The sequence below is a fragment of the Papio anubis genome, chromosome 8, assembly GCF_008728515.1.
Source record: "Papio anubis isolate 15944 chromosome 8, Panubis1.0, whole genome shotgun sequence".
Taxonomy (NCBI): Eukaryota; Metazoa; Chordata; class Mammalia; order Primates; family Cercopithecidae; genus Papio; species Papio anubis.
The window spans coordinates 43,559,912-43,702,326 of NC_044983.1; the positions used below are offsets into that span (position 1 = coordinate 43,559,912).

The 142,415-nt window shown below is 45.9% G+C and overlaps 3 protein-coding genes and 1 pseudogene across 5 annotated transcripts; 3 read left to right on the forward strand and 1 right to left on the reverse strand.

Annotated features, from left to right (window-relative positions):
• Positions 1 to 5,286: 5,286 nt before the first annotated feature.
• LOC110741968 lies at positions 5,287 to 12,316 on the reverse strand (annotated as a pseudogene).
• Positions 11,329 to 36,327, forward strand: ZNF606 (zinc finger protein 606). Of its 2 annotated transcripts, XM_009195490.4 has the most exons (7): positions 11,329 to 11,751; positions 12,769 to 12,837; positions 13,382 to 13,438; positions 14,234 to 14,322; positions 24,565 to 24,691; positions 24,975 to 25,070; positions 33,121 to 36,327. In XM_009195490.4, exons 2-7 carry the CDS (start codon positions 12,807 to 12,809, stop codon positions 35,097 to 35,099), a joined length of 2,379 nt encoding a protein of 792 aa, XP_009193754.2. In that variant the 5' UTR covers positions 11,329 to 11,751; positions 12,769 to 12,806; the 3' UTR covers positions 35,100 to 36,327. The 2 variants fall into 2 exon arrangements, with proteins under 2 accessions (XP_009193754.2, XP_021787198.2); XM_021931506.2 differs by lacking the exon at positions 14,234 to 14,322 and having other exon boundaries at positions 11,334 to 11,751.
• Positions 36,328 to 38,909: 2,582 nt separating this feature from the next.
• On the forward strand, positions 38,910 to 60,330 carry C8H19orf18 (chromosome 8 C19orf18 homolog). Its single transcript, XM_003916239.5, has 6 exons — positions 38,910 to 39,476; positions 39,585 to 39,689; positions 41,579 to 41,620; positions 49,903 to 50,005; positions 55,732 to 55,892; positions 60,047 to 60,330. The coding sequence occupies exons 1-6, from the start codon at positions 39,356 to 39,358 to the stop codon at positions 60,163 to 60,165; spliced, it is 651 nt and encodes a 216-aa protein (XP_003916288.1). The 5' UTR covers positions 38,910 to 39,355; the 3' UTR covers positions 60,166 to 60,330.
• An 8,571-nt stretch (positions 60,331 to 68,901) lies between these two features.
• Positions 68,902 to 75,377, forward strand: ZNF256 (zinc finger protein 256). Of its 2 annotated transcripts, XM_003916237.4 has the most exons (3): positions 68,902 to 69,201; positions 72,092 to 72,218; positions 73,491 to 75,377. In XM_003916237.4, exons 1-3 carry the CDS (start codon positions 69,169 to 69,171, stop codon positions 75,212 to 75,214), a joined length of 1,884 nt encoding a protein of 627 aa, XP_003916286.1. In that variant the 5' UTR covers positions 68,902 to 69,168; the 3' UTR covers positions 75,215 to 75,377. The 2 variants fall into 2 exon arrangements, with proteins under 2 accessions (XP_003916286.1, XP_009193753.1); XM_009195489.4 differs by lacking the exon at positions 68,902 to 69,201 and having other exon boundaries at positions 71,552 to 72,218.
• Positions 75,378 to 142,415: the final 67,038 nt, after the last annotated feature.

Below are 142,415 nucleotides of genomic sequence, written 5' to 3' on the forward strand. Positions count from 1 at the left end.
GGGGAGAAGGAGGTTGCAGTGAGCCGAGATCACTCCATTGCACTCCAGTTTTCCAGCCTGGGTGACAGAGCGAGACTCCGTCTCAAATAAAAAAAGAAAAGAAAAGAAAAAGAAAGCTCAGTTATATGTAAACTGAAGAAAAACAAGTAGGCCGGGTGCGGTGGCTCACGCCTGTAATCCCAGACTTGGGAGGCCGAGGCAGGCGAATCACCTGAGGCCGGGTGTTTGAGACCGGCCTGGCCAACATGGTGAAACCCCGTCTCCATTAAAAATACAAAAATTAGCCAGGAATGGTGGCGCGTGCCTGCAATCCCAGCTACTTGGGAGGCTGAGGTTGGAGAATCGCTTGAACCGGGGAAGCAGAGGTGGCAGTGAGCCAAGACCTGCCAACACACTCCAGCCTGCCCTGGGCAACAGAGTGAGACTCTGTCTCAAAAAAAAAAAAAAAAAAAAGAAAAGAAAAAGAAAATTAGTATCAATGTGTCCTATATTTCATATACTTTAATGAAACATTACATAAGTACATTTCATATACATAAGTTTTAATATTGTCTACAATGTAACCATGTGCCAGAATAGTAGGATTCCACATATATTCCGTTTGTATCTGAAAATCAGGTGGGGGTGAGATCATGATGCAAGGAGGGTCCTCAGCTCTGGGACTGAGCTCAGGGTAGGTGAAGCTGCCCATTGCTGAAGAAGCAGGAGAGTGTGAGCTAAGGAAGGAGAGGAGGACCCACCTCCAGGGGCCTGGGCCTAACCACCGTGCATCTGCTGAACAGCTGTTTATTGAGGGCCTATAGGTACCAGGCACTGTTCTGGACACTGGGGTGGGAGCACGTCAGTGAGAGGGACTGATAGGGCTTTAGCCCCTTGGAAGCCCATGTTCAAGGGGCAAATGCCAGTAAACAAAGCAGATGCTTCATGGAAATATAAATACCTAGAAGAAAATAAAACAGGGCCTGGAGATTAAGAGTCCCAGGAGTGGCCGGGCGCGGTGGCTCAGGCCTGCAATCCCAGCACTTTGGGAGGTGGAGGTGGGTGGATGACGAGGTCAGGAGATGGAGACCATCCTGGCTAACACAGTGAAACCCCGTCCCTACTAAAAATATAAAAAAAAAAAAATTAGCCGGGTGTGGTGGCGGGCACCTGTAGTCCCAACTACTTGGGAGGCTGAGGCAGAAGAATGTCCTGAACCCGGGAGGTGGAGCTTGCAGTGAGCCGAGATCGCGCCCCTGCACTCCAGCCTGGGTGACAGAGTGAGACTCCGTCTCAAAAAAAAAAAAAAAAAGAACTTTCATTTCCTATATGATCCAGTCATTCAACTCCTAGGCATTTATCCAACAAAGAAATGTGTGTCCTTAGGAAGACTTGTACACGAATGTTCACATAAGTTTATTTTTAACAGCCCCAAATAGAAACAGCTCACATATCCAGCGTGATAAACAATTGTGGTGCATCCATGAGATGGAACACCACTCAGCAATAGAAGGAATGAGCTACTTACATCACGCAACAAAATGGATAATCTCAAAATAATTATGCTGAGTAAAATAAGCCAGATCACAAAAGAGTACACTCAATTGTGTCACTGCATTTATATACAACTGTTAGAAAATCCAAACTAATCTGTATATATAACAGAAAGATTGGCGGTGGTTTGAAAGCAGGGCAGAGGGGCGTGGAATGCTGAACAGAGGGGCTTCAAGAGTCCTGGGAAACCAGAGCTAGTGATGGTTTTGTGGGTTTAGAGATTTGTCAAAACGCATGCAGGCGACCGCAGTGGGAGGAAGGGAGGGCGGGCGGGTGCACAGCTGGAGGCCCCCGGGGCTGGAGGAGGCGCTTGCTGCCTGGCAGGGTTCCCCTGTCATCTGCTGGGCACCGAGCCCAAGCGGCGCGTTACCCAGGTAACCCACGTGGACGCTGAGGCTCGCGGCTGTCGCCGTGACCGGCTTCTGGTTTTCTGGTAGTCTGGTCTTTCTGGGCGGGGCCGAACGAGGTGAGGCAGCCCAGGCCATGGAGTGTGCCACCGTCGTCTGGTATTTTGATGCCAAGGAACGAGAGGCAGCCAGACGAGCATCAGCGTCAGGGCGGAAAGGAGCCTGTGCCCTGGAGCCAGGATGCAGCGCCTGGGGAGAGTCATTGTCTCCTGCCGGCATGCCAAGCCCGCCCGCTTCTCCGGCCTAGAATGCGGAGTGAGTCTCCCACCCCTTTGGCCAGGCCACTTTTGCACTGGGCCGCCGCTGCTTGGGCTGGGTGAAAGGTGCTGAGAGGAGCATGGGTGTGGAAGTCCTGTCAGCTAGAAATAAAAGTTTACCTCAGGGCTCCAAGACAAAAAACTTACAACGTTACTCACTTCAAACATGTGCATTTTATCTGCAGTGTGCAATTACACCACAATTAAGTTGATTTAAAAAAAACCAAAAACTTAGAATAGGTAGGATACTATTTTTAGGACCTAGATGTAGTTGGGATCTTGAAAGTAATACATAAAACACAAGTTATGAAAGAAAAAGTATTTCTAAAGAATCTTTTTCTTCAAAAGACACCATGGATGAGGTAAAAGGCAAGTCCAGGCTGGGCATGGCGGCTCACACCTGTAATCCCAGCACTTTCGGACACCAAGGCGGGCAGATCACTTGAGGTCAGGAGTTTAAGACCAGCGTGGCCAACATGGCCAAACCCCATCTCTACTAAAAATAGAAAAATTAGCCGGGCATGGTAGCGCACGCCTATAATCCCAGTTACTCAGGAGGCTGAGGCAGAATCGCTTGAACCTGGGAGGCGGAGGTTGCAGTGAGCCAAGATGGTACCATTGCACTCCAGTCTCCCATAATAGTGCATCCAAGAAGACGGTGTGGCCCTGCCTCTGCCTATTCACAGAAGAGAATAGGGTGCTACCCAGAACACTGGGTAACTGGAGTGGGGGGGGAGCTTGGGCCAGAGGGGAGCAGTATCTCCACACACTTGCAACTCATTTCCTACCCATCAAGGCCTTTGATGAATAGCTCTGTATTGAGAGGCCTCCTTTATGTCCTGACTCGTTCTGGACATTATGGGCTGTATTGCCCCTTATGATGCAAAACCTTGAACCTACGGTCTGTTGGCTCTACCTTTAAAATATCAGCATGTTCACCATCCAGCCACTGATCACCAATCTCATTCAAGTGGCTATCATCTCCCACCTAACTACTACATTGGTTTCACACATCACTCCACTGCTTCCCTTAGTTAGTTTACTCTCCACAGAGGCTAGAGCCCATCAATGGTCTACTCAGAATCCTGCCAAAGCCCCCATGATGCCTTCAGCTTTCTCTACCATCTGACCGCCTTATTGCCTCTCTGTGTTGTTCCTGCAGCTGACTAGGCGGCCTTTACACCAGGGTTTGTTCTAGCTCTTCCCTCCGATATCTGCATCCCTTTTTTTTCTTTTTTGAGGCGGTCTTTGCTCTGTCACCCAGGCTGGAGTGCAGTGGCACCATCTTGCAGCTCACCAAAATCTGCCTCCCAAGGTCCTCCTATACCTCAGCCTCCTGAGTAGCTGGGACTACTGTGAGTGCCCACCACCACACCTGTGAATTTTTTTTTTTTTTTTTTTTTTGTATTTTTTTTTTTGAGGGCCCCAGGTCTGGCTCTATGGCCCCAGGCTGGAGTGCAGTGGCGGATCTCAGCTCACTGCAAGCTCCGCCTCCCGGGTTTACGCCATTCTCCTGCCTCAGCCTCCCGAGTAGCTGGGACCACAGGCGCCCACCACTTCGCCCGGCTAGTTTTTTGTATTTTTTAGTAGAGACGGGGTTTCACTGTGTTAGCCAGGATGGTCTCGATCTCCTGACCTCGTGATCCACCCGTCTCGGCCTCCCAAAGTGCTGGGATTACAGGCTTGAGCCACCGCGCCCGGCCTTTTTTGTATTTTTTACTAGAGACAGGGTTTCACCACGTTAGCCAGGATGGTCTTGATTTCCTGACCTCGTGATCCGCCCGCCTCGGCCTCCCAAAGTGCTGGGATTACAGGTGTAAGCCACTGTGCCCGGCCGTCTGCATTCATTTCCTTCCAGTCCTTGCTCAGATGTCACCTCAATGAGGTGACTCTGACTCACCCTCAGCACCTAATTTAATACGGCAACTTGCCCTTCCCATCTGGGCACTACATCACCTACACTGTTCTTTTTCTTTGTTCCAAAGTTGTTGCCTTCTAACTACTCTTTAACTTACTTATGTTTATTGTTTATCTCGTGCTTCTGTAAGTGCAGTGTTTGTTTTTTTCACTTTAGGGCCTGGCACAGAGCAGGTGCTTCATAAATGTTTGCTGATGATTGAGTGATGTATGATCCTTCTCTTGGGAAAGTCATTTCCTCAGTTGGTTTCCAGAGGATGAAGCACTTCTTGAGAGGCCTTCATCTTGCTGCTGTCTCCAGGGAAGGGGCAATTCAAAGGCAAAAACCCTCTCTCACTGGTCTCACTTGTCCCCCACCAGGGACCAACAGCTTCACAGCCTCTCACTTCTGGGCTGAGAAGTGGAAGCCTGAGACAGCAACTTCCTCTCTGTTCCCTAGTGCTTCCAAGTTCCCCAGTACCCAGTGACACCCCTGTGAGACAGTGGAGCTGGGCTTTTCTTCCAACCTTCCTCTTCCTATTGCTTCTCTCCTCTTCTATCCCTCCTACCTTTTAATTCATCCAACCATTATCACGCAGGAGATACTTACAGAAGCTGGGGCTACAAATGTGGAAGCAAAAGACACCCCCTTTTTTTCTTTCACATTTTAATCGAAATACAGTATAATTACATTATAGTACACTACTAAGTATACAGCTTGATGAATTCTTAACACGCATATACCTGTGTAACCACCACCCAGATCAAGATATAGAACATTTCCCAGAAGACCCCCTTGTACCTCTTTAGTCAATACCGCCACCCCCAGGGGTAAGTACTGCTTTCACCATGGATTACCTGCCTGTTCTTGAACTTCATATAAATGGAATCATACAGTATCATTATACCTGTGATAATGCAATATTGTTGTGTGGATATGTGGCTAATTATTATTATTATTTGAGACGGAGTTTCGCTCCTTTTGCCCAGGCTGGAGTGCAATGGTGCGAGTTCGGCTCATCGCAATCTCTGCCTCCCGGGTTCAAGCGATTCTCCTGCCTCAGCCTCCCGAGTAGCTGGGATTACAGGCATGCACCACCATCCTGGCTAATTTTGTATTTTTAGTAGAGATGGGGTTTCCTCATGTTGGTCAGGCTGGTCTTGAACTCCCGACCTCAGGTGATCTGCCTGCCTCAGCCTCCCAAAGTGCTGGGATTACAGGCGTGAGCCACTGCACCCGGCGTGGCTAATTATTTTTATTGCTAAGTAGTAATCCATTAAACTGACGTATCAAAATTTCTTTATCTATTCTCTTGGTAACAAGACATTTGGATTATCTCCTGGTTTGGACTGTCATAAATAATGCCACTGTGAGCACTCTTGTACATATCTTTTTAGCAGATATTTTCCTTTCTTTTGAACAAACAGGAGTAGAATCTCTAGATCATAGTACGGGTTTATGTATAATTTTATAAGAAATTGTCAAACTTTTTCCCAAAGTGACTATACCACATTATACTCCCATCAGCAGGGTATGAGAATTCCAGTTGGCACCATGTCGTCCCATTTGATGCTGTCAGTATTTTTATTTTTGGTCATTCTAGTGGATGTATAGTGGCAACATCCTTTATTTTAGGATAAGAATCAGCAATAATAAAAAAAGAATCTATGTAGCGATTACCTTGCCCTTTGTTTATACAGAACAGTTCCAGCTCCTTTACTGGACTAAGATCTAAAACCCCAACTCTGATTACATTTACCTCACCCCTTCCTATCTCAGGAGTTGTCTTAGTCCATTTGCGCTGCTATAACAGAATACCTGAGACTGTGTAATTTACAAAGAAATGTACTGCCTTCCGGTCTGGAGGCTGGGAAGTCCAACATCAAGGTGCTGACATATTTGGCGATGATGATTTCAAGATGGTGCCTTGGACACTGCATCCTCACAGGACAGAAGGTAAAGGACAGAGACTGCATTCTCACATGACAGAAGTAAAAAGGGCAGGGTGGTGGAGGGGTAGGGGTGGGGGGAGAGAAAGAAAGAGAAAGAGAGAGAGAAAGAGAAAGAGAGAAAGAGCATGCAAGTACATGCAGAATCTCTTCATGAGCCTTTTACAATGGCATTGTTGATGAAGAGTCAAACTCTGTAAAATATTTGAAGAGATTTACTCTGAGCCAAATATGGTGACCAATGGCCCCTGACACAGCTCTCAGGAGATCCTGAGGACATGCCCAGGGTGGTTAGGGTACAGCTTGGTTTTATACATTTTAGGGAGACATGAGACATCAATCAATACATATAAGATGTACAATGGTACAGAGAGTTTCCAGGTTATAGGCAGATTTAAGATTTCTGATTGGCAATTGATTTAAAGAGTTATTGTCAATAGAAAGGAATGTCTGGGGTTGTGGAGCTCAAGGTTTTATCATGCAGATGAAACCTCCAGAGATAACAGACTGTAAATGTTTCTTATCAGACTTAAAGAGTCTGTTCCATCACTAATTCCAGAAGGGAGGAGGGTATAATGAAGCAAGTCCAGCTTCTGCTTCCCATCATGGCCCAAACTCATTTTTCAGGTTACCTTTGGAATGCCCTTGGCCGAGGTCTAGTCATATAGTTTGGGGGGGGTGCTTATAATTTTATTTTTTGGTTTACAACATTAATCCATTCATGACAGCAGAGCCTCATGACCGACATAAATCCCATTAGACCCTGCCTCCCAACACGACTGCACTGGGGATTAAGTTTCAACATGAATTTTGGAGGGGATAAAAACATTCAAAACATAGCAGGGGTGTTTTTCTTCATCGGTTTCCTGACACCTTTAGGTCAAAGGTATCTCTCTCATTTGAGTGCTCTCTCAAAAGTGAACAGAGCTACCTTATCTCTCTTTAGAATGTGAATTCTAGTCTTATATGAACATTGAGGTTTGTGTAGCAGGTATTAGGTGATTGCCTATCATAAAACTTAGCTTCTATACGAGATAATCAGTTATGACTTTACATATTGATATGAAGAAAATAAAAAGAGGGTAATGTGACTGAGAATTAGGGAGGATGAGTCACAGCTGGCTGTTATCAGAATGTGACATCTGTGCTGAAATCTGAATGAAGAAAAGAAAACCCTGTGGCTGTACAAGGAAGAAGATTCCAGAAGAGGAAACAATACCTATAAAGGCCTTGAAGCAGGAATGGGCTTACCCTGTTTGAGGAATGGCTGGAGTCGGCAGGAGTGACAGGAGATGAGCTTGAGGGACTGAGGTGGGGTGTGGACAGAGGTGGGGGGACTGAGGTGGGGTGTGGACAGAGGCCAGTCCTGCTGAGTTTTCTAAGCTGAGAGTTGGAGTTTGGATTTTACTCTAACTACTTGGGAAGTCAGTGCAGAATGTGAGGCAAGGACCTGATGTGAGATCCTAAAAGTGCACTTGGCTGCCTGCTGGAGGATGAGCTGCAGGGGGCTGGAGTGGAAGCGGAGAGATACTCCTCTTACTTCTGTCACTCTTCCTTCTCCAGCGTCTCTTTCTCTGCTTGAGCCTGAGATGGAAATTGTGGCTATATCATCCATAGATTGCTTTCCTCTCAGTGCCCACTCTGCCTAGGTTCACCTTCCTGCCAGCTGGGGCCTGTCCCAATACCTTGCCCCTTCCATCTTACCTCTTTCTTAGTCCTCTCCCTTGAATTCAGCCTGTTCTACTTGAACTTTCCCTCTTCCTCTGAAAGGGCTACTCCCCTTTGCCCACCCACAGTGAGTGCCAACACCACCCAACAACAAAAGCTCAACCCACAGGCCTGCTTTTTAAAATGATCCTCCATTACCAGTGGAAATATCTTCAAGATCTCTCTTGCCCACTGCTCACTCAAGTTCAGCTTCCTAAATGGTCATGCTGCCTTTGGTATCACCACCTACAGTCCCTCAGTCCCTTCTTTTTTTTTTTGAGACAGAGGATCGCTCTGTTGCCCAGGCTGGCGTGCTGGAGTGCAATGGCTTGATCTTGGCTCACTGCCACCTCCACCTCCTGGGTTCAAGCGATTCTCCCAACTCAGCCTCCCGAGTAGCTGGGATTACAGGCATCCACCATCATGGTCGGCTAATTTTTGTATTTTTGTAGAGACGAGGTTTCACCATGTTGGCCAGGCTGGTCTTGAACTCCTGACCTCAGGTGATCTGCTGGCCTTGGCCTTCCAAAGTGCTGGGATTACAGGCATGAGCCACTGCGCCTGGCCCAGTCCCTTCTTTATATTAGCTGCCTGATTTGTTAAAATTCACATGTAACCTCACTACTTCCTTGCCTAAAATCTTTCAATGGGTCTCTGTAACTTCATTATAAAAGCTGTATCTCTCGTCACTCCTATTTCTCCTCCCACTTTTGTTGCTCTCTGACACTCTCCATTCCAGCAACTTTAAGCCAGTTACTTATCTCCTAACATGCTCCTAAGCCTTTGCACACACTCTTTCCTTTGTCTAGACAACCTCTTCCATTTGTTCCATATCGAGTGTAAATGTCCTGCATCAGTCAACACCTGATCTGGGGCCACCTCTCCCCTTTCTAATAGAGCTGATCCTTTGCTTCTCTGAAACCCATGCACACACACACAAACACACACCCCACTCCTGAGCCACTTTTACCACATTTCTTCCCTGTCATCCTCTGAAGGTGTGGATCCTCACAGGCCACAAACAAGTCTCGTCTTGAACACCTCCACACCTATCACAGGGTAGGTGCTCAATGAACGTGCAAGGAAAAAACAAATGCTGGGTGTGGTGGCTCACTCCTGTAACTTCAGCACTTTGGGAGGCTGACGTGGGAAGATCACTTGAGCCTAGGAGTTTGAGAGCAGCCTGGGCAATGTGGCAAAACCCTGTCTCTACAAAAAATACAAAAGTTAGCTGGGCGTGGTGGCAGGCATCTATAGTCCCTGCTACTCTGGGGGCTGAGGTGGGAGGGTCATTTCAGCCTGGGAGGTCATGGTTGCAGTGAGCCAAGATGGCCCCACTGCACTCTAGCCTCAACAACATCCTGTCTCAATAAATAGGCTGGGTACAGTGGCTCACACCAGTAATCCCAGCACTTTGAGTGACCGAGGCGGTGGACCACCTGAGGTCAGGAGTATGAGACCAGCCTGGCCAACATGATGAAACCCCATCTCTACTAAAAATACAAAAAATTTGCTGGGCGTGGTGGCAGACGCCTGTAATCCCAGCTACTTGGGAGGCTGAGGCAGGAGAATCGCTTGAACCTGGGAGGCAGAGGTTGCAGTGAGCCGAGATCACGCCATTGCACTCCAGCCTGGGCAACAAAAGCAAAACTCGGACCAAAAAAAAAACCAAACCAAAATAATAAGTAAAAATGTGCAAGCAGCAAGCAGTGGGTGCATGAAAAGTGGGTCTCTCACTGAGGTGCTGAGTGAGGGAAGACAACCAGCCCAGATCAGACCCTAGGAGCAGTGGGAATGAGGGTGGACAAAATAGACGAGGAGAGTGAGGAGCACAGGGACTGGGTATGGGGAGGGGAGTGAGCAAGGGAGCTCTGGGCTAGAGTCATCCTTTTTTTTTTTTTTTTTTTTTTTTGAGACGGAGTCTTGCTCGGTCGCCCAGGCTGGAGTGCAGTGGCCGGATCTCAGCTCACTGCAAGCTCCGCCTCCTGGGTTTATGCCATTATCCTACCTCAGCCTCCCAAGTAGTTGGGACTACAGGCGTCCGCCACCTCGCCCGGCTAATTTTTTTTTGTATTTTTCAGTAGAGCCTGAGTTTCACCGTGTTAGCCAGAATGGTCTCCATCTCCTGACCTTGTGCCCGCCCGTCTCGGCCTCCCAAAGTGCTGGGATTACAGGCTTGAGCCACCGCGCCCGGCCTAGAGTCATCCTTAACAGAGGTGAGGAGGCGGCTCTGTGAGGATCCCAAAGGGGCGTCCATGGGCTTTGCCAAGGGGATCCTCCAGGATCAGGCTGGGGGTCAGCACCTCAGGCTCCTTCATTTTTAGCCTCGTTTGTGTTTTTTAATGGCAGCCGCCAAGGCAGAGTCCTTAGCCGTGCTCCCTGCTCTATTTCCCAGCGCCTCTCCATATGTGTGTGTATGTATGTATACATTTTTTTTTTTTTTTAGATGGAATTTTGCTCTTGTTGCCCAGGGTGGAGTGCAATGGCACAATATCAGCTCACTGCAGCCTCCGCCTCCCGGGTTCAAGCGATTCTCCTGCCTCAGCCTCCCGAGTAGCTGGGTACAGGTGCCCGCCACCACACCCGGCTAATTTTTGGTATTCTTAGTAGAGACGAGGTTTCATCATGTTGGCCAGACTGGTCTCGAACTCCTGACCTCAGGCGATCCACCTGCCTTGGCCTCCCAACGTGTTGGGATTACAAGCGTGAGCCATCGCGCCCGGCCTATTTTTTTTCCTTAAGGCCAGGTCTTGCTCTGTTGCCCAGGCTGAAGTGCAGTGGTGCGATCCTAGCTCACTGCAACCTTGACCTCCCGAGCTCAAGCAATCCTTCCACCGCAGCCTTCTGTAGTAGACTACAGGCGCGCGCCATCACACCGGGCTAATTTTTGTGTTTTTTTTTTTTGTAGAGATGGGGTCTCACTATGTTGCCCAGGGTGGTGTCAAACTCCTGAACTCAATCGATCCTCCCGCCACAGCTTCCCAAAATGCTGAGATTACAGGAATGAGCCACCGCGCCCGAACTGCTCCATACATATTGATACAGGAAAACTCACAGGATGCGTCGCTGGTAATCCATGCTCCCATAAAGCCTGGCCTCTGGAAAGAGACCTGGGAACGAGCCCTGACGTTCTCAGCCGTGGGGCTTCACAGAGAGGGGTACCTCGAATTAGGTTCCTTATCTTAAATAAAGAGAATAACAGCAGCCACTTTCTCACAATCTTGCGAACGCCAAATGGAAGGATCCCTCGAGAGCGCTGAGAACTCGCCGAGCTCCTCCCGGGAAACCCGGGATCACGAGGCGCCATTCTGCGGACGGGCAAACTGAGGCCCGCGGCGCCGCGACTTACCCAGGCCCTTTTGCAGTGGGAGGCGGCGGTGGAAGAGGGTGGTCTCGGGCCGGGACAACGAAGTCCACCCTGCCGCCGGCTTCGACGCAGCTGCCAGAATGGTCCCTACCCCGCCCAAGTAGGGCGGTGCGAGGCGGGGCGGCCGACGCAGCCGTCATGGCGGCGCAGCTGCCCGACGCCGGAAGTGCCCGCCTGGAACTCCAGCTCCCAGAAGACCCCGCGGCGCGCCCCGGTCGAAGCCGGGGGAGCAGCCGCCATTGTCCGCGGCTGAGGCGAGGCCTTTGCTCGGGCTGTAGGGCTGCGGTAGCTGCGGGGCTCGGGGGTCGGGAGAGCCGGCGGGGAAAGGCGGCGCCAGGGCGGGTCCTGCGCCTGCCCTTTCCGCGCCGGCTTTGCGCCCTCGTTGCCTTCGGCTCTCCAGCCAGCAGCCTGCATCCGGCCTCCCGCCTCCGGGCGCTCTTCCTTGTCTGGCCGGACGGGCCTGGGTGAACTCTGCACGTCGGCTCCGCGCGCCTTTGTCCCGGAGGCCGCTCCTGGAGCTCCCAAGCGCACTGCTGGGCCGGACCTCGGCGCGGGACAAAAGCCAAACGCCCCAGGCGAGGCGACCCCGAGCCTGCTGCGCCGCTTTCAAGGGGGACCGGCGGCTGCAAGCCAGGTGAGGCCGGGACGAGCTTCTGCAGCGTCGCGGCCGCGTCGGTCTTGCGGAGGAAATTTGGGTCGGGAGCTCTGGAAGCAGGTGATAAGGATGCTTCTGAGGCCATTGATGGGACGAATAACCCCGTTCATTCCCCAGCCGGCGTTTCTCCCCCTGCCAGTTCACACAAAGCACTGTGAAGGACGTCAGACCTGGGTTGGAAACAGCTCCGGGTTCCCTTAAACATGCAGTGACGGTGGCGGTCACTGTCAAGTTGCAAATAACGGTGCAAAATACGGTTTGCATTCTGCGTTTTCGCGCTGATTCCGGTGCTCCTGAGGCCCACTGTGTGTTCTAGTGCTTTATACACATACCCAGGAATCCATTCGAGAGGTTGCTGACTTTTACAAAGATCTGGAACCTGAGGAGTTAGGGGTCTGGGCGCCAGGCCCATCCCTAAGTCCTCCACACACACACAAGCTTAGGCTTAGTAAATCTTGGACGTGAATTTCTTTTGGAGGTGGGATTAAATTTGCATAACGTTCACCACTTTAACTACTTTAAAGTGTGTAATTCACTGGTTTTATTGTATATTAATAAAATTGTGCAACCATCCCCATTATCTAATTTTAGAACATTTCATCACCCCACAAAGAAACCCTTGTTCCCATTAAGCAGTCACTCCCCATTTCATTTTTCCCCCAGCTCTAGGCAACCACTAATATATGAGGATTGCAAGTTGATTTTACAATAATTGTTGTCAATCCAAAAGTTCCATTTGTGTTGTGACTGGCTGTCTCTTGGGAATGGCTGACAAATTTGTACCCTCTCTATCAGGATCATGCTTTTTTCCAGCTTATGCAAATTACCCTTCATTTCTCTCCAGGAATTGTTACTTTTTTGACATGTAAATTCTCTTTTCTGATGATGCTCCTTACAAGTTTTTTTGTCGCTTCTGTGGATGGATTCCCTTCTTTGTTCCCACTTGGTTTTCTATGAGAAAGGACTAGTTTTGTCTTTTTTCACTTTTGTCACTAGGTTGAAATTTGCAGTGTTCCTGAGCAGGTGTCCTCAGGATGGCAGCCATCAACCCATGGGCCTCCTGGGGTGAGTCCAAATTGTGTTTCTTCTGGGCCTCCCCTAACATTAGCTGCTGCAGTCATGGGTCAGAGCTGGGACGGGCTGAGGACTTTTGAGGATGGAAGGGGGTCTATCTTGGTACAAAATTAGAACTGATTGGTGGTAAAGGAGGAAAATTGTTGGCATAAAAGACACTAACTTTTATGTGCTTTATAGTCATCTCCTGAGAGGTGTCATTAGTTTTAAGAGATTTTCTGGTGGTTTATGAGGTTTCCTAAACAACAGTAATACATATAAGAAAATATTGTCTCTACTGCTCCCATATATATTTTTACCTTTGTTGTTTTTACTTATATAGCATTGGTCGGTAACTTTAAAACAGTGTTAAGTAATAGCGACTCACCTGTGCATTGCCTGTGTGAATCCAGCTTATGTTGGATTTTTTTACACGCCTTTGGGCTCTGTTTATGGAATTTTGTAGCGCCCATTAGCAAGTCAGTCTCCTCTTGTATTTTGTCGCCTCGAATCACTAGGTTTGGTGTCACAGTCCTAACCTGATCCTTCTGTGCAGGTGCCCTTACGGACCAGTCTTGGGGGATGACGGCTGTTGACCCATGGGCCTCCTGGGGTGAGTCAAGAGCCCGGTCAGCTGTGGGCTGCCATATTGTGGCCTCTCGCTGTAGTGCTCTGCCACAGCTGGAGATTAGAATGGGGACCAGGTGGGCTGGGCACGGTGGCTCACGCCTGTAATCCCAGCACTTTGGGAGGCCAAGGCGGGCAGACCACAAGGTCAGGAGATCGAGACCATCCTGGCTAACACGCTGAAACCCCGTCTCTACTAAATATACAAAAAGTTAGCTGGGCAAGGTGGCGGGCGCCTGTAGTCCCAGCTACTCGGGAGGCTGAGACAGGAGAATGGCGTGAACCTGGGAGGCAGAGCTTGCAGTGAGCTGAGATCGCGCCACTGCAGTTCAGCCTGGGTGACAGAGCCAGACTCCATCTTAAAAAAAAAAAAGAATGGGGAACAGGTGGGGCTTTAGGGCAGGAGGTCCAGATCTGTCTGTGTGCAGAGTTGGAGCAAGGAGGGATCAGAAAACTAGTGAGCAATAAGGTGATGGTGACATCTCAAGATGCATGAGAATTCATGTGTGGCCATTTAGGATTCAGGCCCAGGAAGGTTGTGACCAGACACTGCTTCTCAGAGATGGTACCTAATAGCACAGTGGGGGCAATGAGAGATTCATGTGTTCAAGTACTTTCCTAACCTTCTCTGAACCCTAATTCCTTCATCTATAGAGTGAGGAAGTAGGTCTCTTCCCTCATTCAAGGGGGAGGGGCAGGGGCTGGTCCTCAGCCCCGCAGAAGGACAGGTGAGCTCCTGGCAGCGAGAGCTGCCTCCATGACTTTTTTTCTCGTTTCCTAGCTCTGTGTCCTCAGGATCCTGCCTGGCACGTGGAGGGGAACCTCGAGGAGGGGAGGAGGGCCACTGGGCTCCCAGCAGCCCAGGTTCAGGTGAGATGGGGCTGTTCTGTTCCCAAAGGGTGATGTCCAGGTTATCCTTGGTCATCCCAGTTGATGTGGCTCACCAGTTTACAACAGTTGGAGTTTGGGTAGGAAAGGAAGCAACTGGAAGTTAATGCTTCCTGAGAGGAGGCAGGCAGAATCAGGCTGATTTTAGTGCCTCGGAGCCTTGCTCGGAGGCTGGCCTTGTGGACCAGCCTGTCCACAGTGCTGAGCTCCTACAAGCCTGGCCTTGCGGACCTGCCTGTCCACAGGGCTGAGCTCCGACTAGCCTGGCCTTGCGGACCCGCCTGTCCACAGTGCTGAGCTCCTACTAGCCTGGCTGCTTGTGGGGCATGAGGGGCAGCCCTTTTGGCTGGCAGCCCCACTTCTCTCTTGCCACCTTCACTTATGTCTTTAGCACCTGATTTAGACTTATGCTGTGCAGTGCCTGCTGTGAGGGGAACAAGGACAGGTGTGAGCCTCCACCCTGAGGAGCTCCCAGACCCTTTTCCAGGGTTATTCACTCAGCTGAGGACATCTCACGGCCTACCTGGAGCCACACATGCAGTGTGGGATGTGAGAAACCTGAGACGGGTAGGATAGGCCCGGAGGAGCTCAGTCACCTGATGAGTTGGGAGATGGGACAGAGTCTGTGTGAGGTCAGCTTTTGCTGTGAGGGGAAGGCTGCTTGGGAGACCTGGGCCAAGAGGTGAAAAGAATGCATCAGCCAGTTGGGCACAGCCTGGTGAGTGGGAGGCTGGCCTCCTGCAGCACTACAGGGGTTGGGGGTGGCAGGCACACTACGTGACCAGTGTTTGAGTGAGACTGACTCCAGTTAGATTTTAGGCTAGAGAGGCCAGAATGAACCCAGCCAGGCCCTGAATGCCTGCTGCAGAGCCTCAGAAGTCTTGGGATCAGGGGGCACCAGGGTTCGAAATGTGGTGATGGTTGTGGAAGAGGAGGGCTGTGGGAAGCAGGCTGGTGTTTCAGGCTTCAGTCTGACCAGGACCTTGGAACTAGGGAGGAGAGGTATGAGGAAATCAAAGCAGGGGCCTTTGTAATTATGGGGACAGGGTGGCTCCTGAGAGAAATAGGACAATGGAGTCACTTAGGAAAGGTGTCATCTCTCTGCGCTCCTCCTGCCCAGCCTCCTCACCAGATGCAACCACTTAAAAAATTTTTTATAATAGCTTTATTGAGATGGTACTGACATACTGTAAAGTTTATCCTTTTAAAGTTTATAATTCTGTGGTTTTTAGTATAGTCACAGAATTGTGCAACAATCACCAGTATCTAATTCTAGAACATTTTCATCACCCCAAAAATAAATCCTGTACCCATTAGTAGTCACTCCCTGTCCCCCTCCTCCCTCCCAACCACTAGTGTACTTTCTGTTTCTATGAATTTGCCTAGTCTGGACTTTCCTAAAAATGGAATCATAATATGGCACAGCCTTTTTTGTCTGGCTTTTTTCACTTAGCATAGTGTTTACGTTTTCAAGAGTTACCCATGTTGTAGCATTGCGTCAATATTTCTTTTAATGACTGAGGCAGCCATTTTTAACTTTCTGTTTTCAGTTTTTTAGAGTTGTCTCTGTATTTCTAAATGGGAGATTTTTAAAAATTGGTTTTTTCTAATTCATCAAAGTTACATTTACCCTGTTAACTCCCTGCTATGAAAGATGAAGAAAAACAGTTTCATTACTTTTTTTTAGGTCTTTTATTTTTAAGTTAAAATAATGAATCAAGCAGATGTGACATACTTGGATATAAAACGATTTAAAAATCATGTCTCTACTTTGTGCCTCCCCCTGAAATTAAAAAATATTAATGAAACCGCCCACAGTTTCAAATCTGGTGGGTGAAGTACATCATAAGTATGCTGTCCCCACTTGGCAGCATTGCTATCCCTGGTCCAGATGAGATGGGAAGCAGAAGCGCCTGAACCATATGATGCAAGGTGATTGTTGCCTGGTATCGGAACTTGGGCAGCTATGAGGTTTGCTGCTGTTACAATGTACAGTCATTATTAAATCCTAAAACAGAAGCATCAGTAGTGAAGCTAGGCTAGCCTGAAAGATGGCCCGTGAATCAGATTCTGAGGAGTAGAAGTTAGCTATAATAAAACACTGCGAAGAAGCCCTGTTAACCACCATGCTACACTCTGCTGTTAATTTATGCTAGGCTTTCTGAGAATTATCCAAGTTAATGCCGAGAAAATAAAACAGAATTAAAAATAACAACACCCTCCAGTGTCTGAAGAGTTGTGATTTCTGATAACATGCTCCTGGCTGGCCCCCCTCCCCACACTTTGGATTTTTTCCTGTGGGAAACTTGGATTTGACTGCTGTGTGTTTTTAACTAAGTGAGATCTTCAGGAATGCAAAAGAACCCTGTGTCCTTTGTTGTTCCCTCCAAGTTTAAATATTTATTGAAATAAAGCATTTATCTGGTGAAAACATCAAATGCTGTCATCCCTCATTATCTGAATAGTCCATTCATGGAAGTATGTTGAATAGTGAGGTTTTAACTACAGAAGCCCAGATCCCCTTATTTCTAGAAATAGGGGAAAATAATAATTGTAGTGATAATATCTCATTCCATCTAAAAAACCCCAACCAGCCTCTCCAAATATGGAAGCATTCAAACCCCTCTGTAACAATCCACCTAGGATATCTACGTAACAAACATTATGTACATAAAACACCAATAATAATCCATGCTCATCCTTGGTCAGACTTGCGGATGTGCCTAGTCTAGTTCTGTTTTCCTTCTCTGCAGTGAAATCTACCATAGAAGCCATCTGAATTGCCCCAGGTTCCTTGAAGGGGGAGCAGTTGGGCAAGATCTGTTAGTAAACATCTGAGACCCAGCTCAGCACCCTTGGTCTTCTCTCCTTCAGACTCTCACAGGGTTTAAATGTGTGGCTGGTTTGTTAGCAGATTCCATAAAGTGCTTTAGAATGCCTAGATAAGTGCTTATACGTGTGTACAAAGTGATGTGTGCAAGAATGTTTATGAGAATTTGGGTGAAACACGTTTGCAAGTCATCCTAGGATATAATTGGAAAATGCAGATGCAGCTCATGAGGGTGACCTGTGGACCAGAAGGGTTTGCTCCTCCCTCTAGCAGAACTCTTCTCTCTTTAGCACCCTTGTGATAACCTCAGTATCAGGCAACAGTGAAACCTGCATTTCCTCTCCTATCCTTGAGGGGTCCCTCTCATCTCCACAGCCTGTGACACTAGGTTCCTGTCTTCCACCATCTCTTCCTTCTGGCCTTTTGGTTTTGCATTTTCCTTTGCAATTCTAGGCTGAAGGGTGTTTACTGTGTCCCCTTACCATTCATTTATTTATTTTTATTTTTGAGGCAGAGTCTCATTGTGTTGTACATAATGGATTGCAGTGGCACGATCTCGGCTTGATGCAGCCTCCCCTCCTGGGCTCAAGGGATTCTCATGCCTCAACCTCCCGAGTAGCTGAGATTACAGGTGTGCACCATCACACCCGGCTAATTTTTGTATTTTTAGTCGAGACAGAGTTTCACCGTATTGGTCAGTCTGGCCTCAAACTTCTGACCTCAGGTGATTTGCCTGCCTTGCCCTCTCAAAACGCTGGGATTACAGGCATGAGCCATTGTGCCCGGTCCCATTACCATCCTTGAGGTGAGGCCTCCATGATTTGTGGGCCAGGACGTGGTTACATATTCAGCTGGGGGCAGCTCTTTTTTTCTTCCTGCTTTTTAGCCCATGGGGCTTACAGTTTGAAAATGTCCCCTTTTTCATTTCTGAATTTTTTAAAAATTTATTTTAATTTTAATTTTAACAAATTTCATAATTACAGAAGAGTATAAAAAGGAAGCAAATGGCATCACCATCAGTGAACAATTATTACTGTTTTGTCATATTTGTTACCTTTTTCTTCTTTTACATAGTACTCTGTCTTTCCACCATTTCTCAGGCAACCACTCATGGATTCAATTTGTACACAGCTAATTCGTTTTCATATGCATACGTAGATGATAAACCATATAGACATAGACGGTCTTTTTCTTTTTTTGAGACAGAGTCTTACTGCGTTGCCCATACTGGAGTGCAGTGGGTGATCTCGGCTCACTGCAATCTCCACCTCCCGGGTTCAAAGGATTCTTGTGCTTTAGCCTCCCAAGTAGCTAGGATTGCAGGCGTGTGCCACCATATCTGGCTAATTTTTGTGTTTTTAGTAGAGGTGGGGTTTTGTCATACTGGGCAGGCTGGTCTCGAATTCCTGGCCTCAGTGATCTGCCTGCCTTGGCTTCCCAAAGTGCTGGGATTATAGGTGTGAGCCACTGCACCTGGTCAAACACTCTATTTTTTTCCCAGTGATTTTTTTCTACATGTAATGTTCCTATAGTTTTCTTTTTTCAACTTTGACGTCCATCCATGTTGATAGATACGGAGAAGTCAGGCTTGTTCCTTTTGTGCTGCCAAGTGTATCCATTAGAGAAGTGCACCTCTGTTCATAGTTTATTTTATGGACAGCTTTATAAAATCCTCTTTCCCCCATTGTTTTTGCTGCTCCAGCCAAAGCTGTGTGAACATTCCTGTAGCTTTACTTTGTGCACGTGTTTATGTAGTTTTTTATCTAGGCATACCCCTAGAAGCAGAATTGTATCTGGTTTTAGGTATGTATTTTTTTTTTTTTTTTTTGAGATGGAGTCTTGCTCTGTTGCCCAGGCTGCAGTGCAGTGGCGCAATCTCAGCTCACTGCAACCTCCGCCTCCCCGGTTCAAGCGATTCTCCTGCCTCAGCCTCCTGAGTAGCTGGGACTACAGGTGCATGCCACTACACCCAGCTAATTTTTATATTTTTAGTAGAGGTGGGGTTTCACCATGTTGGCTGGGATGGTCTCCATCTCTTGACCTCATGAGTCACCTGCCTCGGCCTCCCAAAGTGCTGAGATTACAGGTGTGAGCCACCATGCCCGGCTAGGTATATACTTTCAATGTTACTAGTGCTGCCACATGTCTCTCCAAGGGGCAAAGCTACTTCACAGTCTCCCCACTCTGGGAGAAAATACCCATTTTCCTGCATTTTTGTCAACACTTGACATTATCAGGTCTTTTAAATATTTGCTTACCTCAGGACCAGAAAGGTATATTGCATGACTTTAATGTGCATCTTCTTGATTGCTAAGTACCTTTTGATGTCTTTATTGTCCGTCTGTATTTCCTTCTGTCTTTGTTTCTCTTCCCCCGTCCCTGGATTTCTAGAGACCAACTGTAATGTAGGTATTTCACACACATTCTGAATCCTAATTCTTTGTCACATATCAACTGTCTCCTCCCAGTCTGTAGCTTGTCTTAACTGGTGGTGTCTTGTCAGTCAGATGCTTGAATGTTGGTATGTCTTTGTCAAATGTGCCTGTCTTTGTTTATGGCTAGTGTTTTTGTGTGTCTTATTTTAAGAAGTCTTGTGTTATTTAAAAAGTAATACTTCCCTTTTGTCCTTTTCCTTTATGTTCCCTTTCTGGGCTAAGGTGGTGGACCTCCTGAACAACTTGCCGTATCTCTGATCTCTTTATATTCCATGTCCTTTTCTTGGCGGAGTTTGGGGGTGTGATGATCATGTTCTCACCACAGCGGAACTGTCTAGGGCCTCCTGAACTAATTGCTGTGTCTTCTGGTCTTTTCTTACTCTGTGAAGGCTTTCCTCTTCTCTCAGCCTCTCTTGTAGCATCCTGTCCCACTTTATACTGAAATCACTCTGATCTGAGAATCTGAGAATAGGAATTACAGTTCTCTGAAAGTTGAATGTGGCTGTTGTCTGGATTCTCTGGCCTTGTGGCTACTTAGTTGTCTCTTGATCTGCATCAAGGGTTTCTCATGTCCAAGAGTCATCTGGTCTAGGGCAGGGCTGTGAGGCTGGAAGTCCTGCTCTACTGCAGCTGGTAGATCTGATTCCTGATTGGTGCTTTCCACTCCCCTCTGCCCTCCTGGTGAGGCATGCCCTGGGTTTCGTGGGCCTGCATGGGCCAGGGTCAGCCGGTCAGCTGTACTTCCAGTTTCATAGATGAAGAGCTGTGAGGCCACAGACTCCCTTCTCTTCCCCATCTGGTGGGACTGAAGAGGTCTCCACACATCTGGGCAGCCTGAGAACTTAGCCGCAGTCTGAAGTCTGAGGAGGCTCCTGGGACTTTTGCCTGGGTATAAGTGCATGGCTGCTGGCAGTGCCGCCCGCGAGGTGGGGCACTTGCAAAGCTATTCAATTGCAGGCTTCTGCCTGCTGTTCTCAGCTTGACTCACTCCTGCCTCTCCTAGAGTCCTCTTGTAGGAAGCACCTGCTTCACCATGGTGCCTCCTAGTGTGGGGCTGGAATCGCCTCTAGTCTAGTTGGTCAGCCTCACCTTCATCTGTTCTGCCTCTGGGAGGAATGAGTGGAATTCAAGGTGCTGACGCCCCCATTTTTTTTCACTGGCTGGGTTATTTCTTTAACTTTCTTTAAAAAAAAAAAAACTTTTTAGGAGATTTTTGAACCCCAAAGTAGAAGATGAACCCTGTATTAGTTTGGTTTTATGTTGCTATTGTAATAGACTACCACAGACTTTATGGCTTAGAACAACATGAATTTATTCTACTGTTCTGCAGCTTGGAAGTCTAAAATGGGTCTGCAGGGCTGTGTTTCTTCTGGAGGCTCAAGGGAGACTGCTTCCTGGCTCATGTCCTGTCGTCTTTCATGAGCCATTTCCTGGCTCATGCCCTGTCCTCCGTCTGCAAAGTACATCACTCCGACCTCTGCTTGTGTCGTATCTCCTGTGACTCTGACTCCTGCCTCCCTCTCTCACTGATGAGGACTGTGCTGATTACATTGGACCACCTGGATAATCCAGGATAACCCCACTAAAGATTCTTAATTATATCTGTAAAGTTCCTTTTATCATTAAGATAACAGTCACAGGTTCTAGGATTAGGACATGGGCATCTTTTGGGGGGTGTCATTCAGCCTGCTGCAAGCACCCGTGTTGACCAGCTTCAGCAGCTGTCAGCTTTCTGCTTTCTGCATTTCTTTTCATCTATTCCAACACAACCTTTTTTAAACTGGAGGATTTGAAAGCAAATCTCAGAATTGTATCGTTTCACCTGTGAGTGTTTCTGTGTATGTATCTAAGAGAGATGTACCCTTAAGGAAGAAATCATAATACGTTTATCATACTCAGCAGAATTACCCATAATTCCTCAATGTTACCCGATACCCAGTTCATACTGTTTTCTCTACATGTCCCTAAGATAACTTTTTACAGTTGTTGGTTGGTTCAAATCAGGATCCAAACAAGGCTCACACACTGCACGTGCTTCCTATGCGGAAGAAGCTAGGTCACTGGTCTCATTGATTTGCCTGATTTTTGCCTTCATGATGTCATTGAATACATTCCTCCATCGCCTCGTCTCCTGTGAGCAGTAGTTGGACTAGAGGCCTGAGTAGACTCATCTGGTATTTTTAGAAAGAATACTTCGTAGGTGGTGCTGGGTTCTTCGTACTGCTTGCATCCGTGAGCACATGGTGTCTGGTTGTCCCATTTTCAGGTATGGTGGGTTAGTGGGTGCAGGTACTGTCAGGCTGACCCCTCCATTATAAAGCCCCCTGTCTACCTTTCACCTGCGGCTGAGCAGTCATTGATGGTCATGCCACTGTCCACTGTTTTATTCGGGACTGCAGAACCGCTCTCACAATTTCATTCCTCTTGTGTTTATTAGACCTAATTCCTGTATTTTTAAACATATAATGATTCCACTGGGGTCTTGGGAGGGGTGGGAAGTGAATTTGTGGCTTGGTCTACCAGCTGGACAGCCGTTAGGGTGTGGGTTTGCACCTTGTTAGTGTAGGTGAACATCAAAGCCATCTAAGAAGGTGCTACCCCAGGGAGGTTAGGATGTGTGAGAGAAGCACCGGGTCAGAGGCACCCTGGGCCATCAGCACAGCTGCCTGGCTGCCTCCCCAGGTGCTGTTGCTCTGTGAAAGTGCATCTGGCGTAGGTGTGGTGCACTTCTCTGTTCATGTTACATTTATTTTTTGTTTTTTGTTTTTTTATTTTTTGAGACAGAGTTTCACTCTGTCGCCCAGGCTGGAGTGCAGTTATGCGATCTTGGCTCACTGCAGCTTTGCCTCCTGGGTTCAAGGGATTCTCGTTCCTCAGCCTTCTGAGTAGCTGGGATTACAGGAGTGCTCCACCATGTCCAGCTAATTTTTGTACTTTTAGTAGAGACGGGATTTCATCATCTTGGCCAGGCTGGTATTGAACTCCTGACCTCAAATGATCCACCCACCTTGGCCTCCCAAAGTGTTGGGATTACAGGCATGAGCCAGTGCTCCCAACTCCCATGTTACATTTAAATTAAAAAAAAATTACATTACCATAAAATGTAGAAACAGTAGCCGTCAAGCATACTGAGGTCTGGGCAGTCTGTGAGAGGAAAACCAAGAAGTTGTCATTGACCATGGGGTTTGGGAGGGTATCATAGAGGGAGGTTGTGGCCAGCACTTCTAAATGCTGCGTAGACCAAGAAGGTAAAGGCAGAAATAAATCTTTGGACTTGGCAATCACAAGACATTGGTGAGATCTTGGTGAGAGCCTGGTAAAAATAAGACTCATATAATTATTGCTCCAAAATGCTTCAATATAGATCAGCAAAAATGACAAATATTCAGAAAAAATTTCCATTATCAAGGAACAGGAAAACGGATAATAAAGGCAGAGAAGGAACTGCCCTGGGGCAAGGCCGGACGACAAGGAAGGAGAGAAGGTGAGAGTGCGCTGTACCTTGCAGGAGGAGGTTGACTGCCAGAAGCAGTGGGACAAGGGTGCAGGAGACGTCTTTACAGGGGGTGTGAGGCTGCAGGAGGGGTGATTCTGTGCCTCTGAGGACATGAGACACAGAAGAAATGGGACAAGGGTGCAGGAGACGTCTCTACGGGGGGTGTGAGGCTTTGGGAGGGATGATTCTTTGCCTCCGAGGATGTGGGACACATAGGTGAGGTTCAGCCATGGAAAAGAGGATGGACAGTCCTTGCCGTGGGGTACAGTAAGGCTGAGCCTGGAGAGTTGTGAGCAGGAGTTGACTTTTCAGGGTATGGTATTTATTGGAGCAGAAGCAGTTCTTGGTTTTAAGCCCATCATTTGAAGGTAGAGGGGAAGCAATTGAGACAATAAAAGTTGATACACTGAAGATTCAGCAGGGAGGGCCGGCTCAGATCAGGACTTGAGGCTGGGTGCAGTGGCTCATGTCTGTAATCCCAGCACTTTTGGAGGCCAAGGTGGGCGGATCACCTGAGATCAGGAGTTGGAGAGCAGCCTGGTGAACATGGTGAAACCCCATCTCTACTAAAAATACAAAAATTAGCCGGGTGTGGTGGTGCACGCCTATTGTCCCAGCTACTCAGCAGGCTGAGGCAGGAGGATCACTTGAACCTGGGAGGCAGAGGTTGTAGTGAGCTGAGATCGCACCATGACATTCCAGCCTGGGCGACAGAGTGAGACTCTGTCTCGAGAAAAATAATAATAAAAGGACTTGAGGGATGTATTCATAGGAAAAATCAGACTTAGATTACCTTTCCTTTTTCCTTCTAGTTTTCCAGTTTTCTTGCTTTCATTTAAAAAAAAAAAATCAGTTTAGATTATTTGTAACTAAAGTGCTTTTGATGGCAGCTGTAACCAATTTTCCTTGGACTGGGCTGCTCTGGGGCATCCTGCACACCCTTAGCTTCAGTCGTCGGGACAGAGATGAACTGGGAATGGAAGGCTCCCCACCATGGCCAGAAAGACAACTTGTGAATGTACAGATCACCCTTTCAGGTCCTTGATCTGGGTGTTGAAGCAAAGACTCCATCCTAAAGGTCTCTGGCTTGCAACCATTGCTTATAGCCTGTTGCCGCACCGGTCCAGGCCTTATTACATGACTGCCTTTCCAGAAGAGGGGCATTGCCAAGGTGGGGGACATAGCCAGTGTGCTGGAATTTGGCAAGAGTCTTCGAAGAGACCTGCTCAACTTTGCTGTGGTTCTTATGGGCCCAGGTATCTAATTCCCTAAGAGTATATACCAAAGATGGGGTCTTGGGTGGTTCTCAATGAGCCCTGCCTCACATTAGTCAGACTCATGAATAACCAGGACAGTTTCTCTATATCCTATCTTCTCTCCCCAGGGCTGTCAGCCTCACTCCATCCCTAGAAATATTGGAGGCGGTGGTCACAGGCTGAGAAGGAACATTTGTGTTCTTTTAGGAACCAGTGACCTTCAAGGACGTGGCCGTGGACTTCACCCAAGAAGAGTGGGGGCAGCTGGACCTTGTTCAGAGGACTCTGTACCGCGATGTGATGCTGGAGACCTATGGGCACCTGCTCTCTGTGGGTAAGGCAGGTGCTGCCCAAGTAAACGAAGCTGTAATGCCTTCAGCTGCTCCATGTTTAGAAGCTCGTTGCAGGGGCGAGGGTGGTGTCTCAGAAGAGCTGAGATGATCTTGGGCCCTGAGGGTTGGGGACAAAACTCCTAATGCTTACAGAGCATGGAGTGGGAAGGACCTCGTGTATTCTGCCCAGGTTGAGAAGTCACAGGGAGGAATAGGCAAGAGAAGCTTTCTTTGGCTGTCCCAAAGCCTCATGACACGAGTTCCATGCTTTTCCTCCATGCACAGGAAATCAGATTGCCAAGCCTGAGGTCATCTCCCTGTTGGAGCAAGGAGAAGAGCCATGGTCGGTGGAGCAGGCATGTCCTCAACGCGCTTGTCCAGGTGAGGGCAGAGCCCAGGCTGAACAAGGAACGGAATTCCCCCCAGGCCCTCTTTGTTAAGAAATGGAATGAGGCCATGAAGAGTTACCTTCCTCAGATACATTTAGAATTCCCTCTAAGGAGCTTTCTTCTCTTGCTGCTTTTGATTTAGAGCAAAGAAGCATCACCATCCTAATAAGATAGCCATTTTCATGTGCTGCAGTTTCCCTCCCTCACTGGCGGCTCTCTTGATGGTCCTGTTTTCTGCGGTCCCTTCTTCTAACGTTACCTCTCATCCATGTAGCTACTTAAAATGTTTTACTTATTCCCTCTGTTGCCAAACTTGTAACCTATAACTACAGATACTTCTTTAAAAAAAAATAGGTTTTTTGGGCTTTTTGGTTTGTTTGTTTTGGGACAGAGTCTCGCTCTGTCGCTCAGGCTGGAGTGAGTAGTGCGATCTCTGCTCACTGCAACTTCCGCATCCCAGGTTCAAGCGATTCTCCCGCCTCAGCCTACTGAGTAGCTGGGATTACAGGCACCCGCCACCATGCCTGGCTGTTTTTTGTATTTTTAGTAGAGACAGGGTTTCACAATGTTGGCCAGGCTGGTCTCGAACTCCTGATCTCAAGTAATCCACCCACCTCAGCCTCGCAAAGTGCTGGGATTACAGTATGAGCCACGGTGCCCGGCTTGGGCTTTTGTTCTTTCTTACTTAGATCTTCTTGGATACCAAACAAAATAGATTTTTAAAATATAGGTAATGTTCAAATATCTGAAAGCTACTTAAAATGTGTAAGCTAAAAAAAAAAAAAAAAAATCTCCTTTATTAAAAAAATTAGCTGGGCTTTGTGGTGCATGTCTGTGGTCCCAGCTACTCAGGGGGTGAAGATTGCTTGAGCCTGGGATGTTGAGGCTGTAGTAAGCTGTGATTTCACCATTGCACTCCAGCCTGAGTAACAGAGCAAGACCCTGTCTCAAATACAACACCAAAAATAATTCATTTATACTCCTTGTTCTTAGTCACATTACTATTATTCCCCCAAAACAGAGATACACAGAGGCATACCCACAGGTAACCACTTTTCTTTTACTATAAAATCTGGAGTTATTTTGGCCGGGCACGGTGGCTCACACCTGTAATCCCAGCACTTTGGGAGGCTGAGGTGGGTGGATCACAAGGTCAGGAGATTGAGACCATCCTGGCTAACATGGTGAAACCCTGTCTCTACTAAAAATATAAACAATTAGCCGGGCGTGGTGGCAGGCGCCTGTAGTCCCAGCTACTTGGGAGGCTGAGGCAGGAGAACAGCGTGAACCCGAGAGGCAGAGCTTGCAGTGAACCGAGATCACACCACTGCACTCCAGCCTGGGCGAGAATGTGAGACTCTGTCTCAAAAAAAAAAAAAAAAGAAAAAAAATCTTGAGTTATTTTCTTGATAGTTGCCCTGGGGATTACAATTAACATCTTTTGAGACAAGGTCTTGCTCTTCTGCCCAGACTGGAGTGCAGTAGCACAATCTTGACTTACTGCAACCTCTGCATCGCAAGCTTAGGCAGTCCTCCCACCGCAGCCTCCTGGGTAGCTGGGACTACAGCCATGCACCGTCATGCTCAGTTAATTAAAAAATTTTTTTTTTTTTTGTAGAGACGAGGTCTCACTGTATTGCCTAGGCTAGTCTTGAACTCCTGTGCACAAGCAATCCTCCTGCCTTGGCTTCCCAAAGTGCTGAGATTATAGGTGTGAGCCACAACGCCTGGCCTTACAATTGACATCTTGATTTATGACAATGTAGTTTGGATTAATACTAGTTTAATATTAATAGTATACCAAAACTTTGTTTCTGTATAGCTCTGCCCTCCTCCTTTTATGCTGTTTTGTCACAGATTACATCTTTATACATGTGTGTTCATGAATATAGATTTATAATTATTGCTTTATGCAGTTGTCTTCTAACAGACTAAAAAAAGGAGCTAGAAACAATAATTGTATTTATATTGTCTTTTCATATTTATGTAGCTGCCTTTATTGATGTTTTTTATTTTGAGTTACTGTTGAATGTTCTTTCGTTTCAGCATGAGGGACTCTCTTTAGCATTTCCACTCTGTTGCCCAGGCTGGAGTGCAGTGGCATGATCATGGCTCACTGTAGTCTCAACTTTCTAGGCTCAAGTGATCCTCCCATCTCAGCCTCCTGAGTAGCTGGGACTATAGGTGCACACGACGATGCCTCACTATGTTGCCTAGGCTGGTCTTGAACTCCTGAGCTCGAGTGATGCCCCTGCCTCAGCATCTCAAAGTGCTGGGATTACAGGCATGAGTCACTATCCCCAGCCAGCATTTCCTATAGGACAGGTTTGCTAACAGCAAACTGGCGTTTTGTTTATCTGGAAATCTCTTGATTTCTCCTTCATTTTTGAAGGATAATTTTACTGAGTGTAGAATTCTTTTTTTTGTTTGTTTGTTTTTGTTTTTGAGACGGAGTCTGCTGTGTCCCCCAGGCTGGAGTGCAGTGACGCAGTCTTGGCTCACTGCAACCTCTGCTTCCTGGGTTGAAGCGATTCTCCTGCCTCAGCCTCCCGAGTAGCTGGGATTACAGGCACCCACCACCACGCCGGACTACTTTTTTTTTTGTATTTTTAGTAGAGACGGGGTTTCACCGTGTTAGCCAGGATGATGTCGATCTTCTGACCTCGTGATCTGCCCACCTTGGCCTCCCAAAGTGCTGGGATGACAGGCATGAGCTGCGCCTGGCCCTAGTTTAATTATTATGTGTATGCATGTAGCCTTCCAGGTTGGAGCTTCTCAGAGTCCCTATAGACATCTCATTCCTCAGTTCTTTCATTCTATCTTTTTGACTCCTGTATTTTGGGCCCCACCTGTTCGCCATCACCTTGGGCAATGGTGACTTTAAAACATTGCCTGTAAATGTTAGAAAAGTACGTCCTCCCTAGAGGCTTTTTAACACTATGAGAGTTCTGTGTCAGGCAAAATAAAGACCAGCTTTTCCAGTGGAGTCTTCCAGGGAGCCACTAGGCAGGTCTAGTAATGATTGTTCTTTGGGATTGAGGCTTTGAAAAAACTCCAGCTTTGTTCTGCTCGCTGAAGTACCAGCAGTGGGAGCTGTCATTTTCAAAGGCTGTTACTGAGCCAGAGATGGGACCAGGGTAAGTTAAAACACCATATAGCTTACTGTTCTTATTAAAATTTACTTTTCTGGAATAAATGTTTCCTGGTTGCTGCAAGGCTTTGGTTAATTTACAGAATTTTGAAAAAATTGCCTTCTGACAGTTTTGCCAGTTTTTTAGTTGGTTTTACAGAGTGTTGAAATTTTAGATGTCTTTACTTTGCCATTTTCACTGACATTCTGCCCCAGGTAATCACTTTTAGTAATTTCTGTTATTTGCATAACAGAGTTTCCTTATGCAACTACAAGCATGTAGGAATTTGTGTTACTTTTCACGTTTTCAACAGTAGGAATATTATACACATTGTCTTTATCTTACTGTTTTTGGCAATGTGCCACAGTCTCTTCTTGAGTCCTGAAGTTGGATTATCTTCCACCCACTCTAATGGAGGGGACTTTGGTGGAGAATCTCGCCAGTTGTTTTCTATTCAAATTGGAAACTTTCCCCTAAGAGCTTATGAATTCCAGGAGCTTTAATTCTTCTGCCTTCAGTGCTGCCCATCCTTAATTACCATCCAGAGCCCTGCAATTCCAGCACCTCTGTCCTTACACTTCTCCCTTTTACAAAGCATCTCAGCTGTCTCCTTGATCACAGCCGATAGAACCAGTAATCTTGTCTCCTCTTTCTAGATGTTTTCCCATCTCCCTGAGATGTATTTCTGCATGTCCCCTAAGCTGGAGATTAAGAAGTCTTCTTGACTTCCTACTCTTTCCTCGCCAAGAAGTAATCTCTCTTCTAACCCCCAAGATTTTCTTCCTCTGAAATGTTAGTTATGTCATTCAGCTTCCATCATCACTCTCAGTCCGGCCCCTTTCTCATAAAATTCCGGCCCAAGTTGATGAGGAAATTCTCACTTCTTGTTAGCCACTTCAGGTGTTATTTCTGGGTTTATATCCCTGAAATCCTTCATTATGAGGTCCCTGTCAGTAAACCTAGAGTGATTCTAATTGCCTTTTAACAAAACAACTGGATTTCAAGACCTTCTATTTTTTCTATTGTTTCTCTCATTTCCTGAATAGTTCCTGGAGTTTATTCAGTAGGTATCCTTATCTTCCTCCTTACACACTGGTCAGGCCATGCATGCCTCTGCTCATGCAGAGTGACTAGTCATTCTGTAGCCAGGTCGTGCTTCAAGGCTGAGCTCATGTTGTTTCTTTTGTGTGAACCATCCTCAATCACTTCAGTTAGTGCTGATCTCCTTTTTTGATCTCCCACCCACTTAGCATCTATTCTATAACCCCACTATCTCAGAGTGATGTTTCTTTTTTTTTTTTTTGAGATGGAGTTTCGCCCTTGTTGCTCAGGCTGGAGTGCAGTGGCATGATTTTGGCTCACTGCAACCTCCACCTTCTGGGTTCAAGCAATTCTCCTATCTCAGCCTCCCGAGTAGCTAGGATTACAAGCGCCTGCCACCACGCCCGGCTAATTTTTTTGTATTGTTTTAGTAGAGATGGGGTTTTACCATGTTGGCCAGGCTGGTCCTGAACTCCTGACCTCAGGTAATCCACCTGCCTCAGCTTCCCAAAGAGCTGGGATTACAGGCATGAGCTACTGCGCCCAGCCTCAGAGTGATATTTCATGTATATTCATCACTGTTTGGTATGACCTCTCATCACATAGATTCTGACTTCCAGGGAGACCATACTTTCTTGCCTCGTCTCTGGTACTGGAAACTCAGTAGACTACAAGTACTGAGTGAGTATAAAGTTGGACAAGAGCTGTTCATTTGGTCTTTCAGTTGGTCTTTCATTTGGTCAGGGAATTGGTCAGCTTCCATTTGTAAAAGCTTTTACTGGAAGGATTTAAAATCTATATGAAGATAATTCAGTAACTTTTAAGAGCTGAGCTTGAAATTGATAATAAATGCCAGTTGTGCAGGGTAGACCCTCTGTTATAATGGTCGTAGGGGCCAGGATGGGGGCTCACATTTGTAATCCCAGTGCTTTGGGAGGCCAAGGTGGGAGGATTATTTGAGTCCAGGAATTTGAGACCATGCTGGGCAACATGGCAGAACCCTGTCACTACAAAAAATTTAAAAACATTTAGCCAGGCATGGTTATGTGTACAGGATGCACGCCTGTAGTCCTGTTACTCGGAAGGCTGAGGTGGGAGGATCACCTGAGCCCAGTAATTTGAGATTACAGTGAGCTATGATGCCTGAGTGAGACCCTGTCTCAAAAAAATTGAACAAAAAATAATGGACTTGGGTGGTAAAAGGGGGAAAATTACATACAGTAAAGAGAGAAAAAGAAGCAGAGAGAGAGGACAGGGTCTAGTTCTTGTTGGGACTTGCCTGGGACTTTAGACCCTGTGGCAATCTGGATAATGACTTCCCCTACAAAGATATCTGCATCCTAATCTCCAGAATTTGTGAATAGTGCACCTTGTGTGGCAAAAGGGACCTTCAGATGAGAATAAATTAAGGATCTTGCTGTGGGGAGATTATCCTGGATTGTCTGAGTGGATTCTAACTGTACTCACAAGGGTCCTTTTACAAGATTGCGGTAGGAGGGTCAGAGACACAGGGAGAGGAAGTGATGACAGAAGCAGAGGTCAGAGTGATGAGCTTTGCAGATGGAGGAAGGAGCTGTGAACCAAGGAATTTGGGCAGCTTCTAGAAGATGGAAAGGGCAAGGATATGGTGGATTCCTTAGAGCTCCTGGAGGGAGCACAACCCAGCCGGTAACTCCATTGTAGTTCAGTGAAAGCCGTTTTGGACTTCTGACTTCCAGAATGGTAAGATCATAAATTTGTATTATCTTAAGTCACTAAATATGTGGTAATTTGTTACAACAGCAGAAAGAAACTAATATAGCCTCCTTTGGTTGTTAGAGAACTGATACTTCAGCAGTGACAATAGGCAGCTCCTGTGTATTAAACTTACCAGGAGTTTGGCTGGATTCTGAGTCTCGTTAGTTATCAGAAAAGTTCTCTAAGGATAGCAGCAGGGCCATTGTTCAAATATAGGTTAGCCTGTGTAGCCTATATGTAACGCCTGTGTCTGTTTTTTCACACTGTGCTGTCTTCCTAGTCCATCTATCATTGCTCTAAAAATATTCTGTGGCGGATAGAAGTGTAACTTCAGGGGTATCCATAAACTGTGATGATGTTTGCCCTTTGGGTTGGTGGATCTTGTGTGATTGACTGGATTCTGTGACATAGGAAACAATGTGATAGCATTTTGTCATAGGTAACAGCCTGGCTTGAAGCCTCGCTTGGTGATACTCTCTTAACACCCCTCTCCTCCTTTTTTCTGCATTTGTCAAGATATGGGAGTAGAAGGACATTATGACACAGAAGTGAATTAGAGCACTCATGATGTAAACATTACTTGCTAAAGGCCTTGTGTGCTCACCTACCTACCTTTTGTTAAGATGAAAGGCTTTATTCTCTTTTTTTTCTTTTTTAACCTTAATAACATTCACTGTGTCCTTTTGTCAGGGATCTTCAAGACCACCCCAGGTTCACTGATTCACTATGAGGACTTATAGGACTCAGAAGTGATTATACTCAGGATTATGGTTTATTACAGTGAATATAAAGCAACATCAGCAAAGGAAAAAGGTGCATGGGGTTAGACCAGGTGCAAGCTTCCAGTAGCATACATGGGGCACACTTAATTCCTCCAGCAAGGAGTTGTGACAACACACGTGAAATGTCTACTAGGAAACTTGCCTGAGTCTAGGAATCCAGTGTGTTTATTGAGAGGTTGTTTGTACAGGCACACAGTGCCTGCGTGACTCACTGCAATCGCTGAAACTCCAGACCACTCAGAGGGAAAGCAGGTGATCACTATGAACGACATTGTTTGCACACATATCTGAAGAAATTGGTAAATGTGCTTCAATACCTTGAGCATGCAAAACACTCTTACTAGTTAGAACATTCCAAGATCTTAATTCCCAGGAGTTGGCTAAGGGCCAGTTAGGAAACAGGCCACCTTTGCAAGATTTGAGCATGTCAGGCCTGCAGAGTTAACTCTTTCTTACATGTTCTTTTTTTTTTTTTTTTTTTTTTGAGATGGAGTACCGCTCTGTCACCCAGCTGGAGTGCAGTGGCGCAATCTTGGCTCACTGCAAGCTCCGCCTCCCGGGTTCACGCCATTCTCCTGCCTCAGCCTCCTGAGCAGCTGGGACTACAGGCACCTGCCACCACACCTGGCTAATTTTTTGTATTTTTAGTAGAAACAGGGTTTCACTGTGCTAGGCAGGATGGTCTCTATCTCCTGACCTCATGATCTGCCTGCCTTGGCCTTCCAAAGTGCTGAGATTACAGCACTGGGTGAGCCACCGCGCCCAGCCCAGCCTCTTTCTTGCACATTCTTATCCTGGTCTTCCTTTTCATGGAAAGTACTTTTAAATGGTTTCATTAGTTTTCAGTACACACTTTATTCTGGTTAACTGTTGTTTACTTTTCACTATTCTTTTCCCTATTATGATCTTTCTCTGAGTTCTAAGTCTGGTCTTGAAAATAGGCCGGGCGCGGTGGCTCAAGCCTGTAATCCCAGCACTTTGGGAGGCCGAGGCGGGTGGATCACGAGGTCAGGAGATCGAGACCATCCTGGCTAACATGGTGAAACCCCGTCTCTACTAAAAATACAAAAAACTAGCCGGGCATGGTGGCGGGCGCCTGTATTCCCAGCTACTCGGAGGCTGAGGTGGGAGAATGGCGTGAACCCGGGAGGTGGAGCTTGCAGTGAGCCGAGATCGCGCCACCGCACTCCAGCCTGGGCAACAGAGCGAGACTCCGTCTCAAAAAAAAAAAAAGAAAAGAAAATAAACTTATACTTGTCTTTTTGATAATATGGACAGTAAATCTCACCATTCCCACTTTATTCTAATATCTTTCTCTATGCTCTCATAGCTTTTTTTCTGTCTGTTTCAGAATGGATGAGAAATCTCGAAAGCAAAACATTGATCCCAGCACAGAGCATTTTTGAGGAAGAACAATCCCATGGCATGAAGTTGGAAAGATATATATGGGATGATCCTTGGTTCTCCAGGTTAGAAGTTTTGGGATGTAAAGACCAATTAGAAATGTATCACGTGAACCAGAGTACAGCTATGAGGCAGATGGTCTTCATGCAAAAGCAAGTACTATCCCAGAGAAGCTCTGAATTCTGTGAACTTGGGGCAGAGTTTAGCCAGAACTTAAACTGTGTTCCATCTCAGAGAGTTTCTCAGATAGAACATTTCTATCAGCCTGATACGCACGCTGAAAGTTGGAGATGTGACTCAGCCATAATGTATGCAGATAAGGTTACCTGTGAAAATAATGATTATGACAAAACTGTTTATCAGTCCATTCAACCTATTTACCCTTCAAGAATACAAACTGGAGATAATCTTTTCAAATGTACTGATGCTGTTAAATCTTTCAATCATATAATACATTTTGGTGATCATAAAGAAATTCACACAGGAGAAAAACTCTATGAATATAAGGAATGCCATCAAATCTTTAACCAGAGCCCATCATTTAATGAACACCCAAGGCTTCATGTTGGAGAAAACCAGTATAATTACAAAGAATATGAGAATATCTTTTATTTCTCATCCTTTATGGAACATCAAAAAATTGGTACTGTAGAGAAAGCGTATAAATACAATGAATGGGAGAAAGTCTTTGGGTATGATTCATTCCTTACTCAGCATACAAGCACTTACACTGCAGAGAAACCCTATGACTACGATGAATGTGGGACGTCTTTCATCTGGAGCTCTTACCTTATTCAGCATAAGAAAACTCATACTGGAGAAAAACCCTATGAATGTGATAAATGTGGAAAAGTTTTTAGGAATCGTTCAGCCCTTACTAAACATGAACGCACTCACACTGGAATAAAACCCTATGAATGTAATAAATGTGGAAAAGCCTTCAGCTGGAATTCTCATCTTATTGTACATAAGAGAATTCATACAGGAGAAAAACCTTATGTTTGCAATGAGTGTGGGAAATCTTTCAACTGGAACTCTCATCTTATTGGACATCAGAGGACTCATACAGGAGAGAAACCTTTTGAATGTACTGAATGTGGGAAATCATTCAGCTGGAGCTCCCATCTTATTGCCCATATGAGAATGCATACTGGAGAGAAACCCTTTAAATGTGATGAATGTGAAAAAGCTTTTAGGGACTACTCAGCCCTTAGTAAACATGAAAGAACTCATTCTGGAGCAAAACCATATAAATGTACTGAATGTGGAAAATCCTTCAGCTGGAGCTCCCATCTTATTGCCCATCAGAGAACTCACACGGGAGAGAAACCGTATAACTGTCAGGAATGTGGCAAAGCTTTCAGAGAACGCTCAGCCCTCACGAAACATGAGATAATTCATTCTGGAATTAAGCCCTATGAATGTAATAAATGTGGAAAATCCTGTAGCCAAATGGCTCACCTTGTTAGACATCAAAGGACTCATACTGGAGAAAAACCCTATGAATGCAATAAATGTGGAAAATCCTTCAGTCAAAGCTGTCACCTTGTTGCTCATCGGAGAATTCACACTGGTGAGAAACCCTATAAATGTAATCAATGTGAAAGATCCTTTAACTGTAGTTCTCACCTCATTGCACACCGGAGAACTCATACTGGAGAGAAACCATACAGGTGTAATGAATGTGGGAAAGCATTTAATGAGAGTTCATCCCTTATTGTACACCTAAGAAACCATACTGGAGAAAAGCCCTACAAATGTAATCATTGTGAGAAAGCATTTTGTAAGAATTCTTCCCTTATTATTCATCAGAGAATGCATAGTGGAGAGAAGCGCTTTATATGCAGTGAATGTGGAAAAGCCTTTAGTGGTCACTCAGCCCTTCTTCAACACCAGAGAAATCACAGTGAAGAGAAACTGAATTGAATTTGCGAGTTTTTTGTTTATCATACATTTTGACAACACATTGAGGAAAACTCTATAAAGATAATCAAGAGGGGACATTTTTCATTAAGAGTTCAGTAAGACTTCTCCCGCATTATTTACTAGAAAGTATCTATCTTAGAAGAAACCCCGTGAAGTAAAAGAATAGGGAAAAGCTTTCAGCAGTTATATAGCCCTTATTCAAAATCAGATAATTACAATGAAGAAAACTAAACTCCCCTTACGGTCTACCAGTAATTCATACTTGAGAACCGTGACTGTGGGGAATGAGGCATCTTTTAGCAAGAGCTGTCACCTACTTGTAGATTGGTGTGAATTGCTAAGGGAAGAACCTTATGCAGAGAAAAGTTTTTGACTGGAAATACACTGTTTTGCATCAAGCTGGAGTATTGGATGGAAAACTTTACAATAACATTTTGTGCATAATTGTAGAAATGCAGATTTTGTTGTTATAAGGGGAGGGTCTAGGTGCTCAGGAGTAGAATATGAAATGCTAAATCTGAATGTAAGAAAAATAATAGTATTGAATGGGGTATTTACTGTTGATTAACCTCCTTAGAGAAAATTAATGAATGAGATGACTAATGGTAGAAAAGTTATTGCCTAGGAGTATGAGACTGATGTCGCTGGACAGAAAGTGATCCTTAGCCCAGTGTGTCAGCGTCCATTGTTACTCATCACTGCATTGTTGGGCAATTAGTTTGTATTTTGTTTTAGGCAATCACTATAAATTATAATGATGGACACTGCATCAGTATACATAACAAAGGAATAAAAAGGATACAGAATTGTATATACATATTTACTGTAACAGATCTAAAAAATGTGTATGGATAAAGACCTGAAAGATCCATGGAAAAATTAACCCAGTTAATTTGAGATTTTAAAAAAGTTTTACAAATACATATAACAATTATGTGCTGGGCTTTATTTTAAATGCTTTCCAAGTGTTAACTTGTTTAGTCCCCTTAACTCTATGAGAGAGATACTGTTACCCCAGTTTTACAAATGGGTAAAAAGCAGAGATGTTGAAGGATCCTACCTAAGGGGCACAACTAGTAAGGGAGTAGAGCTGAGATTGTTTGGCTCCAGAGTTCTTGTTTTCAGCCACCATTTTATGCTGCCTCGCCAGTGATTTTTTTTTTTTCCATTTTCTTCAGTGTTTCTATAGTAGAGATTTGATAATAAAAAGAAAATCCTAAACAATGAGGAATAAAGTTACCTGTTTCTCTGTCTTGAAGGATTTATAGTAACATGAGAACTAATATCTCTTTGGAATATGAAGTCTGTGTTGGACATTCAGAATCACTGCATTTTCTGGGACCTGAGTTCCCTAGAACTTTGCTGCCTACAGCCCCAAGGATTACAGGGCAGCAGGGCCTGGAGGACTTGCTGGAGGACTGGGCAAGTCCCTTGGTGGGTTTAGAATGCCACTTACAGAGCAGAGGGCAAGGATATTTGTTCCTTTCCATAACCAGACACCACTGCACTTCAGAGCACCATTTCCCAAGGTTTACCTTGAATTCAGTGTTTATTTTTTCAAAATCTTCTGCAGATGAAAAGCTTACTTGAAGGAGCAAGATTCAGAAGGGAAGAGAGCTAGCCATTCCACCTAGAGTAATGAAGTATCAGTGTTCACAGGGGAAAGATGGATCAAAAGACTTGGGTGGCTTCTCTCCAGTCATAAGTATTTCCTGTGCTCTCTAAAACAGGGCTCTAACTGGGGGCCAAGGATCCTTCCTGGATAGGCTTCAAGGGCATTGAGTGGAACTCTGGGGTTCATAAAGCTCATCTAATTTTTAAAGGGCCCGTGGCTCCCCGGTGGTTGAGAAATGATGGCCTAGTGATGTCATGGGGAGACTGTTTTCACCCTCTGACTCCCAGCTGGGGCTCACTTAGGTGTGCAACATTTCATTGCAGTCCTTTTAGGGCCTGACACATTAGTGGTCACCTGATAAATGTGGCAGGGGCAAGTTAGTCATTGATGGATTTTTTTTTTTTTTACATGATTTATGCAAAGGCCCTTGGAGAGAATGAAGTCAGCAGTATTAGCTTAGAGAAAGCAGCATAATATACCCAGAATCATACTACCAGTAGGATGTGGATATTGTATTCTAGTATCCAAAGTGAATCCAAATTCTCTGATTTAGAGATTCCAAAGGATTTCACAAGTCATATGCAATATTTCACAAGCATCCTGGTAACTTATAACCTTATTATCAAGATTATTATCTTGAAAAACTTTCTAGGCCAGGCACCGAGGCTCATGCCAGCATTTTGGGAGGCTGGGACAGGAGGATTACTTGAGCTGAGGAGTTCAAGGCCAGCCTGGGCGACATAGCAAGATCCCATCTCTGTTTAAATAGATACAGTTTTTTTTGTTTTTTTTTTTTTTTGAGACGGAGTCTCGCTCTGCCGCCCAGGCTGGAGTGCAGTGGCCAGATCTCAGCTCACTGCAAGCTCCGCCTCCCGGGTTCACGCCATTCTCCTGCCTCAGCCTCCCGAGTAGCTGGGACTACAGGCACCCGCCACCTCGCCCGGCTAGTTTTTTGTATTTTTTAGTAGAGACGGGGTTTCACCGTGTTCGCCAGGATGGTCTTGATCTCCTGACCTCGTGATCCACCCGTCTCGGCCTCCCAAAGTGCTGGGATTACAGGCTTGAGCCACCGCGCCCGGCCAATACAGTTTTTTTTAATGTCTTACAGGGCTTCCTGGCAGGGCACAGTGGCTCACTCCTGTCATCCCAGCACTTTGGGAGGCTAAGGTGGGTGGATCATGAGATCAGGAGTTCGAGACTGGCCTGGCCAACATGGTGAAACCCCATCTCTACTAAAAATACAAAAATCAGCTGGGTGTGGTGGCGGGCGCCTGTAATCCCAGCTGCTCCAGAGGCTGAGGCAGGAGAATCATTTGAACCCAGGAGGTGGAGGTTGCAGTGAGCCAAGATTGTGCCAGGGTGATAGGGTAAGACTCCATCTCAAAAAAAAGAAAAAAAGGGGGTGGCCTCCTGTGGCTCAGGTCACATCACGAGTCAAAAGAAAGTCCCAGACTTCTGCTGCTTGCTGGGAAGTACTCCCTTCCTGTCACCTATCATGCACAGCCTGGACACTAAAGAATCAAGATTGATTTTGGTGTTCCCTAACGTCCAGGACTCCCGGGTCCCCTCTGTCTCCCTCATACATGACTGAGTTCATTGCCTTTTTGAGCCCATCTTCCATTCCTGCCATCTCGGAAGCCTAGGGCCCACTTTCAGTCATCAGGAGTCCCCTTTCACCTTCCTGCTGTGGGTCTCCCTGGTGCACATTGCCTCCCTTCTAAGGGTGACTGCTTTCCTTCCACTTTCTTTTCTTTTTCTTTTTCTTTTTTTTTTTTTTTTTTTTTTTTGTTTGTTTGGAGACACAATCTTGCTCTGTTGCCCAGTCTGGAGAGCAGTGGCACGATTTTGGCTCACTGCTACCTCTGCCTCCTCGGCTCAAGTGATCTTCCTGCTTCAGCCTCCCAAGTAGCTGGGACTACAGGTACACGCCACCATGCATGGCTAGTTTTTGTTTTTGTTTTTGCGTTTGTTGTTTTATCTTTTTGAGACAGAGTCTTGCTCTGTTGCCCAGGCTGGAGTGCAGTAGCATGATCTCAGCTCACTGCAACCTCCACCTCCTGGGTTCAAGTGATTCTCACACCTCAGCCTCCCAAGCAGCTGGAACTACAGGTGCGCACCACTACACCCAGCAAATTTTTGTCTTTTTAGTAGAGCTGGGCTTTTGCTGTGTTGGCCAGGCTGTTCTTGAACTCCTGGCTGCAAGCGATCTGCCCTTGACCTCCTAAAGTGTTGGGATTACAGGTGTGAGCTACTGTGCCCATTCCTTTTTTCCTGAACATTTTCCAAGTGAGGTTGGTGGAAATCACGGATGGGGAACTACGCATGCATAGGGCTGACTGTAATTGATTTCTTTCTGCCTCCTCACTAATCTGCACACTGCAGGCAGGGACCTGGTCTCATCATGCCTGCACCTCCAAGCACTGCCCTCTTACCCTGTAGTCTCCCCATTGGTCAGCTTGGTTCCATGAAGGAACTCCGTTACCACAGCAAGGACTGACCTCACACTGGTGGCTCCAAGTCACTGCCCAAACATTCTGAAGGGAGTAGAGCTTGATTGCTCAGATAAATAGAGGGCAGATGCTGGACTGTAGCTGAGTATTTCCTTTCATCCATAGGATAAAATGCTGATAATTTGAGAGTGATGGACAAGGTTCAGAGTGGTTTCCTCATTTTGTTTTTGTTTGTAATGGAATGCCCACTTCATTTATGCTTGCCGTTTGCAGATGGACTCCATCCCACTGGAAACGTAACAGGCTTACCAGGTAGCTTCAACCATTGGTTTTACGTGACTCAGGGAAAACTGAAAAGCTGTTTCAGGAGAGATAAAAAGAGGGTAATTACATCTCACCGCAAAACGTTTTCTTTTCAAGGCAATAAACAATCACAACCACCCAGAAACATCACGGAAGGTCCCAAAGTGTTCTCTCGTAAAACCCAGTTACCTGGGATTCAAGGGGCTGCATCAAGATCCGTGGGTGAGTCATTGAATTCCTCATTCAGTGAAGTGAGAATCGTAGCCTGGAGTCCTCTCTTATCTGCTATGTGAATGTGTACTGTGTGCTTGGTAGTAGAAAGGTTCATAAAATAGAGTGTAATTAGATAAACATTTGCTTGGAAATTCGATTTTATGCTCTTCACTCTGTTAAGTTGTGCTTTCTCTTTAGGGATTGCCACTTTCTTCTCTTTCTTCTTCATTTCACTTTAATTAGCACACACAAAAACCTTGATCCCATCCAGATTACACAGATGTGTCTGTCTGACTTGAATTGTAATTTGGTGCATGTTTTGGCAGTACAGCATGCAAGTCTAGACACAGAAGGTTTACGAGTGTAGAGAATTTTTATTTTTATTTTTATTTTTATTTTTTAGACAGATCTTGCTCTGTCGCCCAGGCTGAAGTGCAGTGGTGCGATCTCGGCTCACTGCAAGCTCCGCCTCCCAGGTTCACGCAATTCTCCTGCCTCAGCCTTCTGAATACCTGGGACTACAGGCGCCCGCCACCAGGCCCAGCTAATTTTTTGTATTTTTAGTAGAGACAGGGTTTCACCATGTTAGCCGGGATGGTCTCAATCTCCTGACCTCATGATCTTCCTGCCTCAGTCTCCCAAAGTGCTGGGATTACAGGCATGAGCTGCCACACCTGGCCGAGAATTCTTTATAAGTGTTTTCTATGGTTCCTTTCTAATTTGAGTACTAGAGGATGTCTGTTTATCTTACAACAGCAAAACCAACCCCGACAATCTTTGAAGCTCAGCAACCGTTTGTGGAGATATATGATGCTTATAAACAATCTCCATTCCGTGCAAAGGAAATGCTGTGTGATACATTTGCATCTAATTTGTGTCCGAGGAAAGGACACTACTGTTGGCTCCCTGGCCTCTCTGCCTGGCTCTCTGATCTTTTTTTTTTTTTTTTGAGACGGAGTCTTTCTCTGTCGCCTAGCTGGAGGACAATGGCGCGATCTCGGCTCACCACAACCTCCACCTCCAAGTTCAAGCAGTTCTCCTGCCTCAGCCTCCTGAGTAGCTGGGACTACAGGCACGCACCACCATGCCCAGCTAATTTTTGTATTTTCAGTAGAGACAGGGTTTCACCCTGTTGGTCGGGCTGGTCTCGAACTCCTGACCTCGTGATCTGCCCGCCTCGCTGGGATTACAGGCCCGAGCCACTGTGCCCAACCCTCTCTGACCTTCTAATGAGGTCATAGCCCCTTCAACTCAAATTCCCTCCAGGTCCTCAATTTGGGCAGAGATTTCCCAACTTGTATGACTGCAAAAGGAGGCCAGAAACCAAAAGTATCCTGTTCCTAAAGGTCATTCTTCGTGATAGGGAGCACCAGATGCAAAAAGAACACCAGGCTTCTGCAAATTAACCCACACATTGCTGCCAGGCGTTGGGAGGAATGTATTAACACATGCCATCTGAGATACTTGGAAGCTGTGTGTTAGGCTGCCTTCTCTAATGCCAAGTTATTTCCTTGTTTTCCCAAATTCATCTTAAGCCATCTTAAAATCTCTTCTTCTTGGCCGGGCGCGGTGGCTCAAGCCTGTAATCCCAGCACTTTGGGAGGCCGAGACAGGCGGATCACGAGGTCAGGAGATCGAGACCATCCTGGCTGACACGGTGAAACCCCGTCTCTACTAAAAAATACAAAAAAGTAGCCGGGCGAGGTGGCGGGCGCCTGTAGTCCCAGCTACTCGGGAGGCTGAGGCAGGAGAATGGCGTGAACCCGGGAGGCGGAGCTTGCAGTGAGCTGAGATCTGGCCACTGCACTCCAGCCTGGGCCACAGAGCCAGACTCTGTCTCAAAAAAAAAAAAAAAAAAAAAAATCTCTTCTTCTTGATCCCCTTTGATGCCCTTTTAGCGGCGTCACCTACGAACCCCATGAAATTCCTGAGGAATAAAGGTAAGTCAAGGGATCTGGGACGGTGGGCGGGTGGACCCACAACATTCCTGAAGCTGTTGTGATGTGTGGCTGCAGAGGGTGCCGGGTGGTCACCAAGGAGTCTGCACAAGGAGTCTGCACCTTCACCTGTGTTAGACAAGGTGCCCCCTATGGAGGGGGATGCACAGTGACACCGTCTGGGGCAGGTGAGAAGTGACTGAACTCCATGGACTGGTGGTGTAGTGAGTAAAGCACAGGCTGTGTCTGAGATCTCTGTGGAACACACAGAATGCATGGGCGCACACAGCGACCCCGTCAGCAGCCTTTCTAGCAACTCTCCCCACCGTGGCGTGTCCTGGAGCCTCCTCAACACCACTCGCTTCAGAGTCCTCCAAAGCAGAAGGCACCTTGTGTCTGTGCCCCAGAGCGTCCTTCCTCCTCCTGTGCACATTCGCTAAGTGCCTGCAACGGGATGGCTACTGAGTCAGCTCCGCCCCCCACCCATCCCCACTGCTTTAGCACGTAGCCACCATTTGTTTTAATCACGTACGCTGAGTGAGACATGCAGACGCAGAAATGACTGTCGTGAAGGAAGAAGCCTGGTACTCACGGGTCCCTAGAAGTAGGAGGCCACACGAGGAAGCACCAGGGTTGGTCAGGAGGCAAAAGGAGCCAGGAAAGGTGTGAGCAAAAGCCTTTATTCTGGGCCGGGCGCGGTGGTTCATGCCTGTGATCCCAGCACTTAAGAAGGCCGAGGCGGGCAAATCACTTGAGGTCAAGAGTTCAAGACCAGCCTGGGTAACATGGTGAAACCCCATCTCTACTAAAAATACAAAAATTAGCTGGGAGTGGTGGTGGGCACCTGTAGTCCCAGGTATTCGGGAGGCTGAGCGGGGAGAATCGCATGAACCTGGGAAGTGGAGGCTGCAGTGAGCTGAGATCGTGTCACTGTAGTCTAGCCTGGGCAACAGAGGGAGACTGTCTTGAAAAAACAAACGCTGGGCGCGGTGGCTCAAGCCTGTAATCCCAGCACTTTGGGAGGCCGAGACGGGCAGATCACGAGGTCAGGAGACTGAGACCACCCTGGCTAACACAGTGAAACCTCGTCTCTACTAAAAAATCAAAAAACTAGCCGGGCGTGGTGGCGGCGCCTGTAGTCCCAGCTACTCCGGAGGCTGAGGCAGGAGAATGGCGTGAACCCGGGAGGCGGAGCTTGCAGTGAGCTGAGATCCAGCCACTGCACTCCAGCCCGGGCGACAGAGCGAGATTCCTTCTCAAAAAACAAAACAAAACAAAACAAACTTTATTCCGGTTTTTATAGGAAGCAGGTAGGCAAGGCAGGCTTGGGATCAGCTTGAGTGATCTGGTGGCTGTGCAGCGTGGGGTCTGTCCCTGGTTGTCTGGGACCTGGCCCTGGGGTAGTTGGGGGCAGGGGATAGTGGCCCAGAGCATGAGAGCTCCATAGAGATTGTTGGGGCGTAGGCTTCGGGTGGGTCGGCTTGCACATGAAAGGTGGACTCGCAGGCCAGAGTTCACTATCTTTAGGAATTGGCTGGACCTGGGAGGGGCAGTATCTTCAAGGGTCAGTTAAGGCCCCAAGATGTCAAAGTATCAGGAAATACAGAAAACAAAAAACACAATGAATACATCCATCCATGCCAAACACATTATCAATCTTCCTAAAGCTCAGCTATGACTATTTCACCTGCCCATGGACACCACCGTCACCAAAGCACAGAGCTTGAGTCCCGGCTGGGGTGTCAAAGGCCTATACACTGGTCCTTCTTTTGACACTAGCTTGTTTTGTGCGCTGGCGCTGGAAGGTCACTGAGACCTCTGCCACCCCTGAGCTTCAGGTCCCAGTTGTAGGTAGAATGGAGGCGGGACAAAATTGTTTGTCTAATAAAGTTGATGGTCCGGTTGCGGTAGCTTGTGCCTGTAATCCCAGCACTTTGGGAGGCTGAGGTGGGTAGCTCACCTGAGGTCAGGAGTTTGAGACCAGCCTGACCAACATGGTGAATCCCCATCTCTACTAAAAAATACAAAAATTAGCTGGGCATGGTGGCAGGCGCCTGTAGTCCCAGCTACTCAGGAGGCTGAGGCAGGAGAATCGCTTGAACCCGGGAGGTGGAGGTTGAAGGGAGCAGAGATCCAGCCACTGCACTCCAGCCTGGTGACAGAGTGAGACTTTATATCAAAAAAAAAAAAAATATATATATATATATATATATATATATGGAAAGATGTCTGCCTTACTCATAGTAAGAATTGTGCATTGAACTGCCAAGCTTAAATAATGAAGTTCGACAAATATGATTAAGTACAGAGTTTATTTGAGCACAAAATTTGAGGATGTCCACCCAGGAGACACTGACTCCAAACTAATGGGGACAGCATTTCTAAAGAGAAGTTAAGGTTTCACTTATATGCACAGAGACTGACATTGTAGCAGGATTGTAACATTTTCCATGTGAGACCAGTGCATAAGTTACATCTATTTGATTGGTTCCAGACAGCAACCCCATTCCAAGGAAGATTATTGCTGTGTGAGGAGGAGCAACCATCAGAGGGGGCTCTCACAGCTGGCACCTCTTGGTCTTCTTATTTACAGGAAAAAAAGGCAGAAGTTGCTGCTGCATCCTTGTGATTCAAGCTGCATAGCCACATTGCTCTCAAGTTTCAGAGTAGTTCAAGGTTCCAGCAGCTTTAAGTTTAAATTAGTTTAAGTTTGAATGATTTGATTTCATAAAACTACACTGTAATTCCAGTTTTCAGCTATCCTGTTGAAAGTGGGTAAAGTGGCCGGGCGCGGTGGCTCAAGCCTGTAATCCCAGCACTTTGGGAGGGCCAGAGACAGGTGGATCACGAGTCCAGGAGATCAATGCATCCTGGCCCCAACAGTGAAACCCCGTCTCTACTAAAAATACAAAACTAGCCAGGCGAGGTGGCTGAGCCTGTAGTCCCAGCTACTCGGGAGGCTGAGGCAGGAGAATGGCGTAAATCTGGGAGGCGGGCTTTGCAGTGAGCTGAGATCGACCCACTACGCCAGCCGGACAACAGAGCAAGACTCCGTCTCAAAAAAAAAAAAAAAAAAAAAAAAAAAAAAGTGGGTAAAATGTCTCACTGCTGTATCAGCAAGGGCGGGAAACATAACCTCAGGTCTTGTTTGTAGGCTAGCAGTGAGCACAACTTCTAGAAAGGGCAACTGACAGTTCTCATAAATAGAAAAACAACGCGATCACTTTTTTGTTTGTTTGTTTTTTTGAGATGGAGTTTCAATCTTGGCCCCCAGCCTGGAGTGCAATGATAAGATCTTAGCTCACCGCAACCTCCACCTCCTGGGTTCAAGCGATTCTCCTACCTCAGCCTCCCGAGTGACTGGGATTACAGGTGCCCACTACCATGCCAAGTTAATGTTGTGTTTTTAGCAGAGATGGAGTTTCACTTTGTTAATCAGGCTGGTCTCGAACTCCTGATCTCAGGTGGTCTGTCTGGCTCGGCCTCCCAAAGTGCTGGGCTTACAGACGTGAGCCACTGCGCCTAGCCAAGGTGCCCACTACCATGCCAAGCTAATGTTGTGTTTTTAGCAGAGATGGGTTTCACTTTGTTAATCAGGCTGTTCTCGAAATCCTGATCTCAGGTAGTCCGTCCGGCTCGGCCTCCCAAAGTGCTGGGCTTACAGACGTGAGCCACCGCGCCTGGCCAAGGCAATTACTTTTTTTTTTTTTTTTTTTTTTGAGACAGAGTTTTGCTCTGTCGCCCAGGCTGGGGTGCAATGGCGCGATCTCAGCTCACTGCAACCTCTGCCTCCTGGGCTCAAGAGATTCTCCTGCCTCAGCCTCCCGAGCAGCTGGGATTACAGGTGTGCACCACCACACCCAGTTAATTTTTGTATTTTTAGTAGAGATGGGGTTTCACCATGTTGGCCAGGCTGGTCTCAAAGTCCTGACCCCATGATCCACCCACCTTGGCCTCCCAAAGTGCTGAGACTACAGGTGTGAGTCACTGCGCCCGGCCGGTGATTACTTTTTAACCTAGAGTGTTGAAATATACCTGGGGGATTTATTTTAATCAGTTATGACAAGACTCCCAGACATACAAATGATCTTCATGAAGGAAAAAGTTTATACTCGCAGATTCCTGGAAACGGGAGACATGGCCCACCACAGAGGGGCACACCAGGACCCTCAGGAAGCACAGGGAGGGAGGGTGAGCGTGGCCCCCGCCTCTACTGGGGTTTCCGAGGGAAGGAATGGGTGAGGCATGGCAGGTACTCTGAGTACATTTAGATTTGAATGGTTTAATTTTGGCAAACCATAGGGGTGGTTTCTAGTTATCCAGTATTTGACCCTGGAGTGATTTAGGGCAGGCAGGGAGAGATTGGCTTAGTGTGTGAGTTTGAAAAGGAGATGGTTGGGGTGTGGGCTCTGGATTGGTTGGTTTGTATATCAAAGGTGTGCTTGCAGGGGAGTCATCTGCTGTCTCTAAGAAATAACTAGCCCTGAGAAGGGAGGTCTCTCCAGGATTAAGGCCCCAAATACCAGAGCATCAGGAATACAGAAAATAAGAAAATATAATAAATCCACCCAGCAATTCCATTTCTAGGAATTTCTTTCTTTCTTTCTTTCTTTTTTTAAGATAGAGTCTCACTCTGTCCCCCAGGTTGGAGTGCAGTGTCACGATCTTGGCTTACTGCAAGTTCCACCTCATGGGTTCACGCCATTCTCTTGCCTCAGCCTCCCGAGTAGCTGGGACTACAGGTGCCTGCCACCACACCCAGCTCATTTTTTTTTTTTTTGTACTTTTAGTAGAGACGGGGTTTCATCACGTTAGCCAGGATGGTCTCGATCTCCTGACCTCGTGATCCACCCACCTCGGCCTCCCAAAGTGCTAGGATCACAGGTGTGAGCCACCATGCCTGGCCTATTTCTAGGAAATTTTATTAAAAATATGCTATTCATTTTCCTAGTCTACTTCTCCCATCCTGCTTGGTGACTTTCTCATATATTTCTCTAGCTCTGCAAATATCTCAGTGTATTCTACCCTAGCCTTGTGCTCCCAGAATGCCCTTGTTTGCCTCCTTCACAAACAAAATTTAAGCAGTTAAAAGACAGTGTCCACACCCTCCTGTCTAACAGCAATCACACCCCCTTTCTCCATCTCCTGCTGGAAATTGAACCGTCCGTGCCAAGGCTGGCCTCTGTCCCAGCTTCCATCCTCTTAGGCCAACTCAAGGACTTTCCTGGCAATTCTTTCTCCCTTTCCTGCATGCTCCGGTCTGAATGCTGGTGTCCCCCAACCCCATATTCATGTGTTGAAATCCTCATCTCAAAGGTCAGGATATTAGGAGTTGCAGCCTTTGGGAGATGAAGAGGTCATGAGGGTGGAACCCCCATGACTGGGAATAGTACCCTTACAATAGAAGTCACAGAGAGCTATCTCACTCCTTCCACCCTGTAAGGACACAACAAAGAAGCCACCCTCTGTTGAACCAGAAAGTGAACCCTCGCCAGCCACCAAAGCTGTTGATACCTTGATCTGGGACCTCCCAGCCTCCAGAATTGTGAGAAATCAATGTCTGTTGTTTCTTTGTTTTTTGTTTTTTGTTTTTTGTTTTTCATACAGAGTCTTGCTCTGTCGCCCAGGCTGGAGTTCAGTGGTGTGATCTCTGCTCACTGCAACCTCCGCCTCCCGGGTTCAAGCAATTCTGCCTCAGCCTCCTGAGTAGCTGGGATTGCAGGCGTCAGCCACCATGCCTGGCTAATTTTATTTTGTATTTTTAGTAGAGATGGAGTTCTGCCATGTTGGTCAGGCTGGTCTCGAACTCCTGACCTCCTGATCCACCTGCCTCAGCCTCCCAAAGGGTTTTTTTCTTTTTTTTTTTTTTTGAGACAGGGTTTCATTCCCGTCACCCAGGCTGGAGTGTAATGGCGCAGTCTCACCTCACTACAACCTCCCGCTCCCTACCTCAAGCAATTCTCCTGCCTCAGCCTCCTGAGTAGCTGTGAGTACAGGCACCTGCCACCTCATCTGACGAATTTTTGTATTTTTTGTAGAGTCAGGGTTTCACCATGTTGCCCAGGCTGGTCTTGAACTCCTGAGCTCACGCATGATCTGCCCACCTGCCGAAGTGCTGGGATTACAGGAGTGGGCCACTGCGGCTGGCTGTGTCTGTGGTTTCTAAGCCACCAAGCCTGTGATGTTTCGTTACAGCAGCCAGAATGAACTGGTACTGTAGTATCACGATTCACTGTCTCATTCCCATTCACGAACGTGCTGCCAATGTTCACGTCTTAAAAACAAGATCCGTCTCTCGATCTCTTAGACTCCTCCAGGAGCTGTGCCCATTTCTCTTCTTTCTTTTATACAAAGTTCCCCAAAATCATTTTCAAAATCACGGTTTCCAGTTACTTTCTTCTTACTCCCTCCTGAACCTGCTTCAGTTGTGTCCCCACCACACAGCTAATATGTCCTCTGCCTAGATCTCTAATGAACTCCTGGATGCCCCATCCAATGGTCCGTTTTCAGTTTTCTTTACTTTTCTTTTCTTTTTTTTTTTTTTTGGACAGAGTCTCGCTCTGTCATCCAGGCTGGAGTGCAGTGGCACAATTTCAGCTCACTGCAACTTCTGCCTCCCAGGTTCAAGTGATTCTCCTGCCTCAGCCTCCCAAGTAGCTGGGACTACAGGTGTGAGCCACCATGCCCGGCTAATTTTTGTATTTTAAGTAGAGACGGGGTTTCACCATGTTGCCCAGAGTGGTCTTGAACTCCTGACCTCAAGTGATCTACCTGCCTTGGCCTTCCAAAGTGCTGGCATTATAGGCATGAGCCAGCTCGCCTGGCCCATTTTCAGTTTTCATTACACCTAAACTATCTGCAACCTGTGTTCTTTTCCCTCCCAAAATATTTCCTCATGAAAATTTGAAAACATACAGAACAGTAGACAGAACTGTAGAGTGAACGCCTCATATCCCTCACCTAAAATCTAGTTATTCATTTTACACTCTTAGCTTTTTCATAGTCCAGGCTGTTTTCAGTATGCTGTTTCCACTCACGGGTGAATCTCAGGACGCGTTTCAGCTCAGGTGGCTGAACCCCTTGCCCTGTGCCAGTGAAGAGATGGCAGTCAGGGGAAGGCCAGGCATGAGGCAAGGGGGAGCTGCCTCAACTTGTCAGATTTTATTTTATTTTATTTTTTTGAGATGGAGTCTCGTTCTGTCCCCCAGGCTGGAGTGCAATGGCACAACCTTGGTTCAGTGCAACCTCTGCCTCCTGGGTCAAGCAATTTTCCTGCTTCAGCCTCCTGAGTAGCTGGGATTACAGGCACGCGGCACCACGCCCAGCTAATTTTTGTATTTTTAGTAGAGACAGGGTTTCACCATGTTGGTCAGGCTGGTCTCGAACTCCTGACCTCAGGTAATCCACCCACCTTGGCCTCTCAAAGTGCTGGAATTACAGGTGTGAGCCACGGCGCCCATCCCAACTTGCCAGATTTTACAAGTGGCTGAATAATGCACTTACTTCACCAGCTGCTATTTTGTTCAGTTTGCACAAACAACAACTTGTTATTTTTCACATTTCAGATAATATGAAGGAGGATGACACACCTGAGCCTGCAAAGAACAGCCGTGATTTTATAGCATATTCCGTAGTCCTAAAATTGACACCTGGGATGTAGGTCCATGGAATTCCATCCTAAGTTGTCCTGCAGTGTCCTTTCATGAGAGCACCACACAATCTGAGACCATCAGGGCAGCACCCAAATCATAAGATGAAGGCCACTTCCCCTTCAGCTGCATACACAGCGGGTGTTGCCACACAGAGTGAGGGACCCCGTGTCTCTACAGAGCAGAGGGGAGGGCTCCAGCCCAGGACGGAAGGCGAACTTGAGTCAGGGATTGTTGGGGGCAAAAATTATATTTGTTCACATAGGCCGTAAAATCTAACTTCAGTATTTTCTAAAATTAAGAAAGCCTGAGCAACGTGGCGAAACCCCATCTCTACAAAAACATACAACAATTAGGCAGGTGTGGTGGCACATGCCTGTGGTGCCAGCTACTTGGGAGGCTGAGGCAGGAGAATCGCTCGGACCTGGGAGATGGAAGTTGCAGTGAGCTGTGATCATGCACTGCACTCCAGCCTGGGTGATAGAACGGGACTCTGTGTCCGAAAAAAAAAAAAGCTATTTTTTAAAGTGTGTCTGGTTTTGACTTCTATTCCCCTCTGTAAGGACAAATATATTAACTGAAAGACATAGCTAAAATGAACATTTTTGAGCACTATTTTCTTTTCTTTCTTTTTAGCAATAATTCGGCATAGACCTGCTCTTGTTAAAGTAATTTTAATTTCGAGCGTAGCCTTCAGCATTGCCCTGATAAGTGGGATGGCAGTCTTCTATATGATATAGTAAGTATCTGCTAAGTAACATCTGCTATCCTGGCCGGGCGCGGTGGCTCAAGCCTGTAATCCCAGCACTTTGGGAGGCCGAGATGGGCGGATCACAAGGTCAGGAGATTGAGACCATCCTGGCTAACACGGTGAAACCTCGTCTCTACTAAAAAATACAAAAAACTAGCCGGGCGAGGTGGCGGCGCCTGTAGTCCCAGCTACTCGGGAGGCTGAGGCAAGGGAATGGCGTAAACCCGGGAGGCGGAGCTTGCAGTGAGCTGAGATCTGGCCACTGCACTCCAGCCTGGGCGACAGAGCGAGACTCCATCTCAAAAAAAAAAAAAAAAAAATCTGCTATCCTTAAATGAGACGTAACAAGTCAACTGATTATTATTTAGTGTCAAAGGATGATGATGACACATCTTACAATTGTTAAATTATTATAGTCATTATAAATTTCCAGATTAGTGTTTTTCAAAATGTGGGTTGTACTCATGTTGAGTCATGATACACATGAAAAAAAAAGAAAGGCAGGCACAGGACAGAATACAATTCAGCAGAATAGAATATATTAGGAAATATTACTTAAAATATTAATGTAAAAGGCTGATTTTTAAACTTTTCAGATGCACATGTGAGACATGTACACACACAGAGACACATGGTTGTGAAATAAAATATATTTTTTACTGGGACTCATGATAAAAAATGTTTGAAAGACACAGTTTGAGATGCTGGCATCCTCCCAAAATTCAGTATTTTATTTATTTTTTTACTTTTTTTTTTGGGTGGGGACGGAGTTTTGCTCTTGTTGCCCAGGCTAGAGTGCAGTGGTATGGATCTCGGTTCACTGCAAACTCTGCCTCCTGGGTTCAAGCAATTCTCCTGCCTCAGCCTCCCAAGCAGCTGGGATTACTACAGGCATGCGCCACCATACCCGGCTAATTTTGTATTTTTTGTAGAGATGGGGTTTCTCCACGTTGGTCAGGCTGGTCTCGAACTCCCGACCTCAGGTGATCTACCCGCCTGGGCCTCCCAAAGTGCTGGGATTAAAGATGTGAGCCACCATTCTCAGACCCCAGCATTTGGTATTTTAAAATGAACTTGAGGCCGGGTGTGGTGGCTCATGCCGGTAATCCCAGCACTCTGGGAGACTGAGACGGGCAGATCACCTGAGGTTAGGAGTTCGAGACCAGCCTGGCCAACATAGTGAAATGCTGTCTCTACTAAAAATATAAAAATTATCTGGGCATGGTGGCGGGCGCCTGTAATCCCAGCTACTTGGGAGGCTGGGGCAGGAGAATCGCTTGAACCTGGGAGGCGGGGGTTGCAGTGGGCAGAGATAACGCCATTGCACTCCAGCCTGGGCGACAAGAACAAAACTCTGTCTCAAATAATAAATAAATAAATATATATATATATATATATATATATATATATATATATATATATATAAAATGAACTTGCTACTTTGGAAGGAGTCTCAATAGTGCACAGCAGAAAAGAGTGATGACTCTCCTTTTCACTAGAAATATGTCAGTGCAGTCTGGGGTGATAGCAGCTTTGGGGGAAGATACGTCACCGTCTTCACAAATAAAGCTTGAGATCAAGCTCTTTCGAGTGATGTAATCGTTTTGAAATTCACGGTAGAAAAAGGTGAGACACACTGTGACCTCACGTGGTTCTGACCAAAGCAGCAGACTCTGACTCCTACTCTATGATTCCATGCTAGGATTCCGTTGTTATCTCACCAGAAACAGCTTGAGAAGTACAAAATTACTTGCCTCATTAGAATTAAGTATGAAAATGGGATATATTGCCATGTGTGGGATATTTTTTGAGGCAGCTATGTTGAGACCACCTTGGAGTAGGTCACATGAAGGCAAAGTGACATTAAAGGTAAAAGAGAAAAATGTTGCTAATGAGAGTGTAACCTGCATGCTTGGTTGTGGGTTATCTCCACTACATCCACTTAATTTATGTAACTGTATAGGCCGGGGGCAGTGGCTGACACCTGTGATCCCAACACTTTGGGAGGCCGAGGCAGGTGGATCCCTTAAACTCAAGTGTTTGAGACCAGCCTGGGCAACATGGTGAAACCCCATCTATACAAAAAATACAAAAATTAACCAGGTGTGGTGGCACACACCTGTAGTCCCAGCTACTCTAGAGGCTGAGGTGGGAGCATGCTTTGAGCCTCAGAGGTGGAGGTTGCAGTGAGCTGAGGTCGCACCACTGCACTCCAGCCTGGGTGACAGAGTGAGACTCCGTCTCTCCAAAAAAAAAAATTGTGTAACCTAGGCTTCTTTTTTTTTTTTTTTTTTTGAGCCGAGTCTCGCTCTGTCACCAGGCTTCAGGTCTCAGCTCACTGCTCAGTTCACGCCATTCTCCTGCCTCAGCCTCCCCAAACTGGGACTACAAGCATCACTCCCTTGGCTAATTTTGTTTTTTTTTTTTTTTGAGGCGGTCTTGCTTTCGGTAGCCGGGCTGGAGTGCAGTGGCGGATCTCAGCTCACCAAGCTCAGCTCCCGGGTTCAGCCATTCTCCTGCCTCAGCCTCCCAGAGTAGCTGGGACTACAGAGGCATGCGCCACCTCAGCCTGGCTGGTTGCACTTTGTATTTTTGGTGAGACGGGGTTTCACGGTGTTAGCCAGGATGGTCTCGATCTCCTGACCTCATGATCCGCCCGTCTCGGCCTCCCAAAGTGCTGGGATTACAGGCTTCAGCCACCGCACCCGGCCAACTGTAGCTTCTGTATATTTCATTATTATAGACAAAACTTTTAATAAATATAAAGTTTTCTAATGCATCTCAGTAAAATATATCTCCTGGACACTCAGTGTTGAATTGAGTTGTTGAGCTAGTCAATTCTTATTGTTTTCACATTTGTATTAGCACTAAGCTAGAGTGGAGCCTGAGGCCAAAACCGAAACAAACAAACAAAAAACAAAACCACCTATTCAAAAATACAAGTTTTATGTAATTTTTAGTGGTTCATTTTTTCCAGAAGTAGATTTTGAAAATACTATTGGTAAGTTTGCTTTTATTTAAACCAGGAAAGTAAAATTACAATTAATTTTGTTTGGGGTATAAATGGTTTTTTAATAATTTTTATTTTTTTTGGAGATGGAGTCTTGCTCTGTCGCCCAGGCTGGAGTGCAGTGGCGCGATCTCTGCTCACTACAAGCTCCACCTCCCAGGTTCACGCCATTCTCCTGCCTCAGCCTCCCAAGGAGCTGGGACTACAGGCGCCGCCACCACACCTGGCTAATTGTTTTTGTAGTTTTAGTAGAGACAGGGTTTCACTGAGTTACCCAGGATGGTCTCGATCTTCTGACCTCATGATCTGCCCGCCTTGGCCTCCCAAAGTGCTGGGATTACAGGCGTGAGCCACCATGCCTGGCCTAGATAAAATATTTAAACTTAACGTTGTGACTTTTCATACACCAGTTTTCAATTATTAAAAATATTCTGAACTTCTTAAGTGTTTCGGAAAAGAATAAGCATTTAAAAATACATTAAAACATATGTATAGGGACTCACACCTTTCCTTTTGACTCAAGCTCCCCTGTGGTTCAGCACAGCACTGTTGGATCCTATCTCTGTTTACAATTTTGATATTTGGTATATCCTGGATTTTTTTTTTTTTTTTTTTTGCTTCATTTCAATTTTTAAAAATATTGAGTTAAGGGCTGGGAGTGGTGGCTCACGCCTGTAATCCCAGCACTTTGGGAGGCTGAGGTGGGTGGATCACCTGAGGTTGGGAGTTCAAGACCAGCCTGATCAGCATGGAGAAACCCCATCTGTACTAAAAATAAAAAAAAAGTTAGCCGGGTGTGGTGGCGCATGCCTGTAATCCCAGCTACTTGGGAGACTGAGACAGGAGAATCACTTGAACCTGGGGGGCACAGGTTGTGGTGAGCCCAGATAGCACCATTGCACTCCAGCCTGGGCAACAAAGCGAAACTCCATCTCAAAAAAAAAAAAAAAAAAAAACCTCATCTTCATTTTTCAGTGTTTGGGGCACCTCCTTACATTTCACACTGAGGCGAGCACCTCCCTCTTGTCACTCAATTCTTGCTCCTGCCCCAGCCTTTTGAGGATCTTTGGTGATGTTTGCAGCCAGCTCTGCTGCCTCACAGCCTCTAGGGTGCCCACACCCTTCCTCCACCACTGCCCCTGGAACCCAAAGGAGCCAACCCTCTGCTGGGATTTGGCTTTGAGCAAGAAAAACAAAAAACAAATAAGCTAACCCTAAAAGTTTTTTATTTTTTATTTTTTTGAGACGGAGTTTCACTCTTGTTGCCCAGGCTGGAGTGCAATGGCGCGATCTCGGCTCACTGCAACCTCTGCCTCCCGGGTTCAAGTGATTCTCCTGCCTCAGCCTCCCAAGTAGCTGGGATTACAGGCATGCACCACCACGCCCTGCTAATTTTGTATTTTTTTAGTACAGATGGGGTTTCTCCATGTTGGTCAGGCTGGCCTCGAACTCCTGACCTCAGGTGATCTGCCCGCCTCAGCCTACCAAAGTCCTGGGATTACAGGCGTGAGCCACTGCGCCTGGCACCTAAAAGTATTTTTTTATTACATAATTCACAAAGTACTGGGAAGGTAAATATGTTAAGAAAACACTGGCATCCATTTCCACACCAAACAGAAATAGCTGTTCAATGATCCACTTCCAGGATTGGACCTACAGTGAGGTAGAAACATCAGTAACACCCTTTCTATCCCATTTTGTTCATCACGGATTTCTTGGCATTAATTTTTATTTTGTAAAATACTACACTGAAATATGACTATGGCCGGGCACAGTGGCTCACACCTGTAATTCCAGTGCTTTGGGAGGCCAAGGAGGAAAGGTAGCTTGAGCCTAGGAGTTTGAGACCATCCTGGGCAACATAGCAAGACCCCATTTCTACAAAAAAAAATACAAAAATAATTAGCCGGGCATGGTGCCATGAGCCTGTGGTCCCAGCTATTCAGGAGGCTGAGCAGGGAAGACTGAACCCAGGAGTTTGAGGCTGCAGTGAACCATGATTTCACCAGTTCACTTCTAGCCTGGGTGACTGAGACCCTGTTCCAAAGAAAGAAAGAGAGAGAGAGAGAGAAAAAAAAAAAAGGGAAAAAGGGCTGGGCGCGGTGGCTCACGCCTGTAATCCCAGCACTTTGGGAGGCCGAGGCGGGCGGATCACAAGGTCAGGAGATCGAGACCACAGTGAAAAACAGAATAAACCCCAAAAAAAAAAAAAAAAAAAAAAAAAAAAAAAAGATACAAAAAAAAAGGGAAAAAGGAAAGAAAAAAAAAGAGAAAAAAGAAGGAAGGGAGGGAGAGAGGAAAGAAAGAGAGAGGAACAAGAAAGAAAAAGAGAAAAGAAAAAAGAAAAAAGAAAAAGAAAAGAAAGGAAGAAAGAGAAAGAAAAAGAAAAAGAGAGAAAGAAAGATGATTTGTCTGATTATGGAGCTTTTTGTCAACACCTTAAGTTCGGAACCCGATGTGAGTGCCTTGCTCACGTCTAGTCCTGGCTTTGATCCATGCTTTGGGATAAGAGTTACTCCTTACTCCAGGAAATGACCTGACCATGTAGACATTTGAGATCTGACCATGATTAGTCTGGTTTCAAAGTCTTACTTCTGCACCCACCCCACAAGCAACTCCTTTCCAGTAAAAAAGTGGCATGATTGAGAAATGAATTATTCACCATGAAAACTGTGCTTCTAAATTTATTTATATCATTCTCCAGTCGACTGGCACAGGCTGAGGAAAGACAACAGCTCGAGTCACTTTATAAGAATATCAGGATACCGTCATTAGGAGACAAAGAAGAGGGCTCAGAGGACGAGGATGAGTCCACGCACCTACTTCCAGAGAACGAAAAGGAGCTGGAGAAGTTCATCCACTCAGGTAACGTGACCTGTCAGAGCCACTCGCAGGAAGGCCAAGCTGGCAGCGGTGGCTTGGTTTTCTTTTCTCTGTTTCTTTCTTTTTTCTTTTTTTGAGATGGAGTCTTGCTCTGTCGCCCAGGCTGGAGTGCAGTGGCGCGATCTTGGCTCACCTTGCAAGCTCTGCCTCCTGGGTTCACACCATTCTCCTGCCTCAGCCTCCCGAGTAGCTGGGACTACAGGCGCCCGCCACCATGCCCAGCTAATTTTTTGTATTTTTAGTAGAGACGGGGTTTCACCATGTTAGCCAGGATGGTCTCGATCTCATGACCTCGTGATCTGCCCGCCTCAGCCTCCCAAAGTGCTGGGATTACAGGCGTGAGCCACCGCTGCCAACTTTTTTTTTTTTTTTTGAGACGGAGTCTCCCTGTCGCCCAGGCTGCAGTGCAGTGGCGCAATCTCAGCTCACTGCAACCTCCACCACCTGGGTTTAAGTGATCCTCCTGCCTCAGTCTCCCAAGTAATTGGGACTACAGGAGCGTGCCACCATGCCCAGCTAATTTTCTTTCTTTCTTTCTTTCTTTCTTTTTTTTTGTATTTTTAGTAAAGACAAGGTTTCACCGTGTTAGCCAGGATGGTCTTGATCTCCTTACCTTGTGATCTGCCTGCCTCAGTCTCTCAAAGTGCTGGGATTACAGGTGTGAGCCAGTGTGCCCGGCCTGTGGCTTGGTTTTCAAAGGCAAAGATAAGTGGGAGTTAAGGGAGTTTGAAGTAAGAGAGACAAATATTCACAGCCACACTTATGGAAATGAACCTTTCTCATCAAATCTTACAGAGGGGTGAACAACTGTGGGGTTGCTCAGTTCCTTTTGCAGGGCAATTCCACAGATCTAACAGAGTTCAGGAAACAAACTTTTCCCAGCACAAAACATGTTTCCGTTAAACATACTCATTACCATGATGTTATCCTGCATTCAGAGCACCAACACGCAGGTGTTTCACCTGCACCATGTCTCCATCTGATGTGAAAATGGGATCCAGACCCACAAAATAGAGGTCACTAGCCCAGGGTCAAAGTTCCCAGCATGCCATGTCCACCACAGACATGTTCTCCTGTCCTTGTGAGAAGAGGGTGACACTGATCATTTAAAACTGATTTTGTACAAGTTTTTTTTTTTTTTTTTTTTTTTGAGATGGAATCTCACTCTGTTGCCCAGGCTGGAGTGCAGTGGCCAGATCTCAGCTCACTGCAAGCTCCGCCTCCTGGGTTCACACCATTCTCCTGCTTCAGCCTCCCCAGCAGTTGGGACTACAGGTGCCCGCCACCAGGCCTGGCTAATTTTTTGTATTTTTAGTAGAGACGGGTTTTCACCATGTTAGCCAGGATGGTCTTGATCTTCTGACCTCGTGATCCACCCGCCTTGGCCTCCCAAAGTGCTGGGATTACAGGAGTGAGCCAATGCACCCCAGCTATATAATTTTATTTATTTATTTATTTTTTATTTTTATTTTTATTTATTTATTTTTATTTTTATTTTTATTTTTATTTTTTGAGACGGAGTCTCGCTCTGCCGCCCAGGCTGGAGTGCAGTGGCCGGATCTCAGCTCACTGCAAGCTCCGCCTCCCGGGTTCCCGCCATTCTCCTGTCCTTCAGCTCCCCCGAGTAGCTGACTACAGGCGCCTCAGCCACCTCGCCACTCGCTGTTTTTGTATTTTTAGTAGAGACGGGTTTCACCAAGGCCAGGGTGGTCTCTGACCTCCTGGACCTCAAAGATCCACCCGTCTCAGCCCTAAAGTGCTGGGATTTCAGGTTTTGAGCCACTGCCACTGGCCTTTATTTTTATTTTCTTTATTTTTATTTTTATTTTTATTTTTGAGACGAGTCTCAGCCTGTCCCCAGGGCTGGAGGCAGTGGCCATCTCGCTCATACTGTAAGTCTGCCTCCCCGGTTCTGCCATTCTGCTGCCTCAGCCTCCTGAGTAGCTGGGACTACAGGCGCCCGCCACCTGTCTGCTAGTTTTTTATTTTTAGTAGAGACGGGTTTCACTGTTAGCCAGGATGGTCTCATCTCCTGACCTTTGTGATCCGCCTCCGCTCGGCCTCCAAAGTGCTGGGATTACAGGCTTGAGCCACTGCCCCCCGGCCCTATTTTTTTTTTTTTGAGACAGAGTCTCCCTCTGTCACCCAGGCTGGAGCACAGTGGCCGGATCTCGGCTCACTGCAAGCTCCGCCTCCCGGGTTTACGCCATTCTCCTGCTTCCAGCCTCCCTAGTAGCTGGGACTACAGGCTTCACCTCAGCCTCGCTAGTTTTTTTATTTTTTAGTAGAGACGGGTTTCACCAGAAATAGCTACAGGATGGTCTCATCTCCTGACCTCGATCCGCCTGCCTCGCCTCCCAGTGCTGGGATTACAGGCTTGAGCCAATCACTTCTGGCCTATTTTGTTTGTTTATTTATTTATTTATTTGAGACAGAGTCTGCCTATGTCACCTAAGCTGGAGTGCAGTGGCGAAATCTTGCCTCACTGCAACCTTTGCCTCCTGGGTTCAAGCAATTATCCTGCCTCAGCCTCCAGAGTAGCTGGGATTACAGGCGTGCACCGTGATGCCTGGCTAATTTTTGTACTTTTAGTAGAGATGGAGTTTCACCAGTTAGCCAGGCTGGTCTCGAACTCCTGACCTCAAGTCATCCACCTGCCTTGGCCTCCCAAAGTGCTAGGAGTATAGGCGTGAGCCACCACTCCTGGCTTTTTTTTTTTTTTTTTTTTCTTTTTTTTGAGACAGAGTCTCACTATGTCACCCAGGTTGGAGTGCAGTGGTGCGATATCAGCCCACTGCAGCCTCAGCTTTGTGGGCTCAGTTAATCCTCCCACCTCAGCCTCCTGAGTGGCTGGGACTGCAGGTGCAAGTCACTATGCCCAACTCATTTTTGTTTTTGTTTTTGTTTTGAGACGGAGTCTCGCTCTGTTGCCCAGGCTGGAGTGCAGTGGTACGATCTTGGTTCACTGCAACCTCTGCCTCCTGGGTTCAAGTGATTCTCGTGCCTCAGCCTCCCGAGTAGCTGGGATTACAGGCATGCACCACCATGACTGGCTCATTTTTGTATTTTTAGTAAAGACAGGGCCTCATCATGTTGGCCAGGCTGGTCTCAAACTCTTGACCTCAAGTGATCTGCCCTCCGCAGCCTCCCAAAGTCCTGGGATTACAGGCATGAGCCACTGCACTGGGCTAGTTTTTGTATTTTTAGTAGAGACAGTTTTCGCCGTGTTGCCCAGGTTGGTCACAAACTCCTGGGCTCAAGAGATCTTCCTGTCTTGGCCTCCCAAACTGCTGGGATTATAGGTTTGAGCCACTGAGCCCAGCCTAGAAGTTCTGAGATTCGTGGGTATCTGTTTAAAAACTTCTAGAGAGAAACCTATAGAGAGTGCAGTGTGTGATTCAGCCATACTAACCGTTCCTCACATGGACTTACTCTCTAAAAACTCCAGACGTAGCCAGAAAGAGGCAGAACGGCCAGAGCAGGAGAGATCACTGATGCTCACTGAGGCAGAGAGCTTTGTCATAACCTGTAGAAAACACTTTCCCGGGCCGGGCGCGGTGGCTCAAGCCTGTAATCCCAGCACTTTGGGAGGCCGAGATGGGCGGATCACGAGGTCAGGAGATCAGGACCATCCTGGCTAACACGGTGAAACCCCGTCTCTACTAAAAAATACAAAAAACTAGCCCGGCAAGGTGGCGGGCGCCTGTAGTCCCAGCTACTCGGGAGGCTGAGGCAGGAGAATGGCGTAAACCCGGGAGGCGGAGCTTGCAGTGAGCTGAGATCTGGCCACTGCACTCCAGCCTGGGCGACAGAGTGAGACTCCGTCTCAAAAAAAAAAAAAAAGAAAAAGAAAAGAAAACACTTTCCCAATGTCTCTTTACCACATTGGATTATAACTTTTCTGCATTCTTCTTCTTCTTTTACTGGGCATTTATACAACTTGAATACAAAATATGGGAAAATAATTTTAAAATTTTATTTTCACCATCCTTGTCAGACAAATAACATTCATTATGAATCCTCTGAAAATTCCACTGTTGGTACCTCCATTTTTCCAGGCTTTTTCCCTCACCCCTGTGTCTCCAGTTTTAATCCTCACTTATTACTATATTGATAACATCGTTTCTACATTTTAGTTATTAGATCAAAAAGAAGGAAAAATATGAAGAAGAAGAAACTGAGGGAAGAGAAAAACTCAGTAACACAAAAAGAAACAAAGAATGCGTCACATAATGGAAAAATGGAAGATTTGTGAACACAGATGACAGAGGTGCCGGCTGAGGCAGAGGAGAGACTATGGGGGTGCTGGGAGACTGAGCCCGTGGGCGTGGCTTGCTCCCAGAGAACCTTGTGGAAGAGAACATCAAAGAAAGAAACCCCAAACGTGTATCCCAGAAAATAAAGCCACATGATATAGCAACTCTTGCTTATTGGCTCTCATAGTTCATGAATAATTATGACTTAATTGGAAAATAGAAAAGAATCTAACTTTGTTAAGGGTGATGAGAACTTGTCGGATTTTCTTTTCTTGCTCCTGACCAGAAATATTTCATAAGTAGTTTTGGGGGGCCATCTCCCAGACTTTGCCAGGGAATAGCTTTCATGAAGCCAAACTTTCCTGGTGAGATTACCTGTCAGTTCCATACCTTGTCTCCTTTGTACACATGAGGAAACTGAGGATATCAAAATAAATATGACACCGGATTAAAACATAGTCGTTAATCGGGCCTGGTGGTGCGCGCCTGTAATCCCAGCTATTCAGGAGGCTGAGGCAGGAGAATCGCTTGAACCCGGGAGGCGGAGGTTGCAGTGAGCTGAGATTGCACCACTGCACTCCAGCCTGGTTGACAGAGCAAGATCCTGTCTCAAAAATAAATAAATTAATTAATTAAATTAAATAAATAAGTAAATAAAACACACTCATCCAGGCCAGTCATGATGGCTCATGCCTGCAATCCCAACACTTCGGGAGCATGAGGCAGGCAGATTGCTTGAGTCCAGGAGTTCAAGAGCAGCCTGGACAACATAGTGAGGCCCCGTCTCCACAAAAAAAGGAAATGTATGCTCATCGCTGTCAGGTTCCAGCTCTCTCAAGGGAAACAGGCCCACAGGCAAGGAGCTAAGAAACACAGCCAGAGGTAGCAAGTGGACACCAAGGGCTGTGGGAATGCAAAGAGGCAAGATTGAGTGAAATGGTGCAGCTGCTTTGGAAAACAATCTGACGGTTCCTCAGAAAGTTAAACACAGAGTTACTTACGACCCAGCAATTCCACTCCTAGGTATACATGCAAGAGAATTGAAAACACATGTACACACAAAAACCTGGACACTAATGTTCTTTTTTTTTTTTTTTTTTTTTTTAAGACGGAGTCTTGCTCTGTCGCCCTAACTGGAGTGCAGTAGTGCGATCTCGGCTCACTGCAACCTCCGCCTCCTGGGTTCAAGCCATTCTCCTGCCTCAGTCTTGTGAGTAGCTGGGATTACAGGCGCCCGCCACCACACCTGGCTAATTTTTATATTTTTGGTAGAGACAAGGTTTCACCATGTTGTCCAGGATGGCCTCAATCCCTTGACCTCGTGATCCTCCCACCTCGGCCTCTGAGAGTGACTTCATTCTTTTCTGTCGCTGAAAAATATTTAATTGTACAGATAGACCACATTTTGCTTAGCCACTTATTGGTTAATGGAAATTTGTGTTGTTTCCACCTTCCAATTAAACCTCTTTCCTTTATAAATTACCGCAGTCTTGGGTATGTATTAGCAGAGTGAGGACGGACTAATACAGGCTAATCTGAAAGGGCTATAGTAAAGTGACATTTAGCCAGTGACCTGAAAGGAGCAGGTAGCAAACACTCCATGCGGCTATCTGAGAGGAAAACAGTTGGGGCAGAGAGATCTGAAGTTGTTACCGGAAAAGGGTCCTGATCCAGGCCCCAAGAGAGGGTTCTTGTATCTCATTCAAGAAATAATTCAGAGCAAGTCCACAGAGTAACGTGAAAGTAAATTTATTGAGAAAGTAAAGGAATCAAAGGATGGCTACTTCACAGACAGAGCAGGGCATTCCCAGAAGTAAGAGGAGGAACATGCTCACCTTAGGTGCGGTGCTTGTTTATATATAAGACAACAAAGTAAAAAATCATACGGGAGGTATGCTCTACCACAAGAGTTCCTGACAAAGGATTGTTAATCGTTGTGTAACTACTGTCTTCCACAACAATCTCTATTATTAATATTAAAATGAAACTTCTGTACTTCTTTTCTTTCTTTTTTTTTTTTTTTTTGAGATGGAGTCTTGCTCTGTCACCAGGCTGGAGTGCAGTGGTGCAATCTCGGCTCACTGCAACCTCCATCTCCCGGGTTCAAGCGATCTTCTTGGCTCAGCCTCCCAAGTAGCTGGGACTACAGGCATGCGCCACCACGCCCAACTAATTTTTTGTATTTTTAGTAGTGACGGGGTTTCACCATGTTGGCCAGGATGGTCTTGATGTGTTGACCTCGTGATCTGCCTGCCTTGGCCTGCCAAAGTGCTGCGATTACAGGCGTGAACCACCACGTCCAGCCTAAAGTGAAACTTATTCTTAAACTAAGAATGCTTTTGTTCTTAAGATATTGAGACATCAGGACATTTCCTGGGTCCGTTAATTTCTGGGTTGGTTAAGTCCTGAGTCTGTCTGGAAAACATGATTAACCCGTTCCCTTAACTAACAACTTCTGGCGACATGGAATGCCTAACCTCCTGGGAACGCAGCCCAGCAGGTCTGTCTCATTTTACCCAGCCCCTATTCAAGATATAATGGAAACATTATGGTGCCATTGTGGCCCAAGTGGTGAGATGGGTATGAAGTTCTAGGAGAACAAAAATTGAGTGTTGGGTCCGGACATAAGCCTTGTAGGGTCATGGAAGCCACTGTGAGAGCTAAGGCTTAACTCAGGGAGGAGAAGGCACTGGAGAGTTTGGAAAGGGAAGTGACCAGACTGGACTGGGGATTGAAACACGTCCTTCTGGCTTGTGCTTGGAGAATAGACAATGGTGAATGAGGAATGGAAGAGGAAGACCATTTAGAGACAATTGTAAGAAAGCAAGTGTGAGATGATGGTAGTGTGGTCCATGGCTATCACGTATGTATTGATGACAACCAATTCCATTCTGGTTGAATTTTGAGTCTAGGACAAGCTTTGCTGAAAGATTGCACATGAGGCCTCCGTGAGTCAAAAAAGACTCTAAGCCGGGCGCGGTGGCTCAAGCCTGTAATCCCAGCACTTTGGGAGGCCGAGGCGGGTGGATCACGAGGTCGGGAGATCGAGACCATCCTGGCTAACACGGTGAAACTCCGTCTCTACTAAAAAAATACAAAAAAATTAGCCAGGCGAGGTGGCGGGTGCCTGTAGTCCCAGCTACTCGGGAGGCTGAGGCAGGAGAATGGCGTGAACCCGGGAGGCAGAGCTTGCAGTGAGCTGAGATCCGGCCACTGCACTCCAGCCTGGGCGACAGAGCGAGACTCCGTCTCAAAAAAAAAAAAAAGAAAAAAAGACTCTGGCTGGATCAATGTTGTTAACACATGCAGTGCGGAAAAATATTAGATTCTCGTCCCTGGAAAGCAAAACACAACTTGCTCACAGGCTCCACATGGCATGCAGGAAAGGAGTGAAGCATGGTATTGGGTTGTCTACTGAGGAGCCAGAAGGTCTGAGCTGCCACTGCTGAGGGGGTGATTCTGGGGCTGCAGATCCGGGAGCAGGGGGTTTGGGATAACCTTTGGACAAGTCTAGTCTGAAAGGCCGATTACACAACCAGCTGGACAGGCTGACACAGCAAATGGATCCCATCTGGGGAAGTGTGAGCTATAAATATAAATAAGGGAAATGGCCAGGTGCAGTGGGTCACACCTGTAATCCCAGCACTTTGGGAGGCTGAAGCAGGCAGATCACTTGAACTCAGGAGTTCGAGACCAGCCTGGGCAACATAGCGAGACCCCCATCTCTACAAAAAAATACAAAACGTAGCCAGGTATAGTGTGCACCTGTAGTCCCAGCTACTCTGGAGGCTGAGATGGAAGGATTGTTTGAGCTCAGGTGGTTGAGGTTGTACTGAGCCGTGACTGGACCACTGCACTCCAGCCTGGGTGACAGAGTGAGACCTTGTCTCAAAAAAAAAAAAAAAGAAAAAGAAAAGAAAAGAAAATCATAGAGCTGGAATCACACTGTGTAGCCTTTTCAGAATGGCTTCTTTGCTTTTTAATACACATGGAAATGTCCTCCATGTCTCTGACAAAGATTTTTCACATCCTACTTTATGATAGTACATACATAATAGAAAACAACATTTTATTTTGTATTAGGAAAACAAACGTGTTGATTTGAGATTTGGTGGGTTTTTTCCCCCAGTTGCAGCTCAAAAATCCTGCAGATTTAGCAGATTTAGAAGGGATCTCTGTTAATTGTGCGAAAGTTGATCATATGAATTGGGTCCTTCTTGTCATACCCACCTAAAACAGAGTTGAAACAGCTGTGGGAAGAAAAGCATTCAGGGCATGTAACACTGATCCAAGAATGTAATTCTCTGGAAGCCTGGCTGCTGAAACTCCCTGCTGTAACCTGAAACAAGTTTTATTTCATGGCTACTGAAAGGACACACTGCAACTCTAAAACTAGTTTTGTAACTGAACAGTCTAGCCTGAAAATGCACTTTAAAAGTTTTTTTCCTTTTTCTCATTTTTCCCTAGTCTTGCGATATAACCTTGAACCTTACCACAGAATCTTTTCTTCTTGTTAGTCTTAAAATACAGCCTTGAAATGTACTTTCTTTGAAACACCATGTCCACCACTTCTCACCATACACTCCCTTAGACCATGCACATTTGTCCAATTGTATGCTAGTATCTAATTATGTGCTTACTCAGAAGTTCCTGGGGATAATCTTGAGACAGACTTGGTAGGCATATGGACCTATCTGTGAAATTTCAGAGATTACTTCAAGGCAGTTAGTCAACCACCGGGCCATTATTGAAATGCAGCTAGCCCACACTCTAGGTGGACCATGGCTTGAGACAGCCACCAGAACAAGACATGCAGACCTAGTACTCAGCACCCCTCCTGCACACCTCCCAGTCCAAGTTCACATCCTTGGACTCAAAAACTCTGTTTTGGGCAAAACTCCGTCTCAAAAAAACAAACAAACAAACAAAAACAAACAAAAAAAAAAACAATAACAAACCAAACCAAAATAAAACAAAAGAGGTCTGTGAGACCTTCACTTTTTTCACCAGCTGATACTTCCCAAACACGATTCTGCCACCATTTTTGAATGACCACATAGTCATTATAATGGCAGCAGTGGCTGATCTGGAGGGGCCGCTGTGATGATGCCCACTGCAAATGGGGAGGCACAGCCAGGGCTGCATGGTCCGTGGAGCCCATGGGGGCTGGAAACAGGTGATCCCAGTGGGATCCCAGCCCCGAGCCATACTGAGTTGTCAGGACGGGAGCCCTGTGCTTCCAGGCGCAGCTGCAGCCACCTAGTCGCGGCTCCAGACAGGGCGTCCCTGTACTCTTGGGGACCTGGGACGCACCCTTTCTCCACAGGCCCAAAAGTGCCAGCTCCTACTCCCTGGCCTCTCCCCACTCTCAGCACCTGCTCCATGGCAGAGCAAAGCTGTGGACGTGTCAAGATAGCCAAGCCTGGGAGCTATCACGACCCGGCCAAATGTGTGTGCACTTGGGGCAGTGATGACATGCCAGCCCCCCACCACTTCGACCTGCTCCAGAAACTGCTTCTGAGGCTGACACTTTGTGCACCAAGGACAGGGGAAGGAGGCCGGGGGCACTGAGGGTGGCTCGGGGCGGGCCTGCAGGCGACCTTCAGCATGGACAGCCTGGGCGTCATGGACAGCATGTTGATGGCCATGAGAAGCAGACAGGTTCCTAGGTGGGAAGGGGTGGGTTTTCTGTGAAACCCCACCTTCAAGCCACGGATGGTCTGAAGCCTGGAAGCCACGCTGCCAGTTCCAGGTGGAATCTGCGATCCAGAGAGGGAAGCTCCTTGATGCCTTTCGGCCAATGGGATGGTGCTTTTCCCAGGCCTGCCCATGGCTGACTGTGGGCCAATCAGCATGCACTTCCTCCCACCCATGGACCAATCAGCACACACTGTCTCCATTCTGAGCCCATAAAAAACCCTAGACTCAGCCAGACTCAGACAGTGGAGACTTTTTGTATGCAGGTGGGAACTACTCACTTCAGGTTTCCTCTCCACTGAGGGCTGTTGGGTCGTCCAGTAAAGCCCTTCTCTGCCTTGCTCACCATCCAGTTGTCTGCATAACCTCATTCTTTCTGGACGTGAGATAAGAACTTGGGGGACAAGAACTTAGGACCCAACGAACAGCAGGAGAGAAAGGGGCTGTAACACATTCCTGGCTGAGTAGCCATGTTCCTGGGCTGCATGAGTGAAAAATGGCGACTCTTCTGGGGGCCCAGACTTTGGGATTCCCCGAGCCAGAGCTGTAACACTGTAGCCCTCCTGCCCTCAGCCAGCACTGGGTGGCTGCCCCGGACGACGGGAAGCAGCAGCCGGCCAGAGCAGGGCGGCGGGACTGAAAGAGATATATCACAAACAAGCAGAAAACACACCCCTCCCAAAACCCACCTCCCCGCTTGCCAGGCCGCAGGCGACGGGAAGGAGAGAAGAGCTGTGGCTCTTCCGGGAGCCCAGACTCGAGACTCCGGAGCCAGGGCTGTGACACGCTGCAACACCCTCTTTGGGGCTCTGCTGTTCATGGTGTCTCCGAGCTTTCCAGCGCCACCACTTTTCTCTCGTCTAGATGCTGGTGCCTGCAGCAGAAGCCGCCTGCAGTATGTCTGGTCCAGCAGCAGCCTTGCAAGGAGCCGGCGCCTGTGCCAGCGCCTGGAGCTGCCCGCCCCACCGCAGCACCTAGCGTGCCTGGCTGTGTGCAGTGGCCGAACCCTTCACTTGCTCGTTCACACACCCCTTGCGGCTCCGCGCCTGGCTCACCCTTGGTAGCTGTGGGATCCAGGTGCAGCCTACTGGGCCGAGTGGGTGGAACGAGCCCAGCGGGTGTGAGCAAAACTCAAGCAGAGGCGCGACCACAGAGGTTTCTGGCTGGCGAATCGACACCCATTATTAGTAGCTTTCTGTAATTTGTATTTTACAATTCTTTTCCTGAGATCATATCAATTTTTTAAGCATAACAGCCCTATAATAATGGGGGCAAAGTGCCGGGCGCAGTGACTCACGCCTGTAATCCCAGCACTTTGGGAGGCCGAGGTGGGTAGATCACCTGAGGTCAGGAGTTCGAGACCAGCCTGGCCAATATGGTGAAACTCCGTCTCTACTAAAAATACAAATACACACACACAAAAAAAAAAAAATTAGCCGGGCATGGTGGCGGGCGGGCGCCTGTAATCCCAGCTTCTTGGAAAGCTGAGGCAGGAGAATCGCTTGAACGCGGGAGACAGGTTGCGGTGAGCCAAGATCGCACCATTGCACTCCAGTCTGGGCAACAAGAGCGAAACTAAAGGGGGCAAAGATAATCATTTCAGCGATGAAAAGAGATGTTGAACTTAAGATGCTCCCTACATTTGAGATCCAGAGCACCCTTTGTTCCACCTGTGAATGCTCTGGCTAGCCATGTGCCTTTTCAAAATAGCATTCCTTTTGTTGTTCTCTTTCTTTTTTTTTTTTTTTTTTGAGATGGAGTCTCGCTCTGTCGCCCAGGCTGGAGTTCAGTGGCCAGATCTCAGCTCACTGCAAGCTCCGCCTCCCGGGTTCACGCCATTCTCCTGCCTCAGCCTCCCGAGTAACTGGGGCTACAGGCGCCCGCCACCTCGCCCGGCTAGTTTTTTGTATTTTTTAGTAGAGACGGGGTTTCGCCATGTTAGCCAGGATGATCTCGATCTCCTGACCTCGTGATCCACCCGTCTCGGCCTCCCAAAGTGCTGGGATTACAGGCTTGAGCCACCGCGCCCGGCCCTTGTTGTTCTCTTTCTGAGCTTGATGTCAAATTATTAAAAGGAAGTGAATAAAAAGACATAGAGAAAGTGAGATTCGATGCATACAAGTGTTGCTTAGTAAATTGGACACAATGTTTAACTATATACGCATGAGAGTTATTTTCTGTGGGGCCCGGAGACAGGGATCTACTTATGTCCTGCTGCTACAGGGTGCTTCCGTATCCCACCTTCACCCTCTTTGTCATGAACCTGTGTGGAGTGTTTTTTTTTTTCTTGTCCCTAATCAAACATATAGAGACTGAGAAAACTGACTCCAGGGCTTGAGTGCATGCGTTTGAATTACAACATTATCTTCTTTTTTTTTTTTTCTTTTTTGAGACAGAGTCTCGCTCTGTCCCCCAGGCTGGAGTGCGGTGGCGGGATCTCAGCTTACTGCAAGCTCCCCCTCCCAGGTTCACACCATTCTCCTGCCTCAGCCTCCGGAGTAGCTGGGACTACAGGCGCCCGCCACCACACCCAGCTAATTTTTTTTTTTTTTTTTTGTATTTTAGAGACGGCGTTTCGCTGTGTTAGCCAGGATGGTCTAGATCTCCTGACCTCGTGATCCGCCCGCCTCGGCCTCCCAAAGTGCTGGGATTACAGGCCTGAGCCACCGCGCCCGGCCGCAACATAGTCATTTTTATTTGCTTTCTCTTCCAGTGGATATATTTTGTGACTGATTGACTGTATGTAATAATATGTGCATTTGGATATGTGCCTCTGGGAACACATGAAATGACACGTCTTCAAACAAATAAACACTCTCAGCCAGCAATCGGTAGAAACCTGGATACGTCTCCTTTAAGAAAGAGCGAAGCCCCGCCTCCGCCCCATCTGGAGTGATCATTTCCCAGCGCCCCCTACAGAGGTTTGGCCTTTACTTCCGGAAGGAGGTGGAGGCGACCCTCACTCTCCCGCAGTGCCTACAACATTACCCAGAATGGCCTGCGTTGGGCGACGGCGACCTTCAGCCAATGAGGCCTCCGAAAGGTGGCGCTTCCGTAAGCGCACGCACGGTCGCGGCGGGACTTCCGTCGTCCTCTTCGTGGCGGTCGCTTTGGCATTTGTCCGGACTCTTTCCTTGGTAGAAAGCAGCGGAGCGATGAGTCAGCATCATCCGTGACTGAGAAGGCGCAAAAGGAGTCTTCCTCGCTGCACAGAGGCGAAGCTGAGGTTCGGCGGCGCCCGGGGTACCCCGGCCCGGCCCGGAATAAGGACTTCCTCTCTTGTCCCGCTCCGCCCACAGAGTCCGATGGCGGCGGCTGAGCTGACGGCCCCGGCCCAGGTATGTGCCGCATCCTCCGGACCTTCCCCGCCCTCCCCACGCGAGTCGTAGCACCCCGAGGGCGCCTGGTCGCGGCCTTGCAGCCCAGGACAGGACATGGGGGCTCGCCGGAGGGGCGCCCGTTTCCAACACCTGGTGTGCTAGGAAAGGGAGGGCGCGACTGCAAGGGGTCCCTGATGAGAGGCGCCACCGAGCCCTGGGGCACAGAGGTGACACAGCCAGTGCGAGGGCACCCGGCTCCGAGGCCAGGCATGGGGCGTCAGGGAGGCCTGAGCCCATTTAATACCGCCATGGATGCCCTTCTCTGAGGCCTGGCTCTTTCCACGTTTCCCTTGGCTGTAGAGGGGGTTATGAAACCTACGCCAGGAAGGGGAGGGTTTTCCAGTCTCTCACTAGCCTTAACTACCATCCACAGGTTCTCTGGGTTGCGGAGTGCCATTCCCCCAGCCCTTAGTTCTGAAGACATTGGGTGAACCCCAAGCCCAGGGTTCTATGTCCATGTTAGTCTGTATATAGAGTTGTTCCAATTTCTGGCAGCCAATATGAACAGGTGTGGAAGGTTTTTCCAGAAAGGTACAAGATGTGCAAATGCTTAGGTGCAGTACGGAGCTGGAAGCATTTATGAAGCCACAAGTCTCCTTGCTTTCTGGTGGGAAGCAAAGAACAGGAGGATAGGCGTCTGGACGGCAGTGGCTGCCTGAGAAGTTGAGTGTGTTTTCAGGAGGTAATAGCAAGTTTGAATCAAAAAGTAATTTACCAAGGTCTTCACAGGCTTCATCTGTGTGCACAGTGGGGCACAAACTGTGGGGTTGAGGGAGGAGGAAGAAAAATCAGGGTAGACTAGTCCAAGTGAGGGTTACTGGCCCAGGATCGTGGTTTAGGAGATGTGGTTAGATTCTGGATGCGCGGTTTCAAAAGGGACAACTAAATTACGTAATGTAGGTGGTGAGGGAGTGAAACCGAGGATTCAGAGAAGACCCCCGGGTTTTTGGTATTAGTAGCTGTAGGGAAAGAAGTTTAATCAACTAAGATGAACAAATTGGCAATAGGAGCAATATTCATTAGGGATATCAGGTTTATTTGGGTCATGCTAAGAGTCACATCTTTCAGAGCCTACTTAATGCAGGCGTTAAGTGGGCAGATGAACACGCAGGTCTTGAAATCTAGGGAGTAGTGACCAGGCGCGATGGCTCACGCTTGTAATCCCAGCACTTTGGGAGCCTGAGGCAAGTGGATCAGAAGATCGAGACCATCCTGGCTAACACGGTGAAACACCATCTCTACTAAAAATAGAAAAATTAACCAGGCGTGGTGGCGGGCGCCTGTAGTCCCACCTACTAGGGAGGCTGAGGCAGGAGAATGGCGTGAACCCGGGAGGCGGAGCTTCCAGTGAGCCGAAATCGCGCCATTGCACTCCAGCCTGGGCGACAGAGCGGGACTCCGTCTCAAAAACAAAACAAAACCAAAAAAAACCCAGTAGTTCAGGGTGCAGATATTCAAGATGTGGCTGTTGTGTGCACCGAGGTGAGTGAGCTGTGGGTCACAGGCAGGGCAAGCTCTAGATTTTGGTTGTAAAGCTGTTAGTGGGCCAAGATGGGGAGGAGGATGATGGAGTAAGTGGTCATGAAGGCAGGGTATGAAAAAGACAGTGTAGTTTGGCAGGGGCCAGGGCTCCCAGGAGAAGAATGGACATGAGACAGATGCAAATGCATAGGCCACTCAGGACAGAACTTGTGCTTATTCACCACTTTGTAGGTATCCAGGATTTTGTGATAACTTGATGGGGCCTGGGTGTTTCATTCAGGCTTGAATATTAAATTAATGTCATGTGGTCATTTGTGAGAGTCATTGTGTGTGAGATGAGCGACCAGAGAGGCTGGGATTTAAATGAGCTTTAGGTGTATAGTGACTGCCAAGGGGATGGTAAGTGCAGCACAGAAGTTGAATAGGGCCATGGCGTGAACCAGGGAGGCAGAGATTGCAGTGAGCTGAGATCTCACCACTGCACTCCAGCCTGGGCGACAGAGTGAGACTCCGTCTCAAAAATAAATAAATAAATAAACTGTTGATCTCATTTGTCCAGTGTCACGTGTCTGTATTTGGCTGTTGGTTATCCACTCTCTTTTTTTTGTGGGGTGACTCAGTCTTCTCCGTCACCCATGCTGGAGTGCAGTGGCATGATCTCGGCTCACTGCAACCTCCACCTCTCCACCTCCTGGGTTCTAGTGATTCTCCTGCCTCACCTCCCGAGTAACTGGTACTACAGCCCCGTGCCACCACGCCTGGCTAATTTTTTGTATTTTTAGTAGAGATAGGGTTTTACCACGTTAGCCAGGATGGTCTCGATCTCCTGACTCCATCGTGATCTGCCCACATCAGCCTCCCAAAGTGCTGGGATTACAGGCATGAGCCACTGTGCTCGGCCCAGGTTATCTACTCTTTCACCCAGGTAGCATGTGGGGAGGCCAGGATTTGCCTGTGGTATGGAACGTAGTGGTGGTCACGGTCATATGGCAGTGCGATGTGGAGACCTGAGGTATATGCAGTATAATGAATGATATGCACTTGGAGAGGGAGTGTACCTGATGGCCCCAGTGCCCCCGCTGAGACTTACGTGACCTTGGTGATACCAGAGGAATGCTTGTCAGGAAGGAGTGGTTGCCCTTACGCCACGCCCACAGCTTAGATACATGATTTGTTCACCTGCCTCTTGTACTGATGGCTGCAACCGGTGACCAAGAGCCCCATTAGGAGACGACAGCACCAGTTGACTGCTTTCTCCTCTGAGTTGGGGAGCTTGGAAAGAGGATGGGGTAAATGTGTGAGGGGAAGGATTATGGATCCTGAGAGGAGGAACCGTTTGTGGTTTCATCTGTCCCCATCCTGGCAGGGCGTTGTGACGTTTGAGGACGTGGCTGTGTACTTCTCCTGGAAGGAATGGGGTCTTCTTGATGAGGCTCAGAAATGCCTGTACCATGATGTGATGCTGGAGAACTTGACACTTACAACCTCCCTGGGTAAGGTCCTCACACCCACCTCTGTGCCCCGAGCTAGTCTTTGCTCTTACCCTTTCCCCAGGGACAGATATGTTTTCACAAGAGGACCCTTGACACAGCTTCCTGTTCCTGGGTAGGTGCTGCAGTTGGTAGGGCTGAGGTTGCATGTTGCCTACTTTTCTCCGTGAGCAGGCAACACCTGCTTCCCTTTCATGTGGAAAGATTCAGAGTCAGGCTTCTTATAGTCAGCCTCATGAATCTCACCTTGTTTGCGTCTCCCTGACCAGGTGGCATTGTCCAGATCTGAGGCTCCTGGAGGCCTTGGAGACCCAGGTTCTACTTCCTTCCTCTAGGGTACACTTCCTCATGCCTGCCTCTGCCAGCAGTTATGTGGACTATGAGTGGCTCTTGCAAAATCCTCCTCTGAATTTCTCCTTGTATTGTTTTCTTTTCCTGTGGGCTATCATATGCAGAGTCATTCTGGGCTGGTCTTGGGTACTTGCATATTCCAAGTTCCATGTTCTTGATCGTAGGGGTCAGGTGGACAGGCCCTATGGTTCTGAGGATGGCTGTGATTCCCACAGCAAGGTGGACTCAGAGGGATCCTGGCCCTAGGGACTGCCTAAAGGAGGACATTCTGTCAGGGTTATGTCCAAATCATACCAGAAACATACCCTGTTTGACTAATATTTTGGTGCTAATGACATTTGGGGCCAAACCTCATTACTGCCTTTTCTTTCCCATTCTGGACACTTAGCCTGCTTGTCAGCTCTATACCTGGTTTCTGTGTCTCTTACTTGCAGCCTGGGGTTAATCCCCACATCTCTGGACTCCATGTCTCACCCATTTTTCTCACTGCCTTATCTGCAGTGCTCTTCAGTGTTGGCCTCTACATAGTATGTTATGAGGTGTCCAATGTCCACGTATGTCAGCTGCTATTTTGCTGTCACATTTTCTTGGACCAGGACACATACCTGTACACAATGCACGTGTTAGCAGGAGAACAGATCTCACTGAAAATTGCTCTAGAGGAATAAGTTGTGTATCCTGCTGCTTCTCCATGTTTCTCATCCCATGGCTGTGTTTTTTAACTCAGGAGCCCTCCCCAGTTCCGTGATCTTTAGAGGCCCAGTTCTGCTAGGCAGCCCCATCTTCAACTTGAACCCAACACCTTGGTCCTGGAAACAACCCCATGGACTCAGTTCCTGGGTTTGTTGGATGCACCTTTGTCTGTGGGCTACCCCCATGCCACTAAAGTCAACATGCTCTTCACCATCATTTTCTTTCTTTCAGGTGGTTGTGGAGCAGGGGATGAGGAGGCACCTTATCAGCAGAGCACTTCTTCACAGCGGGTGTCACAGGTTAGGCTTCCTAAGGCCCTTCCTTCTCCCCAGAAGACCAACCCCTGTGAGATATGTGGCCCAGTCTTGAGAGAGATTTTGCACTTGCTTGAGCACCAGGGAACACACCATGGTGAGAAACTGTATACAGATGGGGCCTGTAGGAAACAGTTACAATTTACTGCATACCTTCATCAGCACCAGAAGCAGCATGTTGGACAGAAGCACTTCAGAAGCAATGGGGGCAGAGACATGTTTTTCAACAGCTGCACATTTGAAGTATCTGGGAAGCCCTTTACTTGCAAGGAGGTTGGGAAGGATTTCCTGGTGAGATCAAGATTTCTTCAGCAACAGGCTACTCACACCAGAAAGAAGTCAAACAGAACCAAGAGTGCAGTGGCCTTTCACAGTGTAAAAAATCATTACAACTGGGGAGAATGTGTGAAAGCTTTCAGCTACAAACATGTACGTGTTCAGCACCAGGGAGATCTCATTAGGGAAAGATCTTACATGTGCAGTGAATGTGGGAAATCTTTTAGCACAAGCTGTAGCCTCAGTGATCATTTGAGAGTTCACACTTCAGAAAAGCCTTATACATGTGGGGAATGTGGGAAATCCTATAGGCAAAGCTCGAGCCTTATTACGCACCGAAGAGTTCACACTGGAGTAAGACCTCATCAATGTGATGAATGTGGAAAATTATTTAACAGGAAGTATGACCTTCTTATACATCAGAGAGTTCATACTGGAGAAAGGCCTTACAAGTGCAGTGAATGTGGGAAATCCTTTAGCCATAGCTCCAGCCTCATTACACACCAGAGAATTCATACTGGAATGAGGCCTTATGAGTGCAGTGAATGTGGGAAATCCTTTATCCATAGTTCTAGCCTTATTACACACCAGAGAGTTCACACTGGTACAAAGCCTTATATGTGCAGTGAATGTGGGAAATCCTTTAGCCAGAGCTGTCACCTCATTAAACACCGGAGACTTCACATTGGAGAAGGGCCTTATGAGTGTAGTGAATGTGGGAAGTTGTTTACTTATAGATCTCGTTTCTTCCAACACCAGAAAGTTCATACTGGAGTAAGATCTCATGAATGTCATGAATGTGGAAAATTATTTAGCAGGAAATTTGACCTCATTGTACATGAGAGAGTTCACACAGGAGAAAGGCCATATGAGTGTAGTGAATGTGGAAAATCCTTTACCTGTAAATCCTACCTCATCGCACACTGGAAAGTTCATACTGGTGCAAGGCCTTATGAATGTGGGGAATGTGGGAAATCATTTACCCATAGCTCTACACTCCTTCAACACCAGAGAGTTCACACTGGAGAAAGGCCTTATGAGTGCAGTGAATGTGGGAAATTTTTTAGCCAGAGCTCCAGTCTCATTAGACATAGGAGAAGTCACACCGGAGAAAGGCCTTATAAGTGCAGTGAGTGTTGGAAATCCTTTAGTAACCGCTCTAGCCTCGTTAAACACCAAAGAGTTCACACTGGAGAAAGGCCTTATGAATGCAGTGAATGTGGAAAATCCTTTAGCCAGAGCTCTAACCTCAGTAATCACCAGCGAGTTCACAGTGGGGAAAGGCCTTATGAGTGTAGTGACTGTGGAAAATCTTTTACCTTCAACTCCAACCTCCTAAAACATCAGCATGTTCACAAGGGATAAAGGTTAGGTAACACACATAGGGCTGTTATGGACTGAGAAGTGTCCCTGCAAAATTCATAGATGTAAATAAACAAATAAATATGTATTTTCAATAACCATGCTTTATATCTAGTATATGTTATCTGAATTTTGTTTTATACAAATAAATTTATATGTGTACGTACTACTCTGTCTCTCTTATGTCCACACATAAAACCAAATGGTTTCTTTTTAAAAAAAAGTCTTTGTTTTTAAATGGACAAATTATAATTGTCCATGTTCCTGGAGTACCTAGTGATGTTTTTTGATACCTATAATTTAGAGTGATCAGAGTAATTAGCATATCCATCATCTCAAACATTTGTCTTTCCTTTATATTGGGAACATTCAGTCTCAATTGCCATTCTCCTAACAACCTGAAATTATATATTATTAACTTTAGTTCTCCTGTAGTGGTATAGAACACTAGAACTTACTCCTCTTGTCTAGTTGTAATTTTGTAGACTTTAACCAATCTTTGTCTATTCCTGCCTACCCACTACCCTTCCCAGCCTTTAGTATCTTCTGTTCTACTTTTTACTTCTAAGAGATCAACTTTTGTTTTGTGGGGGTGGGGGACAGTCTTCCCCTGTCTCCCAGGCTTTTTTTTTTTTTTTGAGACGGAGTCTCGCTGTGCTCCCAGGCTGGAGTGCAGTGGCGTGATCTTGGCTCACTGCAAGCTCCGCCTCCCGGGTTCACGCCATTCTCCCGCCTCAGCCTCCCAAGTAGCTGAGACTACAGGCGCCCGCCACCACGCCCGGCTAGTTTTTTGTATTTTTAGTAGAGACGGGGTTTCACCATGTTAGCCAGGATAGTCTCGATCTCCTGACCTCGTGATCCACCCGCCTCGGCCTCCTAAAGTGCTGGGATTACAGGCTTGAGCCACCGCGCCCGGCCTATCATGCTGTTTTTACTAAAGAGTAGCTGTTGGATTTAACCTTGGTTCATGTTCATGACAGCTTTTGTTGTTTTTAAATTTTTTTCTTTTTTCTTTCTTTTTTTTTTGAGACAGAGTCTTGCTCTGTTGCCCAGGCTGGAGTGCAGTGGTGTGATTTTGGCTCACTACAACCTCCGCCTCCTGGGTTCAAGCGATTCTCCTGCCTCAGCCTTCTGAAGAGCTGGGACCACAGGGACACACCACCATGCCCCACCAATTTTTGTGTTTTTAGTAGAGGCGGGGTTTCACCATGTTGGCTAGGCTAGTCTCGAACTCCTGACCTCAGATGATATGCCCATCTCAGCCTCCCAAAGTGCTGGGATTACAGGAGTGAGCCACTGTGCCCAGCCCAAATGCTTGTCATTTCTTTTTTTTTTTTTTGAGATGGAGTCTTGCTCTGTCGCCCAGGCTGGAGTGCAGTGGCACCATCTTGGCTTATTGCAAGCTCCACCTCCCGGGTTCATGCCATTCTCCTGCCTCGGCCTCCTGAGTAGCAGGGACTACAGGCACCCGCCACCACGTCCAGCTAATTTTTTGTATTTTTAGTAGAGACAGGGTTTCACCGTTTTAGCCAGGATAGTGTCAATCTCCTGACCTCATGATCTGCCTGCCTCGGCCTCCCAAAGTGCTGGGATTACAGGTGTGAGCCACCGCGCCCGGCACTTGTCATTTCTTTCCACTGGAAACATTGGGACTGCTGTAGCTATTTTGAAAGACACAGTGGGTTGCTGTTTGCCATGGTCACCCTACTGATAGGCTTTGGGCTCAGGCACCCCCTGCGGTGCTGGCCCGGCTGCCACACTGAGCAGGAGGGCTGTGCTGCGCTCATTTTCAGTGTCCCTGGTGCCTGACCAGGGCCAAGTTGAGGAGCACACGCACTGTGTCAGACGAGCTCTGTGTGCATTTTATTCTTTGTGTCTGGAGCTGGTGCCATCCACCCCTGGCAGTAGACACAGTCTGGCTCTTCCCTGCATGGCACCTATGCTTTTGTATCCCCTGCCCCCTGCCCGCTTCCCGCTGGTTGGCGGAGACTTAGGCTGAGGCCTCTGTGCCGAGGTGGCCCTCAGAAGGGAAGGTTCGCCCAGAGGTCTGTGCTCCCACGAGTAGCCAGGGACTCCTCCTCCTCTGTGTGCAGGTGTCCCTTTTGTTCTCTGAAATTAGCTGGAATCCAGGGCTGATGGAGAACAACCTGGTCTGGGCATCCACAGGACAAGGTTTGAGTTGGGTGGCGTGGGGTAGGGCTGTGAGATGACCAGGGCCAGAGAGAAAGGATGCTGCCTCCTGTTCAGCCTCCATCTGGAATTGGTTGGGAGGGAGAGAGATCCCTGCCCTTTTATCAAGTATCTTTTCTCCCCCCATTTCCTAGTGATCAGCAGAAGGGAATACCTGTTCTCATAAAGGAAGAAAGGCCGCTGTGCTCAGCGAAAGGAGGCCTGTTCCATGTGAGCACAGTTACATCTGGATGGAGCTGGGGGGTGTATCTTTCCCCTGTTCTCCTCAAAACCTATTCTCTGGTGGAGAACTTATCACTCACACACGTGTGCATGGTAGACTTTCCTCTGCTCACCCATTTAGCATCTCTGGCAGGTCATTGCTATTTCTTTCAATATGAACCTTAATAAAGTGCAGAGGAAGCATATTCATGTGTTTCTGAAGATAGTCATGAAGGAAAATAGGCAGGGTTTGGGAAGCTGTATGTTTCCGGCAGGTGCAGAACCTTATTTCCTTGGTTAGGGAACAGCACATGATTGTTAAGGGTGAATTAGGCATGCAAAGAGCTGCGCTGCTGGCTGACTGCTTTCCGCCCGGACCCTGCTGACAGTCGAGGGTCCATTCTAGAATCAAAGTGGGAAGTGGGGGGCACAGGTGCTGGGCTGGGAGGCCTGTGGCATGAGCCATGCCAGGGGCTTGGGCCTGTTCTGCATTTTGTTACTTTCTTCCTTCATCCGTGTTTCAGGTCCAGAGCACAACCTTCTCTCCTAGTGCCTGTCTCTTGGCAAGGTGCTGACATCTGCAGGGAGAAAGACAGAGTGTGGCCCCAGGTGTATGTGGTCCCCAGAGTTCATGAACACTGACATGGCCCCACCGCATCCATGCTAGAAATATGACTTCTGTTGGCTTTGAAATGCACTTCTGTTCTGATTATGTCCTCCACTTGGCTCGTCATTTCTTTGTTTAATACATTTGAATGATGCTCATTCTTTGGAAAATAAGAAATGTTTCTGGTAAGTTCAGAATCCCCCCTTGTATGGTTTATTTATTTATTTATTTATTATTTTTTGAGATGGAGTCTTGGTCTGTCACCCAGGCTGGAGTGCAGTGACATGATCTTGGCTCACTGCAACCTCTGCCTCCTGTGTTCAAGCGATTATCCTGCCTCAGCCTCTGGAGTAGCTGGGACTATGGCTGCGTGCCACCATGCCTGGCTAATATTTTTTTTGTATTTTTAATAGAGACGTGGTTTCGCCACATTGCCAGGCTGGTCTCAAACTCCTGACCTCAGACGATCCACTGGCCTTGGCCTCCCAAAGTGCTAGGATTATGGGTGTGAGCCACTGTGCCTGGCCCCCTTTTATAGTTTAGTAGCTTTCATGAGTATGGCAATCTGAAATAATCGCTTTTTGCCCTAACAACCATTAGGAGGAAATAGTGGAAGAGGACACATGACTTCTCTGTGGAAAACCTAGACAGGGTCTGAAACACACTCCGGTCTGAGTCTGTGGGAAGGTGCTGGGTGGGCGTTCACCACTCCATGTTCCTCTGCAGGAGCTGAGGAGAGGAAGGGCCTGGGTTGTTCTGTTGGGTGAGCTGCAAGGCCAGAGGGATAGAGTTAATCATATTACATAATTATTGACCAGGATATGTTTTTTTTTTCCCCCTGAGAGGCATTTATGTCTTTTATCTGAAGCCAAAATATGTCAAAACCTTTTATTACCATTTTACAAACTTGCTTATTTCCCACTGTCTCCTGCAAATACCTTTCCAGCCCTATCTTGTATTAATTTAATCTTCACCTGCTTAAGCTATTTATTGTACTTAGATATAATAGTAATTCGCAATGAGGTCTTTGTGTGCTGGTATTTCTCCCAGAATGCCTGCAGTGGTTCTCCTGGCCCAAGACCCAGCTGTGAGGTCCCATCCTTAGTGGCCACGACCCCATCGCCAGCTCTGTCCTGCACCCCCACATGAGTGATGTATCCACACATTGTGTTTATCCAGTCATCCGTTGACTAACATTCGGGCCATTTCCACCTTTTGGCTGTTGTGAATAATGCTGCTGTAAACATGTGTGCACAAGTCTTTCTCTCAGTGCCTGTTTTCACTTCTTCTGGGTATTAGAATTGCAATTGTAAAGTAAATTCCTTAAAGGAAGGAGTTGCGAAGTGTGCTTATTTGTATTGCCCATGGAATTAAACTCCAGTGCTCTCAGTGGCTTGCGTGGTGCACACCTTTTCCCTGCCCTTCTATCTGTCTCCACCTCAATCTCATTACTTCCCTGGCTCCTTCTTGGAAGGATCCTCTTATATTTCTGGTTACTAAGATTTGCTTTCTTATAGAAGCGATAATCTTCATTGATGCATTTTCCGCAAATGCCACATAGCCACTCCTTCCTTCCCTTCCTTCCTTCCTTCCTTCCTTCCTTCCTTCCTTCCTTCCTTCCTTCCTTCCTTCCTTCCTTCCTTTTTTGGAGATGGAGTCTTACTCTGTCACCCAGGCTGGAGTGCAGTGGCACAATCTCAGCTTACTGCAGCCTCCACCTCCCGGGTTTAAGCGATTCTCCTGCCTCAGCCTCCTGAGTAGCTGGGATTACAGGTGTTCACGACCACGATCCGCTAATTTTTTTGTATTTTTAGTAGAGCTGGGATTTCACTATGTTGGTCAGGCTGGTCTTCAACTCCTGACCTCAGGTGATCCACCCACCTTAGCCTCCCAAAGTATGTGTATATACATATATATACACATACATATATTTGAGATGGAGTCTTGCTCTGTCGCCAGGCTGGAGTGCAATGCCGTGATCTCGGCTCACTGCAACCTCCACCTTCTGGGTTCAAGCGATTCTCCTGCCTCAGTCTTCCGAGTAGCTGGTACTACAGGTGCATGCCACCACACCCAGCTAATTTTTGTATTTTTAGTAGAGACGGGGTTTCACCATGTTGACCAAGATGGTCTTGATCACTTGACCTTGTGATTCACTCGTCTTGGCCTCCCAAAGTGCTGGGATTACAGGCATGAGCCACCCTGCCCTGCCTATGGGTGAATATTTTTTAGGAGAAAAGCACTAAACCTCTCTGATGCATTCGAGTAAACTGGATTTGCCTTGTTCCATTCCCCTTTTGCTAGCATGATTGTTTTTTTCTTTTCAGGGAGAGGTAGAGAAGAAAGAGGAAGCGCCTGTGGGCATCTGGAGTCTGATTAGGCTCCTTGGAGACCCAGCTATATTTGCAAGGGAGCAGCAGCGGCCCAGGCCCCAAAGGCACAGAGAGCTCAAGGCGGAGGAGTTCGCTGGACTCTGTCAAGCTGAGTGCTTCAACCGGGGAGTTCTGAAGATTTGAACAAGACGTGAAGAATGTTTTATAGCCTGTGCTTGGAGCTTGCAGTGAGCCGAGATCGCGCCTATGCTGTGATTTTCCACAACACCAGAAAGGCGCCCAGTGGTTATTTTTCCAAGAGGGCAAATGGACCGTTTCCCTTAATTAGGCCGGAAAATGTTGCTTGATAAGACACCATAATTCTTGTGCTCACACAGAGGTGATAAGCGTAGATCTAGCGAGGACTGCGTCTTCAGGTGGGCTTCTCTGAGATAACAGAGGAATTTTCCTGCTGTAGCTTCCTGGCACCAGGGACATTAATGAGTCACAGGGTGTCTAGGACCCACAGGTACGAGTGATTCCAGGTGACCTCCGCGCAGTGATCCCAGTTTGGTGAGGGGACTGGCAGGTCACGGGACAGCTGAGCGCCCAAAGTGGAGGAGGCGGCCCCAGCAGTGGCCAGAAACAAGTCCCCTGAGTTGAAATGGCAGGACTTGGGCTTGAGGTGAGATGGAGGTCAGGAACTAATTGCAGGGTCTCTTCACCATCCCTGGCCTTGTCATTGCCAGCCCTTCCCGATAGCACCCCCTTTCCTCCTCCTCCTTGACATCCCTGAAAACTTTCACTGGGAGCAATTGAAAAAGCTTACGGTGGATGCTGAATATGAGGGCGTCTGCAGCTGCGTCAGGATGTGGTCTGAAGGAGGAGCATTTGGGAGGAGAGGGAGAGGCCGTGGAGTGGAGATTCAAAATAGCCTCCCCTTCCCCTTACCCCCATCACACAGTAGGACCTGGCTGGCTTGCAGAGGAAAGCCCGCTGGGCCGAGGCCAAGGGCAGAATGCGGAACACCGTGGAGGGTGGCGGCCAGGGGTCGTCCCGCTTCTCCCTATTGCTCCTTCCCTGCCCGCCTCTCCTAGTGATGAGCGGCCTGGCCGTGCTCCTTTACTCCCATGCTCCAGCACTTAGGAAATGATAGTGTGTGTCTGGTCCACGGGGTGAGAGTGCCCGGGGGTCGGAAGCAGCTACTTGAGCGCGGGCCTTGGGCATGGCAGGGAGGTGGCACCCTTTTCCCCCTCCATCAGTTTCAGTGAGAATCAAGTGGTTCCCACGGAGCCTCTCGGTTTCCTTTATTTTTGTAATTTTGAAAATATGCATAACATGCACTTAACTATGTGTATAATGCCCGTAAACTCAGTTTCCAGTTTAAGTAAATGGCCACCATCCCGTTTGAGGTCTCTGGGTCCTTCCGGAGCCGTCCCTTTCTTCTGTCCCCTCCAAGTACTATATCCTAAATTTTGTGTTTATCTTTCCCTTGATTTTCTTCACAGTTTTTCCACACGTTTGTTGTTTTAAACAATAGCTAGTTTGGTTTTTCTTTTTTTTGAGTTTAAAATAAACAGAATCATACTTTATATATTATTCTGTGATTTCTAGTTTCATTCAGTTCTGTGTGTCTCTGAGATTTATCCATGTTTTTTGTGTAACTGTGATTTATCTACTTTCCTTGCCTTCTGGATTTCAGTTGAAGGAGTATACCATCCTTTTGTTATGGACATTGGATTGGCGCCTGGCTTTCTGCTACTACAGAAAGAGCCACTTTGCCCACTGTCTTCCATCTCTTCCTGCACAGACACAGCAGGTCTCCAAGGCCCTTATTTCCCCAGGGGTTGAATTGTGGGGTCATAGAGCACATGCCTTTTTCACATTTTCTAGACTGCTCAGTTGATTTCCAAATGGGTTGTAACAATTACTTTCTATTGGGTGTGTGCACAGAGTTCCAGATCCTTCCCAAGCATTGGTATTGTCAACGTTAAAATCTTTGCCAGTCTGCTGGGTATGAAATGGTTTCTTGCTGTGGCTGTTAATGAGCTTGTGTGTTTTCATGTACTTACAACCATTTTTTATTTCTCTCTGTGAAGTGTTTTCAAGCCCTTCCCCTTTTCATCTCAGAGTTGTTTACTAATACAGTTCTTTATATATATGTTATAGACAATAATCCTTTGTCAGTTACAAGTGTGGCAAATATTTTCTCCCAGATAATTGTTTTTTCATTCCCTTTATAAGGTCTTTTTAGAATAGAATTTAAACATTTTAGTTCAGTAGAAATCATCAATCTTTCCCTTTATATTTTTGCTGTGGTATTTTAAGAAATTCCTCACTGTCTTGATGTGTTCATATTTTGCCTTTTAAATTTTGTGTTTTTTGCCTTTCTCCTTTGTCTTCAATATACTAGAATTGATTTTTGTACATGGCGTGTGCCAATAATCTAATACCCATATGTGCAATCAATGTCCTACCACCATTTATTGAATAATCATCTTTTCTTTGCTAATTTGCAATACCAGCTTGGGCATACAGAAAACTTCCATTCGTGCGTTGGTCTAGATCTAGCCTCCATTCTGTTCTCTTTGTCAGCTTGTCTGTTTCTAAATAAGCACCACATTGTCCTACTTTCTGTAGTTTCACAATGATTTTTGATATCTGTGAGTCAATTCCTTACACCTTAGTCTTATTTTAGGAATGTCTTGGCTATTCTCTGCTTTTTACTCCTCCTACGCATTTTTCAATCAGTTTATCAAGTTTCACAAAAAACCTTGTTGGGTTTCAAATGAAATCGCATTGAATCTATAGATCCACTGGGGAAGAACTAATACTGTATTATATTTAGTATTTTAATCCACAAACATGATTGCTTATTTCTCTGTTTAAATTCTTTAGAAAGACATTTTAATAAAGTTTTATAATTTTCCTCATAAAAATCTTATTTATCTTTTGTTATATTTAGTGTTAGTTGTTTTGTATTTTTGTGAGTGTGTGTCTTTTAAAGAATACATTTTCAAACTGTTTGTTACTGGGATATTTTTGCTGAGTCCTAGAGTATATGCATTCTTCACATTTTCTAGATGCTGCTCAGATTTTTAAAAACTTTCTATTTGAAATAATTATAGGTTCACAGGAAGCTGTGAAAATGTATGGGTAGATTCAGTGTTTCCCCCAGTTTCCCCCAGTGGGTACATCCTTTGTAAACATAGTGCAGAATCAAAGCCAGGACCTGACACTGGTTCAAGGTGTGTGCAGTTCTATTTATCATGTGGGCAGGTTAGGATAAGCAGCACCAGAGCCAGGCCAGAGCTCATCCAGCCCCACGACAATCCCCCTGTACCACCCCTTCACGGTTCTCCTCCCACCCCGGCCCTGCATCATCACTCGCCTGGACGCTCGTCTTTTTTCCATTTCTGTAATTTTGTCATTTCAAGGACTTTATATAATGGAATCATACAGCATGTGACTTTCGATATTGGCATATTCCCCTCAGCCGAATGCCCTTGAGATACACCCAAATCGTTGCATGTATCAAGCGTTAGTTCTTTTTTCTGCTGAGTAGGGGCCATGGTACAAGTGCATCACAGTTTGTCTAAACATTCACCTGCTGTAGGACATTTGAGTTGCTTCCAGTTTTTGGCTATCACAAATAAGGCTGCCATGAACAATTGTGTAGAATCTTTTGCGTGGGTATACATCTCCATTTCTCTGGTAGGAATGCTCAGGATTCGTGGTATGATAGGTGTATCTTTCTTCCTTTTTTTTTTTTGGACAGAGTTTCACTCTTGTCGCCCAGGTTGGAGTGCAATGGCACGATCTCTGCTCACTGCAACCTCTGCCGCCCGGGTTTAAGCAATTCTCCTGCCTCAGCCTCCTGAGTAGCTGGGATTACAGGCACATGCCACCATGCCTGGCTAATTTTGTATTTTTAATAGAGACGAGGTTTTACCATGTTGGCCAGGCTGGTCTCAAACTCCCGACCTCAGGTGATCTGCCTGCCTCAGCCTTCCAAAGTGCTGGGATTATAGGCGTGAGCTGCCGTGCCCAGCCAGATGTATCTTTCATTTGTGAAGAAACTGCCAGCTGTTTTTCTGAGTGACTTTACCCTTTTACATTTCCACTAGCAATGTATGAGAGATCCAGTTTTTATATATCCTCACCAGTGTTTGGTATTGTCACTATTTCTAATTTTAGCTATTGTAATATGTGTGTGGTGATTCTCATTGTGTTCTTTTCCTTTTCTTTCTTTTTTTTTTTTTTTTGAGACAATCTCACTTTGTCACCAAGGATGGAGTGCAGTGGCATGAACATGGCTCAGTACAGCCTCGACCTCATGGGCTCAAGTGATTCTCCTACCTTAGCCTCCTGAGTAGCTGGAACCACAGATGCATGCTACAGAGCCAGGCCGGAGCTCCTCCAGCCCCTGGCTGTACATTTTTTTGCTTGTTTGTTTGAGACGGAGTTGTTTGAGAGGAGTCTTGCTCTGTCACTAGGCTGGAGTGCAGTGGCATGATCTCAGCTCTCTGCAACCTCCACTTACCAGGTTCAAGTGATTCTTGTGCCTCAGCCTCCTGAGTAGCAGGGATTATAGGTTCACGCCACCACATCCAGCTAATTTTTGTATTTTTAGTAGAGACAGGGTTTCACCATGTTGGCCAGGATGTTCTCGATCTCTTGACCTTGCGATCCACATGCCTTGGCCTCCCAAAGTGCTGGGATTACAGGCGTGAGCCACCTCGCCCGGCTGGCTGCACTTCTGTGAATCTATTTTAGATCCTTTTTCTGTTCCACTGATCTTCATGCCTGTCACTCTACGATTACCACGTGGACTTGGTTAGTGGAGATAGTAAGTCCTAAAATTTCATGGAGGGATTCCTTCCACATTATTCTTCTTTTTCAGAATTAATTGATTAATTAATTTTAGCTATTCTAGTTCCTTTCCTTTCTATATGAATTTTTGAATAACCTTGTCTATATCTACAAAAAATCTGGCTGAGACTTTGACGGGATTTGGGTTGAATATATATGTCACTGTGGGAAGAATTGGTATCTTTATGATGTTGAGTCTCTTATCTATGATCACGATGTGTCTATTTATTTAAATCTTTGATTTCTTTAATCAGTGTTTTGCAGCTTTCCACATACAAGTTTTATACATGTTTTGTTAGATTTTTTTCCCCCTAAGCATTTAATTTTTTTGAGTGACTGTAAATGGTGTTGTATGTTAAATTTCAGTTTCCAGCTGCAACTTTGCTTTACTCACTTTATTAGTTCCAGGATTAAAAAAATAAGTTCCATTGGATTTTCTCTGTCGGCCATCATGACATCTACAAATGAGGACAGTTTTATTTCTCCCTTTCGGATTTGTATGAGTTTTTTTTTTTTTTTTTTTACAGAGTTTCGCTCTTGTTGCCCAGGCTGGATTGCAATGGTGCGATCTTGGCTCACCTCAACTTCTGCCTCCCGGGTTCAAGCGATTCTTCTGCCTCAGCCTCCTGAGTAGCTGGGATTGCAGGCATACTCCACCATGCCCGGGTAATTTTGTATTTTTAGTAGAGAAGGTGTTTCTCCATGTTGGTCAGGCTGGTCTTGAATTCCCAACCTCAGGTGATCCACCTGCCTTGGCCTCCCAAAGTGCTGAGATTATAGGTGTGAGCCACCATGCCCGGGCTTGTATGCATTTTTATGTCTTTTCTTAGGTGAGCCCAGTCTAATAATGTAGACAAGATGGAAGAAGAGTCAGGAGAGACTGGAAGCAGGAGTGGTGAGATGCACAGGTGCTGGCTTTTAAGATGATGCCCACTCTTCCCTTTTAGTTAATGTTGCATGCCTGTTTGTCAGATTTTTCTGGTTTTCCTCATTATGATAACTCTCACAGTGGGAAGTTATGCATCATCACATTTGAAAACTCCAGAGTAGCTATGTGATATACCCCAAGCCAATGAAGTGAGCACAGAGTGAATGTAAGCCTTTTCCAGGCAGATGCTTTTGCAGCTGGTATGGGGATGGCCTCTTTATTCTTGGTCATAAGATGGGATGTGCTTTGGATGGAGATGCTCTGTTGACCCCGTTCTGGAGGAAGATGACATGGAGCAGTGCTGCACTTGGCCCTGGAGAGCGTGACTGCTATAGAAAGCTGTGGGGATCATGGGTTGTTGGTCATGACCAATTCCCCCTTTCTCCTTAATACCCAGGTCACTGTATTTCCACCTTCCTCATCCTGCTCCATGTGATAGAAGGCTGGTCTCTGTTGCCTGCATCTGCCAGGCTCCCTTTCCTTCTGGGTACTGGTTGGGTTCAGCCAATGGGAGGCCCCGGTGGGACAGTGGAGAGGGGAGGAGAGAGCGCCCAAGGTGTTTATCCCCTGGCTTTCCCCTACCAGGCAGTGGGTTAGGGATGGCTGTGTTCGTCTACCTGAGGTCCCAGTGAGCTGGTAAGCACCCCTCCTTGCCCCTCGGACACGGAGGTAACAGCCTTTTGCTGTCGCTTCATCAGGTCAAACCTGTCATCTCCCTTAACTTCACCACTTCACTAAACCCCTCAATTACTCCCTGAGTCCTGACTGGTACCCTGGGCATTGTCGCAGGGCAGATGAAACAAGTGAGAATGAGCCCATTGCTCAGTTGCCGCTCCTGGAGGGACCTTCAGAGCGCGGTCCCTTTCAGTGGGCAGGGCAGGCGCTAGAGAGCATTGTCTGAGGGAATTAGGGTCAACACAGCATGTTCTACCTGCTGAGGATATGTGCTGCAGCAATCACATATTTGCAAACAAATGTTTGACCTGAATTTGCAATCATTCTCATGATGTGCTGAATCCTGAAAAGGGGTTGTTATCCCAAAATTATAGGAAAGAAAACTGCCAATTTGGGAAATTCATGACATACTACAGGCCACCTACAAGGAGGCATGCAGCTGTGTTCATAGCTGTGGTAAGCAGAATTTCCAAAATTTCCCTCAAAGATGCCCCACTCTGCCCTGGGCAACCCTTCAGCAGGAGGAAATACTTTCCCTTGCTTATCTCACGTTATGCAGCACAGGTGGTAAGGAGATCGGCCTGGGTTACCTGGGCGGGGCTACTGTTATCACAGGAGCCTCTAACAGCAGGGAGCTCAAGAAAGAGCTGCGGCAGAAGTGAGAGAGATTCAAAGCGTGAGGATTCCATGCACTGCTGCTGCTTCAGTAAGCTGAGAAGGTTTGCCATTTCATCATATGTGCCTGCCTGATCTGCTGACTGGAAAATCTACGCAAACCAATGTAGGGCAAATCCAGGAAGGTGGAGGCTATTCGTTTGGAGGGCAGCAGCCTGAAGAAGATGGTGGCTGTCATTCATTTAGATTGGGGTATCTCTGCTGTGAAGCAGGCACCTGGAGTGTATTCGCGACCCTCAGTCTCCCAGACAGGGCCATGTCGGGTTGCCACGCCACGCCACAGCATGGCGGTAACTTTTCCTGAGTCTTTAAGTTGGACTGACACCCCATGAGCTCTGGTGTCAATCAAGCTCTGAGCTACTTGACTCAGTGGAATAGAGAAAGTGCCTTTATTCATGGAAAGTTGGGCCAAGTCACCTGCACATGGGAAGAGCCAAATTCTAATTTCAGCTGATTGTGTCACACGGTCACAATGGAGAATGAGAGACCCACATCGATACTACAAAATAATTCAAAAGTGCATGTTCTGCAGACAGTGGGTGGGTATGTTAGAATCTGGAACTTAGCATTTCTAATTTTTTTTGGTTCAATATGGGTTTATGCTATTCTTGCATGTGCCCGTTTAGCAATCTGTGCTCTCTCAAAGGTCTGCAGTGCAGGTGCTCATTTTGAACCATTTATTCAAATTATTGTGTGTTGCCTGATTGGTGTTAGAATTTTTTTATTTTTTGAGACAGAGTCTTGCTCTGTTGCTCAGGCTGGAGTGCAGTGATGCAATCTTGGCTTGCTGCAACCTCCACCTCCCGGGTTCAAGCGATTCTCCTGCCTCAGCCTCCCAAGTAGCTGGGACTATAGGCACGCACCACCGCACCTGGCTAATTTTTGTATTTTTAATCGAGATGGGGTTTCGCCATGTTGGCCAGGCTGGTCTTGAACTCCTGACCTCATTATCCATCTGCCTCAGCCTCCCAAAGTGCTGAGATTACAGGCGTGAGCCACTGCACCCAGCCTGTGGTAGAAGTTTTTAAAAGATGATATAATTAGGCTGGGCACAGGGGCTCACATCTGTAATCCCAGCACTTTGGGAGGCTGAGGTGGGCAGATTGCTTGAGCCCAGGAGTTTAAGACCATCCTGGGCAACAAGGCAAAACCCTATCTTTTCCAAAAAAAAAAAAAACAAAAAAAGAAATTAGCCAGGTGTGGTGGCGTACACCTGTAGTCCCAGCAGCTACTTGGGAAGCTGAGGTGGGAGAATCACCTGAGCCCAGGAGGTCCAGGCTGCAGAGAGACGAGATCGAGTCACTGCACTCCAGCGTGAACAACAGAGTGAGACCCTGTCTCAAAAAATAAAAAAAAGATGGTATAATTAAATTTGCTTATACACACCCAGAGACCTTGGATAGCATGAACCACGCATTTGAGGAACTAAAAAAATACAATAAAAAATAAACAGAAGTATAACTGTATCAACTATTTCCATGAGGTTTGAAACAAAGTTATTTGCATAGTCAGTGAAAACCCATGTGCTCTTGTTCACTGTGAGAAGGAAGCTCTGCCAGGTGGCAGTCATGCATTAAAGGACAATTGCACAATAGAAGTGAGCAGCAGCACGCTGGGTTTGATCCACTCAAATAAATCAGTTTGTGGTAATAAAGTGTTTTCTTTCATTTTGAAAAAGTCGTGAAAACCATGTCACCTCTGGAATCTGTTTCACTGATCTCTCCCAACTTTCTTGATTATTCTTGGGAAGAAAATCTTTTCCCCTTGAAATATTCCCTTTCTTACTTTAAACCCTAACAACTTGCAAATGTCAGTGAAAGAACAAAGGCTTTTTGCAGAGAAGCTGCCGTGCAGGAAAATCAATGGGGATGCAGTTGTTTCATGGGGGCTTTCCTGGTGACACGCCAGCCGTCACCCAGCCCCTCCCATGTGGAGGGCGCAGCCTCAGAGGCAATGCAACTGCCTCCAGCAGTGGCCTTTCCTGGCAGGGAGACAGAGATTTGAGGCTGCAAGGAAGTTGACAAAGACTGGAAACCATTGGTGGACTTTCAGTAAGACTTTGAAATATATTTTTGATAACTTTTCTATTGACCAAAAAATTTTCAAATTGATGTGGCCCAAAGGCTACCACATCACATCACCTATCCTTGGATATAAGGAAGTTGGGGCCTGGGAGAGTGTGTAATGAGGAGTAGAAAAAGAGTGAACTATCCAGTAAATGCCTTTGGGAAGTTGCCTCCCCAGTGGAGGGAAAGAAGAGTCCTGCCTTTCACCAAATACACAAGAAAATTCTAGAGGAAATACATTCCGAAAATGGAAAAACTAAACCTTGAAAAAGTGCTATGAGAAAATATAAGGGGATATTTTCATGATTTTGGGGTCACAAAGGGTTTACTAGGCAAGGCTCAAAATCCAATAACCATAGAGAAAATGATAGACAGATTTGACCAACAAAACCAAAACAAAATAGAAACCCAAACCACTTTTTAAAAAATTTTTAAATTTTTAGTAAAGATCTATCACTTTTATATAAAAGTATAATCTACAGGAACCTATATTTAATCATTCCCCTCAAACATCTGCCCAGAAATAGATAATGAAACTAGAAAAGGTGCTTTGGCGGAAAACTTGATTTTGGAGTTGTACCAATAGATGTGAATTCCAGGTAGGGTTTCAGTTACTCACTGGGTGATCTTGAGCAGGTAACCTCTTTTCATACCTAAGATTTTTACCTTTAAAAATTAGAAATAATAACACCTATGTCATAGAGATGCTGTAGGTATTAATGAAATATGTGTAAGAGACAACATATGCATATTGTTGGTGTAAATGTAAATTTCCCTTCTCTTTCCCTCCTTGAACCAAACCACTTCTGATTAGTGAATGACACCATCAACAAGTTTAAGCACAAGCCAAAGAGCTAGAGAAAATATCTGTCACACATGTAACAGAAAAAGGGTCATAGCTGTAATAGTTGAAGAGTTCACACCAGTCAATGAAAGAAGAAGGCAAATGATAGAAGAGGCAATAAAGTCAAGCCCAAGAGGGAAAAAAAGAAAAAAAAAAAACAACCCTGCTAATGACCAGTCAGCACTGCAAAGATGTTCACCCTCAGTAAAAATGGGGGGAACGTAAATACAAACATCAGTGAGATGCCACGGTTCATTGGTTAGATTGGACAAAGTTCAGGAGGCTGAGACTGTATCTGAGGAGGTGGGGCCCAGGGAAATGTGCCCTTTCACCCCGCAGTGCATTCGAATGCAGCTGTTTCGGTGCCATTTTAGAAATGGCCATCAAAATTTGGCAGGATCTGGAAAAGTTAAAAATGCACATTTTTGACCTAGTATTTCTATTTTTGGAATATGTCTTATATGAATACTTGGCTATGGACACAAAATGAATAAGCAATAACATATATCTTGCATTATTACATAGTGAAAATTGGAAGCAACCTTCGTGCCCATTAATGGGGGAATAGTAAACATTTTTGGTACATATATAGATCTTGTGAAATATTATAGGGTATTACAAAACACAAGTTAGATATATAGATACAGACATACACTTGTTCTCCAATATCTCTTTGGTGACATTCTTGTTTTTCTCAAAAGCAGCAAGAAAAAAATCTCTATGCGCAAGGGATATAGCAGATAACAGGCACTCAAAATGTGCTTGTTGAATGAAATCTACGTAAACGCATAGAAAAAGTTCTGGAAGGGCATGCAGCCAAGTGTCCTCAGCAGTCACCCAGAGGGAAGGGACAGGATTTGGGAGAGAGGGAAGAGGACTTGCACATCATGTGTTCCTGTATTGTTTGCATTTTAATTTTGTGACAGTTTTAAGGAAGTTGTGCCCTTCCAAAAGGAGTTGACTTCACTGTCATTTACACAGTAAAGATGGTCATGGTGCCAGTGATTTCAGAGCAAACGTTATTTCCCTTCCTGGTGTTTGGGAAAGAAGCCTCAGAGCTGGGAGTATGCCGAATGCTGGCTGCAGCTGAACGCCCAAGAAGGACACAGTCTCCCTGAGTCATCCCTACACACTCATCTCTTCACTCCACAACCAACAACAATCTGGCTTTTGCTCCCACTGTCCCCAAAATGGTTTTGCTCAGATTACCAAAAACTTCTTGGCTACCAAGTCAAATGAGCATATTTTAGTTCTCATATCACTTGATCGCTCTTCTTTGCAATATTCTCTTAACTTCCGTAAAATCATGCACTTCTGGTGTTTTTTTCATCTGGGCTACTTTTTCTCAGTCTCTTTGCAGTTTCTCTCTCCATGCTTCTCAGATGTCAGTGCTCTTTAGGGTTTGTCTCCAAGTGTCTTCTCTTCCTTTTCTACGTTCTCTGTGGTCTTCCTGCATGACCCCCACACTCTCAAGGTTGAACTCCAGGCCCTGTTTCTAGGACAGACTCTTCCTCTATGCTCCAGACCTGTGTCTTCAATGGTAACTGTGCATCTCTACCTGGGAATGTCCTGAGTGTCTCAAATTCAACATGTTCAGAATTAGACTAATTTCCTCCAAATGTGAATCAGCCGCCCCGCCAGGCCCTGTCTCCATGACTGGCACCACCCTGTCCATATAGAAGCCTGGATATTGTCCTTGATGATTCCCTTTCATTAGCTTGCCGCCCTCAGTGGGAGGCCAAGCCGCCAATCCTTTACTAATGCCTCACGAACCCAATCCATTCTGTATTCTCCATCCCAAAGCCACTGTCTTGGTTTGAGTCACATTTCTTGGCCTAGACAAGTGGAACAGTTTTCTGAAGATTCTCTCCCTTCCAGTCTGCCGTGCTGCAGTGTATAGTGCTCCTTCTCACAGTTCATCTGTGGCTGTCCATTCATCTTAGCATATAATGTAAGGTTCTTAAGGATCTGGCATTTACCTCTCATTCCCTCCTGCCTTCTCTGCTAACTTTGCACACAGAAATACTTGCAGTCCTTCGAATGTGTTGTGTTCTCTTGCCACATTTTATTTAAATGATATTTATTGAACACTTACTAAGTACCAGGTTGTAATCTGCATGAGCCCCTTGTCCCTGCCCTGGTGGGGGCATACATTCTAACAGGGGAGGCAGAAAATAAATGTGCAGGCCAGGTGCAGTGGCTCATGCCTATAATCTCAGCACTTTAGGAAGCCGAGGCCGGCGGATCACCTGAGGTCAGGACTTTGAGACCAGCCTGGCCAACATGGTGAAACCCCGTCTCTACTAAAAATACAAAAAGTAGCCGGGTGTGGTGGCTCTGGCCTGTAAACCCAGCTGCTTGGGAGGCTGAAGCGGGAGAATCGCTTGAACCCAGGAGGTGGAGGTTGCAGTGAGCCCAGATCATGCCACTGCACTCCATCCTGGGCAACAGAGTGAGATCACATCTTAAAAAAAAAAAAAGCGTGCAGATAAATAGGACCTTGTAATGTAATGACAGATGCTGTGGTGTAAAGGCGGCAATAACACAGAAAGTGTGGCATAAAAGCGGTGTGGGAGGGTGGTCCTCTGGCTAGGAGGTCAGGGAGATCCCTGTGACCTGGTGATGCTTGACCTAAGGCCAGTTTCGGGAAGATTCTGGGCAGCCGCACTCCACGCAGGAACAAGCAGTGAGAAGGGCCTGCGGCAGGAGTATGCTTGGTGCGCGCTGCATATGGAAAGGAGGCCAAGGCTGCGGCGTGGGAGAAGGAAGCGCAACCTCATGATGCTTTTGGATGCAGGTAAAATAAACCCCAACTCAGGTCGACTTAAACTGTAGGGAAACTGGTGATTTATTGCCGACATTCTACAAATGGGTGAGCATTTGAGACACCACCATGTCGCCAAGGCCCCAGGAATATCCCTCTCTGGCTTAGATTTACTCTTCGGCTATTGCTTGGTTATGGGACCAGAAGCTAGGTGAACTCCAGGGCCCCCACGGTCAAATTCTCCCACGGCCACGTTGGGGATAAAAGGGGCACTGCTCTGCCTGGGCCGTCTCCCGAGGAAAAGCCCTTCTCAGGCCCTCCGGCCTTTCTCGCGGGCTTGCTGTATACAGCGAGGCGGCATGTGTGGGAGGGCGAATGTGCTGGAAGCGGAGATGGGCCATTGGAAGCCTCTGGAGGTTTGAACATGTAGCTCAGCGCGAGGCTGCTGGATCTCCTGTGGAATTGTAACCCCCAGTGTTGGAGGTGAGGCCTGGTGGGAGGTGTTCTGGTCATGGAGTTGGGGCTGGTGGAGGGGGGAGTAGAATCCCTCGGAGCTCGGTCCTGTGCTTCAGATGGTGAGGGAGTTTGCCCAGATCTGATTGTTGTAAAGTGTGATACCTCCCCCGCTTGCTCTTGCTCTGGCCATGTGGGAACCTGCTCCCCCTTCGCCTTCCGCCGGGATTGGAAGCTTCCCGAGGCCTCCCCAGAAGCAGATACCCCTGCTATGCCTCCTGTACAGCCTGCAGAACCCTGAGTCGGTTTATTTTTTGAAGTACCCAGTCTCAGGTATGTCTTTATAGCAATGCAAGAGCAGCCTAATACACCCTGTCTCTAAACAAACAAACAAAAAAACAAAAACGAAAAACAAAACCAAAAATTAGCCGGGCCCAGTGCTGTGTGCCTGTGGTCCCAGCAATTGAGGAGGCTGAGGAGGGAGGATCGCTGGAGCCCAGGAGGTCGAGGCTGCAGCAGGCTGTGATGGGGCCGTTGCACACACCACCACACTCCAGCCTGGGTGGCAGAGCCAGACCCTGTCTCAAAAAAATAAACAAAGAACAACCAAACCCTGGGACACAAGAACCTGAAGGCCAGGAAGAGGAAGAGGGGCCAGCAAATACACGCAAGAGAAGCAAGAGAAGCAGCCAGCTGCGTGAGGAAAACCCAGTCGCCCAGGAAGGGCGCAGTCATTGGTTTCAAATGCTGCTGAGAGAGCAAGTGCCCAGAAAGCAAATGATGGGCCACTGTGTTAGGAATTTTGAGGCTATGGGTGACCTGAAAAAGCTTTTTCATGGAGAGATGGAGACAGAGTTCTTACTGGAGTGCAATGAGGAGAAAGTGGGAGGTGAGGGATTGGCCACAATTTGTTGGGGTTCAATCAAGGAAGCAGCACCACTGTGCGTGGAGCGGGGTGAGACCGTGGGTGCAGGGAGTATCTTGCAAAACTGTGGAGAGCCTGGGGAGGTGAGGGTCCGCGGGAGGGAGGCTGCAGGGTGAGGAGCAGAGGGGAGGGCCCGCAGGAGGCTGGGTGAATGGAGGGTGGGAAAGGGAGGGCAGTTGAAGGGTAAGGAGAGGAGGGCCAGCGGGAGAGTGGGCAGAAAATGAACAAGGTCTCTCACCAAGGCCACAGGGCTGGGGTGGGCTGTGGAGGCGTCTAGGTGCTGTTTCCTCTGCCTCAGGAGAAATATTCCATCTAGTGACGTTTCCATCTCCCCCACCCAACCACTGGGCTGTTTTCTTTCTTCCTTTTTCTTTTCTTTTCTTTCTTTTTCTTTTTCTTTTTTTCTTTGAGACAGAATCTTGCTGTGTCGCCCAGGCTGGAGTGCCGTGGTGTGAGCTCGGCTCACTGTAACCTCTGCCTCCCGGGTTCAAGCGATTCTCCTGCCTCGGACTCCCAAGTAGCTGGGACTACAGGAGCGCACCACCACATCTGGCTAATTTTTTTGTATTTTTAGTAGAGAGGGGATTTCACCATGTTGGCCAGGCTGGCCTGGAACTCCTGACCTCAGGTGATCTGCCCACCTCAGCTTCCCAAAGTGCTAGGATTACAGGTGTGAGCCACCGCACTCAGCTCCATTTTCTAATCGTCCTTTAAAATTCCACTCGGGCTATACCTCCCTGAAGCCTTTCTGGAACTTTCCGATGCTTCCTTCTACCTGGCTGAAGGGTCCTGTGTGTGATCCGGGTCCCCTGTGCGTCTTGCTTGGCACCCCCCACCGCTGTTGGTGCAGCTCCTGGTGACTAGAAGGTGCCCCAAATATTTGTAGGATTGGCGCGGGCCCTTCCTGCTGAGCTCCTGGAGGGCGGGTACTGTGCAGTTCCATTAATACGGGCCTGACCCCACTCAGATGTGGGGAGCCGGGAGGGACAGTTAGTCGCATAAGGCCGGGACATTGGGTCATGTGTTCTCACCTGCTGCTCCTTTCACTTGTGCTAAAATGACCCCTTAATGTTCATGGGGCCCTACGTCCCAGGAATCAGAAATTCTGGGACTCAGCAAGCACATTCGCACCTGGCTTCTGTAAATCCTTTTGATAGTATGTTTTGGGTCCTTCATCATCTTTCTGAATTATTTTTGTGGAAAGCCCCTACCAACACTTTAATTGATGTCCTTGGCATGTTTCTTGTTTGATCCGCCCTTCTCAGTGTGAAGCATCAGCACATGTTGTGGCATCAAAGCTGCCAATGTGTAATGCTCTCATGCAGCTTTGAGATTTGTGCTCTGGGTAAACTATGGAGAGACCTGTCAGAGCAGTAGCGTGTAAATTAGTTATGCCTCATGTATATATATTTAAACAAGGCTAATACTTTGGGAGGCCGAGGCGGGCTGATCACCGGGGGTCAGGAGTTCGAGACCAGCCTGGCCAACATGGTGAAACCCCGTCTCTACTAAAAATACCAAAAATTAGCCAGGCATAGTGGTGGGTGCCTGTAATCCCAGCTACTGAGGAGGCTGAGACAGGAAAATCACTTGAACTCGGGAGGCGGAGGTTGCAGTGAGCCGAGATCACGCTATTGCCCTCCAGCCTGGGCAACAAGAGTGAAACTCTGTCTCAAAAAAAAAAAAAAAAAAAAAAAAAAAAAAAAAAAAAAAAAAAAAAAAAAAAACCCAACCCAGAAACCAATCCCCCCGCCGCCAAAACCAAACAAGGCCAATAAGGGCACAGCCCAAAGCTCTCTAACCCTGCAGGTGGCAAGGGAACATCCTCCCTGAAGCAGGAACAATTCTGCTTCCAGGATTCTCTGAAGACTGCCCTTTGCATCCAGAGCTTCTTGATGTCATGGAGGAAACAAAAGCCCCTTCTGTGATCCTGAGGTGCCAGTTTGGCCCACAAAGACAAAGGAACATTTTAATAAAGTCTCCAGACATTTAGCCTCAAAATTACTTCTCCAAATTTGCACATTGTGCAACGTTGCAGGTCTTCAAATGTATTTTTGTGACTGGGAACTGGCTCCAATATGCCTTATGTTGTAACTTTTCTTTTTGTCAGGGGGAGGGAGTAGGAAAGGGATTAGTTGTCTTTTTTTTCCCCTTCCAGAGAACTGCCAAAATAATTTCTACTCTCCCAGATGAAGTAAGTTTTAAAATTGTGGTTCTCCTGAGGTTCATTTGGAAAAAGACGGAGCAATTCTGAGAAACCAGCAGTAGGGGCTGCCAAGACGCTCATTTCCCTGGCCATGGCTTCTGTTTCCTTGTACTGGGGTTGGCACGGGATTGCTGGTGTGCAGGCTCGGAGGGTCCCGTTCAGACACTTGTCCTTGCTTGCTTGATAGTCGGCTTACCTGGCTCAGTACCTTCACTTTCAATTGCTGATTGTACTCCAGATCTAAGAGAACTGTTCCGTAGACTCCCGTCCACCACTCGCCCTGGGGTTATGTTGCCTTTTGTGCCAGTGGGGGAGGCTTTCCTCCTGTTGGGTAGCACGTGGGCAAACTTGGCTTAGGCTGGTTTTAGAGGTGCTATTTCCGGGAACTAGAGATTGCCACACCCCAGTGTTGTATTCTTTCTGCCGCATCCCAGGGTTTGGAGATAGACAGGGAAGGGGCGTGGCGAAGGGTTGGAAAGGATTACTCAGGTGCTATAGGGACCCTAGAATGTCAGAGCTGCACGTTGCTTTTCGACAGAGTTGTGGAGTAGAGGGGCAGAAGTGATGGAGGCCGACTGACATGGAGGCTGACTGACGTGGAGGCGGGGCAGTTCAGGCGGTATGTGCTGACCCAAGACACTGCCTTGGGAGCATCTTCATACTCCAGCTTCATACTCCTTGGGGATATCAGTAATGTAGAGATTTTGAAATGGAAGTTTAGGAATGTTTAGAAAACAGCAGACTCTGGGGCTGCCTTCCTGAGTACTGCCTTACCACTACCAGAGGGTAAGAACATCGAGCCTCCGAGTCTCCGTTTCGCTGTCTGCAAAATGTGGCTATGGCAAGGAAATAATGGGATTGTATGCTGAACAAGGCCTAACAAGCAGCAGGTGGCCGTAGTAAGTGCATGCATCATCATCTATACAGTTATTTTATTTGAAAGCTGAACATGGCAAAGCCTAGATAAGCTTAGGAGATTTGCCCAGCAGCACACAGCTTTCAATGGCAGAGCTCAGGAACAGACCATCTCTCCTGACCTTTGCCCATTTCACCTGCTGCAATTCAGATCTTTTGGTTACATCCTCATAAAAGAGTAAACAGAAATGTTTTAATTAAAAGTTTTTCATACAGCTGCCCACTGTCTGGAAAGTGAGGAGCGCCTCTGCCCGGCCACCCCATCTGGGAAGTGAGGAGCGCCTCTGCCTGGCCACCCCATCTGGGAAGCGAGGAGCGCCTCTGCCCGGCCGCTGCACCATCTGGGATGTGAAGAGCGCCTCTGCCTGGCTGCCCCACCATCTGGCAAGTGAGGAGCGCCTCTGCCCGGCCTCTGTGCAACCTTTCAAGTGTGAAGTGACAGCCTTGTGTGTTATCTTTTCTGTGTTCCCCAAATTTGCATGTTTGACATTAAAGTTTACTTTTTAATTAAGAGTTTTAAATTGGAGAATATAAAAAACAAACAAACAAACAAAAAAGTGTTTCATAGCCTGGGCAACATGGTGAAACCCCATCTCTACAAAGAATACAAAAAAAAAAAAAAATAGCTGGGCATGGTGGCGCACACCTATAATCCCAGCTACTTGGGGCTGAGGTTGGAGGATTACCTAAGTCCAATAGGTGGAGGTTGCAGTGAGCTGTGTTTGCACCACCGCATTCCACCCTGGGTGACAGAGTGAGACCCTGTCTCAAAAAAAAAAATAATTTTCATGGTTCCCTTTTTCAACTTCAAAGTAATATTAGTGTGGAAATGAGAGATTTCATGGTGAGCGTCTGTGTGCAAGCAGGAGGTAGTGGTGTGGCCGGTCTGCCCAGGTTCTGATGTTGTGGGGACACCATCCTTGTGGAAACCTTCTCCAGGATTGCTCTGTGCAATTTCCTGAAGCTCGGGCTGGGAACAAAGCAGGAAAGTCACTGTCCCTTTCCCCTTGTTGTTCGTGGCCTCTAGGGGAAGGCAGATTAGGGAGTAAACCATTGACAATGTTGCTTAATAAACCAGTACAGACATAGTACAGGGCCTGACTGTGGCCAATGCTCAGTGAGTGGCAGTGGTTATTTCTGAGTGCCTTCCACAGGGGCACAAGCTACTGGTGCAAGACAGGCTGGCGCCAGTCACCTGATGTTGGCTCCACACAATGCCATCTTCCTGGTGTGCTAAGGCCATGTGGGAAAACGAAGTTCAGAAGTGGTGATGAATAATATCCTCACTGCACACTTCAGGGATTGCCAATAACTCTAATATTGAGCATGGAAGTTAAGAACAGGACTCCAGAATCAGATTTTTCTGAGCTTGAGTCCTGACTTGGCCACTTCCTGGCTGTGTGGTGTTGGGAAAGTTACTGAACTCCCGAAGCTCCATTAGGTCATTTGCACAAGGGTAAAAATAGGGATGGGATGAGATAACACTTGGAAAGTTCCTAGAAGTGTTGACTAGCACAGAATAAGGAAATCATTAATGCTAACCATTGTCGTTATTATATTCATTATTTCTTTGGATCCTTACCCTGTACAGCCAGATAGGCAGGGTAGGTGGTGGTGCTCTCGTTTTCTCGGTGGCCACGGCCATATGACTTGCTCAAGGTCACAGAACTAAAAAAGAGGATCACAGTCTCCTGAGCTCCATTTTAGTGCCTCACATATTTTGGTGTTTTATGTCTCTAAAGACAGGAAATAGTTGGTGTGTAACCCCACAAGGTAAAGGTAAACCCAAAGGGTGAGGGTTGCATTTCCTCCTCTACCACGAATGCACGACCACACCATTCCTGGGCTGTGAATCCTGTGGAGAGGTCTGGTTTCTCCCAGGCTACATACACTTTCTGCTCATCAATTTGTCTATTTCCACCAGACTGAGTTATGAAACTAGTGCCATAAGTTATTCCATGAAAATAAATGGTATTGTGGTCAAAAACAAGATTTCTGTTTAGAAATTCATGATGCATATTGGTATACTGTAGTCATGCAGAACTTTGTCGAACCCAGGGTCTCTCTTAGTTATTTGTCCACAAGACGAATTCCACATTACATCTGTTATTATTCCACCAAACTAGTGCTGAGAGGAGGACGCTCTGGGAAGCATGGTGAGGCTGATTTATCTCCTGTGCTAGAACCTAGACGTGCAGGTTCCCCCATCTGTCTGCTCATTCTGTAGATAGTCGTGGAATCCCCACCTCATGCCAGGCTCTGTGCTGGGCACCGGGAATTCTGTGGTGAGTCCTGCAGGCACATGGTCTAGCACTAGGGCAGCTGCACCCTTGTGGACTCTGCAGGCATTCATCGAGTAATCCAACAAAATAAATATACAATTAGAAACGGAGAGAGAACTATTTAGAAAACTCTTCTGTAGTATCCCTCAGCGAAGGAGATGGATGTGTCCGGGGAAGTGAGGGGGAGGAGCTGCCAGGAGAGACCCTGCTGCAGGGAGAGAGGAACTTGTGCAGAGGCGGTTGGGGGAGGGCCATTGAAGAGGGGAATGGAGGCCAGTGTCACAGGGGCACAGACGACGGGGATGGCAGCATCCGTGGTGAGGCTGACAGACAGGCGGGGCCAGGCCCCGCAGCGGACCCTCATTTGTGTGGTTAAGAACCATGGGAAGCTAATGAAGTGGTCAGGGCTGGGATTATGGTGGGGTGAGTGAGGGACTTGCCTTAGGCACAAATTTAAGGAGCCCCCCCCAAAACTCAATAATCATGCAATACAATATTAAAAAATCAGTATTAGTGCCAAAAAATCCAGGATGAACAAAACAACAAACTTCTGGGCAAAGAGGATCCCACAGTACTGTAACGGGCCTGTGGCAAAAGAGAAGATGTAGCCTCAAGTACATCTCCCGTTATCTGTGGTTTTGCCTTCTGCAGTTTCAGTTACCTACAGTCAACCACAGTCTAAAAATATTAAATGGAAAATTCCAGAAATAAGCAACTTACATGTTTTAATTTGCATATCATTCTGAGTAGCGTGATGAAATCTCAGACTGTCCTGTGTTGGGATGTGAATCACCTTTTTATCCAGAGTATGCACTGCTGTACACGCTATCTACCCATTAGTCATTGAGCTCATCTGCTCCTTGACAGCCAATCGTTATGGCTTGATGACCCAGGATCGCCTGGAGCAGGTGAGTCTCCTCAAGGATGGCCAGAAAGTCAGAGGTAGCCTAATGCTAGATCCTAATGCCCACGCCATTCCCCTAGTTTCATCTCACTGTGCAGGCATTTTATCATCACAGGAAAAGGGAGGAACACACTACAAGAAGATAATTTGAGAGAGAGAGAACACATTCACTTTACTTTTATTACAGTATATTGTTAGTGTTCTTTTTCTTTCTTTCTTTCTTTTTTTTGAGACGGAATCTTGCTGTGTTGCCCAGGCTGGAGTGCAGTGGCATGATCTTGGCTCACTGCAACCTCTGCCTTCTTGGTTCAAGCGATTCTCCTGCGTCAGCCTCCCATGTAGCTGGGACTACAGACATGTACCACCATGCCGAGCTAATTTTTGTATTTTTAGTAGAGATGGGGTTTCACCATGTTGGCCAAGTTGGTCTCGAACTCCTGACCTCAGATGATCCGCCCGCCTCGGCCTCCCAAAGTGTTAGGATTACAGGCGTGAGTCACTGCACCCGGCTTGTTAGAGTTGTTCTATTTCATTATTAGTTACTATGACTATTTTATACATTAAACTTTATCATAGGTATGTATGTAAGGAAAAAAGCAGAATATACAGAAGTTGGTACTATCCATGTTTTTAGGCATCCACTGGGGGTCTTGGAACGTATCGTCATGGATCAGGGGGCTACTGCATACCTTTTTGATAGTTACCTTTCCGCAGAATATTAAAGTAGAAGACGTAGATTTTGAAGCTATTATTAATGAGTTAGCATCCATTAAAACTAGAAACGTAAAATTCACTTCTGGTTTTGTGTAATAAAAAATTTAAATTTAAACATACCGTTGTGAGTTTTAATAACTGGTGTTAAAAGTTTTATTTCTTTTACTACTTTAATTTTCTGCCAAAAAGTTAACCATTAAAAAATATATTAGCTGGGTGTAGTGGTGCATGCCTGTAGTCTCAGCTACTTGGGAGACTGAGGTGGGAGGATCGCTTGAGCCCAGGTGTTCGAGGCTGCAGTGAGCCATGATCGTGCCACTGCATTTCAGCCTGGGCGACAGACTGAGAACCTGCCTCAAAAAAACCAAAACCCAAACTGAAAAACATGCATGTAGGGCACCCATTTTTCCTTTGGCCTCAAGCTCCAGTGTTGCTCAGCACGTCGCTGGAGAAGGAGTTGATGGATCAGACACGACTTTTGCGAGAGTTTCTCTGAATTAATGAGGAGTAGATTGGTGAAGGGAGAAACACATCAAGAGTGACTCTCTGGTGTCTCCATTGTATAATGAGGTGGCTAATGGTGCCATTCTCTGGTGGGGAAAGCTGGAGGTGTTTTCAGGGGAGTGTAGATAATGATTTTTTTTTTTTTTAACATGTTGAAGCTTGAGGTACCTTTAAGCTTCAACTATCTGATAGTTGTAATTTCTCAAAGAAGAGTTATCAAAATCAGGCAGCTGCATAAATGGATCTGGAGGTCAGAGGAAAAGTATGAGTTAAAAGTTTGAGCTTGGGAGTTATGAATTGGCCAACAGACAATAACTACAAGAGACAAGGATAGCTATGGCAGGCTCTCAGCCCGGGTGCACCCTATGGCAGGCTCTCAGCCCGGGTGCACACTGGAGTCACCCAGGAGTTTTCATTTTTTAAAATTCCTGGTGTCCAGGCACCACTCCAGACCAATTAAATCAGTCTTTAGAAGTGGGGTCTAGACAGAGGTATTTGAAAAAATGCTTCCCAGGGACTTCTGTTTCCAGGAAGATGGAGTAGGTGTACTTTCCCTGCTTCCTCTTGCTAACTGCAACTAAAAATCTAGGACATTGCATATGTAACAAACGTAAGAAGGCTCCAAAAGGCGGGGCAAAGAAAGACTGGAGGGGACCTTGGAACCGAAGGAACAACGGGCTGGCGAGTATCCTGGGTTTTCTTTCTGTCTCATCTATTCCAGACTTGGAGCTGGAGAACGCAGCAACCTGGAAACAGCAATGAGCTCAAAGTCCCAGCAAAGCCTGCTCTCTCCAACTGAGGGACCAGAGAAGGGGCAGCTCAGCAAGGCAGAAAACTTTCAGACGGTAACTGCTCTACTCTAGGCAAACACTGCCGAAAAGCTATGACCCGTCTCCATGCATGCCAGCAAAGGCTGAGTAGGGAGCCTGGGCTTCCACCCTCCTGAGGCTCTAAGGAGGCCCTCTACCAGTGCTGCCTGGGTGACGTCAGAGAAGGCCACGTAGAGGGCGAGGTCTGTTATTCCTCCCAGCTGGTAAGGGGCTCCTCCCACACTGTGGTGTCCATGGAGACCACATAGAGAGCCTGGACTTTCACCTCCACCTGGCAGTAACTAGGTGCCCGTTCCTTTCCCAGCAGGGTCTTGACAAAGAGGCCTGATGAGGGGGTCAGGACTTTTACTGTCACCCAGTGGCAATAAGTCCACCCCCTTTGTGATGTCATTGGAGACAATGAGTTGGGACTCCCACCCGCTCCAGCAGTAATGAGGAACCCCTTCCCACCCTGGATGTTAACAGTGGCCGAGTACGAACGTGGATTTCTAACTCTACCTGACGTTAACGAGGTAGCTTTATCCTTCCCTTCCTCTGCTGGAGTGATGTCAGAGACATCTAGCTAAAATAAAGTTTTATATAAGATTCAGAATCTTATAATATAAAAATGGTTCAGGCTTCAGGAAAAAATCATTGATCATACCAAGAACCAGATGATCTCAAATAAATGAAGATAATCAATACATGGCAAAACAAAGATGCTAGAGATGTTAGATTTTCTGACAAAGGGGTGGCATCAGCAAGATGGTGGAGGAGGAGGCCCTGGACTTGCCTCCCCTCTACAAACACATCAGTTCAAGAATACACAGACAAATTTCCCTTGTGAGAAATCCAGTAACTTTTCAGAGGTTTCTGCACCTAGGGCAAGCATGAAACCAGCCACATCTAAGTCAGTAGGAAAATCTGAAACATCCTTTCAACCAACTCTCAACCCCTGGCCCGGCACCATATATTTAAATGAAAATCCCCAGCTCTCAGCCTCTCCCTGGGAAGGGAAAGATTTGGACTGTACATCAAGTATTACAACTTCTCTGGGGGCTGCCCAGGGGACTGGTTTCTGTCTTGCCTGTCTAAAGGCACTGATGGGAGCCAGCATGCTCTAGATGACTGGCAGCCAGTGAGAACATAGATGGTGATTTGAGATTTGAACTAGTATACAAGCTGTTGCCATAGCCTCTCTCCTCAGCACAGAGTGAAGAAAACCCCCAAAACCCCAGAAACCAGCTTCTTCCTGAAAAAACGGGAGTTGGATCATGTGTCCAATATTTCAACTTTTCTGGGAGTTGCCCAAGGAATTGGCTTCTGCCTGGTCTGCCTTGGAGTGTTGCTAGGACCCAGCATGCTCTCGAAGCCTGGGTGCCAGTGAGAACAAAGATGGAGTTCAGACTAGCAGGAAGGTTTGAGAGGCCACCGAAATCTCTGGGCAGGCTGATTGGTGAGGATCTTCTTTTGTATGAGGCTATCTGCAAAGTCTGGGAGAGATGGTTGTTTTCTGTAATGCACAGATGGTTGTTTTCTGTATTACAGAAACAGACCTATAACTAGTAGGGAGATTGAGTCAGTAATTGAAAACCTCCTAAAAAGAAACACAAGGAGTTAGGAAAATGAAGAGACAGGAAATATGTCCCAAACAAAGGAACAAGATACATCTCCAGAAGCTGACCAAATGAAATGGTGATATACGATGTTTGACAGAGAATTCAATTAGCCATCATAAAGATCCTCAATGAGGTCGGAGAAAAAGGTATGAATAAAGTGAGAATTTCAACAAAGTGATAGAACATATTAAAAAGCAGCAAACAGAAACCTTAGAGCTGAGAATACAATGATAACTGAAGAATTCACTAGTGGTGTTTGATGGCAGACTAGATCAATCAGAAGAAAGGATTGGTGAACTTGGAGAAAGGGCATTGAAAATTATCCTGTAAATCACTTAAAATTTTAGTGTCAAAGGAAAAAATAAGATTATTAAAAGTAACTAAAATTATAAAATATTTTAATGTGACATCGATAACATAAAGTGAGTGTTTGTGTCTGTATGCATATGTGAAGTAAAATTATAGGGTTTTTGTATGTGATTGAAGGTAAGTTGTATCAGCTTAAAATAGATTATTGTAACTGTAAGATGTTTTATGTAACCACAGAGAAAATACCTGTAGAAGATATACAAAAGAAAACCAAAAAGAATAAAACTACAATAGAGTAACAAAACACAAAGAAAGACAGCAGAAAGGAAAGAGGGACAAAAGAACTACAAGACAGACAGAAAACAATAAAAAAAATTGGCAATGATAAGACTTTCTCTATCAATAATTAAGAGTAAATAAGGCCGGGCGTGGTGGCTCATGCCTGTAATCCCAGCACTTTGGGAGGCCGAGGCAGGTGGATTACTTGCGGTCAGGAGTTTGAGACTAGCCTGGCCAACATGGCAAAACCTTGTCTTTACTAAAAATACAAAAATTAGCCAGGTGTCATGGTGCACACCTGTAATCCCAGCTACTTGGGAGGCTGAGGCAGGAGAATCACTTGAACCTGGGAAGCGGAGGTCACAGTGAGCCAAGGTTGTGCCACTGGAGACCAGCCTGGCCAACATGGTGAAACCCTGTCTCCACTAAAAACACAAAACTATTACCTGGGCATGGTGGTGCATGCCTGTAATCCCAACTACTTGAAAGTCTGAGGCAGGAGGATCCCTTGAACCCAGGAGGCAGAGGTTGCAGTGAGCCGAGATTGCACCACTGCACTCCATCCTGGGTGACAGACTCCACCTCAAAACATTAAAAAAAAAAAAAGTAAATAGATTAAACCCCCCAGTAGAAGACATAGAGTGGCTGAACAGAGTTTTTAAAAAGATTCAACTATATTCTGTCTACAAGAGACTCAGTTTTGCCTTAAGGATACACATAGACTGAAAGTGAAGAGGTGGAAAAAAATATTTTACACAATGGTAACTAAAAGGGAGCAGGGGTGGCTATACGTATATCAGACAAAATAGACTTTAGCCAAAACACTCACAAGAAACAAAGAAGGTCACAATATATGTTGAAAGGGTCAATTCAACAGGAATATATAAAAATTATAAATATATATGCACTCAACATCACAGCACCTAAATACATAAAGTGAATAGAACTGAACAGAGAAATTGACGGCACTACAATAATAGCAGGAGACTTCAATGCTACTTTCAGTAAGGGATGGAACATCCAGACTGATAATTAATAAGGAAACAGTGGACATGAACAACACTTTAGATGAAATGAGTCTAACACATATATATAGGACATTCTATTCAACAGCAGCAGAATACACATTCTTCTCAAATGCACACCAAATATTCTCCATATAAATCTCATGTGAATTCACAAAACAAGTCTTAATAAAGTTAAGAAGATTGAAATCATACCAAATATCCTTCCTAACCACAATGGAATGGAATTAGAAATTAATAGCAGAAGGAAAACTAGAACATTCACAAATATGTGTAAATTAAACAACACATTCCTGAAAAACCAATGGATCAAAGAAGAAATTGCAAGGGAAATTAGAAAATATCCTGAGACAAATAACAAAAGCACAGCACAGCAAATCACACAGGATGCAGCAAAAGTAGCACTAACGGGGAACTTCATAGCAATAAATGCCTGCTTTAAATAAAAAGAAATCTCAAACAAATATCTTACTTTATACCTCAAGAAACTAAAAACAGAAGAAAAAAAAATAAGCCTGAAGCTAGCAGAAGGAAGGAAATAATAAACACTGGAACAGAAATAAACGAAATAGAGACTAGAAAAACAATAGAAAAGATTAGCAAAACTAAGAGTTGGTTTTTAAAAGAGGTAAATGAACTTAACAAACCTCTTGCTAGACCAAGAAAAAAAGAGAGAAGACTCAAATAAATAAAATCAGCAATTAAAGAGGAATCGTTACAACTGATGCCACCCAAACAACAAGGATTAGAAGAGATTACTATGACAATTATATGCCAACAAATTAGATAACTTAGAAGAAACGGATAAATTTCTGGAAACATACAACCTACAAGACTGAATCATGAAGAAACAGGAAATCTGAACAGACCTATAACTAGGAGGAAATCTCCAAAAAGAAAAGCCCAGGACCTGATGCCTTCACGAGTGAATTCTACCATACATTTAAAGAATAATTAGCTCCAAAAAATTGCAGAGGAGGAAATACTTCCAAACTTGTTTTGTGAAGATTATCCTGATACTAAAGCCAGACAAAGCACTATAAGAAAACTATAGGTGCTAGTGAACTTAGATGCAAAAGCCCTCAACAAAATACTAGCAAACTCAATTCAACAGCACATTAAAGGATCATACACTATGAACAAGTTGGATTTATCTGCAGGGATGCCAGGATGTTTCAACATACAAAAAAAAAAAAAAAAAAAATCAATTAATGTGATATACTACCTTAATGGAAAGAAAGACAAAATCACACTTGACAAAATTCAACATCCTTTCCTGATAAAAACTGTCAAAAAAGTAGAATTAGGAGAAAATTACCTCAATATAATAAAGGCCATAAAGGGATAGTCCACAGCTATCATCATACTTAACACTGAAAAGCCAAGAGCCTTTCCCCTGAGGTCTGGGACAAGGCAAAGATGCCTACTCTTACCACTTTTATTCAACACAGTACTGGAAGTCCAAGCCAGAGCAATTAGGCAAGAGAACAATAAAAGATACTCAAATTGGAAACAAAGAAGTAAAATTATCTTTGCACATGATAGGATCTTACATGTAAAAACCCTAAAGACTCCACTGAAAAACTGTTAGAACTAAAATACGAATTCAGCAAAGTTGCAGAATATACAAAATCAATGTATAAAAACCACTTGCACTCTTTTTTGTTGAGACAGAGTCTAACTCTGTTGTTCAGGCTGGAGTGCAATGGTGTGATCTTGGCTCACTGCAGCCTCTATCTCTCGGGTTTAAGTGATCCTCCTGCCTCAGCCTCCTGAGTAGTTGGGATTACAGGTGTGGGCCACCATGCCTAGCTAATTTTTTTTTTAAGATGGAGTCTCACTCTGTCACCCAGGCTGGAGTGCAGTGGTGCGATCTCGGCTCACTGCAAGCTCCACCTCCTGGGTTCACATCATTCTGCTGCCTCAGCCTCCTGAGTAGTTGGGACTACAGGGGTCCGCCACCATGCCCAGCTAAGTTTTTTGTATTTTTTTTTAGTAGAGATGGGGTTTCACTGTGTTAGCCAGGATGGTCTCGATCTCCTGACCTCATGATCTGCGCACGTTGGCCTCCCAAAGTGCTGGGATTACAGGTATGAGCCACTGCACCCGGCCTGTATTATTATTATGTTTTGTAGATATGGGGTTCACCATGTTGGCCAGGCTGGCTGTATTACTTCTGTTAGTAGCAAAACGATACCCGCTATTCCCCAAGTTTCTTTGTGGCAGGAATTCACAGAGCCTTCACTTCTTATCTGCCGGTAGACTCTCCACAGAAGGCTATAATATGCAGTATTTCCCAGGCTATGTGGTCACTGAACTCTTGTCGCTTTCTGCTTGGGCCCACTTCATGACGCGTGGAGGATTTGCTTCTCTCTGGAAGCCTAGCAATAGATCACCTTGAAAAGAGAAAACTGTGGGCTCTCTGCAGGCTTAGTTGGCTGCCCGCCTCTCACTTGGAGACCCTGCCAACATTTGGGACTGTGAGACTGTCCAGCCCCTTGGAGTGGATGAACTACTGTTAATTTGTAGATACTTTAAACCTGATTACGATCAAGTCTTGCTAACCTGGAATCATTCAGTCTCTTCAGCGACTTGTACATTTTTCTTTTTGAGATGGAGTCTCACTTTGTCACCCAGGCTGGAGTGCAATGGTGCGATTTTGGCTCACTGCAACCTCTGCCTTCCGGGTTCAAGAGATTCTCCTGCCTCAGCCTCCTGATTAGCTGGGATTACAGCACCCGTGGCTAATTTTTGTATTTTTAGTAGAGATGGGGTTTCACCATGTTCATCAGACTGGTCTCAAACTCCTGACCTTGTGATCCACCTGCCTCGGCCTCCCAAAGTGCTGGGATTATAGGTGTGAGCCACTGCGCCCAGTCCCTAATTTTTTGTATCTTTAGTAGAGACTGGTTTTCACCATGTTAGCCAGGCTAGTCTCGAACTCTTGACCTTGTGATCCGTCTGCCATGGCGTCCCAAAGTGCTGGCATTACAGGCGTGAGCAACTGCGCCCAGACGTCCTGTACATTTTTGTTTTTATCTGTTGTTTGCGATCTGATTTAGAGTGTGAAAAGACTAAAACACTTTGCAATTAAATAAAACTCTTACCTCAGTTGAATAGTGTCTTCTCTTTATGAAAGCATATTGGTTTGAAGAGCTTCTGGATTTATCAACAGGTCATTTTGGCAGGTTGGAAAGTGATAATGTTTTTTCTCCTCTGGAGGAAATTCAGTCTGTAGTTTCTTATTGATAAGTCAACAGGATCATGGATAAGGGGAAGGCCGTGGGGTGGTTAGGAGCATGGCTTTCAAAGCAGCTCTGGATCTGAATCCTGGCCTTTCTGTGACATTCAAGTTGTGCTCCCTCTCTGCATCACAGCTTTACTGGCAGACCCTGGAGTTCTCTCCCAAGGGGTGGTTGTGGGATTGACATCACATTAAGTGAGTGACTGTGCCTGGCCCCCAGTGCTACACACTTAGAACCTTATACTTCTCTCCCCCTACTCTTCTGATCAGATCCACAATAATTCTCAGCCTGTTCTTCCTTAAGCCTTGGGGACGAGGCTTCAAACCATAGGTTTCTGGAATATAAACTGAAAGGCTTTTTCCAAACCTCAGCACAATGTCCATCCTATTAGAGTGTCTCGATATATGTCTACCGAGTGACAGAGCTTGGAATGAGATGTGCAGGACAAGATCTCAGTCAGGGTGGGAGCCCATGGGAGCCAGCCGAGGGGTTCAGCCTGGGACCCGTTGAAAGAGGTGGTGAGTGGGGAGGGGAGGTTGGGTAGGGAACGGCCCTGGGCCCCAGGGGCCACAGCAGGAGAGGGGAACATGGAGGATAGCTGGGCCAGTGGTCTGGGGAGGCCCATGGAACTTCTCCCCCATGCTTCAGAGAGCTCCTGGTGCAGGGCAGACATTCAGGTGTGCAGTGCTGGCCTGTGGAGGCTGTGGGAACAGGAAGCACAGCCCAGGACCAACTGCATGGGCTAAGGTGGTCACAACAGATCTCCAGGGGCAGGACTGGGAACAAACAGGGTCCCAGGCAGCTGGCCAGCGAGCCAGGTTGGCTGAGGCTCCCAAGGGCATCAAGGGATGCAGTCGCCTGGCTGCTGGACCTACGCATCTGCGAGCCTGTGTGTGTGTGCACATGTGTGGATCTCCTCACCAAGGCAGCAGTCGGCTCTCCCGGCCCAGTGTGAAGGCAAAGTCCTCAGGATGGCTGCGTGGAAACCAGGCAGCAAAGACGGCCCTTTAGTGAAGATAACTGTTAGAACACAGTCACTTGCACATGTGGGGAGTATATAGTAATCCAGTTAAGACAATCTTCCTGGATACAGAGATAGGCTCGAATGGATCAACGACTATGCCTCTACCACAACTGTATATATGGCCTGTGCACACAGTGAGGATATTTGTTTCTGATTTCAAAGATAACAAATACACAATAGAAGGAAAAACAAGTGTAAAGATGCAGGAAAAAACATCACTCGTTTTCCCATCCCCACAAAGCAACCAATGTAAACATCTTGGCATAATTTCTTTTAGTTCTGTTTTCTTTGTACAGTTAAGCAAAGCTGAGGTATATTTACACATGGTTTTTGTGTTTTGTGTTTTTATTCATTTTATTGAAACATATTCTCATGGCCTTAAGAACGCTTGTAGGCAGACGTTTTAATGATTCCTTAGCAGTCTTTCAGTGAAGATTCTGTATTGATGCCACCAGGTGTCCAAGGCTGAGCATATAGTTCTCTCTGGTTCTTCCTGGTGAGAAAGGCCCTGGGAGACAACCCAGGTCGGGAGAGCACACATCTCCATTTAGGTGGCCTGGCCTCGAATCCTGCTCAAGTCTGTGGGACTTTGGGCAAACTATTAAACAATTTGTGCCTCACTTTCGGGCAAAATAGCTATGTTGTGATGATGAAATCAAATGAATTAATATTTTACAGCACTTAGCCAGAGATACGGTAGAAACTATGTGTTTATTAAATAAATAACAACCTCTTCCCATGTTTTATTTAATTTTAAAAATTTTTTTCAACTTTTAAGTTCAGGGGTACATGTGCAGGATATGCAGGTTTGTTAAATAGGTAAATGTGTGCCATGATGGGTTGCTGAACAGATCACCCCATCACCCAGGGATTAAGCCCAACATGCATTAGGTATTCTTCCTGATGCTCTCCCTTCCCTTGACAGGAGTGTGTTGTTGAACAACAGTGTGTGTTGTTCATCCCCACGTGTCCATGTGTGTTAGTTTGCTGAGGATAATGGCTTCCAACTCCATCCATGTCCCTGCAAAGGAGATGATTTTGTTCCTTTTTATGGCTGCATAGTATTCCGTAGTGTGTATGTACCACATTTGCTTTATCCAGTCTATCTCATTGATAGGCATTTGGGTTGATTCCGTGTCTTTTGTGAATAGAGCTGCAGTGAACATACTCATGCATGTATCTTTATAATAGGATGAATTATGTTACTTTAGGTATATACCCAGTAATGGGGTTGCTGGGTCAAATGGTATTTCTGCCTTTAGGCTTTTGAGGAATTGTCACACTGTCTTCCACAATGATTGAACTAATTTACACTCCCACCAACAGTGTAAAAGTGTTCCTTTTTCTCCACAACCTTGCCAGCATCTGTTGTCTTTTGACTTTTTAGTAATAGCCATTCTGACTGGCATGAGATATCTCATTGTGGCTTTGATTTGTATTTGTCTAATGATCAGTGATGTTGCGCTTTTTTTCATATGCTTGTTGGCTACATGTATGTCTGTTCATGTTCTTTGCCAACTTTTTTTTTGAGACGGAGTTTTGCTCTTGTTACCCAGGCTGGAGTGCAGTGGCATGATCTTAGCTCACTGCAACCTGTGCCTCCTGGGTTCAAGTGATTCTCCAGCCCAAGCCTCCCTAGTAGCTGGTATTACAGGCATGCGCCAGCACCCCTGGCTAATTTTTGTATTTTTAGTGGAAACGGGGTGTCACCATGTTGGCCAGGCTGGTCTTGAACTCCTGACCTCAGGTGATCTGCCTGCCTCTGCCTCCCAAAGTGCTGGGATTACAGGCGTAAGCCACTGCGCCCAGCCCCTTTGCCTACTTTTAATGGGGTTGCTTTTTTCTTGTAAATTTGTTTAAGTTTATCGTAGATTCTGGATGTCAGGCCTTTGTCAGATGGATAGATTACAAAAATTTTCTCTCATTCTGTAGATTTTCTGTTCACTCTGATGATAGTTTCTCTTGGTGTTCAGAAGCTTTTAAATCAGATCCCACTTTGTCAATTTTTGCTTTCCTTGCAATTGCTTTTGGCATTTTTGTCATAAAATCTTTGCTCATACCTATGTCCTGAATAGTATTGCCTAGATTTTTTTATAGGGTTTTTATAGTTTCAGGATTTACATTTAAGTCTTTAATCCACCTTGAGTTAATTTTTGTATATGGTGTAAGGAAGGAGTCCAGTTTCAATTTTCTTCATATGGCTAGCCAGTTCTCCCAGCACTATTTACTAAGTAGGAAATCCTTTCCCCATTGCTTGTTTTTGTCAGGTTTGTCAAAGATCAGATGCCTCTAGGTGTGCAGTCTTATTTCTGAGTTCTTTATTCTATTCCATTGGTCTACGTGTCTGTTTTTGTACCACTACCTTGCTGTTTTGGTTACTGTAGCCTCGTAGTATAGTTTGAAGTTGGATAGTGTGATGCCTCCAGCTTTGTTCTTTGTTTTTAATTATACTTTAAGTTCTGGGATACATGTGCAGAATGTGCAGGTTTGTTACATAGGTATACATGTGCCATGGTGGTTTGCTGCACCCATCAACCCGTCATTTACATTAGGTATTTCTCCTAATGTTATCCCTCCCCTAACACTCCACCCCCTAACAGGCCCTGGTCTGTTATGTTCCCTTCCTGTGTCCATATGTTCTCATTTTTCAACTACCACCTATGAGTGAGAATATGTGGTGTTTGATTTTCTGTTCCTGTGTTAGTTTGCTGGGAACGATGGTTTTCAGCTTCATCCATGTCCCTGCAAAGGACATGAACTCATTCTTTTTAATGGCTGTATAGTATTCCATGGTGTATATGGGCCATATTTTCTTTATCTAGTTTATCAATGATGGGCATTTGGGTTGGTTCTAAGTCTTTGCTATTGTGCCCAGTGCTGCAATAAACCTACGTGTGCATGTGTCTTTATAGCAGAATGATTCATAATCCTTTCAGTATATACCCAGTAATAAGATTGCTGGGTCAAATGGTATTTCTGGTTCTAAATCCTTGAGGAATTGCCACACTGTCTTCTACAATGGTTGAACTAATTTACACTCCCAACAGTGTAAAAGCGTTCCTATTTCTCCATATCCGCCCCAGCATCTGCTGTTTCCAGACTTTTTAATGATCACTATTCTAAGTGGTGTGAGATGGTATCTCATTGTCATTTTGATTTGCATTTCCCAGTGATGATGAGTTTTTTTTCATATGTTTGTTGGCTATATAAATGTCTTCTTTTGAGAAGTGTCTGTTCATATCCTTTCCCCACTTTTTGATGGGGTTGTTTGTTTTTTCTTGTAAATTTGTTTAAGTTGTTTGTAGATTCTGGATATTGGCCCTTTGTCAGATGGATAGATTGAAAAATTTCTCCCATTCTGTAGGTTGCCTGTTCACTCTGATAATAATTTCTTTTGCTGTGCAGAAGCTCTTTAGTTTAATTAGATCCCATTTGTTAATTTTGGCTTTTGTTGCCATTACTTTTGGTGTTTTAGTCTTGAAGTCTTTGCCCATGCCTACATCCTGGATGGTATTGCCTAGGTTTTCTTCTGAAATTTTTATGGTTTTAGGTCTTACGTTTAAGTCTTTAATCCATCTTGAGTTAATTTTTGTATAAGATGTAAGGAAGGGATCCAGTTTCAGTTTTCGGCATATGGCTAGTCAGTTTTCCCAATATCATTTTAAAATAGGGAATCCTTTCCCCATTGCTCGTTTTTGTAAGGTTTGTCAAAGATCAGATGGTTGTAGATGTGTGGTGCTATTTCTGAGGCCTCTGTTCTGTTCCATTGGTCTATATGTCTATTTTGATACCAGTACCATACTGTTTTGGTTACATGCCTTGTAGGAGAGTTTGAAGTCAGGTAGCATGATGCCTCTAGCTTTTTTTTTTTTTTTTGCTTAGGATTGTCTTGGCTATACAGGCTGTTTTCTGGGTCCATATGAAATTTAAAGTAGTTTTCTCTAATTCTGTGAAGAAAGTCCATGGTAGCTTGATGGGGATAGCATTGAATCTATAAATGACTTTGGGCAGTATGGTGGTTTTCACAATATTGATTCTTCCTATCTATGAGCATGGAATGTTTTTCCATTTGTTTGTGTCCTCTCTTATTTCATTGAGCAGTTTGTAGTTCTCCTTGAAGAGGTCCTTCACATGCCTTGTAAGTTGTATTCCTAGGGATTTTATTCTCTTTGAAGCAATTGTGAATGGGAGTTCACTCATGATTTGGATCTCTGTTCGTTTATTATTGGTGTATAGGAATGCTTGTGATTTTTGCACATTGATTTTGTATCCTGAGACTTTGCTGAAGCTGCTTGTCAGCTTAAGGAGATTTTAGGCTGAGACGATGGGGTTTTCTAAATATATAATCATGCCATCTGCAAACAGAGACAATTTGACTTCCTCTCTCCCTATTTGAATACCATTTAGTTCTTTCTCTTGCCTGATTGACATGGCCAGAACTTCCAATACTGTGTCGAATAGGAGTGGTGAGAGAGGGCATCCTTGTCTTGTGCTGGTTTTCAAAGGGAATGCTTCCAGCTTTTGCTTATTCAGTATGATATTGGTTGTAGGTTTGTCATAAATAGTCTTATTATTTTGAGATATGTTCCATCAATACCTAGTTTATTGAGAGTTTTTAGCATGAAGGGGTGTTGAATTTTATCTAAGGACTTTTCTGCATCTATTGAGATAGTCATGTGGTTTTTTGTTACTGATTCTGTTTATGTGATGGATTACGTTTATTGATTTGCATATGTTGAAGCATCCTTGCATCCCAGGGATGAAGCTGACTTGATTGTGGGATAAGCTTTTTGATGTGCTGCTGGATTCGATTTGTCAGTATTTTGTTGAGGAATTTCGTATCAATGTTCCTCAGGGTTGGCCTGACATTTTATCTTTTTGTTGTGTTTCTGCCAGGTTTTGGTATCAGGATGATGCTGGCCTCATAAAATGAGTTAGGGAGGAGTCCCTCTTTTTCTATTGACTGGAATAGTTTCAGAAGGAATGGTACCAGCTCCTCTTTGTACCTCTGGTAGAATTTGGCTGTGAATCTCTCTGGTCCTGGGCTTTTTTTTTGGTTGGTAGGCTATTAATTGCTGCCTTAATTCCAGAACTTGTTATTAGTCTATTCAGGGATTCAACTTCTTTCTGGTTAAGTCTTGGGAGGGTTTATGTGTCCAGGAGTTTATCCATTTCTTCTAGATTTTCTTGTTTATTTGTGTAGAGGTGTTTGTAGTATTCTCTGGTGGTAGTTCATACTTCTGTGGGATCAGTGGTGATATCCCCTTTATCATTTTTTATTGTCTCTATTTGATTCTTCTCTCTTTTCTTCTTTATTAGTCTGGCTAGTGGTCTATTTTGTTAATCTTTTTAAAAAAAAAACAGCTCCTGAATTCATTGATTTTTTTTGAAGGTTTTTTGTGTCTCTATCTCCTTCAGTTCTGCTCTGATATTAGTTATTTCTTGTCTTCTGCTAGCTTTTGAATCTGTTTGCTCTTGCTTCTCTAGTTCTTTTAATCGTGATATTAGGGTGCTGATTTTAGATCTTTCCTGCTTTCCGATGTGGGAATTTAGTGCTATAAATTTCCCTCTAAACACTGCTTTAGCTGTGTGTCACAGAGATTCTGGTACATTGCATCTTTGTTCTTGTTGGTTTCAATTAACTTATTTATATCTGCCTTAATTTCATTATTTACCCAGTAGTCATTCAGAAGCAGGTTGTTAGTTTCCAAATAGTTGTGTGGTTTTGAGTGAATTTCTTTTTTTTTTTTTTTTTTTTTGTGAGACGGAGTCTCGCTCTGTTGCCGGGCTGGAGTGCAGTGGCCGGATCTCAGCTCACTGCAAGCTCCGCCTCCCGGGTTTACGCCATTCTCCTGCCTCAGCCTCCCAAGTAACTGGGACTACAGGCGCCCGCCATCTCGCCCGGCTAGTTTTTTGTATTTTTTAGTAGAGACGGGGTTTCACCATGTTCGCCAGGATGGTCTCGATCTTCTGACCTCGTGATCCACCCGTCTCGGCCTCCCAAAGTGCTGGGATTACAGGCTTGAGCCACCGCGCCCGGCATGAGTGAATTTCTTAATCCTGAGTTCTAATTTGATTGCACTGTGGTCTGAGAGACTGTCGTGATTTCTGTTCTTTTGCATTTGCTGAGGAGTGTTTTACTTATAGTTAGGTGGTCAATTTTAGAATAAGTGCGATGTGGTGCTGAGAAGAATGTATATTCTGTTGATTTGTGGTGGAAAGTTTAGTAGATGTCTATTAGGTCTGCTTGGTCCAGAGCTGAGTTCAAGTCCTGAATATCCTTGTTAATTTTCTTTCTCATTGATCTGTCTAATATTGACAGTCGAGTGTTGAAGTCTCCCGCTATTATTGTATGGGAGTCTAAATCTCTTTGTAGGTCTCTAAGAACTTGCTTTATGGATCTGGGTGCTCCTGTATTGGGTGCATATATAATTAGGATAGTTAGGTCTTCTTGTGGCATGGATCCCTTTACCATTATGAAATGCCCTTATTTGTCTTTTTTGATCTTTGTTGGTTTAAAGTCTGTTTTATCAGGGACTAGGACTGCAACCCCTGCTTTTTTTGGCTTTCCATTTGCTTGGTAAATATTTCTCCATCCCTTTATTTTGAACCTATGTGTACCTTTGCATGTGAGATGGGTCTCCTGAATATAGCACACTGATGGGTCTTGACTCTTAATCCAATTTGCCACTCTGTGTCTTTTAATTGGGGCATTTAGCCCATTTACATTTAAGGTTAATATTGTTATGTGTGAATTTGATCCTGTCATTATGATGCTATTTGGTTATTTTGCCCATTAGTTAATGCACTTTATTCATAATGTCAGTGGTCTTTACAATTTGGTATGTTTTTGCAGTGGCTGGTACTGGTTTTTCCTTTCCATATTTAGTGCGTCCTTCAGGAGCTCTTGTAAAGCAGGCCTGGTGGTGACAAAAATCTCTCAGCATTTGCTTGTTTGTAAAGGATTTTATTTCTCCTCTGCTTATGAACCTTAGTTTGGCTCGATATGAAATTCTGGGTTGAAAATTATTTAAGAATGTTGAATATTGGCCCCTACTCTCTTTTGGCTTGTAGGGTTTCTGCAGAGACATCCACTGTTAGTCTGATGGGCTTCCCTTTGTGGGTAACCCGACCTTTCTCTCTGGCTGCCCTTATCATTTTTCCCTTCATTTCAAACTTGGTGATTATGTGTCTCGGGGTTGCTCTTCTGGAGGAATATCTTTGTGGTGTTCTCTGTATTTCCTCAATTTGAATGTTGGCCTGTCTTACTAGGTTGGGGAAATTCTCTTGGATGATATCCTGAAGAGTGTTTTCCAACTCGGTTCCATTCTCCTCGTAACTTTCAGGTACACCAATCAAACGTAGGTTTGGTCTCTTACATAGTCCCATATTTCTTGGAGGCTTTGTTCATGTCTTTTCATTCTTTTATCTCCTATCTTGTCTTCATGCTTTCTTCATTACGCTGATTTTCAATCTCTGATATCCTTTCTTCCGCTTGATCGATTCAGCTATTGATACTTCTGTGAGCTTCACAAAGTTCTCGTGCTGTGTTTTTCAGCTGCATCAGGTCATTTATGTTCTTCTCTAAACTAGTTATTCTACTTTGCATTTCCTCTAACCTTTTTTCAAGGTTCTTGGTTTCCTTGCATTGGGTTGGAACATGCTCCTTTAGCTTGGAGGAGTTTGTTATTAGCCACCTTCTGAAGCCTACTTCTGTCAATTCATCAAACTCATTTTCCATTCAGTTTTGTTCCCTTGCTGGAACAAAGGAGTTGTGATCCTTTGGAGGAGAAGAATCGTTTTGGTTTTTGGAATTTTCAGCCATTTTATGCTGTTTTTTCCTCATCTTTGTGGATTTATCTATCTTGGGTCTTTGATGTTGGTGACCTTTGGATGGGGTTTCTGTGTGGACTTCCTTTTTGCTGATGTTGATGTTATTCCTTTATATTTGTTAGTTTTTCCTTCAAACAGTCAGGCCACTCTGCTGCAGGTCTGCTGGAGTTTGCTGGAGGTCCACCTCAGACCCTGTTTGCCTGGGTATCTTCAGCAGAGGCTGCAGAACAGCAAAGATTGCTGCTTGTTCCTTCCTCTGGAAGCTTCATACCAGAGGGGCACCCACTGGATGCCAGCAGGAGCTCTGCTTTATGAGGTTTTTGTCAACCCCTGCTGGGAGGCATCTCCCAGTCCTGAGACATGGGGATCAGGGATCCACTTGAGGAGGCAGTCTGTCCCATAGCGGAGCTCGAGCACTGTACTGGGAGATCTTCTGCTGTCTTCAGAGCTGGCAAGCAGAAATGTTTAAGTCAGCTGAAGCTGTCCCCACAGCTGCCGTCTCCCCCAGGTGCTCTGTCCCAGGGAGATGGGAGTGTTATCTATAAGCCCCTGCCTAATACTGCTGCCTTTCTTTCAGAGATGCCTTGCCCAGAGAGGAGGAATCTGGAGAGGCAGTGTGGCTACAGCGGCTTTGCCGAGCTGCAGTGGGCTCAGCCCAGTTCAGACTTCCTGGTAGCTTTGTTTATACTGTGAGGGGAAAACCACCCACTCAAGCCTCACTAATGGTGGATGTCCCTCTCCCCACCAAGCTCAAGCATCGCAGATCGACTTCATCCCAGATCGACTGTGCTGGCAGCAAGAATTTCAAGCCAGTGGATCTTAGCTTGCTGGGCTCCGTTGGGGTGAGATCCACTAGGGTAGACCACTTGGCTCCCTGGCTTCAGCTCCCTTTCCATGGGAGTGAACGTTTCTGTCTTGCTGGCATTCCAGGTGCCACTGAGGTATGAAAAAACAAAAAACAAAAAACAACTCCTGCAGCTAGCTCAGTGTCAGCCCAAACAGCCACCCAGTTTTGTGCTTGAAACCCAGGGCCCCGGTGGCATAGGCACCCAAGGGAATCTGCTGGTCTGCGGGTTGCAAAGACCTTGGGAAAAGCGTGGTATCTGGGCCAGAGTGCACTGTTCCTTACAGCACAGTCCCTCATGTCTTCCCTTGGCTAGAGGAGGGAGTTCCCTGACCCCTTGCGCTTCCTGGGTTAGGCAACACCCCACCCTGCTTTGGCTCACCCTCCGTGGGCTGCACCCACTGTCTAACTGGTCCCAATAAGATGAGCTGGCTACCTCAGTTGGAAAGGCAGAAATTGCCTACCTTCTTCATTGATCTCACTGGGAGCTGCAGACTGGAGCTGTTCCTATTTGGCCATCTTGCCAGCCACCACGCAGCTTTGTTCGTTTTGCTTAGGATTGACTTGGCTATTTGGGCTCTTTTTTGGTTCCATATGAATTTTAAAATAGTTTTTCATAATTCTGTGAAAAATGTCAATGGTAGTTTAATGGGAATAGCGTCAAATCTACAAATTACTTGGGGCAGTATGACCATTTTAATGATTCTGATTCTTCCTATCCATGAGCATGGAATGTTTCTCCATTTGTTTGTGTCCTCTCTGGTTTCTCTGAGCAGTGGTTTGTAGTTCTCCTTGAAGAGGTCCTTAACATCCCTTGTAAGTTGTATTCCTAGGTATTCTATTCTTTTTGTAGCAGTTGTGAATGGAAGTTTTTTCATGATTTGGTTCTCTGCTTGCCTGTTGATTGTGTATAGGAATGCTAGAGATTTTTGCAGATTGATTTTATATCCTGAGACTTTGCTGAAGTTGCTTATCAGCTTAAGAAGCTTTTGAGCTGAGATGATGGGGTTTTCTAGATAATAGGATCATGTCATCTGCAAACAATGATGATTTCCTCTCATCCTATTTGGATATTTGGATGCCTTTTCTTTCTTTCTTCCCTTTGCCTGACTGCCTCGGCAAGGACTTCCATACTGTGCTGAATAGGATTGGTGAGAGGGGCCATCTTTGTCTTGTGCCAGTTTTCAAGGGGAATGCTTCCATCTTTTGCTTATTCAGTATGATATTGGCTGCTCTTTCCACATTTTAGATTACTTCTTTTTTTTTTTTTTTTTTTTTTTTAATATGGAGTCTCACTCTGTCTCCCAGGCTGGAGTGTAGTGGTATGATCTCGGCTCACTGCAACCTTCGCCTCCCGGGTTCAAGAGATTCTTCTGCCTCAGCCTCCTGAGTAGTTGAGATTACAGGTGTGTGCCACAACACATGGCTAATTTTTGTATTTTTAGTAGAGACATGGTTTCATCATGTTGGCCAGGCTGGTCTCGAACTCCGACCTCAGCTGATCCACCTGCTTTGGCCTCCCAAAGTGCTGGAATTACAGGCATGAGCCACCAGGCCTGACCTAGATTACTTCTTTAGAATGCATTCCCAAAAGTGAGACTCCAAGAGTGAGGGATTCACATATTTTAAAGGCTTTTGGTGCATCACTGTAGTTGGTCCTGATGCCCCTTCCCTCCAGCAACCTCCCAGCACATCCTCCTGCTGCTACTTCTGTTTCCTGCTTCCTGCTTCCTGGACAGCATTAGAATTGGGGACTTGAGTTTAAAATACTTTTTGCAAATTGGGTGCATAAAATATAGTACCCTCTTATTTTAAGTATTTCATTAATTGAAACATTTTCCAAATGTTCACTAATACTTTGTGTTTACTCTTTTGCTAATTGTCAGCTGCTGTGCTTTGTCCACCTTAGAAAAATTGAGTTTGTCCTGGTGCAGTGGCTCACACCTGTAATCCAAACACTTTGGGAAGCCAAGGTGGGAGGACTGCTTTAGGCCCAGGAGTTTGAGACCAGTCTGAGAAACATAGTGAGACCCCCCATCTCTACAAAAATAAAAATTAAAAAATTAGCCGGGTATCTGTTTGTGGTCTCAGTTACCTGGGAGGCTGAGACAAGAGGATCGCTTGAGCCCAGAAGTACAAGGCTGCAGTGAGCGATGACTGTGCCACTGCACTCTAGTCTGGGCAGCAGGGTGAGACCTTGTCTCAAAAAAAATAGCATTCCAAGGATTTTTCTGGTTTATTTATATGAGGCTTTATATGTGAAGGTTATTGACCTATATGTTTATTGTTTCTCTTTTTCTTTACTTTGTTTGTTTGTTTTTTTGAGACACAGTCTCTCTCTGTCGTGCAATGGTGCGATCTTGGCTCATTGCAACCTCCGCCTCCTGGGTTCAAATGATCTTCCTGCTTCAGCCTTCCAAGTAGCTGGGATTACAGGAACCTGCACCTTGTCCTGCTAGTTTTTGTATTTTTAATAGAGACGGCGTTTCACCATATTGGCCAGGCTGGTCTGGAACTACTGACCTCAAGTGATCCGCCCACCTCAGCATCCCAAAGTGCTGGGATTACAGGCATGAACCACCACGCCTGGCCTGTTTCTCTTTCATTTTGAATGTTCTTCTTATAGGAACTCTGGCCTCCACATTCTGATAGCTATTTGCCTCTGTTTTTTTACCCCTAATGTCAAACACAGGGCTTGGTTCTCTTTAGAGTCAGGGCCACATCTATCAGCATCATCGGCGTGGCCCCAGGACTCGCTGACAGAGGTCTTTCTCGGGCTCTTATGTGGCTGCTATTCAAGGAGGGGGCGAAGGAGGGGTCTGCGAAACAGGAATTGGGTGCAAAATAGGACTACGTAGAAACAGTAGACATTGTGCATATTGTTTATTTCACTCCTTTCTAAAGGAGCTTGAGGCTATTAGGGAGGAGCAAATGAGTTCTGAGCAGCTGTAACACAAAAATCAGAAGAACTGAGAAAGCCTCAGAGAACTGCTAAGCCGGCGCTGCAGTAAGCCCGAGATGCGCTAGGTGTCAGTGCAGAACTCCGCTGCCTGACTTCTGCGGGAAGACAGGCTTCCATTTACTTCCATCCAAAGTCAACAGCGTGCTGCTCAAGAGCGTATTAATTTTTGAGAAGAAACAAAAGGTCATGGATATGATAACACACAAACACAGTTAAAAGTTTGTCCCCTAGCTCACAAACTGCAGAGACTTTTCCCATATCGCAGGATAGGATTCACAAAGAATTCAGAACGTTTGTCTTGGCATTTCAGGGCACCTTCCATTTGGAAACACTCGTGACTGTGAACAGGTTGGTAAAATCCTTTCTCTTCTCTTTGTGGCCAGCTCACAAGATGTCTACCTGCTTCTTCACCCTGGGCTGCCTCTTTCCACCCCTGACCCCATTCAGCTCCATAATCCTCGCCCCTTCCTTAGTAGTGGGGGCCACGGCCTAGCACAACGTCCTCTGTCCTAGAAGTTACCACAGTTGGGGAGGGGACACCCAATTCCTGAAGCCCCGTTCTGGTCCCAGCCCACTCATTAGGTGCCTCACTGGGTGCATTTAAATCAGAGCGGCTGTTTCAGGCTCTGGCCCCAACTAGCAACTGATTACTTCTGGAGCTGCCTCACCACCGCGGTTTCTGTGAGGGTCCGGCTGCGCCACCCTCTTCCTCCTGTCCACCCTCCAGCAGCACCCTCAGGGAGCGCCTTGTCATTTCCTTCGTAAATGCTTGTTGGGTAAGGGGATTGTGTGCAAGGTCCACAGGGCTGGACTTACCCCTCTTCTTCGTCAGGGAGGGCCACACAACAGCTCAGGGAAACGAGTGGCCTTTCTGCTCCCACCTGCAATGCGCCCATGTCGAGCAGTCACAGAAGTGTGTGAGTGTGTGTGTGTGTGTGAGAGTGTGTGAAGTCAGTCTAGGGACGCTGGGATGAAGATCTTATCTTAGGCATTTGGGGCTGCTGTAACAAAATACCACAGACTGGGGTGGGGGGCTTAACCAGCAGACATTGGCTTCTCACAGTCTGGAGGCTGGCAGTGGGAGATGAGGGTGCAGCCCTCATGCTGGGTTCTGGTGTGAGCCCCTCCCGATGGCAGACTCCAGACGTGTCTATCCGCACATAACGGGGAGCAGAGAGAACAAGCTCTGCGTCGCTTCTTGTAAGGCACTAATGGCATTATGAGGACTCCACCCTCACGACCTCATCACCTCCCAAAGACTCCCTCCAAACACCATCACACCGGGGATTAGGGTTTCAGCATATGAGTTTTGTTGGAGTATAAATAGGCAGACCATACCATAGCACAGCAAGAATTCACTTGCATAAGGCAAGCACACAGTGTTGGAGTTGCTGGGGCTCCTCTCGTCCTCTACCAAGTCCTGAAAGTGTTTTGGGTAGGCCATGAGCAAGGAATAAGAGGGCTTAGTACTTACAGTGGGGGCCCTCCGCCTGCCTTTACTCATACCAAAAGCACTTTGTATCAAGCTTTTGACAGTAGCTTAATGAATGAGATTAATGATTGAATTAATTAGGCATATTTTCATTCAAACAATCACTTTCTGATGTGAAGGAGAAATCCACTTTCACCATGAACTGGAGGTAAATCAGGACATTGGCCTCTGGGACTATTTTGGAATTTTTTTGACCTTTCACACGAACTATCTTTCTGTTTTAAGGAACAGGGAAGATGTGAAGACATATGGTGGGAATTGCCTCGGGCTGAATGTGGCCCAAGCGGAGTGTGTGTGTGTCTGTGTGTGTGTGATGTAGTGTGGTGTGTGTGGTGTGGTGTGTGTGTAGGTCACGGCCCAGTTCTTCTCAAAGCCCTTCCTTTCTGAGCTTGTTTTGCAAATCTGAAAATGGAAATTAGAATATGTGTTTTGTGTCCAGCACAGCACGGTTGTGAAGATCAATAAGATAATCTGTGTGGAAGTGCTATGTAAACAATCAGCTGTAGTTTATATATGCTATGAGAGTCATCTGAACATTCATTGCCATTTGGCAACATCTCATCCCAGTTTACATCTTCAATTTCTTTTTGCGCTATTTGTTTCAAAGGCCGGGGCAGGAGGTGCTTCAGTCATAGAACACATTCACTTTCCAATCCCTGTGTCTTTGTCTTCTCCTCATTAGGAGACACTGAATTGGACTCTTCATGTTTACTAACAGGGTCTCTGTAAAGGGCTCTGCTCATTTTGTGGCTTCCACCTCTCCTGTTCAAAGCTAGGAAGTCACTTCAGTGAACAAATGAATTATGCATCAGTGTGTCAGGGCTAAGGAGAGAGTAAGGGGGTCAGCTCCACACCCTGAGGGACTTGAGGATTATTTGGGAATTCAGTGTGGAAGACGTTGGGCTGGATAGGATAAGGGAGGGAGGAAGGTAAGGTTTGAGGCGTGTGTGGTGTGTGTGTGATGTAAGGTGCATGTGAGTGGTGTGTATGGGTGTGGTGTAGTGTGTGTGAAATATGGTGTGATTATTATTGTTTTGTGGTGTGGTATATGTGTGGTGTGTGAGTGTGGTGTGTTTGTGTGTGTGATATGGTGTGGTGTGTGTATGGTGCAGTATGTGTGGTGTGTATGGGTGGTGTTTGTGTGGTGTGTGTGATGTGTGTGTGTGTGGTGTGGTATGTGTGATGTGGTATATGTGTGGTGTGTGTGTGTGGTGTGTGAGATACAATATAGTGTGTGTGATGTGACATGTGTGTGGTGTGTGTGTGTGATGTGAGGTGTGTGATGTGGTCTGGTGTGGAGTGTGTGTGTGTGTGATGCATGTGTGTGGTGTGTGTGAGATATGGTATGTGTGTGGTGTGGTGTCTGTGTGATGTGGTATGGTGTGTGTGGTGTGTGTGTGATGTGGTCTGGTGTGGTGTGTGTGTGATGTGGTATGGTGTGTATGTGTGTGATGTATGTGTGTGGTGTGTGTGTGATGTGGTATGTGTGTGCGTGTGATGTGGTGTGGTGTGTGTGTGATGTGATATGTGTGTGGTGTGTGATGTATGTGTGTGGTGTGTATGTGATGTGATATGTGTGTGTGTGTGTGATGTGGTGTGGTGTGGTGATGTGATATGTGTGTGGTGTGTGATGTATGTGTGGTGTGTGATGTATGTGTGTGGTGTGTGTGTGTGTGTGTAATGTGGTGTGGTGTATGTGTGATGTGATATGTGTGTGTGTGTGTGTGATGTGGTGTGGTGTGTGTGTGATGTGGTATGTGTGTGTGATGTATGTGTGTGGTGTGTGTGTGATGTGGTATGTGTGTGGTGTGTGATGTATGTGTGTGGTGTGTGTGTGATGTGGTATGTGTGTGTGTGGTTATGTGGTGTGGTGTGTGTGATGTGGCATGGAGTGTTGTGTGGTATATGTGATGTGGTATAGTGGTATGTGGTGTGTGGGGTGCAGTGCGATGTGTGCGGTGTGTGTGTGGTGTGGTGTCAGTGGAAATGATCCTATATTTCTTGGGGACTGGGGCCTCAAGGCTTGAGTTTCTGGATTCCACCACCAGAAGGGGCTCTGACAACGCCCAGGCCCTGTCGCCCCAGCTATGGCTGCATGGCCCTTTGTGGCCACTGGCCTTAGCACAATGCTTTGACAACACTGGTTGTATACTAAGTACAATTCAGCGTTAGGTGTCCCGTAAGCACAAGGGTGGCTCCAGGAAGGAGCTAGGCCGTGGACGGAAGTGTGGGTGGGGCTGCTCTTCAGGTGGAAGGGAGTGTGGAACAGTGCAGACGGTGTGCAGAGCATGAGCAAGCCTGTTTCTGCGTGACTGAGGTGAGTCCTGCTGCAGGCTGGTGCTCTCGAAGGTAGTGGTGAGCTGCTGAGGAGTGTGTCAGGAGACGTAGGGGCCTGATGGGCTGGGAAGGTGAAGAGTGCTTTGGGGCCACTGAGGCTGGGTGTAATGGGGAAGGGGTTGGCAGCTGCTGACTTGCTGATGTAGAGCACATGGGATGGTTGAGGCGGTGGGGACAGGGTCTTGCCTGACTCCGGGGTTAAGCAAATGTTGTATCCCAGCTTAGAATGATGTGTTATCAAAACACACTTAAATTACTCCATTGCTTTACTATTTAATTTATATTTGTTTAATCCATGTTCTAAATCTCTTGGTTCTTCACTGGTAAGCTTCCAGCAGACAGAAACCATTTGTCCAGTGGTTTCATGCAGCTTTCAATAGAGGGTCCTGTGTAGGATCATAGCCTCCTTTTTATCCTGACTTGAGCGCTCATTTGGGTAAATGCAGTTGATTTCTGAAATGTCTGGTAAAATACTGTGGTTGGCTGGGTAATTTTCTGTGGCCAAAAAGATAATCTCTTAGGCCCCACCTAGGTTACTAATATCCTTATGAAAATGTATGAGAATTTCCTATGTAGCTGTTAATTTTTTAAATCAAAATCGTTTGTCTGTTTTTCATTTTGTTATTGAAAATAGATGAAGGAATTAGAACGTTTTGGGGCCTAATTGCTTGCCAAATATAACTTGATTCCAAACTGAAATGGTCTTGGAGCTGTACTGCCACAAACAGAGTTTGCAACCAGTAAGCTATATTTATTTTTAGCTTTTAAAACAGCCAAATAGTTTGCCCTCAATTTTCAGAGGAAAAAAAATCCTTCTGGGCTAAAGCCTTGTGTGCTGAGCATCTTAATGCTGGACCATTCCCATCTGAACCCAAATAGTGGAAAACAAAGGTTTCTAGTGATTCACTCTTAATAACAGTTTGGCTGGTGTCATTGCTTATTAAATGCTAGGTTCTTAAATTATAACGAAGGATGTAGTTATAGACTGAGTAGATTTAGTCAAGCACATGAAACCAGGAGGCATTACCGCACTGTGAGCAATTGGGCGGGGGCAGGGCCGAGCCTGCTGGGGTCAGAGCCTGAGATGAGCTTTCCGATGGGAGATTCCATGGTTTCGGGTTGACCTTGGATGTGGGAACTTGAGCCAAAGAAATGATCAGCCTGATTTCAGGTCTGGTTGAGTGGAGGAAAAGGGGCATATGTCCCAAGCCCTGTGTTCTAGACATGCTGTCTCCTTTAATCTGCTTTAATTGGCAGGTACCAGTATTCTCTTCTTGTTGGACCATGAGGCCCTGCAGGCTGAGGGGCAAGTCACTTGCCCGGGGTGTCGCAGCTTTGGTCAGCAGCAGTGCCGGGACTCAGACTTGGCCTGCCCAGCCGCAGGGCTCCCGCCCTTCCACGACTGCATGCTGTCTGTATAAAGCGGTAGTTTGATAAGTTTGAAAAGTTTTGCTATGTTTTGAATGTAGATGGATTTAGTTCTAGTTGGCTGTAGAGTTAGCAAAGTAGGTGTGTGTATATTTTTAAACAACTCAAAACTTTGCTTTTGTTATGGCGGAGTGGAAGTGCTCATTGACCTTCGGCCTGTCTGCATGCATTTACCCAATTTCAGATTCTTGCTATGTTAGGTCACAGGCCAGGTCTCCCTGGTTTCACCCAGTGTGGTCAGCATAGGTCACCCCTGGCGCTGGAAGAAGATCACAGGGACATCCTCTCTCTTCATATCCTGGAGTGGCTTTCATTTCAGTCTGTACCAGAAAATTTCCAGAACAAAAGTGTGATCAGAACCGAGGAGTAAGCAGCCCCATTTTGATGTAGTTGGGTGCTGGATGAGTTTGCGAGTGTGAATGGGCTGCGGGAATTTGCCGGTGGCATGCTGTCTTCCCTTCCTTACTCTTCCTGCCGTGTAATGTTGTTTTTACTAGTGAAATCTGCGGCCTTGTCAATCTCTCTGTGCAAACCTCAGGGAAGAGGGTGTCATGCCACATTCTGGTAGAGTGAGAACATGGGCTTGATCATCCGATGCTCCTGGCTTTGAATTCTAACTCCGTGGCTTCCTGGCTGTGTGACTTGGGGCAGCTACTCCGAGCCTTTGTTTTCTCATCTGTAAAAGGTAATAATCATAACCCCTGCCTCCTAGGATTGCTGTGAAAAAGAAAATGTTTGTAAGGCTCTAAGGATAGCACCCAGCACATATAATTCAGTGTGATTATACATTATTTAGTTTTAAAATTTTGGGGTATTAGACATCCTTGAGGCCAGGCTGGCATATTTATTTCTCAAAGGCATTGTACGCAGAGGACAAGGAAGCTAGTCCTTTGGGGTTTTAATGCTACTGCTGGCTTCTTCCGTGACTGAAAGGAACTCCTTTTCTCCATCCGTGCCCACCTGCAGCATCTGTCACATTCATCCTGTCTGGGGTTTGGGGCTGTGTGAGAGTAAGTTATGATCCTGGAATCGCCCCTGCGGGGTGGCTCCATGTTTTCCTATGTCCAGCCCCAGGGACACCGGAAGGAAAACTTCTCAGAGGTTCTCACGAAATGTGGAGGAACTGGAGCCCCACAGAGCCAGGTCCGGCTGTGCTAGGGAGAACTCTGAGGCCCAGCAGTGAGGGACACAGCGATATGTGCCTTCTGGAGGGGGGTCTGGGGCCTGGGGAGTCGGGGTTGGGGTGACAGGAGAATACCCAGTGTTTGCAGAAAGTTGGGACCCTGGGCTGGTGTGACCACAGAAACCTGACGGGGCTGCACGAACGTTCTGGCCTCTGCATGAGGGCTGCAGTTCTCAGAGGAGGAATGCTCAGAGGCTTCCATGCTGCTGAGCCTGGGCTCCTGGGGGGGGCAGGGACTCGAAGGTCAGGTGTAGTGACTGAAGCACCCTGTCTGCTCCTCACATGCAGAGTGTTTAACTATTGCTGAGAAGGTATTTCAGGGCGTTATTACTCTTGCTACCACCAGAGCTGGGACGGGCTAGCCTTCCGCAGGCACTGACTGTGTTGTGGGCAGTGTGCTAACTACCGTATACGTGTATGATGACATGCATGTGTGTAGTCTACTTGAATCCCATGAGGAAGACATTTTAAGCCCCATGTTCTAGTAAGAAGGACTGAAGCAGTGGAAAGGGCAGAGATGATGGGGTCAGCCCAGGTCTGCACAGCGGACAGCTGGTGAAGCCAACTCCAGGTGTGCCTTGCCCAAAGCCCTGGCTCTGAAACGCCAATGCCAGGTGGCCAGGGCCTTCTAGTAGAAGGCGTTAGGAGTAGGGCAGGCAGAAGCACTTGCTCTTACTGGGTTTAGCTTCTCAATCTTGGTGTTCTTACGGGGTGTCTGCGAGGAGGGCTGATTTCATATTTAAATTTTATAAGTAAGCATTGTTGGACATTTATTACATATAAAACTCGGTTTTCTTTCTTTTTCTGTTTTCTTTGCTGTTAAAAATGAAAGTAGAAAATGCCTAAAGGCAAAGATTTTCTCCTAGCAGTTTCCACTGAGATTACCCAAGACCTGTAATATAGGTAAGGAATTGAACTGAATTCTCAGTCACCTCTGCGTGTGCGCGCGCACGTGCGCGTGTGTATGTGCGTGTGTGTGTGTGATTTAATGTTTGAGTTGTTTCCATGTCCCTTTGATGGGTCATGTTTAGTGAGGTTGTTAATAAAATGTCTAAATATTTGTCATGTAATAAAGCTGAACCCAAATGCAGGAAACTGAAGTGTTGTAATATAGTGGAAGTCTGGGACAGATAAACAGTCAACAAGAAAGAAAATAGCTAGAGTTCAAAATTACAAAACAGGCGCTCAGGAGAAGAATAACCTTTTGAAAGAATGTGGGAGAAGCAATTTTGAAAAACACTGTGGTGCTCCTGGTCCCATCCCACACCTTCTCGTGTCTCTGCATTGCCTCTGTTCAGCACACCAGCTTTGGGCTGTTAATCTTGCTGTTCCCCTTTTCTCTACGAAGCCATCCCCTGCCACTATACGAGACTGACTTCTGTGAATGTAGAATCTTTCATTTGAAAGCAAAAAGTTCATCTGAACAAGACAAGTTTGGATGAAAGGAGAGGTAGGGGGCCCTTTCAACCTTCCTGCTTGTAATTTATGACATCTATAGTCTTATTTTGCAAATGCAGGTCCTGTGCTGTCTCAGAAACCTCAACGAAGAGACTATAATTAGGCTTCAACTTCTGGTTAGGACCCTCCAAAGCCTGAAAACCAGGATGAATTCCTGAGACTACCACAGCAAAGTGTGTTGTTCTCCCAGAACTACCCTCGCCCCATGTCCGGCCCTCCCTATTGCTCTGCCCTTGCCCCTTCCGACGGCCTCCTCGTAGGTGGGACTGAGTTTCCCTAGCCAAGCCAGACCCTACCTCCTTCTCCTTGTGGAGGGCTATTTTGCCACAGCTTCATTCTCATTGGTAAATATCAATTTCCATATTGATATCACAGTGCCTATTGTACAAGAGCCTAGTGAACACTTCTACTTGAATTCTCTCGCCTGCCCCTGGCTTGGATGGATATGTCTGAGTTCTAACCTCATCGTTCCTGCAAGCTTTTAGGGCTGGAAGGTATGAAGGATCTTCCCGTGGCTCCCCCTGGGTGCTGTGTGCAGCGGCTGGGTGGTCTCCGGACTCAGGCTCACTCCAGCATCCATCCTCCCTCGGCAAGTGTTCACCTTCAGGTGCCACCTGTGTGGGGGCAGTGGACCAGGTGGCCAATAGTCCTGGGACTCCCCTGTAGGACCTGTCACCCTGCTGTGCAGCTTGGGAGACACTGTCACCAGGCTGCAGGTCTGCACTGCACTGCACTCTGTACTTGGGAAGGGATTATTGACCCATTGTTCATTTATTGGCCATTGAAAAATATGCATTTTTTTTTTCAGGAAGGCCTTGGCATCTCTTGTTTTGACTAAGCGGGCAAATTAATTTTTCTCTTTTATACTACACTTTTGTTTTAAGTAAAGGCCTTAACCAGAGTTGGCAGTTTGGGTTTTTGCCATGTGAGACTTGAGAAATAGACACACATTTTTCAAGGATGTAATCAAGAAGACTTTAGTTATATGCACGATTAATGCTAGGAATAAAAAACTATGCAAAAAAATCAATAAATCTGCTAATTGCTTTTGGTGACATGTGTTTAATGAGATCTTGTTATCCTTTACTTATTTTATTTACATTTGACTTACATACCTTTGGGTTCTTAGCCAAAGTGAAACTGAAAAACAACTCACTGCAAAGATGGAGAGGACTAAGAAAACTTTTAAAAATTGGGCTTGGAAAAAAACCTTTTTCGTTCAAATAGAAGTTTTAATACATGAGAGTTTGTGTTTTGCTTTGATCCAAAGAAACTACTAACAATTTTTTAAAAATAGAAAGTGGTTATTACGTTGTATGTTCATAATAAAGGATTCCAAGGCTACCAGTGAACAGAGAATTAACTAGGTCAAACCAGAAAAGCAGTCACATGTCTCTGCTTCCCAAGGTCCAGGAAATTTGAGAGAACCACTTATAACAGCTTTCCATTTTGTGGTCTTTCAACTTAACCTTAAATTACAATTCACAATAACATGGAAACTAAAGTGGGGGAGAGTGAGGAGAAGGAGAAGGGGATAAATTAAGAATAACAACCACCATATTCTTGCAATGCATGCTATCAAAAACAGTTTTACTAATAGTCTGAAATGCCAAGGTAAGATTTGAAAAATTATTGTTTTTTAATATTTTTCAAAATATACTTTACTTTATAGATTTAATGATTATGGCATATCAGTTTCCTGTTGCTATTGTAACAAATTACCACAGACCTAGTGGCTTAAAGCAGCACAAGTTTATTAGCTTGCATTTCTCTGCACCAGAAGTCCAACATGGGTCTTATTTGGCTAAAATGGAGATGTAGCCTGGACTGCATTCTTCTCTGCAGGCTTGAGGGGAGAGCCCAGGGTTCTTCCAGCTTCGAGTGGTTGTCCGAATTCTTTGACTCATGGCCCCTACCTCCACCTGAGCCTGCAGCGACAGCTCCTGCTCACATCACATCACCTAGATGGGCTCTTCTGGTTCCCTTTTCCTCATTTAAGGACCTGTGATCACATTGCACTTCCCGATAATACAAGATAATCTCCCTTTTTAAAGCCAGCTGATTAGCACCCTTAATTCCATCTGCCACCTCAATTCCCATGGCCATGTGACATCATTTATTCGTGGGTTATGGGAATCAGGGTGCTGGCCATGTTCAGGGACCATTATTCTGCCTCCCTCCAGTGGTATTGCTTAGGCTTTCAATGTGGTCTGTAGTTCAGAATAGAAATGTGAAAGGTAAAAGATGTTTACCCAAAGCCTTTAGGTATTTATTCCTTTCTCAGGATTTTATGTGACCTATGTGTTTATGATGTTTTGATAGAACTATGTTATTTCAGAGGTTTCTCACCTCTGAACCAGAATAGCCATTCTATCCTGGTAGGTTTACAGAGTAAGGTTAACATTATTTCTCATTCCCTTTGACTAGAGAGTTAGATGTAATCAGAAGCCCTAGAAAAACTCATCCCGGGACTGAAGGTTCCTCTCCAGGGGCATGAGGCAGATGAGAGCTGGACTCTAGGCAAGCCAGAAACATGCCTCAACTAACAAGTTATTTTGTGGACATCAATAAAGTCACTCTAAAGTTTACATGAAAAGGTAAAAGACCTAGGATAGTTAACACAATATTGAAGAAGAGCAGAGTCAGAGGACTGATGCTACTCCATTTCAAAGTTTATATAAAGCTATAGTAATCAAGTAGATGTGCTATGGCCAAGGAGTAGACAAATAGATCAATGGAATAGAATAGAAAGCCCCAAAACAGACCTACACAAATTTAGTCAACTGATCTTTGATAAAGGAGCAAAGACAATTCAATAGGGAAGGCATAGTCTTTTCATCAAATGTTGCTGGAACAACCGGACGTCCACATATAGAAAATGAGTCTAGACACAGGTCTTACACCTTTCACAAAAAATAATTCTAAATGAATTATGGACCTAAATGTAAGATGCAAAACTATAAAATTAGAAAACATAAGAGAAAATTTAGATGACCTTAGGTTTGGCAATGACCTTTTAAATGCAACACTAAAAGCATGATCTATGAAATAATTTTATTGATAGTCATAAGACTGTTCAGGATTTCTATTTCATCTTAAGTCAGCTTTGGCAAGTATTTCATTTTCTACATAATAAATTACCCTCAAACTTAGTAGCTTTCAATAGTCATTTTTATTGTATTTATTGATTCTGTAGATCAGAATCCTGACAAGTCACCGTGGAAATAGTTTATTTCTGTTTCATGATGTCTGGAGCTTTCTCTTGACAGACTCCATAGCCAGAGGCTGGAGTCATCTGAAGGTATCTTTACTCATTTACCTGATGATTGACACTGGCTGTCAGCTGAGATTTCAGCCTTGGCTTCTACAGAGCAGGGTGGATCAGAGTAGACTTCTTAAAAAGTGGTTCAGGTTTCCAAAAGCAAGTGTCCCAGTGAACAAAATGAAAACTTCACTACCTTTTATTGTTTATCTTTGGAAGTTACACAGCATCAGTTCCCAGGAATTATATGATTACATGCAAGTAATTAAAATCAGCTGAGATTTATGGGGAAACATAAGAGTAGGTTATATTCTTCCAGAAATTTGTCCATTTTATTATTTTAAAACTTATTGGTATAGTTATTGTTAGAATTATGTTTACCTTAATTTGTTCACCAGCAGTAGAAAAAAATTATGTTTATCTTTTAAATATCTGCTCAAATTATAATTATCTGCATTTATGTTATGTATTTGTGTCTTTTTTCTTAAAGTCAAGATATTTGTAATTTTTTCACACAAACTTATGGATTTGTTGATTGGCTCTATTAAAACTTTGTTTTCTATTTGTTGCTTTCTGCTCCTTTCTTTTAACTCCTTTGGGTTCATTCTGTTTTTCCCATTTTTAAAAAAATTAAAAATTATTTTCTAGTAACAGGGTTTTGCTCTGTCACACAGGCTGGAGTGCAGTGATATGATCATAGCTCACTGTAACTTCAAACTCCTAGGCTCAGTAATTCTCTTGCCTCAGCCTCCTGAGTAGCTAGGATGGTAGGCACATGCCACCACACCTGGCTAATTTTAAAATTTTGCTGTATAGATAGGATTTCACATCGCTTCTTGGCCTTTTGGCTGAGCTCAAGTGAGATGGGATTTCACTGCATTGTCCAGGCTGATCTCAAATTCCTGGGCTCAAGTGATCTTCCTGCCTTGGCCTCCCAAAGTGTTGGGATTGCAGGTGTTAGCCACCATTCCCAGTTCTGTGTTTCCTATTTTTTCTCACTTTTGCCTATATACATAATTCTTGGTTGACTTGTTTTCTTTTAACACATTGTAGTTATTCCACTTATCTTCTGGTCTCCATTGTTGTTGAAAAGTTTGCCTTTGTTTATTTCAGCTGCTCTTCCTTTTAAGTGATATAGCCCTTCTTGCTCTATATGTTCATGATGTTCTCAATTTTGGTGTTCTCTAGTTTCACTATGAGAGATCTCTTTATTAAGTTTTCTCAGGATATGTAGTGATTGTTGGGTACATGGATTCATAGTTAATATAATTTCTGGAAAATTTGCAGCCAGCCATTATATCTTCAAAATTCTCTCAATTTCCTCTTTCGGATGTCACTTAGCAGGTGTTGTATCTTCTCACCTTTTATGTGTCTTCAGCTCTTTTTCATATTTTTCATCTTTTTATCTCTTTGCTACATTTGAAATTCTTTGAATATGTCTTCCAGTTCACTAATTCTGTTGTCAACTGTATCTAATCTCTGTAAAATTTAGCCCAATTATTTGAGACTTTGAATCCAACAATTATACATTTTATTCCTGGAGGTTGGTATTTAAAAATTCTGTCTGTTCCTTATTGATATTTATTTTTATATACTTGTTTTTGTAATTTCATCCTCCATTTCCTTAAACATTTCATATAAAGTTCTTTAGTATGTCATATCTCTTGCTGAGTAGCTAAACTTCAACACACCAAACATACCAGTGGGTTGCCAGGGAGGCAACAAGCCCAACCTGGGGGAGACCTTCCCAGGAGAATTTATTCTTCTATGAATAGTTTGGGGGCATCCCTACTTAGGGTCTACTTCAGCTTTTCCTGAAGGCTTTGTGTTAGAATGGATATCTTAGACTTGGCTTCCTCCTCAGTGCTCTTTTGTAGGTCAACATTCCTACAACTGTCTAGCCATATAACCAAGGACTCAGGGTGGCCAACCTCCACTGTGGGTCCATGCTGCTTAATTCCCACATTGACTCTGCCCTCTGGCTTTCTGCTGTTCTGCCCATGCTCTCTGGTGTTCTTGCCCTGACAATTCCACCTGCCAAATCCTTAACTCTTGCCTACTCCAGCACTACGCTCTCCACTCTCCCTCACAACAAGCTCTGGCTATAGCTCTCATTTGTTGTTGTTGTTGTTGTTTGGAGTTGTCCCTGAAGACCTCTCCTACATTTTGGAAGAGTAGAAACACCTCAAAGCATGTCATATCTGTTTCTGTGGACTAGTTGTGGATAGGAAGTTTCCCCAGCATGCCTAGCTACTCACGAGACCAGAAATGGAGGCCTACTCTGTTTTCATTGTTGGGTTTTAAATTTTTCTGAATAGAATTTCCACTTACCAATAAAACTTAAAGGTATGCAATTGAGCACATCCTCTTTATCAAAATCAAAAGGAAGGAACTTAGAGATTTCTCACGGTGCATAGAATTTGTCTTTCATGGAAACTCCAGTAGATGGGCCTTGGCTTCCTGTAATGCTGGTTGAAAAGAATTCTAAGGCCATGTCCAGACTTAGTGGAAATAGATCATGATTAACCAGCATTTTCCTCTAAAGGTATAGGAAGGTGGAATGACAGCACATGAACTTCATAGCTCATCCTTGAATACCATTTAGTTCAAACTTCAGATTTCACAAATGAGAGAAATGAATTTGGCTTAATTAATTGACCTGCCCAAGGCCACATAGTGAAAGTGGCTACTAAGATGACTAAGATGAAGGCTTCAAAACTCACTCCAGTGCATGTTCCTTTATGCTACACCTCACACAAGAGTTCTTCTTCCCATTTCCCTATTATTGTCAGTGATACTGTTGATTTTCCAGGAGTTCCTGGTCAAAATCTAGAAACTGTGCTATTCATTCCAGTCTTTCATCCTCCAAAAGGTGAATCTGTTGCTTTAGTCTTTGAAATAAATCACAACTTTCCATTCCTTTCCTATGTCTTTGCATCACTGTAGCCAGGGACATCAACTCAACCTAAGTTTCTGTGAACGTTGTTGCTCTCACTGTCTCCAGACTCGTTCTAACCATTGTGAAACATGGAAGGCGGCCAGGCTCAGTGGCTCACGCCTATAATCCCAGCACTTTGGGAGGCTGAGGTGGACAGATCACCTGAAACCCCATCTCTACTAAAGATACAAAAATTAGCTGGGTGTGGTGGCAGGTGCCTGTAATCCCAGCTACTCAGGAGGCTAAGGCAGGATAATTGCTTGAACCTGGGGGGTGGAGGTTGTAGTCAGCCGAGATGGCACCACTGCACCCCAGCCTGGGCAAGAGTGAGACTCTGCCTCAAAAAGAAAAGAAAAAGAAAAGAAAAGAAAAGAAACATGGAAAGTTTTATGTTATTGTTAAACTTTTAAGCTGTGTGTTTCATATTTTTCCTCAAGAGAAGCCCATTTAAGCTGCAAGCCTTGTAATTTTCTGATTCCATCACCCAGAGCCTTGGCCCTTGCACTCAGAACTTTTCTTTCCTGTCTCCTAATCTCTGGCATTTTGCCAACAGGGCTGGGAGGCGGCCAGGGCAGTGCCCTGGAGGCATAAAAAGGTGGCAGGCAGGGTTAGTGGCAATGGAAATAGAATGACCTGTGCTGTCGGGTTAATTGTAGATGATGATAATAGGATGAGCTACTCCTTTAAAGAAGGAATTTAGGTCCTAGAACTAAATTTATAGCCCTTTTTTCTTTTTCGATATGGACTTGTGAGCAGATTTTCCCGTTTCCCAGTTCGAGTGACCTACCCACACATTTTGAGTAGCAACAGGAAATGTGAGATTCCAGTTATTTTACTCCCACTCTTTTCCTTGTCTTTCTGGGGGGAAATGCTTCCATACTGCATAGTAATATACACATTTTAAACAAGAAACAAGATAACAAGCTTAATAATGTAGAAATGAGTGGCACAGTAGTTTTAATAACAACCAAGAAGTCACATAGTTATCTGCAAAGAAAAAATAACAAAGATGAACATGTAGTTAAACTCTTTGGAAACGTCGCTTTAAATGAGACCTAAGTGGGCTTAGGAATCAGACATGAAATACTGCTGGTTTGGAAGAATGTGAAGAGATCAGGGATTGGCATTTTTGGTTACAAGAAATAAAGGTATGTTACCAGATTTCTCCTGCCTTACATGGTTTGAAAGCACATTTTAGAGACAAGACCAGTCTAATGACTAAATCTATTTAGGCCTAAGGCATAGTGAAATACTCTCAACTGCAACCCCGGGAGGATGTCCCAGGAGTGCATTGCTTTTCTTTCCCTTTGGAATCACAGCACCATGTCTTTGCCCAGGAAACCCCTGGCCCTCTGGCCTGGCTCCTGGCCATGCAATGCTGTGGATCTCTGTGGCTCTGTCCCTTCCCCCATTTCCCCTTAACCTATGGAGCTTGGTGTCTGCCAAGTGTGGCTCACCTCTTCCCCAGGGTGTGGACTACTCCTGATTTAATAGTGGGTCCTTAGAGCAGCTCTGCTTGGCTTGTTTGTCCTGCCTGAGATGGCACTGAGGACACAGTGGGCTCTACTGCAGGGTGCTGGGGTGCTCTGTGGCTCCAAGCGGTACTTCACACCACCATAAACACCATTCTCCCATGTAAAGTTCAGTTGGAGTCTTTGGTTGCCCAGGAATGCTATTTAATGAGGGTAAAGAGTGCTTGAACACATCTACAACTTGGCAGCCCTTCTACTGCTTATAAGCTACCATATGCATTGGAGAAAAAAGTCTTCCACAGGCTACTTTTTAATGGGACAAGTTTACTTAAGAGCTGAGAGGACATGGTGCCAGTAGTCTTGTTTTGTTCCTATCCAATATCAGCCTTGTCAAAAGTCTTATAGAGTTTCCTGGGTATTTCTGTATTACACTCCATATAAAGCTCTCGTGGGGAACCAAGAATTTTGGCTGGAGTATATATAGAGGGCTCATTATATGGGCGTGTGTGCAAGTGTGTTTGTTTTTGAGTTTTAGAGGTAGCCCTATAAAAAGGCAATGCAATAATGATGAAGTTCTTGTTATTTCCTTCTTACTGTTGATGAAATTCATCAACCTCCCTGCTGGTGGAAGTGCAGTTTTTTTACTAAAGTCTGGATGTCTTGTTAGGTTTGCATTAAGTAGAACAACGAAACACATGTTACACTCAATACTATTTTAATTAAAATTAATACATGCCTTTTAGTTAGAGTGGGTAATATACATTTGAACTGGGTTTTTTGTTTTTCTCATGATACATTTCGGAAGGAACTAGGCCTTTTAAATGAATGCCTATCAGCTGGCCATCTCTCCCACAAATTCCTGAAAGGTGCTGGGAGGTTATGCATGGATCTAAGTTTTCGAGCCCTCTTTATAAAAGGCTGCATAGGTTTGCTTTTCTCTGACTGAGGACCCGCACTGGCTCTCTGGGAGCATGATGAATGCAGTGATTCCTCCTACTTTGGGTTCTGGGACCTACCGCTTCACCCAGGTCTTCAACTGGTCTTGGTTTGTTTTCCATGTTTATCATCTGTATGACTGGATCTGAGTGTATATGCTAATGATATTGATCTGTAGTATTGTTCAGGTCTGTTGAGATACTAGGTGACATTTCAACACGGAAACATATCTGAGACAGACCACATGTGAGTGAATGGAAAGTCCAAGAGCTACTCTCAGAAGCAGGGGCTCAGAAGCTCAAGGAGGCTTGCCTGAGTCTGAAGATGTCTGCAAGGAGCAAGTGCTGAATATCTGGATCTGAGAAGAACTACGCTTTTCCAGGGTAGTGGGTCAAAACTAGTTTTAGCCGTATTTCCTTTTCATTCATTCATTCAGCCAATACTTATTGGATGTGTACCCGAGTACTCTGTGCCAGGCATGCTATTTCTTTGGGTACTGGGCCATGAATATGAATGGAACGAAATCTCTTTCCCTGAAGACCACTGCCTATTGCTGGAGAAGGCAGAGGCATGCAAACAGTTTTAGTCCTTCAATCATGCAATACATATTTGCTGATGCCTATTATATACCAAGCACTGTTCTAGGTGTTTTGAGGGTACAGCAGAGAACAAAATAGTCAATTCTTATTCTTGCCTTTATGAAACTTATTTTCTAGTCAATAATGACAATTTGATGCCACCAGACACTGCCAGGCTGCCTGCTTCTGTCAGGAAAGGTTTCACAGAGAAGGAAGCAGCTCAACTACAATGTAGGTGATTAGTAGGTCTACTTTCTGTCTCTGTGGATTTGCCTATTAATGGACATTTCACATAAATAGAATCATATACTATGACATCTTTTGTGGCTGGCTTCTTTAATGGAGCACGGTGTGTTTGAGGGTCATCCATAGTGTGGTATATATCAGTATTTCATTTTTAAAAATCACCTGGCCAGGCACAGTGGCTCGTGCGTGTGACTCCAACACTTTGGGAGCCCGAGGTGGGTGGATCACTTGAGGCCAGAAGTTCAAGACCAGCCTGGCCAATATGGTGAAACCCTGTCTCCACTAAAAACACACATAAATTAGCTGGGCATGGTGGCACACCTGTAATCCCAGCTACTTGGAGGCTGAGGCAGGAGAATCATTTGAACCTGGGAGGCAAAGGTGGCAATGAGCTGAACTGTTCTCCAGCCTAGGCGATAGAGTGAGACTGTCTCAAAAAAAAAAAAAAAAAAAAAGTCACTGAATAATATTGTATATATTTTTTTCAAGACAGAGTCTTGCTCTGTCGCTCAGGCTGGAGTGATGTGGTGTGATCTTGGCTCACTGCAATCTCTGCCTCCCAAGTCAAGCAATTCTCCTGCCTCAGCCTCCTGAGTAGTTGGGACTACAGCCACACACCACCATGCCTGACTAATTTTTGTATTTTTAGTAGAGATGGGGTTTCACCATGTTGGCCAGGCTGATTTCAAACTTCTGGCCTCAAGTGATCCGCCGACCTTGGCATCCCAAAGTGCTGGGATTACAGACATGAGCCACTGCGCCCGATCTCCCAAGCCTTTTTTTATAAGAGCACTAATTCTATTCATGAGGACTTCACTCTCATGACTTAATCACCTCTTTTAAAAATATTTATCAAAAAACAATACCAAATCAGAGTTTACTGAAATCAGGTACATTTTGGTAGCTCTGATTAGAAGAAATTAACTTAGAAATACCATTACTCAGGAAAGCAATATGTACAAAAGTCTCAGGAAAGGGAGAATAAGGCAACTTGCAAAGAATTCAACTTGAACAGGTCTGAATTACTACAAATGTCATGTGACAAAATCATACAAAACACAACAGAGAGCCATTCATGAGAAAACTGAGTGCTCCAGGCCTGGGAGTGAGCACTCTAGTTTCCAATTTCTTGGCGCACAGCCCATGATTCTCTGGGGCAGAGAGGCTGGCTGGAGCACGACGGTCTCACTGCCGACTGCACGGAACTAGCCCATGCCCTGTGTACAGGCTAAACACGTGGAAGGAGGCCACCAGATGAGTCACCCCCATGAATCCTGGAAGAGAAGAGTGCTCTCTGCAGAGTGTACAGACTTAGCAGGGACCGCTGGACCACGATGGCATAGAGATGATTACTCTGTGCCTGTCACTGAAAACCCTAGACTAATCTAAGCCCTACAATTCCCTTATCCAAATTACCACTAACTAGAAACGTAGAAGAGAAGGTAGAAGCTGCCTCCAAACCAATTTTCAGTCTTTGGTAAATACAGCGAACACAAAACACTGTTCCACAGGCAGCTAGAAAAGAACTGCTGGGTACAGCAGTGGGGGAAGATCTCAAGTTCCATTTAATGCTCTTCCCAGGAGGAGGAGGAGAGGATAGGAGAGGAAGAGGAGGAGGAGAAGGAAGGAGGAGGAGAGGAGGAGGAGAGGAAGGAGGAGGAGGAAGAAAAGGAGAAGGAAGAGAAAGAGAGGAAGGAGGAGGAAGAGAAAAAGGAGGAGGAGGAGCAGGAGCTGGGATTGGAGGGCAGATGCCTGTTTTGCTACTATAGTCACTGGGCTCATCTTGCTCTGCTGCCTGGGCCTATGTGTCCACTGCCCCCCACTTTCTGGATGTGCCCCTTCCGGGCCCAGAGCTCTCACTTCTCTGAGCCTAACCTCCCAGCCTCAGGCATACACAGAGTAGAAACACGATGCTGGAGGTCCTCTGAGGAGGGTGAGCAGGCAGTTTTCCTGAGAACATGAGGTTCTTCCACATCACCCCCGTTGCAGGTAGGGTTGGGCAAACAAGAGACTGAGTTACAGGAGGCAGAAGGCAGCTGCCCTGAGAGTAAGATAATTCAGCTGGGAGGGTGACAGGAAGCTTCGCTGCATGGAGGCAGCAGGGAGTGGCCAGGGTCATGTGGACAGGGAAGCATGGACAGCACAGCTGTATCTAAATGATACAAGGACAGTGTATCTCCCACTCCTGAATTCCCCAGAGGAACATTGCTTCCAGCTCTGGAACTTCACACTCAAACCATCAAGGAGCCTGAAGTGAAGAGGTCTCTTCAGGGTCCCAGATAACCCACTAAAGGCCCATCTGTGAAGGCTGGCTTCTCATCGGTGGGTCTGTAGGCTGCTGCAGATCTGGGCGAGACCACTGGAGAGCTTCTTTGTACTTTCCAAGGCCCCTGGATCTGGTTTTGCAGTGTGGCCCCTGACAAGTCACTGGCTCATAACAGCAGCCTTGCTCTCATGGGCCTCAGCCAGGGAGAGCTCTCTGCTGCTGGAGAGAGGGCTGCCATGCACTGAGATCGCAGGAATCCATGCTCTGGCTGCTGTTGCACAGGCCAGGGGACTTGAAGAACCCTCGTGCCAAACCTGGGTGTCAGGCCCTGTGTTGACTTCACCATAGGCAGCTCCAGCCAGCCCCCACTGGGACCACAGTGCCGCAATGGCTTTGACCTCTTGCCTTTCCTTTTCCTAGTATAAACTGGGTTCTCTTCTTCCATGGAGTATCCCTTTTGACTCTTGCAGTTTGAAGATTTTTCTGTTTATTTTCTCTTCTTGCACTGTGGTTTCATCCATTTGTATTGCCTTCTGTGCTGTGGCAGGTTTTAGGGCTGTTTGCAAAGCTCTGGCTGTGAGTGTGTGTATTTCTGTGCCATCCAAGTCAGCTGCCACCACCT

What these genes read in the sequence shown, in the direction of transcription:
- C8H19orf18 (XM_003916239.5), top strand. Translation starts at nt 39,356, where the DNA reads ATGGACAAGGTTCAGAGTGGTTTCCTCATTTTGTTTTTGTTTGTAATG. An exon ending in GAAATTCCTGAGGAATAAAG is followed by an intron (nt 41,621 to 49,902) that starts GTAAGTCAAGGG and finishes CTTTCTTTTTAG; the next exon opens with CAATAATTCGGCATAGACCT. An exon ending in GGAGAAGTTCATCCACTCAG is followed by an intron (nt 55,893 to 60,046) that starts GTAACGTGACCT and finishes TCTACATTTTAG; the next exon opens with TTATTAGATCAAAAAGAAGG.
- ZNF606 (XM_009195490.4), top strand. Translation starts at nt 12,807, where the DNA reads ATGGCAGCCATCAACCCATGGGCCTCCTGGG. An exon ending in CAACCCATGGGCCTCCTGGG is followed by an intron (nt 12,838 to 13,381) that starts GTGAGTCCAAAT and finishes CCTTCTGTGCAG; the next exon opens with GTGCCCTTACGGACCAGTCT. An exon ending in TCCTCAACGCGCTTGTCCAG is followed by an intron (nt 25,071 to 33,120) that starts GTGAGGGCAGAG and finishes TGTCTGTTTCAG; the next exon opens with AATGGATGAGAAATCTCGAA.
- ZNF256 (XM_009195489.4), top strand. Translation starts at nt 72,038, where the DNA reads ATGGATCCTGAGAGGAGGAACCGTTTGTGGTTTCATCTGTCCCCATCC. An exon ending in GACACTTACAACCTCCCTGG is followed by an intron (nt 72,219 to 73,490) that starts GTAAGGTCCTCA and finishes TCTTTCTTTCAG; the next exon opens with GTGGTTGTGGAGCAGGGGAT.